The 127,519-nt window shown below is 41.3% G+C and overlaps 3 protein-coding genes across 4 annotated transcripts; 1 reads left to right on the forward strand and 2 right to left on the reverse strand.

Annotated features, from left to right (window-relative positions):
• Positions 1-2,145: 2,145 nt before the first annotated feature.
• GLDC (glycine decarboxylase) lies at positions 2,146-39,666 on the forward strand. Its single transcript, XM_028711953.2, has 25 exons — positions 2,146-2,645; positions 3,094-3,172; positions 10,174-10,309; positions 15,957-16,121; positions 16,797-16,874; positions 17,312-17,459; positions 17,980-18,176; positions 18,991-19,087; positions 20,094-20,199; positions 20,747-20,886; positions 22,315-22,395; positions 23,620-23,717; positions 25,130-25,214; positions 25,359-25,400; positions 26,247-26,389; positions 27,809-27,884; positions 30,022-30,147; positions 30,726-30,875; positions 31,350-31,462; positions 31,888-32,029; positions 33,622-33,733; positions 36,057-36,152; positions 36,652-36,824; positions 37,292-37,372; positions 38,777-39,666. The coding sequence occupies exons 1-25, from the start codon at positions 2,334-2,336 to the stop codon at positions 38,918-38,920; spliced, it is 3,120 nt and encodes a 1,039-aa protein (XP_028567786.2). The 5' UTR covers positions 2,146-2,333; the 3' UTR covers positions 38,921-39,666.
• A 339-nt stretch (positions 39,667-40,005) lies between these two features.
• UHRF2 (ubiquitin like with PHD and ring finger domains 2) lies at positions 40,006-88,116 on the reverse strand. 2 transcript variants are annotated; one of them, XM_028711954.2, is made up of 17 exons: positions 87,509-88,116; positions 80,026-80,268; positions 78,993-79,046; positions 74,983-75,245; positions 63,388-63,606; positions 60,818-60,927; positions 59,316-59,502; positions 58,779-58,902; positions 57,824-57,931; positions 57,132-57,236; positions 49,752-49,858; positions 48,300-48,462; positions 47,271-47,408; positions 46,564-46,687; positions 45,039-45,217; positions 44,654-44,752; positions 40,006-41,071 (listed from the first exon to the last, which is right to left on the reverse strand). In XM_028711954.2, exons 1-17 carry the CDS (start codon positions 87,659-87,661, stop codon positions 40,925-40,927), a joined length of 2,523 nt encoding a protein of 840 aa, XP_028567787.2. In that variant the 5' UTR covers positions 87,662-88,116; the 3' UTR covers positions 40,006-40,924. The 2 variants fall into 2 exon arrangements, with proteins under 2 accessions (XP_028567787.2, XP_028567788.1); XM_028711955.2 differs by lacking the exon at positions 78,993-79,046 and having other exon boundaries at positions 87,509-88,115.
• Positions 88,117-100,367: 12,251 nt separating this feature from the next.
• On the reverse strand, positions 100,368-117,633 carry LOC114587945 (uncharacterized). Its single transcript, XM_028712838.2, has 9 exons — positions 117,461-117,633; positions 117,322-117,372; positions 117,173-117,211; positions 116,079-116,196; positions 114,162-114,206; positions 112,875-112,975; positions 105,554-105,616; positions 104,095-104,268; positions 100,368-100,966 (listed from the first exon to the last, which is right to left on the reverse strand). The coding sequence occupies exons 1-9, from the start codon at positions 117,515-117,517 to the stop codon at positions 100,943-100,945; spliced, it is 672 nt and encodes a 223-aa protein (XP_028568671.2). The 5' UTR covers positions 117,518-117,633; the 3' UTR covers positions 100,368-100,942.
• Between the last annotated feature and the right edge of the window lie 9,886 nt (positions 117,634-127,519).

Raw genomic sequence — 127,519 nt, forward strand, 5'->3', positions numbered from 1 at the left:
AGATTAGAAAACTCCCTAATTTCACTCCCATCTCATCATTTCTGATTTTCTTAAATTCTCATTTTGCAATACTTATTGAGAAAGGCTATCATTTTTAGAGATTCTTAAGAGATGTTCAAGTAACGAAGGCAACTCTATAAAGATAATGGTGAAGCCAGAAAAGCTATGTATTTTGTAATAGATAAGGCAGACATTCTGTCATCGTAGGCAGGACAGGCTGAGGTCATGGCGAGTACAATCCAATAAATTAATAGACTTTTGGATAAAGAAGGCCAACTTCTAACTTTACTTGTATACATAAGAACAAATTTTGCCTCCCACTTCTTTTCTGGACATGAAAGGCAAATACACTGCCAATGGATATCCCTGTCAGCATAGCAAGTGCAGATGTCATTACATGATGTAATTCCATTAGCTTTTTTTGCAATTCTTTATCAGCTCGCTATTGCGTAGGCAACCCTAAGTACATGTCATGTTTTACAATTATTTTCCAAACCTTATGGTACAATTCTACTCCCTTGTAAAACAGGGGTTGAAAGTGACCTGTCCAGCATAATTCAGTTAGCTTCATGGCTATAGGCATTTTAGCGTGACATCTTCCATTCTTTCAAGACTTGGATTCAAAATATCTGCTAAAACCTATCTTGACTCCCTTGGAATAGGATCCCTCGCAAGTATTGAGGCTGCTACTGCTGTTCAGTAATTTGTTTCCAAAGCAAGAGAGAGATAAGTCAAAATAGAAGGGGAATGGTTTCTGAAAACATAAAGCTCATATGTAGAGGAGATGAGCACAGACAGATGCACGACAGACTTACACTAAAGCTCAGTGGAACTTGGGAAGTCAAAGAAAGCGTTGGTAAATTATGACAACTTGTAGTACGTAATAAAAAGGATGAAAGTAAATGAGGAAGTTGTTATATAGCAATAATAGCCAAAATAGTGCAACAGGATCATACACTTCTTTTGAGTATCATGCAATGTGTGAACCCCTTCTTAAGTATTTTTATTGATTAACTTGCTCTGGTGGGGGCAGCTGCGCCCCCCCTGGCTACACCCAGGGTACCCAGACAATCCTGTTGGCACCCCATAGCCCACAGTAAGCCATAGTAGGTAAGAGCCAGAGTTTGCTGCAGTTCACTCTTTTCTGAAAGTCAACCTGGTAACTATTCCTATGAATTAGCAGATACAAATTTGTGTTACGGGTCTGTACCCCAAGCCCCACCCCAGAGCCGTAGCAACTGGGGGGATGGCTAGCAGGATTTTTTGCTCTGGGGCCGGGTGAAGCCTTCAGAGGAGCTCCACTGAGGCTCCCAGCCCAGTAATGCTCATGGAGGAGTGCCAAACTGGGTCTTTGACCCGGGTGCAATAAAGCCTAGTTTTACCCTTGCGCAGCAGTTCTAAGTAAGAGGGGAAAGCAGGCAAGTGCTTCTTTAAACACAAAACGCTGCCACTCTTCTCAGCTGCTGCTTTTCCCATTTTTTTATCTGACCTAAGGGACCAATATGGAAGCGCTTGGTGTTTGCAAGAAGAGATAACGCCGCACAACAGATTAGGCCGGCAGCAGTCAGGTGGGATTCCAGCAGGGGGGGAAGCTGCTGAAATTGAAGTTAAACTTCACGTAGGGGAAGGAGGTGAAAAGGGGATTGCAGCTAAGAATTCGGAAAGTAAAGAAGGTCGGGCAATTACCGCAGGCCGTCCAATTTTATTATAGTAGGGGGAGGGCAGGGGAACCCTAGGGGCCACGGCTGTCAACTTTCCCCTTTTCTTGCGAAGAATCCTATTCGGAATAAATGAATTTCCCTCTTAAGAAAAGGGAAACGTTGACAGCTATGCTAGGGGCAGGCACTGAAAACACTGCCTGATAATAAAAGCCCGAGAGCAGCAAAGGCTGATGAGAGAAAGAGGGGGACCCCCCGGTGGTGGTGTGTCGCCAGTGAAACCCGTGAGCGCAGCAGCGGCACTTTGTCCTCCTGCAGCAGCGGAAAATACGGATGATGCGCTGCTGGGCGAGAACGTGGCTGCAAGCCAGTACCTCGGGTCATTTGTCCTCTGCGCGCTGCTTGGTTCAGGCCATCCTGGGGTGGGTGGGTGAGCGGGAGGGAGCGCTGGCTGGCTCTCGCAGGCGGGGGGGGGGGGGGACCAGCCCTCTCAGCAGGTGGCTTGTGCGGGGCGGGGCGAGCGAGCCCCTCCTCCTCCTCGCCTCGCCATTGGCTATAAGGAGGCCCGGGGGGCGCCTGGCCGCCAGAAAGTGAGTCGCAGGTGGTGCCGTCGGGGGAAGCAGCAGCAGCAGCAGGCGCGCAGTGCGAGGGCGCGGCAAGCGAGCGAGGTCACCAATGCAGTCTTGCGTCCAGTGGTGGGGGCGGCTGGTGGGCCGGGGGGCCAGCCTGCACGGACCCCACGGCGGAGCCTTGGGGGGCAAGAAGGCGCCCGGCCGATGGGGAGGACGCAGGGAGCAGCAGAGGCTGGCTGGGGTGAGGAGGAGCAGCAGCGCCGTCGGGGAAAGCGCCGTCGCCGCCGCTGCCGCCTCTCCAAACACCTCGAGGCGCATCGAGAGACTCCTGCCCAGGCACGATGACTTCTCCGAGAGGCACATCGGCCCGGGGGACAAAGAGAAGCGAGAGATGCTGCAGACGGTGGGGCTGTCGGTGAGCCAAATCCGGGGGTCTCCCTCTCCCCGCTGATGCGCTTTGCGCCCCCGTCCCGTACCCCAAGCTGACCCTCGCCTCCCCTCTTTCTGTGCGCTCCGGGCAGCGCTCGCTTTGTCTGCCCGCTCTCCTTTCTCCTTCGCATCGCCCCACATCAATATCTTCCCCACCATGTCACGCCATCTGGCCTCATTTCACTTCAGAGTAAAGAGCTTTTCGAAAGTGGGGGAGGAGAGATCTAAATCGCGTTTCATAAAACCTCGGCTGCATGAGCCCGAGCTCTTCAGCAAAGATTCCTCGTGAGTTTTTCCTCCCTTCATCCGTTCCTCTTGTTTGGACCCTTTGTCTCAATAATGCCCCCTTTTTGGTGCGCGGCTTAGGTGTTGCAGAACTTCAAACTTGCAGTCGGTTCATGTGATGCCTTTCACCCTATCCCTTGCCTTTTTAGAGTATTGACGAGTTGATCGATAAAACCATTCCTGGCAACATCCGCTTGCAACGGCCTCTGAAGATGGATGACCATATTTGTAAGTGTCCCTTTCAGCCTAGGGGCAAATAAAAAGCCTCATATGAAATCTTCCCCTCTCTGCTTTTCAGTGCTTCTGATTTAATTAGTATAGCTGGGTAGGAGAATTTCATTCTCCCTATCAGCAATAGATTTAGTTGTGGGATAGCGAGTTGTCTTAAAAGGCTTGGTGCAAAAACTAGATGACTATACAATCTAAAATATTTAACATTTTCCTGCCATTATGAAGCATATGCAGTTTTAGATAACATCACATTACATTGCCATGCCTCTAGTGGGTTTCATTATTCAAGAAATAGTTTAGGAGATCAGATTCTAACATCTTCATCCACACTGTTTCTTCTAGGTATGTCAGTTTGCAATGCCAATCAAATGTTACGTGTGATGATGTCACATTGTGTAGATGCTGATTCACAAGTACAAAAAAAGATTTTAAAATAAGTTTCCTTTTGTACTCTGTCACCAAATTGCCCCTCTGTGCAAAATTTCAATACTCATAATTTTCCTTGTTTAGAGGTTCTTGGAGAAACTTCCAGGGTTTGGGAGGCAGAAGGTACATCTTTAAAACAAAATAAAACAAATTATATCTAGCATTATCAAGATTTCCTTAACATAAAAGTGCTCTCTAAACAAAGTACCAGGAAAATGTGCTAATGACATATAGATGGTTTAATCAAACTTTGTTAAACAGTTGCACTATTATAATCTTTTAGCTTCCTTCCCCTAGGGATAATCTCTTCTTTTTCATCTGTGAGAGCATTTAAAGATCTAGAACACACTGAATTGTCTTGCTCTCATGTTGGTGTTGTTCATCAGCCAGCTGCAGTTTGAGTGTAAACTTTAGGCCCAGCAGCCCTTTGTAAGGTTCTGGCCAGTTCAATCTGGTTACTTTGTGATGACATCACAGAACAGAAGCAGCAGGCGGAATGAAAAACCCCGAGGAACAATAGTCTGCAAAGATAGATTCTATATAGAGGTAATAAAAATGATGGAAAACTTACTAGTCTGTTTTTTCAGCTTTTATATTTTTATAGCTTAGCTTCTTTAATTAATTAAATTCTCCCAGTTTGTGGTTGAAAACTGTTTTTTTTAAAAAATCTGGATTATATTAATCCCTATTTGATATAATATTTGTGATTTGTAATTTTTGGAATGTTGCCAATATTAATCATACTTAGAGGAGACCCATTGAAATTAATGGACGAAGTTACTGTAATTTAGAGCCGTTCATTTCAATAGCTGTGCTCTCAGTCAAATCTAGTTGGATACAACCCTTCCCTAATAAGATAACTCAAGAGTTACTATTGAAGGGGTGGTGGTTTCTTACAGCCAATTTATAATGTTTGGGTTAGATATAATGTTTCAGTATAAAAGAAAGCATTGTGTGTCAGATGTGAAATGGTATACAGTTCATGCATATTTTGCTCATTCTTTTAAAATGTACATTTTGCATTTGATGTGCAACATTATATCAGTGTCATAACTAAACAAGCCACGTGACATGTCTCTTAGTTGTTGGAAGTAAACTGACCTGAGACCTCCAGGTATAGGGTGGTATATACAATTCAATAAGTGTTCCATCCTCACAATTAACATTTTTTAGGGGAAATTGCATTTTCCGAAGACTCAGAATATAGGCTGAAATTGGCAATGTTCATGTGCCACTTGAAACCATAGTTAACCATAACACGGTGGGATTAGTGCACAGAACAAAATTAGCTGCTTTTCTCCTCCTACATTCTGAATAGGAGCTGAGCAATAGTTTGGCTAAGCAAGACCTTCCAATCTGGGTTTATGATTTGTGTTCCAGAGGCAAACAGTGGGCAGTAAGCCAAGAACAAACCTTGATTCCAGCTCATGGTTTGCCTAAAGAGAGACAAATCACAAGCTGAGGTTTGGGCATAATGCTAAGCCAAACCATTGTTTAGCTTTTAGCAGTACGACGGGAAAACAGGGGAGGGGGAAAGTGGCCATAATTTTAATCCTATGCACCAACATGCTATATGTTCACCTTTAAACTGTAGAGGAGATGTGGTTTCCCTACTGACTTCAGCTAATGCTTTCATTTTAGTACTTAGCACAGTGTAGCATGCAGTTGTCTAGGTATCATAGGAACCTCTTAAATTATAATTATTACTTCTAGGCTCCTTAGATGCTGTATTGTTTTTATTTTAATACTCAATTGGGAGCCGCCCAGAGTGGCTGCGGAAACACAGCCAGATGGGTGGGGTATAAATAATAAATTAATAATAACAATAAGTCAAAATATTCACAGACATCTTGCTACTTTAAAACTGAATACACTACAGGAACATAGTATATTGGCAATCATCTGTCAATCTCTTTCCCTTTAAGTAAAAACTATGAACTATGCTCTCATTCTGCAGCTTTTCTTTACGTTTTATGTTCAGAACGTGTACGTTCACCTCAACTGAGCGGAAATGCAGTCTGATTTTTAATACAGTGGTACCTCAAGTTAAGTATTTAATTCGTTCCAGAGGTCTGTTCTTAACCTGAAACTGTTCTTAATCTGAAGTACCACTTTAGCTAATGGGGCCTCCTGCTGCCGCAGCGCCACCAGAGCCCGATTTCTGTTCTTATCCTGAAGCAAAGCTCTTAACCTGAAGCACTATTTCTGGGTTAGCAGAGTGTGTAACCTGAAGCATATGTAACCCAGGGTACCACTGTAATGATGATGGTGAGCTCTTCCTTCCCACTCTTCAGCAAAGATCTCTTCTCCCTGCAGCAAGATTTCATACCCAGTCCATTATTTATGGACCTATATATAGGAGGATAATTAAGCAAGGGCCAAAATGCAGTTGGGACCTGACCAAACTTTATTTAAGGTTTTGCAGAATGGCAACAATAAAACTCCTGCAGCAAAAGCGAAGGAGTTGAGTTAGTAATACTAAACTCTTCATAATATAGTATTTTGTGTAGTGAACATGACACTAATTTCAGCTTATACTTAATGCAATATTGCTCTTTTTGTGCTTGAGTGCTTCCTTGCTGACTTTTAAATAAATGAGCGTTATTTGGGTCCACTGGTCCCTTAGTATGTCTTAGTAACATCCTGTAAGAGGCTGCCATCTACTTGGTGATTCTCTGATAACATAATAATAGTAGTTGGCTGCATTTCTGTTCATGAGTACAGCAAGCTCCTTTGACAGTGAGTCTATTGAAGCCTGTTACAGAACGCTGCAGCTCAAAGTTAAACATACCCTAGGGGTTGGTGACAACTAGGTGCCTCAAAACTTTGGCATGTAAACTGGATTATTCCAGTATTCCAAAAGGCTGAGGGAGAAATACAACATTGCGCAATCTGGTTGGTAACTTGTGCCATATTCTAATTTGGTGGCAACTACATATGATAAATTCATGTCAACAAGTTTATAACACAAAAAGTCCCTTACTGGATCTTGTTTTTGAACACTTTGTACTTCTGCCACCTGATGAGTCTATAGCTGATGAGAGGTAACAGCAACATAGGAGAGCTTGAGGCAAACAAGTATATACTCTGGCCATTTATGGCCAAAGGGCTGTGATACACAAATGAAAGTGAATGTACAAAGGTTTTCCCATATTTATTTCCCACCCTTACTGCCCACAGTTTAAAACAACTATGCAAGCACCGTTTGCACATTTTAAGTATTTACTGATATTTATTTATGCAATATACTTTGATACCATCATCATTTTTTAAAATCCATGTTGGTCTACAACAGAGAACAATAAAACAGCCCATTAAAATCCAACAAATCTAGAAATAATAGCAACCATAGTAGCTGGACAATGACCAGCAAAGGCCTGGGTGAACAAATGTTTTCAGTAGGCATCAAAACCTCAGAGTAGGCACCTACCCTGTTGGAAACAATGGGGATAGTCTGGGCTCATGTGTGCAATAGCCAGGGCTGGGCAGATTAATAATAATAATAGTAACAACAACAATAATAATAAATAACAATTTTATTTCTTGAACTAGGAATCACGCCATTCAGCTGTTGGGCACCTTGTTTCTGAATTATAAAAGCTAAGATGGAGCCGTATGTGCTTTGTTCCCCTTCCCCCATTCTGAGATAACGGTGCCAAAAGATCAATGAACTCAATGCTTGGTACATTAAGATCATTGCCACCGATAATGTTATGCAATGCTCCCAGTGGGAGAAATAAACAAGGTCAGCAGCAGGTGTTTATTCAGCAAAAAGAATTGCCAGCTAAAGTTCTTGAAGGATTACTCAACTATTTTCAGTGTAGTGGGTCTGGTGTAATGCATTTCATCTTTGCTACTGCCCTAGAAAACTGGAAGCAGTAGGCTGACTAGAATGGCTGATTTCCAAGTGTTTCTTAATGGGTGTTTACCGTCCTCTCGTATTTCCAGCTCCCCCTTCATTGAGTCCTTTGCTTTATAGCTTTTTCATTGCACAATGAGGAGGGGACAGCCTCAAATTAGCCAAGTAGATTCATAATCAGAGGCCAATGTCTGTATTCTATAAAGATAAATACTCCATACAAAAGTGTTGGACCTGTTTTGTACCTTTGGACTAAGCTAATTGTCAGGTAGAGGAAAATAGTGCAGTGGAGTAAAAAAAATGTTGAGTTGTCCTTGGTTTTTTTTAAGGCATCTCCTAAATGTTTCCTGAAGTTAAAGCACATCATTAAAAAAAACTTATATCCGTTTTTGCTGTATCAGTATTATGTTTCTGGACTTTAAGCTTTTTATGGTTCATTTTCTGTTGAGTATGAAAAGGACAGGAAGGAAACTGAAAATGAGACAGGAGTAACTTTATTAGTGTCCTGATCATTAGGCACACAAGTGAGTAGAACGGAGCAGACGAAGTATCATAGCAATATGGCAAACATGATTCTCATAGTGCAGGACAACAGGAAAGATTTCCATGCAGATATGCAAGACAAATGTTTAGAACATTTAGAATCATATGCACAAATCACTTAAAGATAATGCTTGTGATGCAGATTAAGTGAACTCTGCTTAACGAGGTCCATACTGAGATCACTTGTTCCTGGACAGTGTTCCCATAATGGATTGTATCTTCCATCTATATGTACCTATTAGGCAGGGCAATATATTAATATATCGCCCAGGACCGGTATGAGGAGCAGATCACAATATCAGCTTCAGTCAGCGGTATATCACTGGTCAAACCTCCACCATTCCTGGGTCCCTCTGCTAGTGACTTCCTCCAGCGAACGTTGCTAGCAGAGGGACTCAGGAGTGGTGGCGGTTTCACCAGCGATACATTGCTGAGTAAAATCGGCATCCCACTCTGCCCTCGTACTGCGCAGAGGGTGTAAAAAGCTGCATTGGCGAGGCACCGATACAGCTTGTTCCTCCCTCTGCATCTTTTAACTGCTCACCTGAGGAGTGTGCAGTTGCCGCTCCCCTCGGCCACAGGGGCGTAGGAAGCAGGGGCGGTCCACCCTGGGTGTCATCCATGAGGGGGGTGACAAAAAGGCACACCGCAGTGGCCTTGCTCTGCCGCCACCGCACACGGCAAATCACACACACCCCGCACAGCTCACCGCCGCCCCCCCCCCCGGGTGCACGGCATGGTCGCTGTTCCAGGCCCCCATGAAGCTAACTCCGTCACTGCTCAGCCGAGCAGTAAAAGGATCCCCCAGCTGGTGCTGGCTCCCGCTCAAGTGGATGGCTCTGCTGCGGATGGGGAGCCCTTAGTGATATACAGTGGTACCTCAGGTTACATACGCTTCAGGTTACATACGCTTCAAGTTACAGACTCAGCTAACCCAGAAATAGTGCTTCAGGTTAAGAACTTTGCTTCAGGATGAGAACAGAAATCGTGCTTTCGCAGCGCGGCGGAAGCAGGAGGCCCCATTAGCTAAAGTGGTGCTTCAGGTTAAGAACAGTTTCAGGTTAAGAACGAACCTCCGGAACAAATTAAGCACTTAAACCGAGGTACCACTGTACCGCTGAATGAAGCCGACATCGCTGTCTGCTCCTCATACCGGTCCTGGGCAATATATGATATATCGCCCAGGTCTAGTTTGCATTATTATTTTCTTTTCAGGACATAGTACTATAAAGGTAGATAAAGTGCTTAAATGACTAGTGGTCAGGTTTCAAATACTCTTGATTGCCTGTGGGATGAATTTGTCATTTTTTATTTGATTTATTTATTCCTCTCAGGTGCCAGTTTTCACTATTCAGTGCTATTTTCAAGTGTAGGTTCCTTGACACTGTATATCCCCTTTCAGCAAAAGGTATATAAAGTCTGTTCAATTGACACCAGCAGGTTGTCAGTCAGAAACCTTTGGTGAACTTACGTAACTCTTGTTGTGTAATTTAGGAAAAGTTGTCCTGCACTGCAGGATATAAACATTTTCTCCATTGCCCCATAGCCACCAAAGGTGGTCTGAGTCTTGCTAAACTCATTATGATATCATAGCATAGGCCATATTGGAGCAGCTGAATCATGACCCTTCAGGCATTGGCTAGTTTACATGAGTTTAAAAGTCCTGATATGATGATGCAGAGTTGTACGGGTCTCTGGCAAAATTAAGCATCTGGACTACCTTCTGGTCGTTTTAGGTAAGGGTGAATGTTCAGGGCTCCGGGGGACTGCATCATCTGGAGGGACACCCCTGGCTTAAGGAAACTCACTTGGCATTCAAAAGAATGCAAAGAAGGAAATACAATTCCTTTTGCAAATGATTTGTACCTTAAATAGGTTTCAAGCTTTTAAAAACCCGCTGAGTAGGCATGCTACAATACGCTGCTAATCAGAAAGAACTAAATATCATCACTCAAAAGTGGGCAGTTGGAATGTAGTGATTGTGAGTGATTGTAGCAAATCTTTATTTGCCTCACTTCTGTGATTTTCAGGACTAAAGATAAGCAGGCCAATGAAATTGGGGAGTAGAAGGGGAGATGAATTTGATGTGCTAGCAGACCTGCAGGTTCCAAATGTACCACATTAATCAATCCTTTTACAAGACTTCTACCATAACTTTTTTTTTAATTAGGTGAGAATGAAATTCTTGAAACTTTACACGGTATTGCCAGCAAGAACAAGATCTGGAGATCGTATATTGGCATGGGTTATTACAACTGTTCAGTCCCTCAGGCCATTGTGAGGAATATGCTGGAGAACGCAGGATGGTAATGTACCATATTTTATCATTAAACACACACCTGTATTGTATATTTCATATTGTTCATGTTGTTAATGTGCTGGGATGCATAGAAGTTCCTACATTATTGTGCTGCCTTCAGGGATTCAAGACTCTGATGAAAGAAAAAATGCTCAGAATTATCTGAGGAACAGAACGAACAGTCATTAGCATATTTATCAATAAAGCAGAAATGTTTATTCTAATACATAAATGTGGTTGTAGGTGCAGATTGCTTCCATCATTTGTAATTTCTTTTTAAGATCAATTCCCATTCCCCACAAGGAGCCAGACAACTGACAAACCTGAGCTACATAATGGATAAAAACATGCACAAATAATAGATCTGTCACCAGTTAATGATGCCTTGGGCTGTAATCCTAACTTCACCTACTTGAGAGTAAGCCCCATTGACTTTAATAGGAATTACTTCTAATCAAAATGGTTAGGATTGCACTGCTGCTAGTCAATTAATTGCATGAGATTTAGTTGACCTCATTCATTTCAGCACAATCCTATGCAAGTCTACTGAGAAGACCCATTAGGTTCAATAAGGCCTGGTAAGTGGGTGTAGGATTACAGCCCTACTGCATTTGTATACGTTTACCTATAAGTAATGGGACGCGGGTGGCGCTGTGGGTTAAACCACAGAGCCTAGGACTTGCCGATCAGAAGGTCAGCGGTTCGAATCCCCACAACAGGGTGAGCTCCCGTTGCTCTGTCCCTGCTCCTGCCAACCTAGCAGTTTGAAAGCATGTCAAAGTGCAAGTAGATAAATAGATACCGCTGTGGCAGGAAGGTAAACAGTGTTTCCATGTGCTGCTCTGGTTCGCCAGAAGCGGCCTAGTCATGCTGGCCACATGACCCAGAAGCTGTACTCCGGCTCCCTTGGCCAATAAAGCAAGATGAGTGCCGCAACCCCAGAGTCGGCCACGACTGGACCTAATGGTCAGGGGTCCCTTTACCTTTACCTTTTACCTACGAGTAAAGGCTAGTTTTTATGCAAAAAGCATACTTTCCCAAAAGCAGATGTTAGAAGAGGTCACCCTACATCTAAAAATATACTGACAGATTAATTGGTGGCACTTCCTACTCAATAAAAAAGTTTCTAACAAATTAATTTGTTGTTGCCCTAATAAGTGGCCTATAAATTATAGAAAAGAATTTCTCGAAATTAACCATCAAATATAGTTCCTATAATTAAGTTGACCAACTGAGTTAGCTACAAATAAATTTGTGAAGCTTCTGATTTTTTTCTGGTGAAACATCAAAGTTCTGAATTTACAAGATGGTTTTTTTTTCAACTTCTACTGTCAGTTTACGCAAAAGTCCTATGAGGCTATGCATACAGCAAAATATTCAAAATGGTTCAAGGGCATGCTACTAACTGCTATTAAGTTTTAAACGATATACTTCAACTATTGAAATATATCAAAGCCTTAGAAGAGGGTAGAATGCAAATACCCCAATGTATATTCCTGTAACCGTTAAATATGGAAAACTTGTACGGGTGTGTAAAATTAGTCCTTGAAGAAGATGAGAACTGAAAGATGGGAGATACGAATAGAAAGGCCCGGAGGATGTTTTTGTGTGTTATTGTTTTGAATATTATAAAAGACTAACAGGAAAGCACAGTGTGAGGCAAATACCATTCACTGACAGATTTGGCAAGCAAACATTTGAATTCTTCTAGCAAGAATGCAACTCAGTAGGAGTCTTTTTGTAAACAATTCCTGCTACTCTGCACAGATAGTTGCATACAATTGCTCAGTTTATTTGATAGTTGCATACAATTGCTCAGTTTTGTAGGTAATACTGTGCATAAAAAATACAGTGGGCTTTTTCTCTCTTAAGGCCAAGTCTAGCTATTTAGCCCAGGTAAATACTGGCTGCAATCCATCTGCCCAATTATAGTATGAAGGAATTCTTTGCCTGACCAGACGTTTCCCCACATTTCTGCGCAGAAATTATGCTTTGTAAAATTCTTCCTACGCAAAGAGGGTCATAGGCAATTGCTTCAAATCCCCTGGTTCTGGCAACGGTCCTTAGCTATCGTTATCACGGGTAAGCAGTGCTCAAACATTATTTCTCTAGGCTCAGTACAGACATACAACATCCTCACATGCTCTGCAACTTGTAGATCTTATCTGCACCTCTGGCTTTCACCACAACCCCTGGGATCTCACTATCCCTCCTTATTATGGTGCTGATCCCTCCATCCTACTACTGATCAGCTGCCACACCCTGTTCCTCCTGCCTATGCACAGGAAATATTGTCCAGGGAGTAAGGAACTCTGGGACTTGTACTTTAGAGAAACAAATTCACATCTCTGTTTGACTCATCCTCAAGCATTTGGCTTCATTTCCCACTCCCCCCCCCCCCACCTTCCTGGTAATATGCTTGCAGTGTAGACCAGACCTACCTAGACAATTGGGACATGGTAAAGTGTACCAGGATTCCTTAGATTGTGTGGCATTTCTGGTTTTCTTAATCAAAGTACTGAGAATAGGATGCGTTTAAATAAATAAAGAGTGTGGCTCACTAACCCACAATCGGCTGTTAGCAGTGTAATGTTGTGGGACAGTGTTAAGCTGCACACATTTTTGTGCCGATTCTTCCGGACTGTCTTCATGCTATCTGTCCGCTGTGGTGTTGCCCTGGAAACAGAACTCATTAATTCCAGTAACGTGACGTGAACATAAATGAACGGACAAAGAATAGAAAGTATGTTTGGCTTCTTGGATGAGTTGACAATAAGTCTAGACTTAACCCTAGAAATCCACTTTATTTTCGTAATGACTGCCTGCCTAATTTGTACTTTATTTATTTTCATACTGATGACAGTATTCTGAGATACTTAGAAAATGTGTGCAATTTCTTGTACTTTGGTTCAATGTCTGGCAAGATGTGAATGATGCCAGAACGGGAGACTAGCAATAACGGCCAACTATCATGGTAATGAATAGATAATCCTGAAGAGTGATTTGTGTGTGTTCAATAAGCGTACGCAATTAAAACAATGCAAATTCTGGGGATGGGAGAGGGACCAATTTGCATGGTCAGTAATTACTAATGTGTAGGATTGCTACTGTATTATGTGCAGCATCATGTGCAGAAATGCTACTTGCATGTTAGGGGGTTGAATTTTAAAAGTTTGTATAAATATAGCCTGAACAATATACAGTGATCAGTTTTCATGATGTTGAATAGGAGTGTTTTGTCTACCTGTTTTCATACTTTACTTGTGAGTAATACGATGCTGTTGTTATAGAAAGGTAGTATGTTAGTCAGGATCCAAAGTGCTGCGCAACTAACTCCATGGAGGCTTGTTCCTTGAGGAACCAGTTGCCTTGGTGCATGGTAAACTATCTGTGAAACTTAAGGGATTTTCCATAGTCACATAGTGGTCTACAATTCGAAGGTTTCTCAAAGGCAGCTGAGGCTTTGGGGTTTTTTTAGATGTTTAATCAAGGTTTGCAAACATATCCATTTATAGCTTTGGTCCAGGCTACCTGAAAGATCATATCTCCCTATATGAAACTGCCCAGGTGTTGAGATTCTCAGGTGAGCACCTTCTCTTGGTCCCATCAACACCAGAAGCTCAGCTGGTGGCGACATGAGACAGAGCCTTTTCTGTGGCTGCTCGCATATGGTGAAATCCCTTCCCAAGAGAGTTAGATTGGCTCCCTCTTGGTTATCCTTCTGCCAGTAGGCTAAGACCTTCCTCTTCAGACCAGCCTTTGAAAACTAAGATGCAGACAATGCTGACTGCTGGGCTGCTGTTAGGGAAAACGGTGTTTTAATGGCTGCCTCTAACTGTGCTTTATATATTTAAATCATTGCTTTTAACTAGTTTGTTTTTATTACTTCGTATTTTATAATGTTTTTTTTAAATGCTGCAAGCCACCTTGAATCCCAGCTTGAGAGAGAGAGATGGGATATAAATGCATATAGTGATGTTAATTATATTAAATGAATAACTAACTAAATAAAACAGCTAGCACAAAAAAAGCTTCATGGCACACCTGTCCGCACATCCCTGTGATCGTCCTTTGTGGCTTAATGGGGAACCAACCGCCACCCTGCCTGGTTGCATGCAGGAGATTCTAACTCACTGCAAGTGCCTTGGTGAATTGTTTAACCGTAGTTTAGATAATAGAAGTTTTCCTTTGGCTTACTCATGCCTTAAAATGAATTCAGAAGCTTATCCACATACTGGACTGAATGGGAACAGCTTCAGAGCCCGTAAATTTCTCACGGATCTTTGACTTCTCCTCTTTGAAGTCGAAACTTCACTGTGTACTTGTCAGAGGCTGAGCAGAGTAAAAACAAAAACAAAACTGCCCCCCCCCCCCAAAGTTGTTATATAACTTATCAAAGCTAAAAACAAACACTCTTTCTTGCTGGAAAAATAAGAATCTGTAGCAGGGCTAGCCAAGGTCATGCCCTCTAGATGTTGTTGGACTTGTACTATAAGCATTCTTGACCATTGGCTATGCTGGCAGGGACTGAAGGGAGTGCCATCAATATTCTTTTCTTCCTGTTGCTTCTTAGCAAACTGGAGGGCAGCATGTTGGCTACTCCTTATCTTTGAACTACATTTAGCCTTTCATAGCTAAAGTCACTATTTCATAAGTCACTCCTTTTGGGTTATAACCTGGCCTTTGACTTGACAACAGTATTCCTTACAATTCAAGTAAGGTTCCCTGCCTTGCTTTAGACACAACCATTTTTCTTTCTATGTGGACTCAGCTACATTAGGCAAAAAACAATGTTTTGAATGCATTATAAACACGCAACAGCAGATGGTGGCAGAGAGCAAAAGGAATTTTCTATGCGATTTTTACATAGTTTTCTTGCTTTTATTATAACAATTTCGTTTCTGACTTATTTATAGCGTGTTTTTTTCCTGTGTGTAGATCCACCCTTTATCACTTGCAAGAAATATTTTACTTAATACGTTTTAGCACAGGAGTGGGGAACCTTTTTGGCTCCACGGGCCAGACCTTTATCAGGATCAAACTTGACTGGTGGGCAGGGCTTAATTTCTAAATTAAGTTCTCACAGGAAACAGGCATACACAGTCAAAAGCAGGTTTCTCTGTTTCTGTCTCTGCCCCCCCCCCCCCCCGCAAGAACTGCATCTAAAGTTTAGCATGTAATTAAACACGCAAAATGAAGATTTTACCCAGTCTTACAATAGCACATAGCAACACCAGCTGTGATTATTCATTCTGTGTCATGGTTTCTGAAACCAGAATCTTTTACAACACTCAGTATTTTAGAATTGGCTGATCAGTTAGTGAAGAGTAACTGAAGTTGCAGCATAATCAAGTTAACAGATTAAGTGCAGCTTGACTCTGAATTTTGATACCTCTAGACTAGCATATTTGGGGATAACTGTTTGATAATTGACATGAATGCTTTCTATTCAGCAGCAAATAGTCACATTCTAAAAGTTAAGCCCAATTTATTTGTTTTTCTTATGGTGCATTCTCTGTTTGCAACATAAATATCAGTCAGATTCAAATGGTATTAAAATAGACAGTTAAAATATATTGGAGATTATGACCTTTTTGGAAACATGGTTCAGAAGGGTCAGAAGCTTGATATCTGAAATATTTTGTTTTTAATAGGGTTACCCAGTACACCCCTTACCAGCCAGAGGTATCTCAAGGAAGGCTGGAGAGTTTATTAAATTATCAAACAATGGTGTGTGACCTCACAGGAATGGACGTGTCGAATGCATCCTTGCTAGATGAAGGAACTGCTGCAGCCGAAGCTATGCAGTTGTGCCACAGGTAACAGGCGGAAACAAAAATAATTGCAATAGCATTTTTGTTTTATAAAGGGCCCCGCAGTTAGGTTCAATACAGTAGTTATATTAAACAGAATGAGCGCTGCCCCCTGGCCTGTAATCAGAAATGTTAACCATGAAGAAAGGAAAAGGGATACTAAAAGAGAAAATACATACCGAACTTGAATAAATCACAATTGGGTGATTTGGAGGGTACTTAACGATGAGGCCAAGGGACCATAAAGTCAGTGATCCTGTTTTCACAGTGACCAACCAAGGGGGTTTAGGAAAACCCACAAAAAGGGTGATAACCTTCCATTGCTTTTCCTCTCAAGCAACTGACAAAAAACAGGAAGCAATATTTAGTTATCAGGGCTCAGGGCTCTCTGTGAATGTACCTAATAATCTTCTAACAATAACCGAGTGTTTTGCCTCACCATTTTCTTATGTGGATCTTGGTAACTAAGTGGCAGGCTTGAGTTTTTATTGGTTTCGTGGTTTATTGGTTTTGATGGATACTTCCTGCCAGCCCTTCCTGAACTATTGGCCAGATACCCAAGCCAATCAGGAGTAATGATGTAGGCTGTAGAAACTTGTTGGCCTGCAATAAAAATGGTATGAAACATATTTTAAATGCTTACATTGTGTGTTTGTGTGTCTCCCCCCCCCCCCCCAACAGGCATAATAAGCGGAGGAAGTTTTATGTCGACATCCGATGCCATCCTCAGACGATAGCAGTGGTGCAAACCAGAGCAAAGTAATGCTTACTTCTGTTGCATTATTTCTTTCAAATCAATTTGTAGGTATCTTGTTGGATCCAGACTTTGCTCCCAGCGGGAACATCCCTTGAATCGAGTTACATTCTTCCTGTGCAGGAGAGGGAGAGATTTGCCAATTTCCACTCCTGCCTTAGCTCCCAGCACCTCCTCTCATACTGTTCCAGGGGACTGGAGGGGCATCGACCATCGTGGGAGGTATTGCTGAGTTCTGCAGGGGGAGCAAGGACTCAGCAAAAGTCAGTTCCCCCCTCTTCACCAGCAGGATCCCTCCACTGGATTAAAACCTTTCTGCGGATAGGAGCCTTCCCATTTGTGGAAGGGTAAAGTCTGGATCCAATCCGTAAATGATGTTGAAAACCCATTTACAAGCAGGAAATGGCTTACTCTTTCCCTGTATATTTCTCTTGCTTTCCAGTTACACTGGCATTATTGTTGAGTTGAAGTTGCCTCATGAAATGGACTTCAGTGGCAAAGATGTCAGCGGTGTTTTGTTCCAGTACCCAGATACCGAAGGGAAGGTGGAAGACTTCACTGCATTTGTTGATCAAGCCCATCAGAATGGGGTAAAACAAAGCAGTCATAACCTTTTCCTGACATATTTTGTATGTTTAACCATTTAGGTTTATTATAACTGTAGTTGCAGAAAACTCTTCAGAAATGAACCTCTCTGTTCAGACGTGGGTCTCCCTTTCCCTATCTGATTTCAATAGAGGCCAAAGATCTGCATGCAGAATTTGTAAGAGTAAATCTGCTTCTCTCAACAAATAAATGGTTGAGCTGTTTCAGAATGAACCAATGATCTGATTTGATACAAGGTTTCTTCCTAATGCTGCATATAGTGATTAAATTTACATCATGATACTCTTTATTTTAGATGAGGTACTGGGAACAGGTAATTTATATACCCCAGCACAGTTGCATTAAACATAAAATTAAGGCATTACTGGTTCTTTCATTGTTATTTTCTTCGAGACGTACTAGAATCACTTTGATTAAACCTTAGTTAATTGTCATTGGTATTACATAACATAGACCATGGTTCATTTGTTCTGACAACGATGCTGATCTCTTTCCTTGTTTTAGACTCTAGTCTGCTGTGCTACTGACCTGCTAGCTCTGTGCATCTTGAGACCTCCAGGAGAGTTTGGTGTTGATGTCGCTCTGGGCAACTCCCAGAGGTTTGGGGTGCCTCTTTGTTATGGTGGGCCACACGCAGCCTTTTTTGCTGTCAAGGAGAACCTGGTGCGAATGATGCCTGGAAGAATGGTAGGAGTTACAAGGTAGGCTACGTTGAAGTTGAAAGCTTCAATCCTAGTCATGGGACTTGTGCTGAAGACATCTCGGGCGATTGTGCAAAACTCCATCCTTCTCATAACACATTTCCCTTACCATTAAGTGATTTGAGCTTTTTGTCAAATATGAGACACACATCTTCTTGGCTAGAATATGATTTATTTATTTATTTTACTTACGTATGCACTAATATATAAATATAATTTCCTCCCCTCAAATCACTTTCCACACTTACTGCGCCTAGAGCTCCACTGTCCACATGGAGTTTCCATGCTTTCAAAGGATTCCTTATTAAATTTTCTGTATACATCCCTTTACATATGCAAAGATGCTATCTCTGTTCAGCTGGAACTTTACTTCCACAATTGTGTGTCCCCACTGGAACACCTTCAAAAGCCTAAATTGGAGGAGTGTGTTCAAGAAACTAGTATACTGTATAAGGTTTAGGTCAAGGGCACACACTGTAGATTTCATAGCTTGTATCAGTCAAGCTTGTGGCTCCCCTTGCTCACAGTCTGTTAGGCTTTGTGAAACTGGTCCTTACATCTTGTTTCGCGGAATTGTCATTTGCACTATTGGGCTTTGCACTCAATTGTTCCATGTGATTTCAAGTGAATGGAGGGTGCCTTGACCGACAGATTGGTTCAGGAACGGTTTGGCATTTTTAAATGCCTTTTTAATTATTTTGCTCAAGCATCCTAGCCTTGCATTACCTTCTTGAGTATACCGGTCACCTTTTATTAAGAAAAGCAGAGCCACTCTATGTTGAGAGAGTAACCATTTTTCTTTTTATGGCTCAAGGGATGCTAATGGAAAAGAAGTGTATCGACTTGCATTGCAAACCAGAGAACAGCATATAAGAAGGGATAAGGCTACAAGCAACATATGCACTGCGCAGGTGAGCTTTTCTTCAGTCCTTCAGTCATTTTAAAAAAGTAGTAGATTTATAAAAAAATTAAATTTTATGTTCATGCTATTTGAATATGGGGATAGCAAAATATGTGGGTATTTTGGGGCAGTATCCAGCTGGCAAAGGTGTGAATGAATGGGAGGGGAAGGAAATCTTTTTTTTTTTTTTGTAAACACTGCACCTGCTTTCTTCTGAAACCCCTTGTGCCATATCCCACAATTTTCCAAAGGATACCGGAATCCTTTGGAGCACATTTGGAAATGCACAAGGAGAAGCGACAGATACCACCCCTCCGCTCCCTTTTGCAGAAACCTCATTGGGATCAAATAACTTTTCCAGTGAAGAGGAACACAGTTAGATACAACTTTCTCTTCAATGTGGCCTTTCTTGCAAATTTACATTCAAGAGATCTGAATGATTATTTTATTGTTTTAAAATGTCAGGAATGTAATTGTAACTTTTCATTGTGTGGGTTGATTTGAACTCAATTACAAATAGAATGTTTTAAATATTAAAAGTAAAGGGACCCCTGCCCTGACCATTAGGTCCAGTCGTGACCGACTCTGGGGTTGCGGCGCTCATTTCGCTTTATTGCCCGAGGGAGCTGGCGTACAGCTTCCGGGTCATGTGGCCAGCATGACTAAACCGCTTCTGGCGAACCAGAGCAGTGCATGGAAATGCCGTTTACCTTCCTGCTGGAGCGGTACCTATTTATGTACTTGCACTTTGACATGCTTTTGAACTGCTAGGTTGGCAGGAGCAGGGACTGAGCAACGGGAGCTCACCCTGTTGTGGGGATTCGAACCACCAACCTTCTGATCAGCAAGTCCTAGGCTCTGGTTTATCCCACAGCACCACCCGCGTCCCTCCGTTTTAAATATTAGTGGGTTGTTTTTTCCTAAATATACTCCAAGACACCCCCCCCAAAAAAAAAACACCTTACACTAACCTGCTAGTGAACTGACTTATTTCCCCCCAATTTTGTGCCTTTTAGGCACTTCTGGCTAATATGGCTGCTATGTTCGGAGTCTACCATGGCGCTAACGGACTAAAGCACATTGCTAGGAGGGTGCATAATGCCACTCTCATTTTAGCTGAAGGTGAGTTAAAATTAATCTAATGGCTGCATGATGGAGACTCTTCAAAGATTTCAATATTCTGTGCAACAACTGAAATCTGTTTTATGTACTTATTTGTATACTGGTCTTCATAAAACATTTTATGTAATAAAACTTGATTATTAACCAGAAAAAATGTAGACATCATAAGGGAGACCCTTTCACTTTGAAACAGCTCTGTGGTAAATATCTGATAAAATAGGCACTCGAGGAAGAGCTTTAGCAGAAGAAACTGAAACTCTGAACTAGGATTAAGATAAATTGGAAGACTGCATATCTGAGGAACCAGACGAGGTGGGGAAATAGGCAACAGTGCAGTTTATAGTGATTCATAAGACAGATTTGGCTACCCCCACCTGCCAACTCTGAACAAATTTAGGCAAGTCTGTTATAACACCAGTAGAAATCCATAATCCCAGCATATTGTTGTTGAAAACCGTATCAACCAAAATACTGCATATTATATGCAGAACATTATAGAAATGTGAGCAGCCAGTGGAGCGAAGAGTTCACATGTTATTTCTGCTAGGTCTGAAGAGAGCTGGTCATAAACTGCAACATGACCTATTTTTTGATACCTTGAAAATCCAGTGTGGATGTGGCGTCCAAGAAGTCTTGCTCCGAGCAGCCCAGAGGCAGATAAACCTCCGGATTTACAATGATGGTACAGTAAGTGATGGCTAAATTTATTCTTGGATGGTGTTCCTTTCAATGTCACATTGGGGCTGGTTGTCTGAAAACTTTCCCATGATATCATTAAGCACTAGTGTGATGGAGAAAAATCGAGGCTGCACTTCGGTGGTATCTAACTTCGCATAGACTGAGTAAAACATACAATCAGTTATGCATTGTTGGAGATGTAAAAGATCAAAGGCATATTTGATGCAAATCTTCTGGGATTGCATAAAAATGAAAACAATTTTGAGCATGGTACATGAAAGGACTGGCTGTGCTTTACCCAGGAAGCCCCAAACAATCCTGTGTATGTTGTGTGTCACTCTGAAGTTGGTCTTGATCTTACTGCCAAAGTGAAACTTTGCATAGCTCATCTTTGGAAAACAAGAACCCTCTGATAGTCACAGAAGAACTGTGGAAAATTGGGAGCCTGCCTAGGTTAGAAAGTCAACATACAATAGTAACAGTATACAGTGGAACCACGGGTTGTGGACGTAATCCGTGATGGAGGCACGTCTGCAACCCACAGTGTTTGCATCCTAAAGCGCCATGTCTGCGCAGGTGCCAGCGCGATTTGGTGCTTCTGCGCATGCGCGAGCGGCAAAACCCGGTAGTAACCCGTTCTTGTACTTCCGGGTTTCCCACTATCAACAACCTGGAAACACGTAACCTGAAGCTTCCGTAACATGATGTATTAGAATTATCCAGACAGATTTATTGAGAGATAAATCAATTGTAGAGAGAGGGAGTGCTGCATACCCTTTTCTTTTTGGGTCTGAATTTTTAAATTCTGCTTCACATCTTCTGAGTTCACTTTTATTAGAGGAAAAAAATGTAAGGGGCAGATTCCATTTACTGGTCCCACTAGCAGAAGCCTATGCAAGGACTTCCACTAACACAGGGGGATTTTCTTCCTTCCCTTCCCCATCCTCCAAATTGCCTTGGGGAGGTCAAGATAACCCCATAGTACATGGGTGGAGGAGAAGGTCAATCATTCCACTAGGCAAGCAGAAATGCTAATACTGATAACACCATCTCCTTAGCACTACATGGAATTCCTCCCCTAAATTTTAAATAACTGAGCAGATACATAGTGGAAGGTTGCTGAAATTGCTAAGCACAGTTTTATAAAACATGATGCGCTTCTACAGTTAAGGCTAGAAGAATTGCATATACAGTATTAAACCTATGGAGCTACTGAAAATGCAAAAAGATTATTGTAAGCTTCCACCAGTATCATTTGAACCTGATGAGAAAATTAGTTACTTTTCCCCTTCTGTTGTAGTAATCGGGATCTTCACATCACGTTGGTGAAATGTCAACAGTTGTTACACTACTTTAATGTTTTGTTTTGTGCTCTTTGAAAGTACACTGAGTTTTTTCAGTACCAAACTTTCCTTCCTCCCTTCCAACTGTCAATAGCTTGGAGTATCTCTAGATGAAACTGTAACTGAGAAAGACCTGGATGACTTGTTATGGATCTTTGGTTGTGAATCTTCCGCTGTAAGTAGATCGCAGATCAGAGTGCTTAACGTTTAATTGGTAGACTCTGTCATGTATTCTAATCAATGTTGATCCAGAGCAGAACTCCAGCATATAGTTAGCAGAGTAAAGACTTAAGCACGTTGCAGGATTCGTAAATAATAGACCAGAGGCAATTGTGTTTCATCCAACAGAGCTTTACTGCTACTGAAGGCAAATGAGCACAATGATCACAAATACAATACATTCAGGATTGGCCCTGTCCATAAGAAATCCAGTTGCAGCAGACTTAACTTAAACTTACAATAATTTATAATAAGATTAAACCTTAACACTAAGCATACTATGTACAGAACACCACACCAGAGGGAAGAGAAAGTGAAACTCAAGCTCCTCCTGGCCTTACTATTATAGTCAGAACAGAAAGAGATCACAGAACCAGCTTAAGCCAGCTGTACTCAGCTTCTCTGAAGGAATAACCCAAACATCATGAACCTTCTGCTTGTTTCTTTCACACAGAGAAGCTTCCAGAACCCTCTTGAATTAATTAGAATAGGAAAGATCTCTTCACATCAGATCAATACTTTCTGTACTAAGAAATGCAAAATGCCAGTTTTAAATTTTGAGTCCTTAAATGGACAGCTGCCTTGGTGATTTAATTCTCCACTTCCACCTCTTGCCAAGGAGGTGTGAGTATTGTTTTGTGAGATAATGAGGGATCTGAGTTCAATTTAATCAACTTGTACTGCACCAAAATTCTGCATTACACAAGATATGGTAGGAAATCTTAGCTTTCAGCAATGAGAAGGGTGGGCCAGTAAAGAAAATTCTTCTACCTCCCCCAATTTATTTATTTAAAAAAACTCCTCTAATGACTTTGATTTATGGGAACTAAATGTTATTTCCACCTTCTGAAAGACTAGAAGTGTATACCCAGATATTTCTAATTTTTATGTCGTGTACTTACTTCAGATGAAGAGAAAACTTTTTAAGAAAACATCCTTGCAGACAAAATGCTCATGGCAGTCTTCTTTTAAGAGCAATTTGCCTTGCTTTTGAATTAGGCATAACAGGGTTTCCCTGTATCCAGGGAGCTGGAGAAAGATTTGCCTTTACATAAATACCATGAAAGCAGAAGTGCTGAAACAAGGACAGTTTTTTCCCTACTACCTGACAGAATAAATTCTTTTTGAGGGATAACGAGTAACGTCTTAAGAGCCCCCCCTGTCTTTCTTGTTTTGAAAGGAACTGGTTGCTGAGAGCATGGACGGAGAAACGAGAGGTATTTTTGGCACTGCGTTTAAGAGAACATCGAAATTCCTAACACATCAGGTATTCAACAGGTTTGTGAAATTAATTAATTTCCCCTTGATATCATCTGAAAAAAGAAATCTACGGGATTATAATTGTGAGAGAGAAATTTGGTTTAGTATTTCAAAACATTGCTGTGATGTAAGCTATGGGGTAGTGGCGGCAGCTTGTCCCCGCAACTGCAAATGCCTAGGACTGACGCCGTCACCAGGGGGTGCTGTACATCATCATGCCCCTCCCCCAGCATTCTGTGATCTCTCGCACACGTAGTGGGGTTTGGTGACTTAGCGTGTTCATGCTGGGGGGCGTGGGCGTGTTGACATAGAGACTTGTGGGACCAGGACCCTGGACACGGGGACGCTTACGACACGGGGCAAGTTAAGGCTTGAGTTACCTAGCTTACGTTTTTACCATTCATATTTACAATGCAGCCTAAATAACTGTGGGCAGAAATGCCTCAATCTAGCAATCCCATATCTATCTGTTATGGCTATCAGGTGGTTGCTCGAGAGCAATCAGGCAAGGTGCCTCACTGGTTTGTTCTAAAGCTTTATTATCGATGCTAAAAACCTTTACAATGCAGAGCGCCTCTATTCCACATCTTGCTCATTCACTAGCAGAATCTGAGAGTGGGCGGTCCTTAAATCTTCCCCGGCAGAGTAGTCTCTTGAGCCCCAGCCTACGCCTCCCCTCTCTGTGCGAAAGCTTTCTGCGCAATGAAGGCTTGGGTAAAGGGGGACCTCCCTCCTCCCCGCTTTGCTCAGACAAGGTGTCCTGGCACCGCCTTGCATCCTCCGAGCCCTACACCTCCTCCCCACTAGAGGCGTGGCTTCTTTCCTCCGCTGAGGAGGTGCTGCTTCCCACGATCTTTGGGGGTTCTCTGTAATCCATCCGCCTTTCCCCCCCTCGCCCCTGAGCCAATGGCAGTTCCCTGACACTATCACTTGATAGCATGGGCTTACTGTTCATGGGACAGTCATGGTTCTACTAAGTAGCACACCATGACCTGGTCCAAGTCCAAGTTTGGTTTACTGTTACCGTGTGAACAGGCTGGGTCCCATTTTGCACCCACTTGGGTTTCTCCAGGCTAAACCAAGGTTTGGTTTAGCATATCCAAATCCAGGATCAATCTGGAAGTCTCTCCTGCTTAACCGAAACATACAGCTGTAGGGCAAACCTTAGCTATAGACCATGATTAAGGAGGAGAGACCTCAACCACAATTCTGGGTTTGAACAACAAACTAAACCAAACTTTTTAACCAATTAGTGCTTATTATATTTGCACTGTTTGCATTATGTAGAAAAAGTAAATTTAACTTCAGTTTTTGAGATAAATAGGAAAGTTGAAGAGGGGGTAGGAAAGGTCCAGCGGTTTTCGTTGTTTTATGTATTTCATGGCTTGCGCGGTTAACTGGTTTGCTAATGTAAGTTTTTGTGTCTCCAGCTATCACTCTGAAACAAATATTGTCCGGTATATGAAGAGATTAGAAAACAAAGATATTTCCTTAGTTCACAGCATGATTCCTTTGGTAGGTATTAATTTAAAAAGAAAAAAAAATGGCAGTTGCTGGTGTCCTTGGTTGAAATATACTGGCTACGTTTTCTTTTCTTCTGCATGATTCTTGTTTTTGTTTTAATGTTTTTACTTACTTACTACATTTTCTGCTCCTCAGGGATCCTGTACAATGAAGTTGAATAGTTCATCAGAACTTACAGTAAGCTTTTTAATTTTTATTTTCTGAGAGATGTGTAGCTAATCAAGCAGTAATAGCCCTTCCCCCAGAATTCCATGTGAGCATTAAATAAAATTAAAGATTGGGGGGTAGATTTAAATAAGCTTTCTTCTCCTAGGAGTATTTTGTGTCTTGGTGAGATCCTTGTGGAAGTGCTCTTGTGAATGGTCCCAGCAACCTTCGGCATATGGTAGTTTTTGAAATAAAAATTGAAATCACAGGACCCACTTGCTATGATGCGCCCACTGTGCATCATTGTAGATAAACAAGAAAGTTGTGGAATCCACTTTAAGATAACTTGGACACAGAATCCTATTTAAATTCAAAAAAGGGTGAAGACGTATTTGATAATATTTGCCTTAAATATTTGCTCTATTTCAAGCTTCCTCAACCTTGGCCCTCCAGATGTTTTTTTTTGGCCTACAACTCCCATGATCCCTAGCTAGCAGGACCAGTGGTCAGATATGATGGGAATTGTAGTCTCAAAACATCTGGAGGGCCAAAGTTGAAGAAGCCTGCTTTATTTCATACAGCTTTCTATATTATTTATATTCAGAACTGTTTAGCAAAATGAATCAGTTCTGTAATGCAGAGAACAAATAGTATACTGATGACTTTTAATGGCATTTGATTTCTATTTTTATAAAATGTGGTTTTTTTCTAGTTCATAATCATGTTTTCTAGCTGGTAATAATGTGCAACCTATCCTTACGGTGTGGAAAATTACGAGTCATATATCATAAGTATCCTATATAACTGGTGTACAAAAATTCTTCAACCCAAAAGTATTCACTTTCCTTTTCGTGTTTGTGTTTTTCTTTTCTGCAGCCTATTACGTGGAAAGAATTTGCCAATATCCACCCCTTTGTACCTCTAGATCAGGCTCAAGGATACCAGCAGCTTTTCAGGGAGCTTGAGAAGGATCTGTGTGAGATAACAGGCTATGACAGAATTTCTTTTCAACCGAACAGGTAGGAACAATCTTGCTTGAACCAGTGTTTTTCAGGCACACTTGCCATACTTCTTGCTTTTCCTAAGGGCTGTTTCACACATCCATTTCCCTACCCAGATATTCCTCCTAGCACGCCTACTGCATGCTGCACCATCACATGTGACAAATGGCATGTGTGCATGTGGTACAATAGACAGCTCAGGAATGAAAGGTTTGAGCTGATGTAGTGAAAACGATTACATTGTGGGTGTCTACATGGATAGGCAGAGCTTTTGGTTCCAGTAGCAACTATCTGATTTCTGAAGGTGCCTGTGATTTGGAGAACCTCTGTGAAATGACAGCAGTTTGGTCACTTCCCCTCAATGACAGAGTTTTCCCCACTGCAGAGGCCCTGAGACAGAAGAAGCCCTAGTGGCAAATTTGCTCACTGTTGTTAAATATGTTAAAGGCCTTTTTTTTTTTTTTTTTTTGCATTTCTGTTTTTTTTAAACTTTTTAAATTCAAAGTTAAAACAAAACATATTATCCAGAAACATATCATCTCCCCCCCCCCCGTTTTTCCTCCCTCCCTCCCTCCACCCTCCCACACAAAACCCACCCACCCCCACCCGCAGGCTTCCCTCAATTCCAGTCTTTGATTTCTCTAAGAATGGTGTTTTCTGCATGTTACACAGTTGTATAGATCCTCAAACTATTTAGCTGATTATTATCAATAAAAAGTTTGTGAATGTTTATTCAAAACCAGCCAAGGAGTCCAGTTCGCTTTGTTGCGTCTTCAAATACTTTATAAAGGGTTCCCATTCATCTTTAAAGTCAGTTATCCTTGTCCCATAGCTTATATGTCAGTTTTTCCAGTTCTGCATAATCCATCAATTTTTCTTGCCATTATTCTTTAGTTGGGGCTTCTTCAGTCTTCCATCCTTGTGCTATTAGAACTCTCGCGGCCATTGTCGTATACATGAAGATGTTTTTCAGCTTTTTTGGCAGATCTTTCCCTACAATCCCTAGCAAAAATGCTTCAGGTTTTTTAACAAATGTTAAATATGTTAAAGGCCAGGTCAGGTATGGCCAACTGTAATGAACAGCTTTGCTACAATATGCTTGTTACTGAATATACTGACGTCTTTCCCTTTTCTTGACTTCTTAAGGGAAGCAAAAAGGCAATGCTGTAGCATGAACCGCTTAGAGATGAGAATCTGTTCATCTCAAATGACTTAATTTGTGTCATGCACCAATAAGAGATTATATTTCACATCTGTTTTCTGTGTGTATATATTTCAGCTAGACAGGATATGTGTGCGCAGCCCAAATTGTAGACATGAACGATACTTGTTCCTGGTGAATGATTAAACTGACTTGATTAACTAAATTTTCAAAAACTGGATGCTGAGCCGAGCTGCTCAGACGCGTATATTATAATAAGCTTTGTGGTCTTGCAGTGGAGCTCAAGGCGAATATGCTGGACTTGCTGCAATCAAGTCTTATTTAAATTCAAAAGGAGAATGGCACAGAAGTGTAAGTGAAAAAGATGAACTTTGTTTAACTCCTGAACTGACAATCCTGCATGCTACTATTCATGCTTAGGGGTGGCACTTGTTTATCAATGCATGGCTGTACTGAATGTATGATTTGGGGCCTGTTTGCATGGGCAAGAGCTCCTCTGTTTTACCTTTGCATCCATTCTCCTTTTTATTGAGAGACTAACTACATTGCAAACGTCTTTCCCTTTCGTGCACGAGTAGCCATTCTGTCAGGATTCCATAAATACCACTGGTAAGTGCCACAGATGACTGTTGAACCACATGACTTTTGATCAGTAGTTCTATTATGCAGAACCCCATAATAAACGGTAAACTTGCCGTGTTCACTTTACAAGGGAACAGATAGAGGGAAGGGTCCTGAATAAACCATATTTTGTGTTCCACGTTGAAGCAGTTCCGTAAACACGTGGGATACCTAAAGCCCTTATTGTTAGAGTAGAGACATTACTTACCAGGTGTCCATAAATGTTCTGGTCAGTTGTGAGTGGGTATCTTTTATTTTAGGAAGAAGGTTTGTGGTGCCTGCCTCTGCTGGGCTCATTCTGGTTCTTGCAGTTTATTATTTATTTAATAAAATTTATGCATTGCTTTATTGAAAAAAAAGAAAAACCCTCAAAGCAGCTTATAAAAAGATAAAGCAAGAAAAAACACAACCCTACTTTAAAGCCTACAAATGTTAAAATACTAAAACAATAAAATTACCTCGACTTCCTAAGCATCTGGGTTTAGGGACCTTTCTGCCCCCAGCTCACTATGACTATAGGAACTATTTTCTCCTTGCTGGGACAGGAACAGGGGATCAGTATAGCAATACTTCTAGGCTTCAGAATCCTCTCTGTTGACGAAGTTCGGTCCTGCGCCAAAGCCAGCCAAAATTCATGTACCCCAAGCAACAACTCGCAGTATAGCAGCAAAGAGTGAAACATAATCCATACGAAAGCATTGCACAGGTTTATTGAAAGTCGTTGTTGGTCTGTTTTTGTTCCTGAGTTATCTACCCATCAATGAAAGTTGTTGCTGAAGTATAGTATATTCTGTTGTATCTGGAGTGCAGCTAGGCACACATTGTGCCGTTTTGCTGCTGAAATCCAGGAGCTAGCTCATTAGTGGCATGAAAGCAGAGTTGAGATTAGAAGAAAGGGCATGCCAGGGGCTGGCTCTGGGTACTGAGATTTTTCAAAACCTCACTGGGGCAGCCAGAAGGCTTTTGTGTTGGGATTAGAGCAGTGTTGTTAATTGAAATTCATAGCTAGGATACTTTGAACATGCAGAGGTATTAGCATCAATATTCTTGCTTTTCAACAAACAATCTATTATTAGGGCTTCATTTAAAAATTCCGCCTCTTGCTTCCCTGCCCAAACCAATGCACCCAATTTAAAAAACTAAATAGCAGATAAACATTGGCTGTTTACTCTGTATACTTGACTCAGAACCATGAAGCAAGGAATAAATTTTAAAAATTAAAAAATTGTCCAGTAGCACCTTAGAGTCCAACTTAGTTTTGGGTATAAGCTTTCATGTGCATTCACACTTCTTCAACTTATACCCAGAACTAACTTAGTTGGTCTCTTAGGTGCTACTGGACAACCTTTTTAATTTTTTTAATTTGTTTTGTCTGCGTCAGACCAACACGGCTACCTGCCTGAATCTATGAAGCAAGGAGACGTCCGTTTTCTTCTTCCCACAGTCAATGAATTAGCAACATACTATTTGCTTCAGCTTTTGCTGCAGAATAGGCATCTTTTTAGATCTGATGACTCCCCCATTCAGAAATATTTATCATCCATAATTTATTGCAGTTTCTTTTCCTCTCACTTTCTGTGTGGTTGCAAAGCACCACTGTCTAAAGTGCCACAGTTTTTCCCTTACTAACTTGCAATGTACTAATAAAGCAGCTCCTGCCAGACTAACTCAGATGGCATTTCGTGGGGGGTGCCCCTGGCACGCAGAGCTTCCTGGAGGGGCAGAATTCTCCCACATTCAGAATTCTCCCTCTTTTCCATTCATGTGATCAAACTGAACATCTGAAGAGAGTTCAGAGGGCTGCAAAATGTACCTTTAGTTGGCTTTTTGCAAGGTTGACGCTCTCTTAACTTTCCCCCCCGTTAAGGTTTGCCTCATTCCTAAATCTGCCCATGGCACTAACCCAGCCAGTGCTCAGATGGCAGGGATGAAGATTCAGCCAGTAGAAGTGGATAAAAATGGAAGCATCGATATCGTTCATCTTAAGGCTATGGTGAGTTGGTTGCCCTTCTTTTGAATGCATTACGGTATTATAAGCTTCGGTTAAAAACTCTTTAATTTTCAATGGGCATATAAAATTACATAGAAGAGGAAGCTGTGCCTGTCTCTCTTTTTTTGGCATAATATTATGCAAAACTTAAATGTGTAGCTTCAGTTGTTAACATGTGCGATAGCCTATCTAATTTTTAGAGTCAGTTCTGTAGTGTGTCCGTTTTTCACGGTTATTTTCCCTCTTATTTGCTACAATTTGAGTGGAAACCAGATAACATGAAAGAGCTGATGATAAGCAACTGTAGCAATGAAGTGTTTGCTGCAATAGAGCATCCTCTCAAAGGAAGACTGTAAATCGAGGTCACCAACCTGTTGCTTCCTGTGGTAGCCCAGGTTCTGTGTTCTCATTTTTCAATGAAAGTGAGTCTCTAACCTGCTTGCCTGCATAGAAATAAAGTTATGGAACAAAATGTCCAAATACCTTCTAAGCAATTTCTGTGGCTACCCCTGCTATAAATGCTCTGATTTCCTTGATCTCTCCCTGACAATTTTTTTGTCTATTTTTCCTCCTTTCTGAAGGTGGATAAACACAAGGAAAACCTGGCAGCTATCATGATCACATACCCATCGACCAATGGTGTCTTTGAAGAGGATATCAGTGATGTCTGTGACTTGATTCACAAACATGGAGCCCAGGTTTACCTAGATGGAGCAAACATGAATGCTCAGGTGGGAAACCAGTTTATAGGCTCCTTCTGTTAATGCAGACCCCTGACTGAATTTGCGAATCGTGCTTAAAAATAAATGTTAAAGGTGAAATTTTGTACCACTTTAATAATGAATAATAATTGACTGGACGTAACTAACCACACTATGAATCTTGTTATTTAAAAAAATCAAGAATCTTGTCTCTGACCTTTCCATAAAATCTAAAACTACATTTTACAAGTTTTGTTTTAGATAAAAAAAATAAAATACTGAAATTTAGTTACAGCTTTACATATACTTAAATACAAGGTAGAGCTATATGTTAATCTTTGTTTTGTTGATTTTTTTTAGCAACAGCAAACTTCTATTTTTAAAAGAATCTTAATTCTTTTCATCAGCAGACTTGATTCTGAAAAACGAAATAATCTCATTTGTTTATCCCTCTAATCCCTTCTCTTTCTCTTTTGAAACTTTGTGCTCTCCTTCCTTTGATAGGTTGGTTTGTGCCGTCCTGGAGACTATGGGTCAGATGTCTCTCATTTAAATCTCCACAAAACCTTCTGCATTCCTCATGGGGGAGGAGGACCTGGAATGGGACCGATTGGAGTGTACGTATCTGGCTCTTATAGCAAGAGAATTCCCCCCACTACTTTATATTAGTCCAGTGCTATAGATATGGAATGTGGCAGTACATAGCCTCACTAATGATGACTTGTCTATGGATAGAAAGATGGAAAGCTTGATTCCTTATGAGCCTTTGATGTTTTATATAAGGATTATTTTGTTGATTTAAAGAACCTTTATTTTACGTTGGAACTATTGGTGGGATTACATTAAGTGGAACATTGCCACTGTATATTGGACTAACGTTAAGATGCCTTCATAAAAGTCTTAAGCTAGTTTTAACACGATATCGATGGTGCAGTGGGAGAGAGTTTTATTTCTAAATTCTTTCTTCTTCTTCTTCTTCTTCTTCTTCTTCTTCTTCTTCTTCTTCTTCTTCTTCTTCTTCTTCTTTTTGGTTCCATTTTAGGAAGAAGCATTTGGCTCCTTTCCTGCCCAGCCACCCTGTCATTGCATTGCAGCACGAAAAGGATTCCAGCCCACTGGGAACCATCAGTGCTGCTCCTTGGGGGTCCAGTGCTATATTGCCTATTTCCTGGGCTTATATCAAGGTATAAGTGGGACGCGGGTGGCGCTGTGGTCTAAACCACTGAGCCTCTCAGGCTTGCCGATCAGAAGGTCGGCAGTTTGAGTCCCCACGACGGGGTGGCTCCTGTTGCCCTGTCCCAGCTCCTGCCAACCTAGCAGTTAGAAAGCACACCAGTGGAAGTAGATAAATAGGTACCTCTGCATTGAACGGTGTTTCCATGAGCTCTGGTTTCCATCACAGTGTCCTGTTGCACCAGAAGCGGTTTAGTCCTGCTGGCCACATGACCCTGAAAGCTGTCTGTGGACAAATGCCAGCTCCCTCAGCCTGAAAGTGAGATGAGCGCCGCAACCCCATAGTCGCCTTTGACTGGACTTAACTGTCCAGGGGTCCTTTACCTTTTTTACCTATAAAGGTATACTTTGAAACACGGGACAAGGGACTATCCATGGTGCTGAAAATAAAGACCATGGGATCTGGATGACTCTGCAGATTAGCTTAATTCTCTAAGAAGAGATTAGTGGAAGTGTTGGCCAAGTGGAAGGGCCTTTTCACACCCTCTCTGCTTCCCACTGCAGCTCCCCGTGAAGTTTCTCCAGGGGTTGCTACTCCATGACACAGAACATGGTGCAAGGACAGGATCAGAGAGGGGAGGATCAGGGGCACATTATGCACACGGAGCAGCCCTCATGCAAGGTGCTCTGCCTGATTTTCATTGGTCTTCTTGTTCCATTGCAGCTCCCTGCACCACCCCCCTCATGCTCTTCTGGAAGGTTTCCTGCTTCTCCAGAGTGGTGTTTTGGGGGCTATGGGAGGCGATATTTAAGAGGATAGGTTGGGAAAGGTCCATTGCATAAGCAACCTCCCATTTGTGAGACTCTAGATTCAGGCCAATGCATTTATTTCCCCAGCTCATCGGATTCTGGAAACTTGACAGTGGGAATGAGGATGTGCTAAGCATGTTTGGCTAGCTACAGTTTCAGAGTTGCCCATTTATGTTCATTCTGGAAATAACCTGTGCTAGGAGAGGAGCCCAAGTTAAAGGATAGAGCAAATGCTTTGATGCAGAAGGTCCCAGAAAGAGTACCTTGCATCTCCAACTGGAAGAATCGGGTGATGGGGAAGAGAGCTGCAGGAGAGTTGCTGCAGGTCAGGCTAGACAATCTTAGGCTAGAGGGACCCATGGCCTGCACTGGGAGAAGGTAGCTTCATATGCCTTTTCAAAACTGATTGGGATAGTTTATGAACCAATTGGATTAGCTCCGTTGGTTAGAGCATGGTGCTGATAATGCCAAGGTTGCAGGTTTGATCCCCATAAGGGACAGCAGCATATTCCTGCATTGCAGGGAGTTGGACTTGGTGATCCTTAGGGTCCCTTCTATGAAACCATTTTATCCCGATGGTACTTAGCACTGCCAGGCATCAGTACCACACTGCTGACACGGGCAAACAGTTTTTGTCAAGATTGATTCATTCCCGTATATCTTTCATATATAGCTGTATGGATAATGGCAGAGGCGCCCTTTATTTTTCTAGAATCTGATACATCTGAGGAAGTGTGCATAGCAGGCTCTGTGAATAATTGCTTAACCTACATGTTCTTATTTGTCCCTTCAGATGATGGGAGGAAAAGGTCTCAAGCATGCATCAGAGATTGCAATATTAAATGCTAACTACATGGCAAAGAGACTAGAGAAGCACTACAAAGTCCTTTTTAAGGGAGCCAGAGGCAAGTATTTCAGCCTAACATGAAGTTGTCCATAGTCCCAGGAGACAGTGGTGCACACCAAAAATGAGGAGTGGAGGGTTATTGGTTTGCTTTGTTTTTGTTTTCATTATGTATTTTGTTTTTTTTAATTTGTATTTTTATGCCCTGAGATCTTTGGATGAATGGCGGCATACAAAATAAAATTTAAACCACAGTTTGACTAGGAGGCAAAATAAATAGTGTTGCAAAAGTAACTTTTCTCTTTGGGAAAATCCATCCATACAAATAAGGTGAATAATCCCAGTGTGCAGACTAATTAATCCATAACACAGAAAGTGCAATGAAAATAGGAAACCCCGAAAGCCAGGTGCACAAGCAAGCCAATATATGAATAAACGGCGTTGTCAAAATAGGATGTTTGTTAACCAATGCATTTCAGACCCTGCTGGTCTTTCAAAGAAATGTAAAAAGAATAATAAATCAAAATATGGACTGGTCTATCGAATATAAATCTCAAAATAAACAAGGCGTACAAAGCTATTCGACTTAAAAAAGAGAGTTGATAATTGATTGTATTTCTCTGAAGAAGGATCAGTTGGGTCCAAAATGTGTTGGATTAACAAGCATCCTTTTTTTTTGCTGATGGGTCTTTGCTCCTGCTTTCAGACTGATCCATGGCAACAGTGGAGACCATCCCCTCCCTCCAGTTGAAAGAATTGCATAATTCTGTCCCTTCATTTCAGGAAAGATCCGTCCAGCAGGGTAGCTGATCATATTGGCGCTTACACAACCTTGTGCTGTACTAAGCTTTTGTGTTACTGCCTTTCCGTCCTTTCCATTGTCACTGGCCTTGTTTGAAGGTCATGATGAACTGTTTTATCATTATGTAGAGAGCCTGGACAAGTCTCAGGCTCATGTACTCCTTCCCTACTCCCTTCCTGCAGAGTGACCGCAAGGAATTTGGAAGCAAAATCATCTGATCTCCTTCAGCACACATGGGGGCGGGGGCGGGCAGGAAGCTCAATACACTAAAAGCTTGTGAATATAACTACAAACAAATGTTTATTTGGGGAGGTTGCTGGATTAGTCTGTTGCAACAAGAACAACCAAGTCTTATGGTGCCTTAAAGGCTGACAATTATGGGACGGTCTTTTGTGGGTCTTTTGTGAATGAGAGTCCGCTACATCAAATGTGTGGAGCATGAACCTTGGTTGTTAAGTGTAATAAAGGCTGTAGTTCAACAGCAGTGAAATGCAAAACTATTGTTTTGAGTTGTCGCAACTAATCTTATGCAAAATAGCCATCATTGCATCTAAACCAGGCTGGGGAGTCATCCTGTTGCACCCACCATCCCAGCCTCCTGACAAAGAGTATTGGCCCACTAGCAATCTAAATAATATGGGCTGAAAGGCCTTTGTGGATGAATTCATCCTCCTAAGAGGATATTCTCCAAAGCTGTAGGAGCAGCTGTGGACTTGTCTGCTTCTCCTCAATAATATATGTCCGTGCCCCCCCCCCCCCTACAAATTGTTAGAGCTGGGTCACTGCACTGTGCTCTCTCTCACTGCACTGTGCTTTAATCAGGGGTGCTTTTTCCCTGTCAAGGATCAAATTCAGTCAGGGTAATCTGTTGGAGAGGGCACATGCCAGCAGTGGGTGTAGCTAAAAATGACGTGTTCTGGATTAACTACCGTATTTTTCGCTCTATAAGACGCACCAGACCACAAGACGCACCTAGTTTTTGGAGGAGGAAAACAAGAAAAAAAATATTCTGAATCTCAGAAGCCAGAACAGCAAGAGGGATCGTAGCGCAGTGAAAGCAGCAATTCCTCTTGCTGTTCTGGCTTCTGGGATAGTTGCGCAGCCTGCATTCGCTCCATAAGACGCACACACATTTCCCCTTACTTTTTAGGAGGGAAAAAGTGAGTCTTATAGAGCAAAAAATACGGTAATTCAGAATTTTTAAAACCCCCACTCTGCTTCAGTTTTCAGTTCAGAATTCCCAGTCTTATGCTCAAAGGTAACCCCCACTGGGTACTCTCAATCAGACGGCATTTATTTTCTGGGGTGCCACAGAGCACTATTTGATATCCAGCACTACTAAGCGTCCATAAGAAGCTGTTGGGGGTGGTCATTATGGGATATGGAGCAAACTGTCATCAGTATGCTGGTGGCACACAGTGGTTCCTCCAAAATAAACTCTTTTTAAACCCTGGCAAGACAAAGAGCTTGGAAGTTGATGTACAGGAATAACGTACCTGGGTTATAGATACTGAAAACTACTTTGTGGTCACATTTAATTTTTATACAAATATAAATCTTAGAATAAAATTTTCATACACAGGTTATGTAGCTCATGAATTTATTTTGGACACCCGACCTTTCAAGAAGACAGCAAATATTGACGCTGTGGATGTCGCTAAACGGCTTCAGGATTATGGTGAGTTGTCAAATGGGCAACGCTCCCTCCCTTCTTTTATAACAATTAAAATGTAGGATCGAATCCTGTGGTGGTAAGAATTATGGAAGCTGTTTAACCAGCTCATCCAGCACCATGCGGGCTCCTGCCATCAGGCAAAATTGAGAGCCACTTGTTTTTTACCATTTACCCTGACATTGGACATGTCTGAATTCTCTCCTGGTTTGGTGGGGAGTCAGGCGATCGGGAGAACATGATTATGGATGCCCACAAATTTGACATTTGGGTTTATGCAACTGCTACAAGCTGAGAATACATAAGGAGACGACTGTGCTTCAAATAACTGGTCCCCCCCCCCCCCAGTTGGTCAGTAACTGGGCTTTGTAAATGGCCTTGCTCTATGTAGCGATGAAGAATATGCAATAGCAAAGAGTGTTCCTTGAACTCTGAAAACATGTTGTTTAGACTTTGCTTAGGGACCTGGAAAGGTAGTACAATAAAAGAATGTTGTGTTTGCTAGGATTCCACGCTCCAACAATGTCCTGGCCGGTGGCAGGTACTCTGATGATTGAACCAACAGAGTCTGAAGACAAGGCAGAGCTAGACAGATTTTGTGATGCAATGATCAACATCCGACAAGAAATTGCTGATATAGAGGAAGGAAGAATGGATTCTCGAGTTAACCCATTAAAGGTGAGAGCAGGGTGGGTTTAATTATTTGTAGCAGTTGCTCTTCATCAAGATTGTTTTGAAGTAAATTGTCTACGATTGATGCTGTAGTCCCCAGGACTCTGCTGTTTAGCACAGAAAAAGGCAAAAAGCCAGCATTTATTCCATTTCTAGCTGCTGTATCTCTTGGTATAGGCCCTGTACTCCTCCTATTGCAATATATTATAGGCATGTGGCTCCGCTTGATTTTTAACAGCATCTACTAGAAAACCTCAGATTCACTGTTCCCCTTTCAGAGAGCTAGTCTTGGTCACACCTTATTGAAACCAATAGGACTCAGTTTTGTTGGTTTTTGTTGGTTATTGATTTCAGTGGAACTTAGCAGATCTTTCTCTTAGCTGAGGCCATTGCTACTGTTTGAGTATTTATATTATTACTCAATTGAATTATATTATTTTATATATTTTAACTTTAACTTTAAATTGACTTAGATGTCACCACATACCTTGACCTGCATTGCTGCTCCTAACTGGGACCGTCCTTACTCCAGAGAAGTAGCTGTTTTTCCATTGGTAAGTAATGAGTTAACATGGGAAGCTTTCCTCATTCTCATTTGAGCAGCCAGTTTTATTAGACAGCATTACTACTGGAAAACATTAGGAACCTTGCAAGACAACCTTAAAAAGAAAGGTACATCAGATTTGCCAAAAAGAGATGGCATTAAGGCAAGGATTAAGCTGCCTCTTCCTGCTATAGCCTTTGTAATTATCAGCCGTCTCAGCTGATGCTGCTTTGAAAGATGTCCTGTAAGTTACAGTATTTTTCGCTCTATAAGACGCACCAGACCACAAGACGCACCTAGTTTTCGGAGGAGGAAAACAAGAAAAAAAATATTCTGAATCTCAGAAGCCAGAACAGCAAGAGGGATCGCTGCGCAGTGAAAGCAGCAATCCCTCTTGCTGTTCTGGCTTCTGTGATAGCTGCGCAGCCTGCATTCGCTCCATAAGACGCACACACATTTCCCCTTACTTTTTAGGAGGGAAAAAGTGAGTCTTATAGAGCAAAAAATACGGTAAATGCAAAGGCAGCTTGGAGCCAGAAACGTTATTGCCTAACTAGAATTTGGTGGGGATAACATAAGTAAGTTAAAACAGAGTGGCTCATAACATTCTGACAAAAAAAAACCATACAAAGACAAGATAAAGCGTAAAGACCTTGAACTATTGGTTGTTTATGGCTCATGTTATGATGGAACCCTGAACTTATGTGGCAGTTAGTGGATAATCACCTCACATTTTATAATGCTTAAATTATTCTGAGGGATCTTTCCATTTGGTCCCAGAAAGAAATCATTCCTTACAGCAGGCAGCAGAACCCTGATCCCAAACACATTAGTTACGTTGAATTCACAAAGTGTATCCTTTGTCACTTCTGCCATTTGGCAAACTCCTTTTGAAACTTGGAGGCATCAAAACAGTTTGAGATACTCCACAGGGCTAAAATTGGCAACGGACTCACAATTCCTTTCATGAGCCGAAACTAATTTCACCCGACTTCTAAAACTTTAGGCTTTGAAGGGTAAACCTGTGCACTACAACTCCTATACAGTGGTACTCAGGTTAAGAACTTAATTTGTTCTGGAGGTCCATTCTTAACCTGAAACTGTTCTTAACCTGAAGCACCACTTTATCTAATGGGGCCTTCCGATGCCGCCGGAGCACGATTTCTGTTCTCATCCTGAGGCAAAGTTCTTAACCCAAGGTACTACTTCCGGGTTAGCAGAGTCTGTAAGCTGAAGTGTTTGTAACCCGAAGCATTTGTAATCTGAGGTACCACTGTAGTACCTAATGAAGCTGGCTATTGTCTCTTGTACATGCTGCAGTATGCCCGTTACTCTTTAATGTACCATAGAATACTGTCTGCTTAATTGTCGGTAATTTAAAAATTACCTACTGGATATGTTTCTCCCACTTTAGCCATTTGTAAGACCTGAAAATAAATTCTGGCCCACAATTGCTCGAATCGACGACATCTACGGAGATCAACATCTGGTTTGTACCTGCCCGCCGATGGAAGTCTACGAGTCTCCTTTTGCTGAACAGAAGAGAGCATCATCTTAGGGTCAGTCTCCCCTCGCCTTACCCTGTTCCTTTTTAGGTGACCAGGCTCGACCTCCCTTGCTACACTTCAGGAAGGATGGGCTCTTCTGCCCAGTGAACCATTTTTTTTACACGGTGTATATTTTTGTAATCTCCATTCTGTTGATTAAATTTCTGTGCAGCTATGTAAATATACTTTAGGTGGAAACAAACTGACTTGATGCAGTGCCTCAGTTTCCACAGCATTTCATGCTGAAGTGGCCTTGATTTAACACTCTTTGATCAATTCAGGACCAAGGCTGCTTTCCTGTGTTGAGGAGCACTAAACATAGAACGGTATGTGTAAAAATAGAACCCTTTTTTTTTTGTTAAACTGGGCCCTGACAATACTTGTGTGATAGAGAGCAATCCCAGTTTATTTTGAATAACGCCTATACTGTGGAATTCTTTTTTGGGCTGAGGCTGTTTGGTGGCTAAAATTATAGTCATTATTCACTTTGTATGAACTGAAAGACAGAGACCACAATATGCTGAAACAAAGGAAAGTAAGCTCCTCTGTACCTCACTTTGTATTAGATTGTGGCTATATACTTTTGTAGTTTGTATTAATTAAATTTATATATTGCTTCTAGTGTTGATAATGTCATTTAAGGAACTCGTTTTTTCTTTTTTAAACTCCCTGTGGTAGCATTCCAATAAAATCTAGAAGTTGTAATAGCTTTTGAAACCTGATTTCAAAGTCTGATTAAAAAGTAGATTTTCTGAAAGTGTGTGGCATTTTGTTACGTGCTTTTGTGAACTATTTATAGTGTATTCTATGCTTGCATGAACTGAAAGGGGTGCTTCTACAAGGCATTGTGTTCTGCCCAAGATACCAGGTAAGGCTTGAGATGGCTTTGTGCCAACAAACAAAAAAATGCAGAAGGCCAATTTCTCCACAAAACTAAGGTCTTTTAAAAATGTTTTGTATAATATAGCTTTCTAATGCAAATTGCCCAAAGATATTAAACTTGGGACCAAACACCTTGTTATCAAACGTTTTCAAATATACATTCAGCCATCTTCCAGGAAACACTGTCTTATGGCTGCAAAATACAAACTAACACTTTATGAATCATAAAATATTTAATAAGGTATATTGGGGAAGAGGAATATACTGTATATAAAATTTCAGATCACAATATGAAGCGATTTGAGCCCTCTCCAAGCTAGCACTGCTCTCAATGCTGTGTAAGATGTATTGCCACTGATACAAGACCTACTAAAAGCATACAGTTTTACCTAATACAAAAGTGGCTTGTTTCATATGAAATAGTTTTTACACAACTAGAGTGTTTTGAATACCCTCTTTAAGTGCAAAAAACACAAATCACTTTACATTAACAGCAACAATGCATTCATATTGTTCTCAGTCATTAGTAGTCAACTTGCATAAGATACAAGAGCACAATGACGCTCACAAAAATAGACTAAAAGCCTGTTCTTGCAAAAGAAATTAAGAAAAACAGCATAATGGCAGAAAATGCACACGCAGAAAAAGATTATGCACACCACAGAATTTGATGTTCTGTAATTAAAAACTGGCTTAAGTGCTGTTTTCTTGTTGTAAAATCAAACTGCATGGACCAGGCAAACTAATATTCAGGAGGCAGTGTGTAGCTGAACTTCATCTGACACGCTCTTAAAATTCCCCACAATTTGTTTTCCTCCATCTGAGGTAGTTACAAAAAACAATCTGAAGCATCCGCTGTTGTGGCCAGTCAGAGCCAAGGCTTGTATTCCTCCCCCCCTTGTTGTCATCTGTCCAAAACTACCTTCAGTGTTGAAAGTCATCTGAGAATGTGAAGTTCTCGCTACACAAAAAAAATTGCAAAATGGGAAAGAAGGTTGAGTTAGCCGCTCCACAATGTGACAGTCGTATGAACTGCGCTCAAGCCAGCTGGTCCACTTTTGAATTTTCCTGGTTTCTTCTCTTTGTACAGTCTGTAAGTCATTAAGAGAAGTATACTGAGAACTGAACTCGTATCATCGTCCTTTGCTGTAACCAGGGAAGAACTGGTCAAGTAGTGTCTGCAGTATTTTGTTGGGAACCATGGTGTAGCCCTTTCCAAGGTCGTGTCGGCAAGCAGGGCAGGTGAAGACTTCAGCTCTAAAGGAGCGCTGTAAACAGCTCTATGTTACAGAACGATAAGGAATATGTTTAGGACACAAATTAAAATATGGTTCACAAGAAAATGAAATACAGAAAGCCTTTTCCTGAGATTACATTACATAAATTGACAAAAACAACAGGGCTACAGGAATATGCTAAATAAATATACCAGTTATGTTATGAGGGATTGGTACTGTGCTATTTTTCTGCATAAAGGTAGTCCATTATTTTTCTAGCAGTAGTCTGTCATATGTTATAAATGAATTCTGTTTAAACATTTGCAAAGTCAGTAGCACTACTGTACGTTGAGCCCTAATTTGTTGTGCAGCCTGGTCCAGACAGAATAGTCGATCACAGTTTTATGCAACCAAGGAGAGTATCGGAAGTATTCACTTGGAAGTTTTTAAACTAACCATAGTTCCCTGTGCCGTCATACACAAAAGCGTGTTGTGCAAAGAACGGTCTAGATCACAACCTTCAGTAAAACTAAACTAACTTGTACACAAATCCTGGTGAATGGCTCTACAGTTGTTACAGGCAAAACTATGTTCTCTCATGATTTTTTAAAAAGACAACAAGTACTTTCTAAACAGCCAGGAGCTATGGCACATGGAATAACATTCCCAGGTGTCCTATCCTTGGCAGATAAAAATCTTGGCTACTACAAGCACTCAAATACCAGGTGCTCAGTAGTGGTCTTTTTGCAAATGTTTAACAATGAAAGCTAGGTTAGTGAGTGAGGTCAGAATGTGGAATTGTGTGGTCTCCCCGCCTTCCCATAATGTGTGAAAATTCTCTTTCACCTGCTTTGGGGCTTAGTGTTTGCTGCATTCATCCTTTACCAGTCCTGCTTAAAATGAATCCCAGCACTCTCCTAAACTCACTTTGGCAGCCCTAATTAACAATGGAGTTTTAACATTAGTTTAGGCCAGGCATAGGCAAACTCAGCCCTCCAGATGTTTTGGGACTACAACTCCCATCATCCCTGACCACTGGTCCTATTAGCTAGGGATGATGGGAGTTGTAGTCCCAAAAACATCTGGAGGGCCGAGTTTGCCTCTGCCTGGTTTAGGCACACACCTGGATGAGAAGGAGAACTAGTGCATCAGGAGACAGGGAACAGATACTGGGAGTACATTTCCCTTACGCACTGGTTCATTGGGAAGTGTGATCTGGGCCTGTTTACATATACAATTGTTTTATATTTGTTTTCATTATATTGTGAAATCACTTTGAGAAGTGAAATTGGAAGCAATTCATAAATGATGTTGGTGGTTTTGTCATCTTCCCATAGAGCTCAAAGATGAGGGAAATGTACCCTCTGTTGGATCAGAAAGGCACTTCTCTTTGTTCCTTCTAGCATTCTATAGTTTAAACGGATTTTGTGAATGTGACCCCTACCAACATTTAAGAGTTGTTTATATGCTCCCAAAAAAAACAAGTCAAAATTATGAACATTAGGACAAATATTACAAGGCACAATTCTGCCAAAGTTATCTTGATTTCAATGGAAGAGAGAAGAATGTGCTTAAATCTCTGCCCATGGGGACTCTGAAATAGATCCAGCCTATGTACGGGAAAAGTAACTGATATTCTTTACATACTTCATTCAGTCAAAATGAAAAATAACTCATCTCGTTTTTAGTTGCAATGTAAAACTGTGCCAGCTCAGGGGTGGGCAGACTTCCGGCTTGTGTGGTCTACTTTGCCCTCCTTTCTCCAAGCTACCACTTTTCAGGGCTGCAGCTGGTGAACTTGGAAATTATAAGTATCTTAGTCCAGGAATTTGTTTTCTGTATCCCAACCCCCAATATTACTTCAGTAGCCAATATGCAGAAAAAAGTTGCTGCTACTGTTAAAGAGCCGGGAGTCAGAAGTCATTGATGATCTAATGCTAATTACTCAAGGATCTACCAGTACACCCCAATCTACTTTCTGCCAACCCCTGGTCTTGTACCTCTTTCAAGGAAGGAACAGAGTGAGTTCAAAATGCTGGTGACTTGATGTTTGGGTGGCATGCATATTTGTGGTACGACAAGGTTAAAGCTCACAAAGCATTTAAGAACCATATTGTCAGGAAAGCAGTGTCCAATGTCTGGACAAGATACAAAGATTTATTAGAAAATAAGACCCCGAGGTGGTTGTCACCAATGGAAGCTAAGGCTCAGAAAAGACTCAATATGGAGGCCAAGTGGCCAAAATATTGGGAGATATTAGAACAAGGAGGAGACACATGGAAATTGCAGAGTTTTGAGAAACTAAAAGATAAAGTGCGAGATTGGTTACATTATCGCCAAATTAGGGAGGTCTTCAATATGGACAAAAAACAGGTTTCCAGGTGGAAAAATCGAAACTAGAAACAGAATTGTTAGAACCTAAAATTAAGGTACTTTCAAGAATGTATAACTTGCTGTTAAAATGGAACACTCAGGATGAAACGGTCAAATCAGCTATGATAAAGTGGGCACAAGACATTGGCTATAATATTATGTTTGCTGACTGGGAACGGTTATGGACCACTGGTGTGAAATTCACGGCATGTAATGCCTTGAAAGAAAATATTATGAAAATGATATACAGGTGGTACATGACCCCAGTCAAGCTTGCAAAAATATATCATTTGCCAGATAATATGTGTTGGAAATGTAAAGAAACTGAGGGAACATTCTTTCACCTTTGGTGGACATGCCCAAAGGTTAAGGCTTTCTGGGAAATGATCTATAATGAACTGAAAAAGGTATTTAAATATACCTTCCCTAAGAAACCAGAGGCCTTCCTTTTGGGCATTGTTGGCCAAATGGTGCCAAAAAAGGATAGAACTTTCTTTATGTACGCAGCAACAGCAGCAAGAATACTCATCGCTAAACACTGGAAGACACAAGATTTGCCCACCCTGGAAGAATGGCAGATGCAACTGATAGACTATATGGAATTGGCAGAAATGACTGGCAGAATCCGAGACCTGGGAGAAGAGCTAGTGGAAGAGGACTGGAAGAAATTTAAAGACTATTTGCAAAAGTATTGTAAATTGTATGAATGTTAGAATGATGCAGGATATAAAGATAATATGGCATTAGTGACATAGTTGAAAGGAGTATGTAAAAAATGGTTTATAAGAACAAAGGTGAAGTTAGAATAATATTATGTCAAACTTAAATAAATTGATAATAAAGGGAAAAATTGGAGACATAACAGCTGAAATGTATAATACAAAATAAGATTTGAAAGAAGGAGAGGCATTGCTGAATAAGATTGTGTAAAAGGGAACACAGAAAAGGGAGATGTGAGGAAGTCTGGAAGGAGGGTTATGAAAATAATAACTAAGAAATTGGTTTTTTATGTCTTTTTTATGTCTTTTTTCTTTTTCTATTTTTTAAGGTGGGGTTTTTACTGTGTTTTTCTGTTGTTGTTTTTTTCTGATTGATTGTGATGGTGTTTTTTCTCTTTTCCCTACCCTGTTTTGAATGTGAAGTTTGCTTTATTGTTTAAAACCTTAATAAATATCTTTTTTAAAAAAATAAAATGCTGGTGACTTGCTTTCCAATAGAACCAGGACCAATGGTTCCAAGATCAAGAGGAAACATCACTACGGTACTACTTACTTTACAGACATTGTGGAGGCACTCTGTGGTCACTGGTTGGTATACCAGCTCCTGGCAGCAGACACACATAAAAGATTGTTCCAGTTTCTTCAAAAAGTTCTATAGCGAGATAAGAGAAAAATAAGTTACACTGACCATGAAATTCTAGGCTGCATGCATCAAGCAAATCCTTCATCCTTAGTTGTTTAAAATAAATCACCTCTTCATAAAAAGGTCTTATTCCTGTAAAGTAACTCCCACATTCTACAAAGAGCAGAATGTTATGTAGTTAAACTAAGCACAAACATACCTTCTACTTCAATAAATGTGTTATACATATTGATCCCTTCTTGTCACTGCAAGAAAGGTTAAAATGCAGAATGTGAGTTACTCTAAGAAAACGTACTGGTCCTTCCTTAAGAGAAGCGAGAACTTCATCCCACAGCTTCTGGTTCGGTGAATCTTCCTGAATCAACCACTGCTGTTGCTGAGTGAGCTGGAAAGCTTCTCCTTTGCCGCCGTCTCCTTTCCCTCCATCTTCCATCTTCATGACTTTGGCCACGTTTGTAGGTTCCTCAATTCCTTCTGAAAAATAATGAAAAAGCATTATAATCCTGGGGTGTCTTAGTTAGGAAATGATAAAAATTCTTCCCATTCAGCTGTATTTTGGAAAACACAATGATACACACACACACACACACACACACACACACACACATTTTATTCTTTCTTCAGCTTCATATTTGGCACCTACATTCTGGCAAAATATCTACCCTATTTCCCCCCCTACAATGTACTTTTTCTGGGGCCAAACTCAAGAAGGTCCCATTAAGACAAATTTTGGCTGCTATGAACCATTGTGTTAGGCAGTGAACACTGGCTGTGTCCCAGTTTGAAGTCAATGTGTCTGCAAGATGGGACTGTAGCAAGCAGCTTTTCTTTCAGAGGCTGTGTGGTTTCATGTGGGACTGCTTTCAGGTGCACCACATAAAAACCAAAGCGAGACTACAGTACTCCCTGTCACACAAGCATAGATCATAGGCCCATAGGAACCCAGGTGTGCATCCTTATGATGCCAAAATGGTACCATCCACATAAAAGATGGAGGCATCTGCAGGTTTGGGGGAGCCCCAGGTTCTATAGGGGGGAAATCTTCAGAAAAAACTCTGAATGCCTACATAGTCCAACAAGGAATGGGTCTTCTCAGAGGGAAGAGAATGCTGACTGATTATTTGAAGGCGGTGGGGAGAGAGACAGAAAACCAGCTGGAGTATTATGGAGAGGGAGTGGCTGTCTGGGAAACTAACAGTAGAATACTACAACATTTTTTTCCAGCTTCTAGCTTTTATTATTATTAATTAGATTTATACACCGCCCTTCATATCTCAGGGTGGTTCAGACTAAAATACAATAATAAAACACAAGTAAATAATTAAAACAAAACAGCAAAACAATAACACACACACACACCCTTGCCACAGACACATTTAAAAGGCTGTAGGATAATCAGCCAAAGGCCTGACGGAAGAGGAACGTTTTTCCTGGCACCTAAAAATATATAATGAAGGTGCCAGGCAAACCTTCCCTGGGGAAAGCATTCCACAAATGGGGAGCCACCACAGAGAAGGCCCTTTCTCATGTTGCAACCCTCTGGATCCTTTTCTGCCAAATTTATATTTCGGAAGTTTCGGAAGTTGACCTGGTGTTCCATCTAGTGTTAACTTGCAACATGAGATGTTCAGACTGCTGACATGACCATTCCTAAATGCCTTCTTTCTCTGAACAGAGCTCAACCACCTCCTTGGCTCACCAATAAATTGATGCCAATGAAGTAGATGGGGGAACAAGCAATGATGCTTGGCCACTAAGCCCTTACTCCTTTGAAAACAGAGAGCCTAGTAAGTTAATTCCCCTTCTTCCTGCTACCATACCATCATCAATCAGTCTTTTCTGATTTCCGTTGCTCTGTTCTGTTGGCTCCTGTTTCGTAGGTTGCTTTTTTACTTTATCCTTCTTTTCTTTACTCGCCATAGCTTCCAAATAGCCTTCCGGGTACTGCAAAAGAAGAGCATCAGGTCTGAAAAGTATCTTAAACAGCATTCACATTAAAACAACAATGTCCAGAATGACATCATTTTTAAAACCAAACTAACTTAAAATTAGGGCACAGAACATAAGGAGCAGGCACCTGCGCAAATGACTCTCAAAAAAGATCTGTCACAAGGGCATAAGCTGGACCTTGCTCTTTGATTCCTACCCTGGGACAAAAAACAGACTTGATAGACCTCTGGGCTGTAGCTAACTCTTTTGCTTTTGACTCTCATTATGGTTATGGCAGCTGTTTACCATTTCTTAAATTTTATCAACCTGTCTAGGAATCCAAATGTGAACAAATGATATGAACATGACTACACACTTGATCACATGCAATATGAAATAAGGTATGGGCCTATTTTAGGCTTCTAAAACCTGTTCAATAAAGATTAGAGAGGAAAGTATAAATCATCTTGTTTTAACTAGCTGCCTTAACATCTTCAAAGATGATTTTCAGCAGAGTTTGGAGCTTCTCTGACATAGATGTTGGAACAGTTATGTTTCAATAAAACTTTTTAGAACTACGGTAACTTGATGTTCTAACCTGTAAACTCAAGCCCAATTTCTTTGACCTTTCCATTCCTTCTGAAGTCCATGGGGCAGGTTCAGCATCATCTCTTCTCAGAAGATAGCGCCAAACTAAGAATCCACATTTTCCAATTTCAGGCCAGTATTTCACCACCTAAATGATAAACGTTCCTATCACTGTTATGTTTTATCTTCCACAGTCTGAAGGCCTGTCCAATTAAATCCCTCCACTCCCCCCATTTATTATAATAAGTTTAATAAATTTCACCTCTATGTACTCATCAGTTTTAAGATAAAATGGTGCTTTCTGAAAATGCAAGTTGATGCATAATCTGCACTATCCTGTATGAGACTTCCTGAGACAGCAATGGAGTTGTAAAGATAAAACATGCCTAATGTGCAAAAACAGCTTAACTGCTGTATGTGCCGTGAGCCAATAAGAGGACAAATTTTTCAGGAAGATTTCCTGACTCCCTGGAGAGGCTTTCCAGGGAATACAAGGAGGTGCAGAAGTAGAGGCAGGGGGAAGAAACAGGAAAGCCAGTTGTGCAACCCAAGATTTGTTGATGTTTAGTCGTCTTAGTTGTGTTCAACTCTCCATGACCCCGTCAACCAGAGCATAGCTTGGAAACTCCCACTTTCTTCTCAAAGCTTCCCCTTTTTTATGTCCATGGAGTTTTCTTGGCAAAATACTGGAGTGGTTTGCCAGTTCCTTCTCCAGGTGGATCACATTTAGTCTAAACTCTCAGCTATGACCTGTCCGGTGGCCCTGCACAGCATAGTTCATAGCTTCTTGGGGTTATTCAAGCCCCTTCACCACGACAGTTACCACATAAAGCGCGCAACAGGCTGAATGGTAATGTTTGCAACGAATTTCTTTACTGGTTACTTCCTAATATACGAATCAAGTCCCGGATGTGCACCATATACAATCCTTAAGCAAGGTAGTGTTCCATGAAGGAGCAACCCAAGATAATTTCCCCTAAAACACAAAATGCTTTGCTCTTTTTAAATGCAAGAAACGTTACATTAGGAAAATACGCACTTTATAAATGCCATCGTATCTGTTGCCTTCTTCAGGGGCATATTTGCTGATCCTTCGGCCCTTTGAGCTACGAACCACTCGGACTGGCTTGCCAGCTCTCCAGTTTTTAGACTCGGCTCCATTTTTATCATCCAGAGGGGCATCACAATTTAGCGCCAGTGCCCTGAAAATAAAATAAAAAATAAGAGATAATGCTTCCTCAAATATTAAGAGCACAAGCAAATATCTTACTCAGCTATTTGAATTTAATTTTCCATGGTAGGCAGAAGATAAAGCGTTTTATTCAACCTGAAGTTAAGAATTATTGATATAATGCCAACACAACAGGATTTCCCCCTGCATGCACCTGGGGGGGGGGGGGTTGGGGTGTATGCAAAATAGATATAAGGGACACCCCAGGGTGAGGAGAACATTCCATTGCACAAGAAAAAAAATCATTGTGCTGATGGAACTGCTTAATGCTACACTGAATATAATCCAAAAGCAGATACAAGTAACATACACAGATTAAGTTAAATGACCCTCTAAGGCAGGGGTTGTCAACCTGGTCCCTACCGCCCACTAGTGGGTGTTTCAGGATTCTAGGTGGGTGGTAGGGGGTTCTAAGGCACAAGTAGACTCCTCCTTCCATCGCGCACTGTGGGCAGTAAGGAAATTTTACCATCAAGAAAGATGCATTAGTGGTGGTAGGTATAAAAAGGTTGACTACCCCTGCTCTAAGGCATAACAAAACATTCCCATGCAAACCAAATACTTTCCCATGTAAATTTCATTATTATTAGTCAATGAACATTTAAATAAAATTTAGAATCTGCTTGCTCCCATCACTGCTTGCTCCCAAGTAAATACGCTTTGATTTGTTTTAGTATTTATATGCCACTTTGTCAACAATAAAGCTGAGCTCATAGTGGCTCACAAATGTAACTAAGAATTAAAAAGTAACATTTAAACCAACAAAGCCATATTAAAATAGCATACAGGAGGTGAGCATTTTGTGCATGCTCAATTGACGCACGACCATGGGTCCTTTTTGGACCCAGAAGAGGGCAAAATGGGGGTGGAACAGAATGGGGCATAACAGGGTGGCTTTATGAGTGCTCCGTTGATGCAAACGAGGACCAGAAACGCAACCCCTGCACCAAATTGGGAGTTGCCTGTATTAGTAAAGAAAAATAAAGAAGCAATTAATGCAATCCAATTTAAAAAAGATGGAGGCATCTGTCTGTCTCAAAAAACAACGGAGTGCATTTCTGGGGGTGAAGTCAAACCACTGGAGAATCACAGAATATCTAGATTAATAATAATCAAATTTCAGCAAATAAACAGGTTCACTGGAGTGTTTATTCTAGAGGGGAAAAAATTGTATGAATAGTTCATGACAACATTCAGAGCATAGTTGCGGTAGAGTCAGATTATTTTCTCCTTTTAATGTAAGAATATGGCACAGCTTACCTGTTCATGTGTGTCAAAGTTTGATCAAATGAATGTTCTCCAATCCTTTTGTTGCCGGACAGATCTCTTCCACCGCTCCCAGTGTAAGTAAATTCATCACCTCGATCCTATATGAGATTAATTACTCTTTAAAATGTCAGGACTGCAAAAACTCAAATATACTAGTAGAAAATTGTGTTAACAAAGTTAACAATTGCCTCGCATATAAAAACAGGTCAGCGCTTGATCTGCTGATGCCACCGATTTTTAGGTCATATCTTTATCAGTATATGAGTATGGGAAGTATACATATATATTACAACACATAAGAATACTGGCTGCTATAAACAACTTTTTAGTAGCACAGATTTAAGTTTGTTTGTCTGGAAAAGAGGTTGATGAGGTACACAGATGAGGAGATTGTTCTCCATAAAGTGTTTTCCCCAACCCAAAGTTAGAGTCTGTCAATGATTTTATTGTTCTAAAAAGGATTCTTCAATTATGATACATTGTAAGACAGTTTAGCACATTCATCTGTCTTCGCCAACCTGGCTCTTGCTGGGCTTGATGGGAATTGTAGCACAATACATCTGGAGGGAACTAAGTTGGCAAATGCTGCCTTCTATCATCTCCTCTCCAAAACAGAAATCAACAGATCACAAGGGTCTGTTGGACTCACTCTGAATGATGTTTGGCAAGTTATTCTGACATACCCTGTTCAACTACAGTCATACCTTGGAAGCCAAACACCTTGGCACTCATAGGTTTTGGCTCCGAAACCCGGAAGTGAGTATTCTGGTTTACAAACGTTCTTTGGAACCCAAATGTCTGGCGCAGCTTCCACAGCTCCTGATTGGCTGCAGGAGCTTCCTGCAGCCAATCGGAAGTTGCATCATTGTTTCCAAACGTTTTGGAAGTGGAACAGACTTGTACTCCCTCAATGGTTTGCTACCTTTCCTCAGACATTTTAAGGAATCTGTAACCACGTAAGGTAATAATATCCCATTGGTGTTTCTCCACTGGGGAGGAAGACAATTTCCAGACATTCTTTCCCTGCCCCCATAGCTCTCCAATCTGCTCTCAAGGGTCGCTCAACCCTCCAGATCAGATTTTGGAGAAGGGGGAATTACTGAAAATAGTCTCCTTCCCCATTCCACTGAAGGATGCCTATCAGTGGAAGACCCCCTAATGGATACCACACATAAACTTTGGGGGAGTGGGGATCTAAGCACAAGACAAATTCGTTCAGCAACTGGGATGAATACAGCAGTTTGCTAAGTATTAATGGGCTAAACAAAGTTGCTATCAATTGTTCAGGAAAAAATGTAATTTTTCATGTATAAAGAGCATTCCCACATTCTCCTGGTAAAAGCATACACTAACAAAATACTAAGGTTTTCTCTCACCACAATACAATAACTGCAAATGAACTGGAACAAACCTACTGCAACAGAATTTCAAGTATACTCTATTAACATCACAAAAATTTTGGAAACTGAAAAGCAAGGGAGGAGGATCTATCCTTTCCTTTTCTCTTGAGTTGTCAAGAATGTGAGCATGCAAAACAGACTATAAAAATGATTAAAGAAAGGTTGAAATGTGTTGGCTAATACAATTTTAAAATGCAGTCAGCAGCAAGAAAGGAAGTCAGGCTGTGAGTGGACCTCCTGACCCTTTTGTGCCCCCCAAATTGGGCTGATTTGCCCTGTGCCACCCTGGAAGCAACACATCCACCCCAAAGCAATTCCTATGTGGATATAAAGTTAAAAAGGTAAAGGTACCCCTGCCCGTATGGGCCAGTCTTGACAGACTCCGGGGTTGTGCGCTCATCTCACTCTATAGGCCGGGAGCCAGCGCTGTCCGCAGACACTTCCGGGTCACGTGGCCAGCGTGACAAGCTGCATCTGGCGAGCCAGCGCAGCACACGGAACGCCGTTTACCTTCCCGCTGGTAAGCGGTTCCTATTTATCTACTTGCACCCAGAGGTGCTTTCGAACTGCTAGGTTGGCAGGCGCTGGGACCGAACGACGGGAGCGCACCCCGCCACGGGGATCTGAACCGCCGACCATGCGATCGGCAAGTCCTAGGCGCTGAAGTTTTACCCACAGTGCCACCCACTATATAAAGTTAGAACAGGGTTTTTAAAAGGTCAGGGGATGAGTGCACCAGCACTGCACAGGATCGCATCTTTAAGGGGACAGAACTGGAAGGAGAGGCCTGCCAGTGACAGGAAAAGCGAGACCTGGCAAGGGCACCCCTGCCATAGACCTTCTCTAGCAAAGATGCCTCCTTTTCACAGTGCTGTGGCCTCCTTCTTGTTGATGCCTGTCTCTCCTTCCTGCCAGACCCTCTACCCCTCAACCTGACCTATAGAGATCAGGAGCTGAATCCATTGCAGCAACCTACATCTTTAGTTCACATCTTATGAACTAAAAAATGATTAATGAATTATGAAGCATACGTGAATGATTTATAATGTTTTATAAGCAATCGATAAGAGCATTAAGGGCTATTAATTATTATTATGCTACTAGATACATCAATTTAATCCACCTCATCATGAAGATGAAGTGGAACGATAACAGATCACTAGAGAAAGGTGAGAAACTTAGCTGAGGAAGGGATTTTTCAAGTGCAATCTTAGGCTTGTCTACTCAGAAGAAAGTCATCTTGAGTTCAAGGGGACTCAGTTTCATCTTTAATATTTGTTGCATATTCATTTGTCTGTGCCACATTCATTTATCCATTTATTCATCCATTCATTCACATATGGTATTTGCTTGCGGGTGTGTTACAGTATTCACAGCAGACCCAGCCAATTCAAGGTACTTAAGTTACCCCAATTGACTTCATAATTTTTAACAGACCTATTCTAAGTATGGAAGACAGGAGTGCCTGGCGTGCTCTGGTCCATGGGGTCACGAAGTGTCGGACACGACTAAACAACATTCTAAGTATGACATAGCTGATCATCACCCATATAGGTTTGGTCTTCTAAGGCTACTTTACTTATCTAAGAGTAAGTCCTACTGAACTCAACAGGACTTTTTCTGAGTAGAAATACGAAGAACACTACAAAACCCATTTATCATATTATCATAAGATACAGTCTGTAAGTTTAACAAATTTCCAAGTACTTACAAATTCCTATAACAGGCCATATAAAGTAAGGGGGAAAGAGAGAGGATAGAAATAATATTTAAGACCAATATAGATGCAATGCTAGCATGGCCATGTACTTGTGCTTAAGGGTGGAGATGAAACCACAGAATTGACCAAGCAGCCCCTTCTCTCACATGCAAATTCCCTTTGATCTCTCTTTCCTTGGTTTAGGATTATGGGTGTTGCCTGGCTAATGTTAACCTATCTGTGCTTGGAATCTAACTTCAGAACCTACTGCAGGGAAGGAGAACTTGTGAAGTAGGAGAAGAGGATTCCGAGAAAGGGGATTTCAACCTCTTAAACTTAGTTAATAGTGCTGGTTCTACTATGCCGGTATAAGTCCAAGTGAAAAAGATTATTCCACAATTATTCATCTTTAGGTTTCTACCATCTTTTCCTGAGGCACTGCCAAGATCTACTGTTCACTCAACCAAATCAGGTCACTTGTCAGATACAGAAACGATACAGGACTGCAACTCTGGCACAGAAGTTTCTGGATCACAAATATGTATTTGGCAAACCTGACTTATAGGCAGTGTAGTGAAAAGGGAGGCTTAAACACTTCTATAATAAAATCTAACTGTAAGATAAAAATATCAGTGCACAAAAGTGTACATAATTTGAGTGGTACTTTAGCTCATTGAGCTTCTCAAACACATCACTTGCTAACCCATCATCATCATCACCAAGAAAAAAGAAAAGAAAAGTCAACAGACTCAGAAGTCATGGTATGCTACCAAGCTATGCTTATGCAGCTAGCTTTGTTAGGATATTAGGACCACATGCCTTGACCTTCGCAGTTCTTTCCAGTGATGATAATTTATCAGCACCAAGTAAGCTCTCATGGGATTTCTTCAACCAAACGCCCTTGATATCTTATATATCACAGCAGTAAAAAGAACTGAATAAGTGTTTGGCAAAGAATACATAATATTATGATGCTACTGAGAAGGTTCATTTCATTTTCTTTACTAATGGCTCTTAAAAACAACTCTTAACACATTGCTTACTGCTTTATCGTTCACCTGAAGCATGCTTCAGAATTCCTCCTGATGGTACAGAGCTGAAGAAGAGGGTGTAAACATTACTCTGATTGTAGAAAACAGCTTATGCCTAAACAAACCATAGCTAGATTCATGAAATCAAAAAGAGACAAATATTGTTTCATCACACAGAACAGCTTGCAGCTTAATTTCCCAATATCTGCTTCCAGGGGCTAGACACTGGCCTGGTTGCAGGGAACAGTAAACCATAGTTAAAAACAAACTATGGTTTAATGTGAATGGGTCCCCATGGCGTTCCACCCCTTTGCTATGGTGCGGCAGACAGAATAAGCCAGTCTGGCTTGTTGTATCATCTGAAGGCAGGCTTGTGATTTGTTGGTGGCAGAAGTGGAGGAACACTGCTAATTCACATAAAATAGTTTGTTTTAAGAGATACTATGCCACAAATATCTTACTCTTTACAGGTAAATATTGCTATTTATGTTTTTTAATCTGCAGCCTCCTAAACCTAATTCTCACTGAGGCGGTCAATCTGTGTCTTGTCTGAAACACTGTATGTTTCTCTGTACAAAAAACTATTGACATGTAGATGGGTACCATATCAGGTAGAAGTGATTTATCGGATGTGCTAGTTTTCTACATGTTTTCTACAGGTTTTTGTTTTTGTACAGAGCAACTTTAAATCATGTGAAACCCATCTTGGAGTGTGAAGTGGTATGAACCAGGCATAGGTTATCATCTCTGTCAGATTAGGCCTAACAGGAATACTCTTCTGGATCACAGAATATTGGCAGGATGCCTCAGAACCCCATGTACAAGCACCACCTTGATTTCCATCTTGGAAGTAAGGCACAATATAGATGTAATAAATAAAACAATGCAGGGGAAAACCAGGATTGCCACCACAAGAAAAATGTAATATAATAAAAACATGGATATAAATGTCAGTAAGCTTCATCTTACTCCACATGCAACCTTTTTCCTAAGTGCATGTGTCATTTGTGTTACCAGATGCAACTGAGGCAAAATCACAATTTTCTATGGCTGAATTTTTGTAAAAAATAAATCCCAACATTGTGAATAGCTAAACACTATATGGTAGCAAACATTAAATCAAAGTGTATGTTGTTGTGGGAGAGGAGGGTCAACAATTTCAAGGGAGTTTGAGTCTAACTATCTGTGCTTGGAATCTGCTAGTGAAATACTAAAATAATTCTAAAGCAAAGAGACCCTCATTCTGAAGATTCTAAAGAACAGCAGCTGTATTTTTGGCCTGAGCATTATGGAAAGAAACCTGAGCTGAGCCTGTATTTGCAGCTTTGATCTTCACATGTGTAGGCTCAGGAAGACATCAATGGACATTGCTTCCCAGTAGATTCTGAAGTTTTACTATTAGGAGGAGATCCTCTGGGAAACTAAACGAACCTGCTGGACCTGGACCTGAGTGTGGATAGCACAGTTGAAATGGGACCTAGCTGTGGGCAGCCTAAGGAAGGTACCATTCACCTTTGGTTGGTCTGCTCTGCACATAAAAAGCAAACCTAGAGTGAGAGAATAGGATCCACTGTTTCCAGGATCTCTTCTCACTGTTAGAAGTTTGTGAGTGAGCTGTGTTTCTTTGCACCCTGGGTGAGAACCCCGAGGCTGGGAGGGAAACTGTATCCAAAGGAAAACAAACTGATATTGAGATAGATTAGTAACTATGCATTAATGTAATAAATTTTATATGTATGTAACAGTGTATTTTGGTAATATTTTGTTTTAAGTTGTCTGTTGTTGCTTCGGGTTTTTTGTACTCTGCTTAGAGAATTTTTTTAATAGATAAAGCAATATAGTAATTAAAAAATCAGATCAGAACAAAAAAATACACAAATAATTAAAACACACAATTAATGGCGGAGTTTGGATATGAATTCTGTGAGTTGTTTATGGCTGCAGCTCATATGCTAGTTGGTAAACTGTGGAAGAAATGGAATGTGACCTTGTACCATCCAGATAAACACTGCAAAGAACTGAATAATGGAAGATAGTAATGAACTCTCCCAGCACACCAGGTCTGGAACAACAATGTACATGAAGGACTACACCCGTGAAATGGATTACTTAATGAAGGTGCTGTTTGTATGGTGGAAAAATGGCCAGCTGGAAGAATGGTTTAACAGCAAGTGAAGGACGTCAACTGGGCTTTTAAAAAGAAATGATGCGCCTTTGTGAGGATGATGATCTTATGTTCGGAACCAGAGCGGGAAACTTTATTTTAAGAAACTGTATTAAATTAATTTGATTGGATTTGTAATAATTTGGAAAATTAATAAAAAAATAATTTGGGGGGGGGAAACTTTCATTTCTGATGAGTTTCCAAAAATAGGTAGCTTTTAGAAGTAAAACCCTCTATTTTGAAAACATGTTTATTTATTTTTTCAATTTACATCCGACTCTTTGTTGCAAGACGCAATGGCAGATTGTATCAAACATATGATGTTGAATTATCAGTGAATTTGCACTGTACAGATCATTATGACTACTTTACTAAAGAAGACTGAACAAAAAGGCTGTTTTTCAGCTGCTACGAGAAGCTATACACTGTTGGCATCAGTCTAAGTAACCCACATATTTATTTTCCATTTGGAACCACCAGCATGGCCTTTCCAGCAGATCATCTTGGGCAGAGGCATTTCCGTACATAAACAAGTCCCAAACTGTTTAGGGCTTGTATAGGTAAAAAATGATACACTTAATCTGACTTGCTGGCAAATAGCCTTGAAATCAAGGCTGCCTATTTGATGCAAGTATAGACCTGCTCCTACAGAATCCTGTAGGGGAGAAGGTGGGGTGAATTTTAGATGCCGAGAAAGGGAAACAAAGGAATGAAGCAAGTCATTTGAGCACATAATTCCTAAATAGCTGTTGCCAATGACTGCTTTGAGCCCTTCTTCTGTCCCCCAAGACTAGGTTAGGGGTGGGGGAGAGAGAAGGATTTGAGTGTTTTCTCCTTTCATCCCCCCACCCAACCAATTGGGCTTCCAGGATGCTCACAAACTGGGTCTCTACTAACACATATATAAATGATAGACAAGTAGGTACATACACAACCAGAGATACACCTATTTTAAAATGTTTGTTGCAATATTACAAGTGCCGTTAAATATTGTCAAGTTTTCTCTAGATATGGTATTTAATAAAGAAATTAAATCAACTCTCAGTGCACATAAACAAATCTGGATATAAAACTTACTACTTCATCTTCAAATCCTCCAGCCAGCACAAGGGAATAAGCTCCATCATTACTCCGTCCATGAATTCCACCAACATGAGGTCTATGAACACCTGCTTCACTCACCTTGGTGATAAAACAAGTGAAAGTAGTTTGAAACAAGTTCTTACAGTGATGGAACAATGTAGTTTGCATTAACCTTTTTCTCTGAACTGCGGCTTTCCATAACAGATAAGCCGCTTTTGTAAATAGTTTCAAAATTCTTAGGTTGAAATTTGGAAACTGCCTCCAATACAGTGTGAACCACCACTGGCTTATAGCAGACTCTTTAGATAATGGCTGATGGCATCACAAACTGTTTTAAATATTGAAAATTCAATTGGGATGAAGTTGCTTACTGGTGAAGATGACACAAGGAAAGAAGAAAGCTTAAGGTTACAAAAGTAAGAGCATGTAACCTACATCAGGAAAAGACAAAAGGTAGACTGAGACTTACTGGTAGGTTTTTGGATGCTTTCTAGAAAGTGTCTTGACTCCCAATTATTTAACAATGGTAATGACAAGTCTTTTCCCACCTCTTACAGTGTTATTCTTAACATCTTTTCCCAGAAGTAGCCTGTTCCATGGCTCCAGTTGGCGGTCCTCAGGTATTTATTAAAAGAACAAAATAGACTGCACAAGCCTGATCTGCCCATCCCTGATTTATTTAATACCTGAACTCTGAACTTCCAGGTTGCTCCAACAGGAACTCCAGGTATGGGTCCATAGTGGTTAGAAGGAACAATAGTGCATTCCTTAGTACGACCAACACAAGCCATACCCTACAAACACAAGAGACAAGAAGGTGATGTATTCCAGCCTGTATATGTATTGCAATTGAAATTGCTTTTACATACAATTTTTATTACAAAATTACTTCAATATATTTTACAGGAAGCAATTAAAAAAATGCAACCAACCAACCAACCAACCAACCAACCAACCAAATAAATAAATAAATAAGTGATTTAGCAAAGTGATTGTGGAGCTTTCTGATGAGATACCCATTTTAGCTGTGTTCAACCCTAGCCTATCACTTGAATCAAAAAGGACATTCTTCTGGTGTGAACAAAACCTACTTCAGTGCATTATCACTTTGAAATGGGGGAAGGGGCATATTTGAAAGATCTCATGGTTATGATCTTAAAGAATAGTCAGATTCACAAGGGAATAGACAATCCTTCAGGTATCACATTTCCAAGTCATATAGGGTGATTTACAGGTCAACTGAATTATGTCCCAATACAGACTTAAAGAAAGAGGTGGCTTGAAAAACTGACATTTTCTGTTGTTTTCCCTGTTCTGTGGAATGCCTTACACTCTGCCATACGTGAAGCAGCATTCATTGGTTGCTTCAGATGTCTTTTGAAGACTTACATTTTTGCACACATTATCCCAGAACCATAAGACTGGATCCTGTTTTGAATGTTGAAGTTCTCATAATTTTTCTTTTATTGGCTTTTATGTGTTTTTATACTGCTGATTTCTTGGTTTTAGGTTGCTTTGTTGTTGTTTCTTAATGATATACTGCTTTTTAGACTGCATACTGTTTTAGAGATTTCTGAAATATTACGTGATTTATAAATTATTTTAAATAAATAAACGCAACTGTTTCTAAATACACTTTACCTTGCCCCAATCTCGCTGGCTGTCTGTGTAGGCAGATGGCATCTTTGCCTTCTTTTTACTCTGCTTGAGCTTTTCCCCAGCTTTTACAACTTCATTAGAATCATTTTTACAGGAAGGACAGTACCTAAAAACAATGGAATGGTTTAAAATTAACACCACTACCTGAAAAATAAACCAAAGGTATTTGTTTTTTGTATTATAACCAGCATGGACTAAAAAAACCCCCACATCTTCGTCATTGCCCCTTGTTTCAATGCTACTCCTTTGTTCTAATGCTGCTGCCTTTTTGAGTATTTGAAGTATGGATATAGGCTGCAATTATTCAAAAATCAGTACAGAAATAACCACAATTGTATATTCCCCAATATTTTGTCATTCCAAGGCCAAGTCACTCTCACATGAGGTTCCTGGGCTCATCGCTCTAAAGCACAGCTCGAAGTTAGGGACAAACCTACACTCTTATTAAACGGAAATTCTATTCTTCATACAATCCCACATACTGAACATTTAAAAATGAAATAGTGTTTCATTATTTACCAGTCTTCATCTTCTGGTATCTTGCTTAAAGGTGGGTTCAGGCAGTATATATGGTAGGCCATATTGCACTCATCACAAAGAAGTTGCATGTGGGCATCTTGTTTCCCTCCACACAAATAACAAGAGCAAAATCGGCATTCTTTATCAGGGTCCGCTCTGCAATGCTTGCATTCTGGACCACTCTTTCCTGCAATGAAAAATGGCATAAAACGAGCTTTCCTTTCAGTGAGGGGCCTAAAAGTATATTCCACAGAAAACTGATTAAAACAACAAGCTATACTTATGATCAAGTGAGTGGTGACTATAGATAGCTGTTGGGGACTGAGTTATGAACAAGTTAAACAAGAGCAACACTGCAGGAAGTGTTGAACTTCTTACGGCAGATGCATCCTCAGACAGGTAAAAGTGGGGAAGCCATTAGCCCAAGAAGCCTCTAGGTCTGGACAGCTGGGTGGTCAGATTTGATTGCCCTGCAGAAAACCAATCTGATAAGGGTTTGAGCTCTGCCACAAGACATATAAGCATGATTGTCTACAAAGTGGAGAGTACAGAGGAACTTGAGGCACCACATTAGTAAGAAGTAAGATTTCACCACATTAACAGTGTCCCAAAGTGTTGCGGAGGCAAAAAATAAATGCAACTTGGGTTGGCTAATTGTGATTGTCTACTCACCATATCCCCGTATGAAATCTATGTATGGGAAGACAGAAATCCTCCACTGACAAAACTGTGCAATAATGACAGCCATACCTTCTATGAATTCTCTGGAGATTGTGGCTAACTCAAATGGGGCAATTCTGAAGCAGAATAGGAAATGGTGATGCTTGGGCTTGGTAGTTAGGTGAAAGTAAACTTAAGTTACTCCTGTGCATTCATTTCAATGGCTCTGTTCCAAATAGAACCAACACTGAATGCAAGCCTTGGTCTTTAATTGTTTTAAGGGACTCTAGAATATATATTTGATTACTTTTGCTTTTACTGGGTCATACTATAAATAAAGAACCTTGCACTTAATCAGATGAATCAAAGTTTCAGCTCAAGAACTACTTGCGAAATGGCAATTTTTATTTGCTACTTTTATCCCTTTTAACTATGGATGTAGATTCGGCATAGAGAGGCTCCAGTAAAAGGGAACTGGTTAACAGTTGAGTCGTTAGTAAAGGAAGTTGGCTGATTAGTCAGGGTTGAATGATACTCCTGAACTGAATAAAAGCTATTTCCTCTTAATTTGATTTCAAGGTTAGCTAGGTGTGGGCATTCATCCAATAACTAATTGAGACAGGTGTTTTTGTCTAATAAACAACAACAACCAAGATAACCACAACATAAATCTATTTTCATGAACTGACACAGTCTGCATATCTACCCACATTAACCATTCTGGAAACGAAGTGTTATTACTTCCACAATTTGAAAAAGCTCTTTGACAACTTTTATAAGTGACAATTTTGAAAATACTGTATAAAGAACAGAAAATTGTATAAATAATAGAATATGCCTACTTTTGAACTCTCCGTCTGCAAATGTCAGTGGATATGCTCCTGGCTTTTCAATCTTGTATATTTCCTCTATAAAAAGGAGTTTGCAATCATTTATGACATTTTCTGGACCGCTGAAAATTAAAGCATAAAAGTTTTGAGCTCAGTTTCTCCAATTCCAATTATAGCATTGGCCAATTGAAAACAGATAACTGCTACTTCAAAACACTCATGTCAGTTGAAATTTTATAAATACACTCTGAGTTTTACTATCATTTATCACGATCTTCTATTTAGCACTATTTTCATTTGAATCACCATCTATTAAATGTTATTTATTAGAGCTTTGGCTTTATGGAGACAACACCAGGGGGAAAAAAAGAAAATCTCTCACTAAAGACTGTTGGAAGAACTTGAGAAGACTAAGCACTTCTTTACTATACTGAGGGTTATTTTCCGGGGATAGCGGCGAAAGCTGAAATTGCATGTAGTCAAAACACATTGGGTTCAATGACAGGTGAAACTGCCAAAGTCTTTTCCCCTGGGTGCCCACACCCTTTTTTATTTTTAATTGCCAAGCTGAATGCACACAAGTTAAATGTGCCTACGTTGTGGGCTTGTTATGTTCAAAAAGATGCCCAGCTTATCTATTAATGCACAAATGGAAAGAGAGTGCTTAAAGACTACTGCTTTTCAGTGTCGTCAGTTTTTGTGCTTGTTCTCACTCCTCCTTCTGGTAATAGGGCAGACTCCTTGATTTTCAGTTTACTGGCATTTGTTTAAGTTTCCCCTGCCACCATTGTGAGGATGGAAAATCTGCCAAAATGTTTCATACCACAGGCTTATTGAGCACTGCTGCAATAAGCAGAATGGGAGGGGAAGAAAAACCAAAGAAGCGATGATTTGCCTTGGCTCTGGAAACAGTCTTGTTACAGGGGGAAAGAACTGTTCAATCGTCAAGGAGAAAAGGAGGAGGGGCATCTACGCTGGCAGCCATCCATACTGAACAGAACACTGCCGTGTTTCAAAATCCAGCAAATTCTTGTGCGATGGGGCAGTTTCTCTTTCTTGGCTGCAATTTTGTCTTGCTCATTTCAGAAGCCAAGCCTGCTTTACGCTTCGGGAAGGCAGACATACTAAACAAAAAGAAAATGGCTTACATTTGAGAGGGAAACGGACAAGAGTGAAAAAGTCCTTCTGCACACTTTCTTTGTATCCTTGTGGAGCGAGGCTGGCAATACAGTAAAAGCGCAACCCAGCAGACATTTTACTTGTGATTAACTATGCTTGAAGCACAGAAAACAGACTTGAGACTGTCTAATACAACCACCCTTTATTTCTTACATCTTTGTATTTCCTCCTCATTTCACCATTTTTGAAAAAATAAAAATCTGAAATAAACTTTATTCTACACACAGATGTGCTCAAAATTAAACTACCAAATCAAGGAACAGGTGGTAAGTACCATTAAACCTATCAAATAAAGATGACAGCAAGTATTCTAAACAGAAGTCAGAAATAATAAAAATACTGAATCTAAGACAGTCAAGAGAATTATGAGTTTTTAATCCTCTGGCAGGAGATCCATATTTAGACCAATTCTCACTACAAGAAACTAATTAATTTGGCAGTTGCCATAGTTACTGTGAAAGAGCCTTTTCAAGGTCAGCAAAAAAAACATCAGAGGCCAGAAGGTTGAAGATTTAAGGGCAGAAAGTTGAAATACAGGGAATGTAAGATCAGTAAGAATATTTCTGTCAGTATTATGACAGATATGAAATTAATTTCAGTTATATTTAACTTTACAGTAAAAGGAAACACATTGTTAAGTAAAATAGACTATCTTCACACCAAAATTATGTAGGTGGGTGCTGGTATTCGGCAAAATATGATTGAATAATAGGAACAGTCTAACATTCTAGTTATTTTATCCCTATTGTTCCTGATTTCTTCCTTATTTACTAAATATTCATTATCACAGTTCTTTGATTTAATACAGAATTAACTAGAAATGGACCAAAAGCACTTAAGTGCTAATTCTAACTTCTGGGGGTACTCAAGCGTACGCAGTACTGGCACCTTTTCTTTCTAGAAAAAAAAGCAGTGGTTAAAAGTGTGACACTTACTGCAACAACCTCATGGTCAGTACCACACCTTTTTTCTAGAAAAAAAGCACTTTTCAGAACTAAAGTGTATTCTGTTGAGTTCTCTTAAATTAGTTGTTCATTGAGAGGCAGGTTACACAAAGTCCCAACCAACCCACTTTTATACACAGGGTAGAAGATGCAAGTAAGAAGATATACACCAAGCAACATTATTAAGTAAATCTGAAAAAATAAAATGCTGTGACTGGAATGGCACCTTCCAGATCACTTTATTAGAAGTGTGTTATTTTGAAATACAGTTATGCAAACATAACTGCAACCTGCAAATAAAATATTGTATTTCATCATAATAATTTCAAGTATGTGGCAAATTTTAATTTTCAAAAGATCACTGCTGAAATATATGAAACATACAAATTTTCAGTATGTCTAAGATGAATCTCCATTAAAAAGGTTCCTCAAAGACAAAATTAACCAATAAAATCTTACCCCAGCAAAATTTTGGCATAAACTTCTTTGTTAGTCCTTGAAATCTCTCTCAGAGAGGTTATTTCTGCATCAAACCAGAATCCCCTCTCTTCCGGACTCTCTACATTGTAGTTAACCATCACCAAATCACCCACACATAATTCATTCCACTTCAAAATAGTTCTTGCTCGTGGCCGTAGATTACGGACAGACATTTCTACGATGCCACTCTCTGGATACCTTAAAGAAATAAACAAACCAAAAGTTAGGAGAGAATCAGCCACATCACAGATTAAAGAAAATAAACCAGCAACAGTTGAAGTTGGATCTAATTGTGCCATTTCATTTGCTGAAAGGTTTTGGACCCAGCAGATACCTCTGCCAATGGAAGAGGAGGAGATTCCCACTTCAAGCTTCTATGTCATCTTCAGTACTGTTTTGGAGGTACTCCCAACCCACCAGAGGAAATGGAGGGGTGGGTGCAGGCCTGGTATGGGTCCGAATTTGGCCTACCAGGCATTTACCCCAAACCATACCCATTCACCCCATACCTAACACCTCAGGAGAGGTGTGGATGGAGACATGGCTGCTAATACACAATCGGGAGCCTTCAAGTGCATTCCCAGTTGTGCACTGACAAGGCAAGAATGCTCTTGCCACCAATCAGCTAGGACTGGCTGCACTACCAAGGGGACTCCCCTTGGGAAATGCTTTGAGTTGCCTTGGGGAAATCCATGGCCAGCCACCAATGCAGAAAGCAGAGCTTGAAGTAAGTGTTTATCAGGTGATAGGAACTCACTTCAAGCGCCCTAGAATTGGATACACTACTGAATTCCCCATGGGGAACTCTGAAGCCAGTCAATCCTCAAAGGGACTTGCCAAGAGTCCTACTTAGCGCTTTGAAGCACTAACAATCAACTGATTGGTGGCACTTCGAAGCACTGTGCAGGGCTCTTTGCAAGCCCCGTGCACTGACCATTTTCAGGACTTCAAAGCACCCCATCACCTGATGTCATTGTGATGCCCACTTGACAAATGTGGTGTGTGAATGTTATAGAAGATAAAGATCTGGCCCACCAAGCAGACTCAGTTCCACACCCCTAGTATAAAAGACGTGTCTCCAAAAAAACTATGTATCTATCACATTTCAAATGGTTAAAGTAGAAGTTATTTAAAACGTAAACTAGCCTCATTTCCTTAGTATTGCAGTTAGACAGGAAGACAAGATCCAGCAATCGGAAGTGCAAAATTATATGAGGAGCACCAAGCTCTTATGGCAATTTAAGAAACTGTAGCAGTAGTAATGTAAGACCCAAAAGGCAGGATCAAACCCAAAAAATCACCTTCCCCCACCAACCCAGCAGTGAGATTCAGCAAGGGCTTCTTGCAAAGCCTCAGTGCGGGGAGGGGAGACCTCGCCCATTACTCTCACTTGAGAGGAAGCCCTTGCAGAGCCTCACGACTCCTATCCTCCTATCCTATTGCAGGGGTGGCAGTGCATTTTGCCTCAGGTGCCAAAACATCTAGGGCTGCCCCATGACACTGGCAATGAAGTTCACCATAAAAATCACAAACGTAAAATAGAAAGAAAAAAAGAGTTCATTAGTTCTGCAAAGAATAATTTCACTTTTTCCTTTCCTACTAGCATGGTGAAAGGTATGCAACACATCATTTACACAGTCATATCTTAAAAGTACAGTAAGCCCACAACTTATGCACATGGCCAAAAAATAATAAAATAATTAAAAGGGGGCATAATTTTTTTTTTTGGGGGGGGGTGAAGACATGCAGTCCCACCTGCCATTGAACCCAATGCGTTTCAACATGATTTTGGCTTTAGGCATGATCCCAAGTATGAAACTCCCCATGTTGCAGGTTTACTATACAAATTATTATTTGTAAAGAATCCACAAAAATGCTTGTTTTAAAAACTCAAAGAAGTGCTACACAGTTGATCAGCATCTACAGCCACACAATAAATGAAACTAATTTACAGAGGAAAAAAATTATGTAAACTTGGTTTGACATATACCCCAAATCTCAGGGTGAGGTAGTGGGAGGATAGTACAAATGTAAACATTTTCAATAGTCTGAAGCCTTATTTGAAGTTAAAAACAAGCAATATTTTTTTGTGCACCTTCCTAACCACTCCACCCCCACACACTTAGGTTAATGAGTAATAGCTTGGGTTTTGGTAAACCATTATTTTTTGCCATTAGAGTCAATTCCACAAACTATTTTTGAACCATAGAATCATGGAATTGTAGAGTTGGAAGGAACCCCAAGGATTATCGAGTCCAAATGCCTGCAATACAGGAATCATTTGTCCCTCCAAACCAGGACTGGAAAACAAACATCAAAACAGAAGTCTGTGATCTTGTTTTGTAGGGCACACACAAACCATAGTTTTTGGTATGCCTGTAACATACCCAAGCCAGGAATTTATTCATGAAGCCAACAGTGCTAGGAAAAGGAGCACACAAGCACAGAACTCATTTTCAATCCATGGTTTGAAGAATGAAAAATGGTACATTTTAACCAAGCCAGGAAGTTATGAAACTTCCAGGAATTGAGACTGTAGTAATTGGAGAGAATAGTATATTCATTGGAGTCTTCAGTCTGAGAAATGAAGATTCAAAAATGGGAAAGCTTGAGTAATTGTACTATAGAAGACATAGCTGGTGTGAGAGCTAGGGATTCATGAGTATGTGTACTAGGACACAAGTAGCTAGGTTATGTTGGCACTAGAGTTGATAAGTGTGGTATGAAGTTGGAAGGTTAATGGAAGCTGGGTGAAAGATGTGATGGCTGGTATATAAGAGAACTGAAGTGATCTGAAGAGGAAAGGACCGCCAGGGAGAGAGGCAAGAGTAGGAACCAGTTATCAGGTCTGTGAAGTGCCACCACTACTGTTTTTATGCCTGTTTTGTAGACATGATCCTCTTGCTTTACTTTAACAGAGAAGACATCTGACTATGAGAGTGAATCTAAGCTTTCTCTGACCATCAAACACTGGTTTGTGAGCAAGGCTACAAATCAGAAGGCAGACTCATGACGCAAACATTCTGCTTGTCTACTCAGCAGTAAGCCCTATTAGCAATGAGTCTTACTCAAGTAAGGCTTAGGCTGAAATCCTATACATACCCCAATTCCATTGAACTCAACAGGGCATACTATTGAGCAGACATGCATATGACTGGGCTGCAAAATTCTTGTGGTGGTTAAAAAAAGGCGGCTTATAATGGAGGAATTGTCATTCTATGTTTAAAGTGCATTATTATCAAAAGAAATTATGCAAGAGGGGATACATTTACCATTCAACCTAATTCAAGAACAAATATGGGGTTTTGTACAATTTGAAAATTTTAGTCAGGGGAAAGAGATACACAGAGATTTGCACAGCAAAAGACATGAGAGCTAAGGAAGCAAAAAAACATGGTGCCCCCCCCCAGATGTTGTTGGACTCCCAGCCCCACTCAGCTGCAGTCAGCATGGCCAATGGTCAGAGACAACAGAAGCTGTGGTCCAGTAACATCTGGCAGGGGTCACATTTGTGACCCCTCCTATAGCTATGGGGAAGGACACGGAGTTGTGCAGATTACAGACCTCTAGACACCCTAGCTTCAGCCATATTCTCTCTGGTTTCTAAGAGGAAAAATCTACTATATCACTCCTCTATTGTTCCAATTCTCTACAGCTCTGAAGATAGGAAATTCATTTCTTTGTCTGTTAGGAAGAGATTCAGAAAATAAAAAGCCACCTGCACACCTTCAATGCAAACAGTATTACACATTCAGTTTCAAATATTTCCAGAACATCTGCCTATAAACAATGGGTGATATCCAACTAAGTCACCCTCAGAGTGGACCGACTGAAGTCAAATCCCTTTATTTCAATAGGTTTACTAATCCACCACTAAATGGAGCATTTTAACTATAACAGAGCAGTGCAGCATTCACAGCTATATGATTTAAACTGTAGCAGTATAATACAGCACTGCAGTACACGAAATAGAGCAAAATCAGACAAAGAAACAAAAGGAGATTCTCATTTCATTTTCACCAAAGATGAAGCAATTTTGTTAAAAACAGAGAGCCAAAAATGAAGCAAGCCCATTATTTTCTAATCAGTATATTGCCCTTATATAGTTTAATCGTTACAATCTTGGCATAATCTTAAACTAACAATGCACTTTTCAGTTACATATATATTGTAGACCTATACATATACTAGCTTTGCAATGTTAACTTAAGTAATAGCTGCAATTCACAATCTATTGAAAATAATAGGGTCTTTCTCATTTATTTTGATAGACTGTGAGTGCACCTGATGCATTTGAAATAATAACTCGTGCCTTTAATAACTTTAGTTTCTACAAGAATCAAGATTTTACTATATAAGTATCTCTAATAAAATATTAATATGGGGGGGGGGGAATCCAACAAATGTAAGAGCAAGTCTTTAAAAAATAAAATGCTCAATAGATGATTGACTCTGTGAAAGCTTAACCCTACCAAACCTGCTTCTAATTTTAAATATTAATGCTAGCATAGCAGAACTCTCACGTGATCTTCCATCTCTATGGAAACCTTTCTTAGCAATTGGTTGCCCATGAAGAAAGACTCCCAGTTTTCCTTGACCACAGGCTGTATTTATACATCCCTAGAATGTGGCTCAGATAAAAGTATTAACCCTATGTGAACATACAATAAATCTATCCTAAATTTAAGGTCTATTATAAAATCATTTCATCCTTTCCTGACCCCCTTCTAATTTACACCTAAAACAAGTCCATTTAATTGATTCATGGAATCCACAACTGACTCATATCTGTTCACAGTTCACTTTATTTCCCTTCCCTCAAGCTAGACTGATCATTTTGGACCAAAATATTAAACAAGGACAGTCTTATCAAGCAAGCACAATCTGACAAGGGAAGTTTGTGCTTTGAAACAGGCTTGCATGTTCAAGCTTCCCCTCTGGAAGTGCTCCTACATAGGCAATGGTGTTATTCAAAAGGGGAGGGGGGAGAGAAATACCACCTCTAACATACAGGTTGTTTTAAGTCCCATTGAAAAGATGGTGGGTGTTTTCAGTTTTAACAATGAAGCTCATGTGTCAGAGAAGGGGATGTCCTAATTCACAGCACACACAAATACGGTTGATTAGCAATGTCAAAGCTGAAAGTGCAAACCATCTGCCTTGTGCACCATTTCATTCAGGAAGCCCACTGCTGCGCATAAGGATCTTTCCCAAGATGGCAATGCCTCCAAATGCAAACTCTTACCAGAACACAACAATTTAAAGATGAATAATATTTCTGCATATCTTAAAATTTGAATAGCATCTAACAGATAATAAAACTTTATATCTATATTCACACACACACAATATAGGTTACTATCACAACCACTGCTTATTAAAAGCAAATAACTAGAAAAAAGCTATTCCATGAAAGAAAATATGGCCTACCATATATACTGCCTGAACCTACATTTACGCAAGATACCAGAAGAAGCTCCTTTGATTTCTCTTACCACCTGACTTTCTAGGGGTGAGAGCTATATCTTTCAAGCAGGTATAGTGGCTGAAGGAGGTTTGTGTTGTGTTGTGTTGTGATGTTCTGTATGCCCTGAGCTATGTGCTATAAGAAAGGCAAAAGGACAGAGCTAGCTAGCAGAACATCACTGGCAGAGGAAGCCTCCCCCCCCCCCAACAATGATGGACTCATTTCTGAGGGTGAGGGGCTATAGCTCCCTTTGGGATGACACTGCTTGCAGGAAGGCACAAGGGCACCTCCTTAACATTTGCTGAACAGGAGGCTGCAGGGTTTACTTTGTCATCTTTCTAACATCAGGAAAATACAGTTTTATTCTCTTGGGCATTGAATGATCGGGCCTTTGGTGGCTGTAGATGTTCATTGTGTGTTCAGGGAGCGAGTGTTTTCTGTGGTTTCAGTGATTTTTTTCTTTTTCTTTCAGGTGAACACTTTTCACATTGTTTTATTGACTTTATTTTGTATACTATATTATCATTATTTAAAATCACATAAGTGATTTATTATATCTGCCTTAAAACACTGAATCTGAAATTTCACTGTAGATTCTTTGAGTAATCACCACATATATTTACACAAATGCCTCTAAGTACAACGGCAGCCTTCATGAACGTAAAAAAAGTGATTTGATATGAATGATACCTTTCTCCCTATGTTAACAAAATGACTATGGGATGTAGTTCCTCATTGTTGCAGAGTTTCCTACTGGAAGCCAGTTGCTTGCAGAAATCAAGACCATAATCCATCCACAATCACAGTAAGCTAGAATGAGGGTGATAAATTAGGATATACCCTTGATTTGGTGGGAAAGCTGAAAGCTAAAACTCAATATTGAAAAGGAACCGGTCTGTTTGCAAACTGGAGGTGTGTTGCCGTTCAACGGAAATACAGAAATTTAGATCTATACACGAAATCCAAACTATCTGTGAGGCAGGGAAGAATATATGCAAAGATGGATCATCTGGAATTTCTTGGGACTTTCTTATAAAGAAGTTGACACCACAAAATTCAAGGTTCTGTCAAAGTCTTCTGTTCTTCTCTGGCATGTTAAAGTATAGAAAAGTAGAGCTTAGATGACTCTGAGATACTTGAACCTTAATTGCTCCACTTTCCTCTGTATCAACTTCTTCCTAAAGAGGGAGGATACAGGGAGAGTACAGACAATCTCTATTGGGGGTTTACTGAAGGCTGAACAAGATGGTGAGGTGAAGAGAAACAGCAGCCAAAGGGTTCGTTTATATAGTCATCCAATTGTCCTTGTACTAGCTGAAAACTCTGGTTGAGAGCACCAATAATTCCGATGCAGTGCATCAGTGCAGAATTTCCGGGATGCATATTCTCTAGTCGAAGATATAGAAGACGATAGTTTCCAGAGAGCAATGGCATGAATGGTATTAGATGAATAGGTAGACTGGGGTGAGATTTCAAGAAACCAAGCTGTAATTTTGGCCCCCTTGAGTCCTTCTAAGCTACCATCCTTCTAGACACTAAAACAAACTTCACTAAGAGACAGGTGCTCTGCGCTGGCCATACTCTATGGAAGCAGTGAAGTAGAGTAAGACTTGGCTTATTGGCAAACAGCAATAGTACTCACCACATCATTTGAATCCCAATCATCATTGTAACATGTAGTGTTTGTTCCTTAGTAAAGTGAAGTGCATCAGCCTGAAACACATGAGCCAGATTTTTCTTGTCATCTGGAGTGTGATCAAGATAAAGCATGGGTTTGTCCCATTGAAAGCATTGGTACCTAGCCTTCACAAAGATAAGAAAATTGTAGACTATAATTTTCTATCCAGAAAACCTAGCTTCCCTCCATGTTGGTATGCCTCAGCAAGTGTTCTCGAAGCTACCAACAGCTAAAAAAGCCAATGCAATTCTGGGCTGCATCAATAGGAGTATATCATCTAGATCAAGGGAAGTAATAGTGCCACTGTATTCTGCTCTGGTCAGACCTCACCTGGAGTACTATGTCCAGTTCTGGGCACCACAGTTCAAGAAGGACACTGACAAACTGGAACGTGTCCAGAGGAGGGCAACCAAAATGGTCAAAGGCCTGGAAACGATGCCTTATGAGGAACGGCTAAGGGAGCTGGGCATGTTTAGCCTGGAGAAGAGGAGGTTAAGGGGTGATATGATAGCCATGTTCAAATATATAAAAGGATGTCACATAGAGGAGGGAGAAAGGTTGTTTTCTGGTGCTCCAGAGAAGCGGACACGGAGCAATGGATCCAAACTACAAGAAAGAAGATTCCACCTAAACATTAGGAAGAACTTCCTGACAGTAAGAGCTGTTCGACAGTGGAATTTGCTGCCAAGGAGTGTGGTGGAGTCTCCGTCTTTGGAGGTCTTTAAGCAGAGGCTTGACAACCATATGTCAGGAGTGCTCTGAAGGTGTTTCCTGCTTGGCAGGGGGTTGGACTTGATGGCCCTTGTGGTCTCTTCCAACTCTATGATTCTATGATTCTATGATTCTAAGTGAGTCAATAGGTTAAAACGAAAGAAACAGCCCCTTCACTAAAACTGCTTTCCAAGTACTATAAAATGAACAAGAGCTTGTTTCAGGAATTTTTAGCTATTAAAAGAATAGCTAGTAACATTCACCTGAGGAAGTGCATATTTCAATCCCAGATATTGGGCCATTCTCTGCGCTTATTTCATATGAAAGTGATCTTCAAACAAAGAGGTAAGATTGAGATCCCCTACAACATGCTCCACTGAAAGCTCCAAGGTTCAGTCTGACAATGTTGAGTATGAGTTATCAAGATGCTAGTATGACCAAGAGTTGTGGCTCATGAAAGTGAGCATGTCTGTGCCCAGAAAGATCATGGAAATATGGCGAGAAAGAGATTGTCAAGGATCCTTCAACAGAGATAAGGATAGCTGTAACTATCAGCATTGCATCACAGGAACCAAAACAGCTTCTTAGTCCAGTCGCTCTGTCATTCTTATGAGAAATATGGCTCTGCTTAGCAATTACAGTCGCTGCTTAAGAAATACAACCTGCGCCGTTAATGATGATTGTGCAACCCGTACATAGGCGACAATTATTCACACAATTAATATTCTTGTCCAAAAACAATATTTCACCATTTATCAGATTTGTGAGAATAAGACAACTACTTACAAAGTGCCATGAAAACTTAGAAGCTATCTAAAATAAAGTGAACTTGCAGTGTCAGATTTTATTAAGTTCTTACAACTTCTTGACTCAATTTTGTTTTTCCTTGTTTTTTAGGTAAGTTCAAGAAGACGGTAGGTAAGCAATTACAGTTGAGCTGTGTTTATTCTGGCTTTTGACACTGCTAATGGAAAGCTATCAGGGACGCGGGTGGCGCTGTGGGTAAAACCTCAGCGCCTAGGACTTGCCGATCGTCAGGTCGGCGGTTCGAATCCCCGCAGCGGGGTGCGCTCCTGTTGCTCGGTCCCAGCGCCTGCCAACCTAGCAGTTCGAAAGCACCCCCGGGTGCAAGTAGATAAATAGGGACCGCTTACTAGCGGGAAGGTAAACGGCGTTTCCGTGTGCTGCGCTGGCTCGCCAGATGCAGCTCGTCACGCTGGCCACGTGACCTGGAAGTGTCTTCGGACAGCGCTGGCCTCTTAAGCGAGATGGGCGCGCAACCCCAGAGTCGGACACGACTGGCCCGTACGGGCAGGGGTACCTTTACCTTTTTAATGGAAAGCTGCGTATTGTCCAACCCAATCCAACATGTCTAATAGATTCTGCTAGTAACAGCACACATGCAATCACATACAAAACTTAAACCAACACTGAAGCCAGTTAAGAAGCACTTAGCACTGGAATGCTAGAAACCAAGGCTCGATCCCTAATCATTAGGTGAAGACAATGAATCAGCATGGTGCTACTTCCTTTTCTTGGAGGCACGGGGGATCAGAGGCTGGCAAACCTAAGAGTGTTTTCAGTACCTGTTTCCGAACAACTTGGAAGCCACTTATGAGGAACACTTCAAAACTGAACCCTTCAAAACAGTGCAAAACACAGTGCAGTGGAGGAGTCTGATCTGTGTCCACGGTTCCTAGCATGGAAATAGGAACCAATCTTGGTCCACAGATCCATAGGGTTATCAGCAAAAGTAGGTGCCAGCACTACCCCTCCATACCCAAAGCCCTAATGAAGTACAAGCAAGAAAAGCATCCCCTCAGTGCTCCTCAAAGAGGCAAATCAAGCAATATGCCAAACCAGTACAAGGACTTTCACTCTACAAGTGTGGCATTTTAAATAAGACATATGTTAGGTTATAGGCTCAGTGAAAACTGAAGCAAAAGAGCCCCAAGCAACAAAAATAAGATACTCACCTACACTATGCTTGCATCTGCACATCAAGCCAAATCACAGTTTACGGCACTATGCATGAGCAGGAATAAGCTGCAGTCTGAATTTGATTAGGTCCCCTCCTTCCACCCAGCCAAGATTTCACTTCCACTTTTGATTAAGAACAACTTATTACATCATCCAGATGCATAACCAAGATTAATCTTAACAATGATGGGTTAAAACAAGCCATCAGGGAGACAGGAACTTGTTCCTGTATGAGCAGATTTTACTAAACTAAGGTTTGATATGATGTGCAAAAGCAGCCCATTCAGTCTAAGCAAAATGTACCATCTGAAGATGAACTTCATGGGCAAGACCTAAAAAAACAGTTTCTTAACCAGCTTAAGAAAGTGGCACCTGAATAGACCTTTTATCCACACAAAGGGTTTATTCCGATGCTACTTCCTTAATCAATTAAGAAATATGATTAGACTCAAGTTACACACATGCATCTTGGCCTACTCCTTTACAAAACAAAAAGTACTGTACTAAAGCCAATGTTCATTATCAAATGAACCAGTATTTCATTTTCAATTATGAACGTACAAATAGCTGATATTGTTAGGTACCCTATAACATGTGTATTAGGTTAACTGCAGAAAGATAACACTGGCCATATAAGATTAAAAACAACAGAACTGAGATCTCAGCACAGGCAGGAGGTCCCCTACCTACTGCTAATACTAGCATATTATTATATGCTTGTATTTTTACAATACTAGCAACCGTAACACATTGTAATTTTATGTTGTGAACCACCCTGAGATCTACGGATAAAGGGAAGTATACAAACTTTAATAATAACAACAATAATATATTAAATATTTATTTCTCCCTCCTGACAACAGAAAACATGCCTTCATGCAAAATACGTAAAAGAAACAAATTAATCATCTCACAACAATATCCTTTTATCTATAGGAGTCAGATCCTGCTCAGGCTGAAGATGTGCATTGGATTTTGACAGAAACATGACCAAGGCCACACAGTTACTGAGTCATTTTGAATCAGGATAACCAGGGATCAAGGAGTGGAAGCAAAATATCCCCACCCCTCTCTCCCTGTCACTTTCTTTCTCTCTCACACATACACAGAGTACCCATTAAAACACATACTTCCAGTTGGCCAAAGGTTTCTGTGTGTATATTTAGTGACAGTTGTGGCTAAGAGATCTGGTGTTTGTCCTACTCTGGAAGATGGGTTGAGACCCCATTACTATGCTCTTCACATCAATAAGCAGTTAACAGTGAGCTCATCTGTCTCTCCAAAATACTTCCTACAGGAAAAGTGAACAGGGTTTAAGTAAATAATGTACTGACAAAACTGTATTCCTATATATTTCTTCACTTATTAATAGTAAACCCATTCAGTTTTGTTTAGTAATTCCAGATAATTTTTTAAGAATTATGCTCTGATTGTATATACAAAGTACTATAAAACACTATTGCAAGGCTAATTTATGGATCCACATCCTGCGAAAGTCTGGGTTTCTCAAAGGAACTACAGTTAGTATTTCAGCCAAGCTCCCAAAATAAATCATGCTGCTCCCAGGAAATGCATTATATCAAACAGAAATGTTTTATGGTTTGTAAAATCCTGTTTCTTTTGAACTTGGAATGTGAACTTGTTTTCTTAAGGATTTCAATTTCTTGTGAAAATTCTTAGCTTATACCAACCATATAAACGCACATGGTGTCCTCATAATAATATCAGCAGCACTTACTCATCATACTTGATATGATAAACAGTATCTTCTTCAGTGTCCATATAATCTGAGTAAGATGTAGAAGGTGCATTGTCCAAATTATTTGCATTTTCTCTAGAGTGATCTTGGTTTAAGTTTCCATTAGTCCTTTTGTAATTACTGCCACTCTTTCCTTGTGCTTTTCCATTTTTATGTCCTTTTGTTGCTTGAGTTACGTTTTGTATATGAGCTTCAAACCAGGATCCAATAGTATCATCTCGGGCATCCACAAGTTCATTTATCTAAAAATAAATTTGACATTTAGTGAATGTTATGCCGATAAACTACAGAATTAATAATGCTGTGGATCCCCAACTACAATGCAACTGCATTAGTTAAATTCACTCTACCTTTACATTCTTAAAACTAAACAGAATATTCTACATTTTGTCAGAAAATCATTTCAACACAAATAAACTACAGATGTAAACAGAGCAGCTCTTGTTTTAAATTACTATTCTCTCCTTCACATAACTATTCACTAAGGTTACAGAAGCTTTCTAACCTTTGGTTATTCCTGCTTTTTGCCTGATTTTCCTGTATTTTACTGCTTTCTTCATTTTCTCTAGACATTTCCTTCTCCACAATAATAATGAAATCCTTTAACTCTGAAAACTGTTCTTTGCTCATCCATTTACAAACCATCTTCCAATGAAATAATTCAGCTTTGCCAATGAAAAGGTGATTTTGTGGTTATTATTTTTGCATATACTCTCTCTAACAGTACACAACTTAACCTTTCCAAATCATCTCTTATGACACAATAAATGCAGTTACTCATTTGTTGTGCAGAATTCAAATGTATTGTTCCTAGGAAGCACTTCTGAGGAGTGAAAATCACACCACAGAACTCAATGTGTTGGCTCTTGGAAATGTGTTTTCCCCCCCAAACTAGCACTTTTACTATAACACTTTGGGCATTGGGTTAGCAATGGTTGCAAGAAAAATGCCACAGAAATTATCAACCAGTAACTCTGTGGTCACTGCTGATGCATAAAACAACTCCATGCCTATGCTATTTTGTGATTTGTTTTTTAAATGCTTAATGTAATGCACCTACAATTCTTTAGGGCTGTGTTTCCCACTAGCATGCTTTTTAAAGCTACCACCATCCCTCCTGCCCTTAACAACAAAACCCAGCACTTTATGGACTTTCACCTCTTCCTTTTTTCACTAAAAACAAAAGCCCAACATACTTTCCTTGATGGCCAAGAACTTCTCCTCTCTCCAATGAAAAAGAACACATCACCTACATTCTTTAAGATACATTTTATTTCATCTGCTAAAACACCTAAACTTTTCCTAATGATGTCAATGCTCACAACCTACTGGACATTTGCATGTATTTATATCTAACTGCTTATTTACATATTTATATCCAATTATATTTATATAAAATTCAGCAAACAGAACTGAATATAGAATAGTGCCCAGTGTCACCTTCGTGCAACCAATAGGAAGTCAAAAAGCACTCTCCCAGTGCTACTCTCTGGACTGTCCCGTAGGTAGAGCTGTAACCGCTATAGAACTGTAAGAACAGGAATACAGTGCCCCCAATTCCCAATTGGTTCAGGAGGACACCATGGAGAAGTGCAGATGGCGGCTTGCCTCTGCCTTGCATAAGGGAACCTGCCAAAATCAGGAGTAGCCAACATGGCATCCTTTCAGATGTTTTGGAATACAACTACCTAGCCAGTATGCTCAATGGTCAGGGATGATGGGAGCACTTACCCCTTGACTAATGTATATTTAGTTTTCTCTCTGCTTTGGCAAATAAAATCTACTGCAACTACAGACTGGCCAATTATAATACACCTTGTAGCACACAGTAGCATTATTTTTTTCATATTAACTGGAAGGTTACATTTAGCTGTGCACATCAAACAGACTATAACTACAGTATAAACGGCCAATCCAGATCTATTTATATGATCCTTCACTACACTGAAAGCCACCAACGCTGATGACAGTTTTGCTTCACTATTCTAAAGAGGAAAATAGGAAAGTCTTTTTGAACACTGAGTAGTCTAAACCTTCAGTCCCCATCTTGATGCTCACAGGTACCATGGCACCCTCAGACAACCCTCTTGGTGCCCAGCAAGACTCCCTTCTTTTGGAAGCAAGGGACAACAGCAACACTTTTTATTGTTTGGTTGGGGCATACCTGCTTTTTATTGTTTGGTTGGGGCAGAGGGTTGCTTGATTGCTTTTTTGTCTGATTTGTTTTGGGTGTCTGCACATCACTAGTTTTTCTTCTGTGAAATGGGTTCAAAGCTATATTACTTTTCCAAACGAGCCTATGGGCCCATAAAGTACCCATGATTTAAGCTTAGTCTCACTTCAACAAAAGGCCTACAGAAAAAACCAGTGAGGAACAAAGTTGATGAAAGGAGAGGATTGAAGGAACACTTGAGGGAGGCAGTACTGCTAGAAAGGAGGAAGCCGAAAGACAGGATAACTGAACTATTGATCCAAGAGGACAGAGAAGGCATCAAGACCATGTAAGGTCTTAATGACTCAAACCCAGCAGAATAATACTTAACTACATATAGCTAAACTATGTTTTCATTAGCAGTCTTGTGGCTTCCTGTTAAAGCCACACTACCACCAAGAACAGAATCCCCATGTCTGTATGCTCCTGTACCATGTTCCTTCTGAGTATGGTAACAGCTGTGCCAGTGTCCAGTTTACTTAACCCCACTGTGGCAGGGACAGAAAAACAGGTAAGTGAGCGAGTTGGGATCTTAAGGGGTGGCTCTAGCCCACAAGCCAGAAACTAGATCACGGAACCTCAAATTAAAGGAGAAAACAGGGCTATTTTGGCACAGCTTTCCGTATATTTATGGCCTTAGGTGAGCCATTACGTTCAACGTGTGAGCCCTGGTAACAGGCGCCCAGGAACTGAACGATTAACAAAGCCTGAATTCCAGCTGCAGCAGTATGTAGTTCAGTATCAGCAAATTTCTATGGTAACTGAATATTAAATGAGGCATGTGAAAAGGCTTGTACATTTTCAGCCCAATCAAACCAGTACATAGGCTGACTTGTAGTACAGTCTGTAAAATTGTGTAAGAAAACTCAATTTGCATGCTTCTGAAACAGAAGAGAAATGATATAACATTATCAAAAATAAGGTGCAGTCATAATATAAAAAGAATGTTACACTATAAAGCACCTTTGTTGTGTTCCACATTGCTTCCAGGGGTGTGGTACCAAGAAAATGAAATAAATGCTAAATATGCTAATCCCAGGTCTGCTGGACACTTAAAAACATGTAATGCATACAACTAATGCTGTTCAGTATTAAAAAAGAAAAAGATTTTTTTTTCAAATGGACAGAATCTGAACCCAGACCAGGAATATAGTCACAAATGACTGGCAAAGCTTTTCACCCAAAAATAAGACTCTATAATTCTGCCAGTAAAGTTCACTAAATTATCACAAAAGAATCAATCAAAAATGTTAAAGAGGGGTATTAGCCTGTCAGAATAACACAGAAGTCCATGATATATATGAAGAAACAGAAACTGATATTGGTAACTCAGAAAATAAGACTGATTAAATTTCATGCAGTATTCATTGAGTCTTGGTTTACTCACCCCTTTTTCACAGCTCGCTTATGAAAATACCATATTTTTTTCATCTATAATATGCCCCCATGTATAAGACGCCCCCTATTTTGGGGGACTCAGATTTAAGAAAATGGGGGAAGATGGCCCAGAGTATAAGACGCCCCCTAATTTTTGACATTTTTTAGGGGGAAAAACCTACTCTTATATATGGAAAAATACAGTAAGTACTTTATATCTACTTGACACTTTGGGAGCACTTAAGGAGACATAGGGTACCATTCAAGAGTCATCCTGCACAGAGTAGCCCCACTGATATTAATACATATGAATAACTTAGATTCATTAATGTCAATGAGTCTGCCCTGAGTGCTGAACACAACTCAGGATAATTTTCAGAATACACAGTAATTTTCTTACTATAATGTTGGTGGTTTCTCCTGTTTTTATTGTTTTCTGCCTGCTCCTCATAAACTGGAAAATGAAAGAGATGCTAAATTCCTTACAGTTCAGTAGCTTACAGCTTCATTTGTAATAAAACATTTAAAAAGTAGATATTCAATTTGGAATTGACTGAATAAGCACTATTTTAAGGTATCAAACATGATAATTTAATGACAAACCAAGATATACATAATATGTTTTATGTTTCTAAAAATGAAAGGACTAAAAAAGGTACTGCATGTTTTTCCATTTTCCCAAAAAATCATTTTGCCTGAAAAAAACCTAGAAAAAGGAACATTTCCCATGGCTTCAAAAATTCCTAGATACCAGCTTTTTCATGACATTAAGGGAAGAGGGCTCTTCCAAGTTTTATCCCATCAAGTAACTTGAAAATACATTCTAGATTCAATGAATCCATTGAGTTTTAGGCTTTATTACATCTGAAATTTCCTAAAACCATTACAGTGCATTTGTGCCTACAGCAGAGGAGTTTCATGTAGACCAGTGGCAGGAAAGCTATGGTGCACATCAGGCTCATGAAGCCATTTGAACTGTCAAACCAGCCCCTGGGAATTGGAGATAAAGGGTGCAACTCCAAAAGTGGGGAGGAAATCTTATTCCTCCAGCAAGGATGCTGTTGCTCCTATAGTCCCAGGGGCAGTGTTATCCCACCGCCAGCTATTTTCAGGGCTACAGTCTCTTTTTCACTCTCACCATTAACTTGTATGGAGTAGAGCAGTGATGGACAAACTTGGCCCTCCAGCTGTTTTGGGACTACAATTGCCATCATCCCTGACCACTGGTCCTGTTAGCTAGGGACGATGATTCCTTCAAATGGCTTGGGGGTGGGTGGGAATTTATCCCCCTGGAAAGAGGGGCAACTAAATTTAGACAGAAATCCAATATACAAACCTCAAACTTTACTTAACATTTTTTACTTCACAACAGTCATGAGAGTAAAATTTATATGTGCAATTATACAGTCCAAAATTTACAAAAATACAAATACCTTGTATCGTCCAATGCCAGGATCAATAAGAAACGAACGTGCTGATGTAGATGGCTGATTAGATGATCCACTGTTTGCTCCTTGCTTGGATTTGTTCTTACAGTTCACAACTCCACAGGAACTGGGCTTTCCATCTTCATTTGTTGATGGAGAAGCAGGAGCATCAGATTCTGAGCGTATCAAAAGCTGAACTATATCATTCAGTCCAACATTATAATCAAATAAGGTGTGTCCATCTTCAAGCTATCCAAAACAAAACCCAGGGAGAAAAGCAATCAGCAGATGTTAGTTCAAAAGTTTGTATCTTAAAATATAAAGAATTGCATCAATATATAACCTGGAGAGATATAGATTGATATAAAATAAATGTAAATAAATAAATACTTCACACTAGCTAAATCAAACTATACTGATAATTGGATCAGGACCAGTTGATACTGAGAAGTTACAGATTGAAGCCATACTATTCATTTGGTCTTTAGAGCAGTATTATTACTAACTTATGAAAAGCTTAACTACTTTGAACAAAAAGCTATACATGTAAATATGTCAAAATCTGCTACCTTCTGTTTAAATATATGTGTCATGACAAATCAATGTTGTGTAATAAAAAGGATACGTTAAGAACAGAAACTCATTATACACCCCTACATCTATGACCAGAAGAATATATTAAAAGTGCTTTCATTGTTTAGTTTTATCATTTACATTTCCTAATGTCATTGTAGTTTTTAAATCTAAAAAAGCAATGTTTTTCAAATTTAAACTTGATGGTTTGTATTCAACTCTATATTTTCTTCCTACAGTCCCTACGCTTTAGAGTACAATCCTGCAGAAACAGATATATTTAAGTGCAGTTAAGTCTTGTTCATGGTGTAAATACCAGGTCCACTAATTCTGGCCATCACAATTGTTGGTTTGGAGGAATACACAGATAATTCCTAGAGAACATGTAACTAATTTATATGAAAAATAAAACCAGAAGTGTGACAATGTATCGCTACTGGAAGGGTTTCCCTACACAAAGACATAGGCCAGGATTCAAAGCACTTTCTGTACAAGTATAGTTCCCTTTGCCCATCTTCTTTTGCTCACCCAAACTCAGTCTCAAGTCTTTCAACTCCCTTTTACAACTGTAGCTCAGAGTCTGTGGACCACCAACACATTTATTTATAAAGGTACGTATATACTGCTTTCTCAAAAAAATAACAGGGTGATTTACAGCAATATAAAAGCATTAGAAACATTAAAACTAGTCCAAAACAATCATTAAAATAATGGGTTACTCAAGAAAATTGTAAACAATAGAATAGGCGTGTTGCCATAAAAAAGTATTCAAGAGATGCCTATTATATGCACTTCCTCTTCTCTACCAAAATACCAGTTGGACCAGACTCTTAAATGTAACAAGAAGTTTTATTTTGTTTTTTATTTTACTGGAGGAAAGAAGTGACTAAACAAAGCAAAAATATTTTCCATAGGGATCAATTAACATTAAAACAAATCAGGTTAAGAGATCTCTGAGGTTTAGGAATTTCTGCTAATCTGGCTTTTCTAGAAATTTACTAAATTAGGACACTAGGAATAGAGGCTCTACTACAATTAGGAATCACTTTATTTTAGTTTCTCTTTTAAAGTTATTTACTGCAATGGAGCACCATGAAGGAAAGAAACAACAATAATTCGCATCTCTCAAAAAATGTTGAAGCAACTTGTTTCCTGGGCAATAAAAGAATGTTTTCAATTAGAAAAACGGGGGGGGGGGGTGTTTAAAAATGAAGAGACAATCAGAGGATGAAATGTTACTGCAAAACATTCTAAAATAGTATAAATCTAACTGACTATAAAAGTTACGTGATCTAAAATTCAGGCCCATGAGCTCTTTCAGGTGATCAATTGTGAGGGGGGGAGGAGAGAGAGGGAGAGGGAAGGCAATAAGTGGTTTTCAATATTGTGATATATCACCAGCTAAACATCACAATATTGCAATATATCACAGTATCTGCTTGCCTGCTGATGAAACTGAGTGCGCGATGATTGGCAATATTGTCATTTATCCATTTTAGACCCCTAAGTAGTAGCAGTTGCCAGAACATTGTCCTGTTTGCCTCCGTATAGTTCCATCCTTATTTCCAACATTGTGGTATATTGCAATGTTTAGCTGGTAATAACATTGTTTAGGTGGTGATATTGTGAGGTTTAGCTGCTGATAACATTGTAGCATTTAGCTGGTGAATTATCATGATGTTAAAAAGCAGATATTGCCTAGCCCTTGCACACATTGTGATTTGTGATATATTGCCGTGTGTGTGTGTGCGCGCGTGCATGCATCTATCTCCTATGCATGTTCTGAATACTATGCATGGAAATCTGAATCCTGGGATAAGAAACACTGAATACATTAGAACTTACTTCCAAGTAGACATAGGAATGTAATGCACAAATTACTAGCTTGCCCAAGACTACCCAGGTACCTGTGGGTTCTTAGTCTCTTGTACAGTGTCACCCATCATTGTGAATATGAAGCTTTGGATTGCCTACAAACTATCCAAAGTTTCATATTCACAATGATGGGTGACACTGTACAAGAGACTAAGAACCCACAGGCACATGTGCAGAGGACTATGTTTTTTGAACACATAATACAATCTGGTATACTACAATATCTAGTAATATTGGTGAAACAAAATAAAAACTTATGATCAGTATTAATTATAGGCATTTGTTTCAGGAGTGAGGAGGCATAACATATGTGAAGTGGGGGGAGGAGAAGTGGAAATAGTACAATGATTATTAGGTTCCTAGGGAAATTACTTGCCAATGATTTCGCAAACATAATATTAAGTTATTGTCAGCAGTCGGAAAAATCCTAGTTAGTGGGAAGCCAGCAAAAGACCAAGATGCGTTAAGGGATTCATCTAGATTTCTGTAAATGCACCCTCCTCTTGCCTGGAAGGCTGCACACCCACAGGTCAAGATCCATGCTGCATCAAAGAAGCCCAAATAGGCAGATGAGGAGGCAGGGATGGGGGGAGGCATCCTGTCCCCAGCAAAGTCTGACCTATATCTTCACTACCACCAGGGAGACAAATAAAAAAGAGGTAAGAGTCTGGTGAACTGAGACATATGTTGCCTCCCATCTGCTGGGCTTGTGCTTCTAGAATGCCACATGTTCTAAGGTGGACTGCACATGAACCTGAGAATTATCCAATGAGAGAAAATTTTATTCTGTGAACCTCCCTGAGATTTAGTGAAGAAGGGCAGTATATAAATGTAATAAATAAATAAAGCCTTGAGGCTGCTGAAGTCCTGGGGTCCTCCCAAAATACCCCAGACCAACTTGGCCGGCTTGATCAGGGATGCTGATGGGTCACAGGGTGGTCAACAGACTAGCAGCATATCCAATCTATCTCTCTGACCCAACTCCAATTGCAGACTCTTTAAAGCCCGTCCAAAAACCACGATGTTTTCTGGTAAAGGAGGATGATAGCAGTTTTACTGGTGTAGTTAATGGCACCCTGACCCACATGCAGCAGGTTCAAATACATTATGTACCAGGTTCTATACATTATGCACCAGAATTTATATCTCGTGCAGTATATATATATATTCAATGGCAATTCCTGGTTCTAAGTTCCTATATGACTCACATCCTTGTTTCATTCATGCTTCACATTTTTTATATGTATAAAAATTGTGTAAACATTGTTTCAATTTTGACAACAACCACACCATTTGAGTAACACTTGAGTAACTCATGAGTCACATCCTGGTATTCCATGTAAAAAAGTAATGGTTCTCTTCCGCACTACTCCTCATTTTTAACTGCAGTGGGAACCAAGTACACAAAACAGCATATGCTCATATTCAGCCCTTGTATGTTCGTGTTCCAGAAGTCTAAGTTGTAATTACCTTGGGGCACACAGCATTTTATACTCTAAAACACCATGCAACCCCTTCCTTTTTTTTTAGTGCAGTGCTGGAATTTGTTATGGTTTTGTATGAAGCACTGTGCTACAAAAAAATACCTGAAGCTCAATCATGGCTTCATATCAAAATTTCAGGAAACCATCTTTTCATCCCCTAAATAACATGTTGGCCCTTTAAAGAGAACCCTCTCAACACCTCTCAGCATGCTAAATGTAGAAAGATACCCCTGCAGATTCAGTCTGGAAGAAGCAAATGATCTCTCACCCAATGTGTGTGCAGAGGAAAGACTAAGTAAGTCCAAAATAGTATACGTTCAAGATTACCAGGAACCGTGAGAGTGAAGGGCACTTCCAGTTCAATTAGAAGAACGAGAGGACAGAAAGGAAGATAATTCATAACAAACAGCAGCATGCCTCCCCTTCATTGACAAGTCTAATCTTTCTGAATAGTGCAGAAAAGAAACAAATATATTAAACAAGAGAGAAATGTGCAGCTGCACAGCTATGGGAGCACAAATATTTCCTGATCACTACAGATCAGGGGCACCTTACAAATAAGATGGACCTATTATTATGGAGAATACAGCAGATATTCACTGGGCCCGACGTACTTTGTAGAAATTTTTGTAGCAAAAAATTGGGGAAGCATGCTTCCTTTCCTCAACATTCCTGAGAGGAGGATAGAAATCCATTCACTTTCCATCAGTTGATCCTTAGACAAGGGTGGGAAGAAAAATCTCCCAACAGTACCTTGTTTATTTAAGAAAGGCTTGCATTTCAATTAACCAGCAATGGATTCATCACACATATGTGGAACCCTATGCAAACTAGTAAAGTGCAGTTTTTTCACTACTCAAGTGATCTCCTAGAGCAGGGATGGGAAGCCAGCAGCACGAAAACCACATTTGGCCTTCCAACCTCAATAATGCCTACCTGCTCACTGATGCAGTCTCACCCCCTCCTACTATTGCCTGCCACTGCTTGTTTGCCAGCGCTCAACACAACATATGACCACCTTTGTGCATTCCAGAGAGAACTCATGTTCCTCTTCAGTCATCTGTGGAGTCTGGAAGCACTGGGGGTGTACTGCAGCGCTCAAATTCCAGTGAGAAGCAGAGGGATAATAAGATGAACTATGTGAACAGGGAGGTTGCAGGTGCTACGGAGTCAAAATGCTTGCAGTAAGGGGTGGCCTAGAGCAGGGGTAGGCAACCTAAGGCCCGGGGGCCGGATGCAGCCCAATCACCTTCTCAATCCAGCCCGCAGACCGTCTGGGAATCAGCATGTTTTTAAATGAGTAGGGTGTGTCCTTTTATTTACAATGCATCTCTGGGTTATTTGTGGGGCATAGGAATTCATTCATATTTTTTTTCAAAATATAGTCTGGCCCACCACATGGTCTGTGGGATGGTGGACCGGCTCATGGCTGAAAAAAGTTGCTGACCCCTGGTCTAGAGAGACAGCGAGCATGGGGGGAATCCTAATTTTTTACAGTAGCATGCTCCCAGATGCAAGTGACTTAAGTCAGTGTGTCTTATCCTTGTGCACACTGCAAGCTTTAGCTACGAAGTGGTTTATAAATCTGTTGTTGTTATTAACATGTGTTTGACCAACCACCAGCATGCAACTCCAAAAGATGTACCAATAAGAATGTAGCTCTCAGGTTAAGAGTTTGCCCATGTCTTGTGAAAATATATTGAACTAAGAAAAAAAAAACACTTTCCGTCACCTAGAAATTCCTCCTTCCCTACATGATTTTAAGCTTTAGGATCAGTAGCACAGTCATTTGGCATATTGACTGAGCAAGCATGCTAAAAAGCTCAAAGTTTCAAATGTGATCTTTCACACATTTCTCAAAAATCATGTTATGGCAAACCTGCAAATACCAATTTTAAGGCTCTCCAATGCCACTTGAAAGACAATTTACTTGTTTTTACTTCAGCAGTGCTATATCACTACATGCTATATGCATCTAAGTTATTTCCAGACCAGTATCAGCAGCATTCTATAGTATCCTGCATTAGTTTTGTTATGAGGCATCCAATGTGCTCCTACATTTCTTATTCATTGTTATCTGTTTGTTTTGAAGCCTCTGCTGCATCTTGCACAACACTCTTTGAATCTCTGATCTCATTGGTCCTTTGAGGTCCGTTAGATCGGCCATAACATGTTCTAAAACAGAAAGGCAATTACACTCTTGCTTTACAGAATTTATGACAAACCAAATCCCAGCACAATATATTCACAGAAACACAGAGCTACCTAGCCATAACCAGAAAACATTAAAGGTACAGTACAATGGCTAGAAAGCACAGTAACTGTAGTCTGAAAGGGCTATGGGAAAAGAAAAACATGCAGTTATAAGAATGAATTACAACAATAAATGGCACCGTAAACACTAACCCGTTTATCACAGCAAAAGCTTTTCTGGATCACTGGCCATGAAAGTTTATGCCATAACAAAAAGGTGCCAAAAGACTAAAGTAACAACTTCTCTAGAAGAGGGAGTGAAGTTGTATGACCTGATTGCATACTCAATCTCTGCTATGCAGATCAGCTATGCTTCACAGCATTTATCCACACTGGATCCAACGAGGTAAAACGATGTATACAGTATTCCAGAATGTGTTTCAACCACTTTTGCATTTCCCATCATGGTAGCCCAGGCTTGTCTGCCTTTGTTAATTTCCTGTATATTTAAAGAGAGCCAGCTTCCAATGAAAGCCTTAAGTGCCTAGAGAGTACAAGGAACTCAAGCACTTCCTCAGAACTCTCTGTCCCTACACTGACAAAAACAAACTCCCAAAACAAAGGAAATGTATCTCTCTAAGGATGCAGCCTGTGCCTACTTAACCGAAACAAGTCCCACTGAACTCGATGGTGCTTCCTTCCGATTAGATGATGCCTATGGAACTGAATCTCGTTAACAGTTGGCACATCGGTTCCATACTCGTGGCTTTCGACTAAAGGGGGGTGTAGCTAGTGCCCCTATACAAAAAAGGATGGGAAGGAGGGTGTGGGGAGAAGAGGAAGTGGAAAGGGGGGGGAAGAGGGAGAAGGGATGGCACCGAGAATAACTTTCCTCGACCAGGTGCCACTTCCCTGGGCATACTGGCGGGGCGGAGCGGGAGCCAACGAGCGTTTCTGGAGGCTGTTGAAGCGCCGGAAGTCGTGCAGCAGAGGCAACCGGCCTCATCCTTCCCCCGTGGCATCCCGGGCCCCCTGCGCGCACCCCTTGAGAGCAGAGACTCCGCTAGCGAAGCAGAGAGAGAGAGGCGGAGCCTGGCGAGCAGCGCCGTTGGAAACCGAGAGCGAGGAGGAGGAGGAGGAGGGGATGGTGGATGAAATTGCCGCCGCCGCCGCCCTTCGCACAAAGGCATCCTCGGGCTGCTTCCTGCATTTACCCCCTCAGGTGTGAGGAAGATGGTAAACAATAAGCCCAGAGGAGAGGATGCAACAGCTGCTGGGGTTCAAAACAATAATAATGCGAAGCACCACCCATCGCGCCTCCGAGAACCCAGGGAAGGGGGGAGTGTCCCGCCCGGGCGCCTCACCTGCTTGCCCCGGTAGAAGAGGCGCTGCCTGTCCGGGCTCACGCGGAAGCTCTCCTCGATTTTCTCGCGCAGGCTCTCGATCTTGGTGAGGCGGCTGAGGTCGTCGATGGTATGGGTCTGCGCGCCGTCGATGGTGCGCACCTGGATCCACATGGCGCGCACCCAGAGGAGGACGAAAGAGGGGCGGGGGGGGAGGCGCTTTTCCCGCCGGCTCGGAGCACCGGAGAGAGAAGCGGGGGGCGGGAAGCTCCTTCCCTCAGACCCCGAGGACCACCGCCAGCCTCCTCAGCTGCCGGCCGCCGGCCTTCCTCGCTCCCTCTTTCCTCGCCCCTCCAGCCGCCCTCGCGGCCCCTTCCTTTCTCCCTTTCCGCAGCCGCACTCGGAATGGCGGCAAAAGCCCCTGTCAGGAGCTGCCCTGAGGGACCAGCAAAGGAAGGCTTCCCCCACCGTGTGGAACTAACGGGCGCCAGCGGCGGGAGCCATGTCCTAACCCCGAGGACTGTTTACCAGGCGCCGCTGCTCTCACATGGAGGTCACGGCGCGCCAACGCGGATCTCGCGAGACGAGCGCGCGCGGACCACCAGCAACCGCCGCTTTCCAACCGCCCGCCCTCATACACACACAAAACAACCCCCCCTCCTCCTCCCGGCCTTAAAGAGACAACAACGGCAGCAGCGGAGAGGCGGGGCTTGAGGCGGTCTCCGTCCGTGTTCGCGCCACTCCGAGGGCTCGCGAGGCGAGGCCACGCCCCCTTTTCGCCTTCACCTCAGGGCGCTGAGGGGCGCGACGGTTTGGGGTCGCCTTTGCAAGCGGCGCTCGAGATTTTCCTCCGTTTGCCGTCTTTTTTTTCGGATTTGGGAGGGGAAAACGGCAGCTGCGTCCGTGTTTTTGTTTGGAAGGGGGTCCCGCCGAACTGCTGGGTTCGGTCAGGGCTGGTTCCCGAAGCTGAGGGAGCGGCCTCTTCTTGCCGCCCTAGGTAGACGGAACCCGGCATCCTCCTCGTTTCTGTGAGGAGAAACACTCGAAAACGGATCGTGGTGAATCTGCATGTTGCTGTTTTGCAGAGAATCAGTCTCACGCAGTGCCGGATTTGTTGTTGTTTAGTCGTGTCCGAGTCTAAACAAGCTACATCTTAGGGTCCCACTATCTTGAGGCCCCCAAAAAATGTTAAAAGGAGGAAAAAACCAGGATGTACATTTCCAAAATACAAGATAAAAAGCAAATAAAATAAAACCTACATATAGCAACACTGGCAAATGGCTTTAGATACCTATTAGGTCCATAAATTACCGTATAGCATATATTCAACACAAAAAACAGCGACAATTTGTTGTTGACAAAGGACAGCTGGACATATAAAGGGCCCCATTACCTTCAATAGCTTTGGGCCTCATCAAACCTAAATCCGGCCCTGGTCTCGTGTGCCCATAGGCTGCACAGTTTAAAAATAAGAATAATTCACGCCTCTGGTACTTAACGTTTCTGCTGTCATGGCACACAGAAAATGGATCTTGCGGATCTTGACACCGCATGGCGCACCAAAGCCACCACCAAATCGCCTCAGTGCCTGCAAGTCTGCATCAGAATAATCACGAACCCAGCGCTTCGTGCCTATAGAGCAAAAACATACCTCTGGCTTTTTCGATAGAACCCAGTGGCACATCATGTTCATGGTTTGAACTATAAAAACTATTTTATTTCTTTACTCAGTTGGGGTCACCCATGTTCCCTCAAAACCGAGCAATCCACAGCTTGAATGCATTACACAGACAGCCTCATCCGTATAAAATACATGGTTGGGGGGAAATTTATCCTTTGAATTTTCACATGGATCCGCAGAATCCATGTTGCACGACCTCTGCACAGTTTGCACTACAAACATCACTTTCTAAGGTGCAGCGACAGGCTCCAAGGAACACATCTCCAGGGATCCTTTGCATTTTTAAATAGGGTTACCCCCAAGCCTTGGATGTCAATGCAATGAATAGGTAATACATTTATAAGATTTTTAATAATTCATCCCACCTACATATTAATTACATGAACCCAAGGGCGTAGCCAAATCAAGTAAATCAATAAAATACTTAACTAGCTGATGTTCTGCCCTCTCCCACCAACATAAATCCTGGCTATGCCCATGCATGCACCTTGTGCTTGCCAATTCATAGATCTGTCAGTTTTTCACATTGCACCATTAATATGCCTACTAGTATAACACAAAATGAATGCAATTTAACCAAAGCAATTGCTATAAGTCCATTCTAGCAGCCCAGGGTTGCCAAACTGGTGCATGGATCACCAGTAGTCTGCAAGTTTCATTCAGGTGGCCTGTGGGTTTGCTGAAGATGGGAAATGGTTCCTCGAACACAGTAAATACTCGCATTGATTTTAATTTTTATTGCTTCATCTATTTCTAATACTGTATTTTTATATTTCAATTAAAATAGTAATAAATATGTATACAAATACAATACAATATATACACAATAAAATACAAGGTATACTAAAATAAACTACAATATATAAATAAAATGCAATATATAAAATACCATATGCAATATATAGTCAGTTGTGAGATGCAATATACTGTAGATACAGTACTCTTATTCAGCCTCTTGCCCCAGGATAGAAACTGAGCTATTCTCACCCCTGCCATGATAGTGTTGCTCAGCCCACTAGTAAGCATATGCACGTATATTTTTCCCCTCTTTAGGAAGTTTAGGAGGATCAGGGATGGGAAATAACTTATGTAAAGCTAAAATGTGTTGTGAATCAAATCCTTCATTAGTTTTACTGGAACATTTCCACCAAATCCTAAATTAAGTCGAAGGTGATAGTAATCTTCCATTAGTCTCAGCTGAGAATTAGTATTACATCTGTATCAAGATTTGTTGGGAAAGCTCATTTAAAATCAGTGGAGCATTTTCAAAGCATCCGACTTGACTAGGGATTTGATATATTTTTGAAAAACTTATTTAGAAGCAGCAGAGCATTTCCTCTCAATCCTGAGTTCCAGCAAATCTACAGGTCATCTTCTTTCCCTTCCATGGTTGTTGTTTTTTTACTCTAGAGTCTTGCAGCTAGTTTCATTATTTATCAAGTCTATAACTTTTTCTTTTACATTTTAAGATTGAATAACACAACTTATTGTTTATTACAGACTATACTCTTATCCAGTGTGAAGCAAGGTTCAGCTTCACTAGAGCTAATAAGCTTGAAGAAAGTCAATATTCAGGAGGAAGATTGTTTTATAATTTCCCCGTTTATGGCAACCTGCCCAGCACAAGCAAGGTCTGCCTAAGTAATGTTACACATCTAGAAAAAGTTTTCTTGAACTGGTCTTTGACCGTAATAAATTATTATTATTATTATTATTATTATTATTATTATTATTATTATTATTATTATTATTATTTCCATGAGTATTTGTTAGGAACCTACCTAACAGGGTTGCTGCAAGGATAAAATGTAGGGCAAAAAAAGCCTCGGGTTAAGTACTTAATTTGTTCCGGAGGTCCGTTCTTAACCTGAAGCTGTTCTTCACCTGAAGCACCACTATAGCTAATGGAGCCTCTAGCTGCTGCTGCGCCGCTGGAGCACAATTTCTGTTCTCATCCTGAAGCAAAGTTCTTAACCCGAGGTACTATTTCTGGGTTAGTGGAGTCTGTAACCTGAAGCGTATATAATCCGAGGTACCACTGTACTGCTTTCCATATTCACACAGATACACAAAACCAGTTACTCAAAAAGGAGACACATTCCCCATACCATCAAGCCTACACAGTATATAGTATATAGGATAATATGAATGTTTTGGTCTAGAAAACATTACTACTGCTTAGGCATTTCCATCTTTTTTGTTTCCTGGTAGAGCAACTCCATGCATGGCAGACATTCTGCAAGCAAAGTCCAAACAATACAAGAAAACAGATGTTGCTACCCTGTAATATGATATTTCTTTCCCCCAATTACCCAGCCATCCACAAAAGGTGGCAAAATGAGCCTCCGGTAAAAGTTAGTAGCAATGCACTTCAATCTGAAACCATGGGAAGAGGTCATCTGGATGGAAAGCTGGTCTGAGGTTTCCCACTACGCAAATGATGCCAAGCAGATGCAGGTAGGGCTGCAATGTTCTAAATCAGTGAGGTGCAGAAACAGGCTACATGAGGGTGAATAAACTCAGTCCAGATGTCATGCTGTGGTGAGTGCTCTCAGTACCTAGAGTAATGCCTCCAGCTTGCCTTGATGGGGAGATGCGTGTGTGTCCATACATATGTAGATACCTTTGACTTTTGTGTCACACTACTTGCCGTAATCTTTGGCCCTGTGTACCATGGCATGCCGCCCTTGGAGGGACTGAAAAAGGTTCCCCACCTCTGAACAAAGGAGAGAGCTCTTGCCCAGCGGTTCTGCTTCCATTACGAAACAGGCTAGAGATGCTCACATACTGTAACACTATCCCTATATTTATTTATTTTTGGCACAAGGTGAAGACCAAATGTTTGGAACAACTTTTTGCATATCTGACAGAAGAAAAACGTTTCAGTGCTGCTTGTATTGTTTAGCATTGTGTTTTTAATACTGTATTTTATTCTTACAGTTTTTGTGAGTTGCCCAGAAAACAGGTGACTGGGTGGTCATGCAGATGTATTAATTCATTAATAAAGAAAGAAATCACTTTTAAGGAACATTGTAGTTCTGCAGCTACTGTAACCAAAACTATCCTACTATAATGCTTCTCCCTTTAGAAAACCAACCTGATTCCATTAATTAGTTCATTTGCTCATGTGACCCAGTAGAGAAGAAGTGCATGGGGGTGGGTGGGATTGAACCACAGTAGCAGTTCCTTCTATTTATGAATGCTTCAGCTTTTATGCCTGAACATATTTGATGTGTCTAAATCCAGATTCAGTGGTATGCTATTTATTACCTAGGAGGTGTAGTATGTAGCTGTAATAACTTCTTGTTGTTTAGTCATTTAGTCGTGTCCGACTCTTCGTGACCCCATGGACCAGAGCGCGCCAGGCACTCCTGTCTTCCACTGCCTCCTTCAGCTTGGTCAAACTCATGCTGGTAGCTTTGAGAACATTGTCCAACCATCTCGTCCTCTGTCGTCCCCTTCTCCTTGTGCCCTCCATCTTTCCCAACATCAGGGTCTTTTCCAGGGAGTCTTCTCATGGGGTGGCCAAAGTATTGGAGCCTCAGCTTCACGATCTGTCCTTCCAGTGAACACTCAGGGCTGATTTCCTTAAGAATGGAGAGGTTTGATCTTCTTGCAGTCCATGGGACTCTCAAGAGTCTTCTCCAGCACCATAATTCAAAAGTATCAACTCTTCAGTGATCAGCCTTCTTTATGGTAATAACTAGTGGTCATTTAATTTGCCAAATGATTTAAAGCTATCTAAGTTTGTTCCAAGGTTGCATAGTTTAACTAAGAGTTGTTTGAAGTACCGGTACTTCTGTTTGTCTGTCCTGAATCTCAGCTTCATTCGCTGCCCCATGTTTTAATATTCTGAGAGCAGGAGGCAAATTTCTCTCTAACTTCTTCACACCATTTTCAATGTTATACACCTCTATTATATCCCCCTCTTACTTGGCTTCATTCTAAATGAAATATCGCCAAATGTTCTAACCTTTTTTCCATCGACGGGTATTTCTCCAGCCCTCTGATAATTTTGATTGTCTTTTTTGTATCTTTTCCATTTCTATTATTATTATAATTATTATTATTATTATTATTATTATTACTGTATTCTGCAATATACCTTTTGAGGTGCAGCAAACAAAACATAATACAGTATTCCAAATGTGGTCTACCATAGAGTTGTGTTTACGCATTTCTGTACTGGGAGTTTTGTTTTTGATCCCTTTCCTAATGATCCCGAACATGAAAATTGCCCCCTTTTTTTGCAGAAAGAGAAGTTGGCAGTGAAGATATAAATTGGTGGGTTTTGAACCTGTGCTGTTCCACAGGTCTGTGCTCAGAGATCTCTGAAGAGGCTCCATTTTATTTTTATTTTTATTTTGTTGCCTGCTCCATGACGGCCCTTGCAGTACAGGGTGCTGAGTTATCTTTGTAGCTGGCAGGCTGTGTGCTGTGAATGTTCTGCGACAGGGTGAAGAATCTCCATTGCTGTAGGTGCAGTAGCTCAGACCATGTGTGGCTAACACAGGACCGTTGTCAGAATGCTGCTCCATGATGGATACGCGTGCCGGTGGTATTGCCACTGATGCTGGGGAAGTGGCTGGCAGTCTTGCTGCATTCTCTGTTCTTTGTCCTATTGTGATTTTCTCCTCAACTGGCTCTATCCATGCCGAGCTGATGTGGGGAAATTGGTGTGCTGTTCTTCGATTGGCGGGAGTTGGCAGTGTTGCCATGGATGCTGGTGGAATGGCTAGTAGGATTGATGTATTCCCTGGTGTTTGTACTACAGTCGTGCCCCCCCCCCCCACTTTTCTGCTGGGAGGGAATAGAACTTCGACTAAGCTATGCTGATATTACACAAGCATAAGCCGATTGCTGGCATGGCAGGGCTATAGGATTATGCAGCAAGTGAACCTTTGGCATAATGTAACTTCACTTAATGAAAATTCTAAAGACATGCTTGTGTGCACACCATGTGATTAAAGCAACCCCTGGGAACTGTAGCTTTATAGAGCTACAGTTCCCAGCACCCTTAACAGTTTGCAGGATTCTTTGTGGGGAGGGTGCTTTAAATGTATGGTGTGCATGCAGCCATATACACAGACGATGGATTTTCATTGATGTACCTTTTTAATCTTTTGAAATGAATGTAGAAACAACACACGCATGTAGTTCACAAATGCAGGATAATAATAGCAATTCCTGTAGAAGAAAAGCAATTCAGGGTTTGGAAGGCATTGAGATTCTTAGGATGTAACATATATAAAGTGAAAGTTACACAGTGTGCAAATACTGCTCACAACACCCTGGCAACTAACAGTTGTCAACTCACCAAAATATTTTGTGATATACAGGTGTTGGTGGCACATCCACCCATTATCATCCAGTTTATAAAAAGCTTCCCTACCATCCCTACCTGCTTGTCTGGCGGCAGTTCTTTCCGTTGTAGGTGTGTAGGCTAGAGACTATTGACAAGTCAGTGGAAAATTTATTCTGGCACATTTTTCATAGAGAAAACTCACACAGGGAAGGATTGTTTTCTGTTCATTCATTTGTGGTGCTATTCTTGCCCAAACCAAGTCACTTTGTATGTTGCATGGAACAGAAGAACAACAGATTGTCTTTCATTAGCCGTTAACATGTGTGAAGAAGTCCCATATGTCAGCTATTTGACATAAATCTGTTATTTTGTGATAGCAAAGTTGTCTGTGTGGAATATATATAACTAAACTGTATTAATTTTTATCTTGATGTCAAAAAGTAAAACAATTGAAGCTAATTTCATTTCTAGTTTTGAAATACAGCATTTCTAACAAGTTTTACAGTATCAGCTTCATTATATTTCTTCAGACAGTTCCTTTAAAACATGTTTAAATGTTTTAGGGGTATTTGTGTCCTAACTGGAAATGCGAAGCTAAATTCTTTCCTTTGACATTTTCTCTCGTGTGTGTATCAAATATGACACAATTCCTACATGACAAATGTGAGATATTCAGGAGGAGTTTTCCAGCCCATGAGCAGGGAACAAAATATGTGTGTCTGATCACATGTGATAACCTACATATGGGTTGCTTACTATTCCCTATATTTAAGTTCACTCTGTTAGAAATATTGTGGGCTGGGCTGTATATAAGAACTGCATATACTGCTTAAATATATATATACTATGTTTATATTTGAGGAGCTCATCATACATGGCTCCCCACCCTCTCTTTTTAATCCTCAACAACCCTGTGAGGTAGGTTAGCCTAAGAGTTAGCCACTGCCCCAAGGTCACCCACTGAGCTTCATGGTCAAGTGGGATTTTGAACCAAACTCTCCCAGGCCTTTGTTCAACCCTCTGACCACTACAGCAAACAGATCAGGTCAGATCAGGTCAGTCTTATGAAGGTGTCAAGTGGCCCATCTGGTCCTAAACTGGTGGATACACTTCAGTAATTAGGCCTGAGGATGACAAGGGACTTGGACAAGTGCAGCCCACCACCTGCATTCTCAACCACTTAGTCTCCTGTCTTATTTTATTGAGAAAGGAAGGACTGATCAGTTCAGGAACTGATAAATTCAGGACTTCCTGGGGTGTGGTGATGGACTGGATGAGAAGGACTAAGGCAGCTGTGTATTGTCCAGGGATGTATCCTACATAGGAACATTGTGAAGGCTGCTACATGATGTCTTCCTGCTGATCTCTATGAGGACAAATGATACTACCAGCTCTGAAGTGATACTAAAGAAATATGATCATAGAACCATGAAAACACAGAATCACAGAGTTGGAAGCGACTCCAAGTGTCATCTAGTCCAATCCCCTGCAATGCCATCCAACTTCTGCTTTAAAACCTCCAAGGAAGGAGAGTCCACCACCTCCCAAGAGAGATCATTCCACTGTTGAACAGCTCTTACTGCCAGAAAGCTCTTCCTTTCTTGTAACTTGAAGCCATTGAGTTGAGTCCTACCCTCCAGAGTAGAAGAAAACAAGCTTGTTCCATCTTCCATGTGACAGCCCTTGAGATATTTGAAGATGGCTATCATATCTCCTCTCAGTCTTCTCTCATCCAGGCCCAGCTCCTTCAACTGTTCCTCATAAGGCTTGGTTTCCAGACTTTTGATCATCTTGATGATTGGGAAATATTCTGATATCATAGTTCATGCTTCTATGATAAAGGACTTCTGGTGGTAGATGGGTTGTGCCTCACAGAGACTAAAAATAATGTGTTTGATGTGAGTCTCACAAACCTGATCTGGCAGACTTTAAAATAAATTTTGCAGTACAGATGATGAAATTCTAGGTAGCATGATGTCTTTTGAAAATTCTTGGAGAACAGGTGAACACTGTGAGCCTAGAGATGGGCAAATGTCCCTGCTTCAACAGGGAGAAAGAGGACCCCAGATACTTCTCAACCAATCAACCTATCATTGATAGCTGAAAATTTATAGAACAAGTCATTAAGTATCCAGTCTACTTTTGACAAGGCTTTTGACTCTTTTAACCAGAGTGGTAATCAGTGATTCATTATCAATGTGGAGAGATTAGATAATATTGTGTCATACTTACAACCCATAAACTACTATTGAAGACCATTCTGGGTGAAAAATAGTCTAGACTAGGATTTAATCCTGGGGCTAACTGGTTAGCAACTTGCTAAACTGAATCTGTGACTTCTCCACCAACATTTGATCACCACAAAAACCTACCATACCTATAGAAGGGAATCTTTGTTCACAGCAGCTATGACTAAAAGTGGATTTTATTTTTTTTGAAAAGAGCAATTTATACGAGGCACATTTTAAGACATTACATTTATTTCTGTTCTTGTGCCTCTTCTTCACATCTTCGCACTAATATATCCCATTTGGTTGTTAATTTTGATTTTACAGTATGCCACTTTTCCATGACCTCATGTTCCCAATTTCTATTTAAATAGATTGTTTTTTGTTCTCTCCTCTCATTCTTTTACTTATTCATTTTTTGTGCGTGTCACTTTCTTACTGTTTTAGGTATTTGCAAAGGCAAACTATGTCTATTCTCAGAGCTTGCAGAATCAGTAACCAGCATTCTAATATGTTTTCCTCTGCCGTTATTCACTGTGATTTTACTGAAATTGCTTTGAGAACAGAATTTGTTTCAAGACACACAAATTAACTGAATCTGATTAGGACACTGAAATGCTTAGATCTTTCACTTTGTAGTTATGGCTGTTGCTTGTGGGCTGAAGTATAGAATAATAATAAAGCAATTTAATAGGCTACGACTCTAGAATACGTTATGAATCTGACTTTTAAAGGACATGATCCAGCCAAGTTACGTATTTTTATATCCAACTACTTTCAGTGAAAAAGGAAATGACGTGTTTTTATCTCTGCCACTGAAGTCAGAGCGACTAAAAAGTGCTTAACTTTGGCTAGCTTGTGTTCTTAAAATCATTATTGTAAAAGGTCCCATTCTGAATGGTGAAGAAATGATATTGTGTTCTCCATTGACTTGGAAGTGTCATGGGTTCAGAGGAAGCCTCACTATTTTCTAAAATCATGACTCCCTGCCCTGCACCCAGCTTCAGCTTCTATGGACTGCCTCCACATTGCAGCTTTGACCATGGACCAGACTTGGACCTCGCCTCTCAGGTAACCCACAGGACCAGCACACAGACGCTTTCTGTTGAGTCTGTCAGCTGTTGAGTCCCGAGTACACACACAATATAGAGGTGATATTTGGAGCTTTAGTTTTTGCTATTTTTTGCGTTTTTGTTTGTGTGGCTTTTTCATTTTTTTGATTGTGACTTGTTCTTTATTTTATGGGACTGGCTTGTGACTTTGTTTTTGTGACTTGTTTTTGTGACTGGGTGGAACCTAGTTCAGCTACTGGTTGATTGTGTGACTGCAGAAATGGATAACCCCCCCCCCCCCATCCAAACAATGACCATCATCGGAACATGTAAGAAAAAAAATAATTTTAATTTTTATCATCTACAATACTGTCTTATTTATTTTATAGTACAGTACAGTGGTACCTTGGTTTCTGAACTTAATCCGTTCCGGAAGTCCATTCTTAAACCAAAACCATTCTTACACTGAGGCGTGTTTTCCCTAATGAGGCCTCCCACTGCCAGTGCCCTTCCACTGTTCGGATTCTGTTCTTAGACCGAGGTAAAGCTCTCAAACCGGAACACTATTTTGGTTTTGCAGAGTTTGTAAACCAAATCATTCTTAAACCGGACTGTTCTTAAACAGAGGTACCACTGTACATTGATTATTGCCTTCATTTTATGGATCAGTGGTCTCATTAGATAGTAAAATTCATGTTAAATTGCTGTTTTAGGGGTTGTTTTTCACCGACTGGAACGGATCCGTTTTCCTTTACTTTCTATGGTTTAAGAGCAGACTTCCGGAACGGATTAAGTTCATAAACCAAGGTACCACTGTATTTGTTCTTTTCAAACAAAAAACACCTATCCTGAAACCTCACATGAATTCAGATACCAGTAGTCTACCTTGATCCTTCTGATGTTTGCAGCACAACCCCCATGCAAGTTTCCCACTCTTTAATGAGACATACTGTCAGATCAATGTCTATAAAACTGCAGCTTTAGCATTTTTAAAGTTTTTTAGCTGGGGCCTCCTAATTCTAAAGGGAAAAGTAATGCACTTGATAGCATTTCCCTGCATTGATCCTTTCTTTGTCCACTAGATGGCAAAAAAGAACATAATTAGCACACCAACAAACAAGGGAGAATGTCATGGTGAGCTTCAGCACCTCTTTTTCTAGAAAAATAGCACTGAAACAGAGTATTTTAATAGCCAGCCCTGAAATGAATGTGTAAGGGTGGACTTCCAGCCCAGTGTTTTGATTTGACCTGGACTTCACAAAAAGTTATTAAACTGGAGCACCAATGGTTGTGTGCCTCTCCTCCCCACTTGTAATATTGATTGGCAGTACTGGGTGAACCCTGGAGCTTCTAGTTATAGCTCTCCCATATTGAAAGATTTGGGTGGTTTAACATATTAAAAAGAAGCAACAAATTATCACATTTAATTTCAACTAAACTTAGTGTGTATATCACCCAGTCTTCTGCCACTTTAACACTGGCTCCCAAGAACCACTACAAAAAGTGAAGACTTAGAAGTCTGCTGAAAGGGGTTCAATCTCAGACTTGTTCATTTTTTTATTTTTTATTTTTTAATAAAATATTTTTATTGCATTTTCAAGTACAGAAACAAATATATAAAGTTCACATATCACAGATAGAATAACCAAATAAAGAAAAAGAAAAAATTCCATTTTCAGGAATGTTTTTACATAACCAATCAGACTTCCTCGCATCTCCCATACCATGCGTTCTTCACCCTTAAAAAGTCAGCAAATTATTACCTTTTTTCACATCTTAATTTCTACCTTTCAAATGTTTTAGATTTAACATACTCTTTGTCAATTACTTGTACCTTAAATCACCCTTGGTAATACTTCAAATTTCATCCTTTTCTTACTTTTAACTTAATTTTCTGTTTCAGAAGTCTAATCGCTGAAGCTAAAACTTCCAAATCATGCAATTTTTTTAAGATTCATACAGCTTATAGTATTTTTGTAAATAGTCCTTAAATTTTTTCCAGTCCTCTTCCATCTCCTCTTCCCCCAAGTCTCGGATTCTGCCAGTCATTTCAGCCAGTTCCATGTAGTCCATCAGTTGCATCTGCCACTCCTCCAGTGTGGGTAAATCTTGTGTCTTCCAATGTTTAGCAATAAGTATTCTTGCTGCTGTAGTTGCATACAATCTCAGACTTGTTCAGCATTGGGTGATGTCCAACTGAGCAGTACCCGGAGTAGACCCATTGAAATCTGTTATGTACTGAAGTTCTCACCCTGGGCCAGCAGGGGGATACTGTAGATAGTTATGCAAATAAGGGATTGAAAGTGACGTTCAGTGATTGGATAGTTTTAGAAAATTGTTACAGTTACGTTGTACTGGAGCTCTATATAAGCAGGCTGACTGAACCCTTCAGTGCAGTTCTGTTCTGGCCTCTGAATAAATAAGAGCTTTTGAAGAATCGCTGTGTTGTCTGATATGTTCACCCACAACTTAACAAAATCAACAGACTTTTCACTTAACCACATTGCTTTAAACAGACCTACTCTGAATAAAGTAACACTATATATTACACACTGGGTGTTCTTTTCCATAGAGTTATGGACTCGGAGTGTTGAGAAATAACTGACAATAAACATTGCTTTAAGATACTTTTATTGAAAATATGTACATTCAACCTTTCCATTAAGAGATCTACAACTACAATACAGGTTGTATAAAAATATAAAAAGAAAAACAGTTAAATTTAAGAAGGCAAAAAAAAAAAAAAATCAGTAGCCAGCAAAAATTAAGACAAATCTTTCATCAAATTTTATGCAGCTTTCAAATAGCATCCAGAGAAAGTTAGTGTTGCAGTCATTTCAGAGGGCCATAATGGAAGAGCTACAGTATTTCTGATCTCCTTAGGGAGGTTGTTACAAAGCCTTGGGGCCATTACAAAGGCTCCTAGCTGTTACCAGATTCTATCTTGCACAGCAAAGGAAAACAATAAGAGGATCTTAATCAGCATAAAAAGATAAGATATACTAATCCCAGTTCTTTAAATGTATTAGAAAGTAATTAAGTGCACAGAATGACAGTACAACAAATTGTCATTCTACATCAAATTGAATAAATACTATACTTGGTTATTTCAAACACAGAGTTACAAAAACAGGCCGTGTAATGTAGGATCTTTCCTTCGCTTACTTGAACATATGCAGTTGCAAACTTTCATGGCTGGACAGCTTTTCTGAGCTGTTAAAATACAGAAAGAGTCATAAATACAGGTTCTGTGCATGAAGACTACTATGATACCAAATTTGAAATTTTTACATAAATAGGGAAAACACTGGAACTTACTTCTGAGTAACCATAGCGGGAACTGGGTAGCAAATTGAATAACAACAATGAGCTCACCATATAAAATGCAACTATGAATTATGCATCTATCATGCAGTGACACCCCCCCCCCAAAAAAAAAAAATAAAACCAACTTCCGGTGCCCTAGTTTAATCCCACCCTCCTCCAATACACTATACCAACATCTATCTTTTATGTTCTGCAACGGCAGTAAGCCATTCACTTGAAGCCAAGGACTTCATTATCCTCACCCTTAGAGAACCTATCTAGCAGCCTGCTCTTGCCTTCTCATTTCACCTGTGAGTTTACTGCATACAGAGACTTGACGGAAGGGGTCGGTGCTAGAGTCTCTTAAGGCAGCCTTCAACTAGGTCCCCATCCACTCCAGCCAGCATGGCTAATTGTCAGGGATGTTGGGAGTTATCATCTAAAATATCACAGTGCACAAGTGACAGCAGTAGGAGTGTATGAATGGAGGCAGTATAGTTGGAGTGGGGAGAATTAAACTAGAGCATTTTACGTACAGGATTTGAGCCATCGGCTTCCATCATCTAGATCAAAGGCAGGGAACTAGATCTGTTATGCTATGTTACTGTTTATTCATATGCTGTATTTCAGTCAAAAGAATGAAGGTAAGGATCTGATACGTGAAACAGACCATCATCTTCCCTACTTCTTGTTGGGAAAATTCGACCAGTACGAAGGGCCACTCACCTGTCAAATCCCTAACAACAGATGATGGGATGCTTTGAAGTCCCCATGAGTGCTTGAGACTTCAAAGCACCACACAGGGGCTGGAGAATCTGGTCTGGGGAAAACTGCATTATGGCAAAAGTGGAACCCATGCCAGGCCAGATTAGGTCCATGGAGGTTGCCTATCCCAGACATAAAGTGACAGACTATGTCCCCTCTATGACATCAGATAGCCAGGTTGTTTCTAGAAAAAGTCAATACTGAGGAATTAACCTTTAAAATGTTTACACAAAGGAAAGAAATTGGAAGTCACCAGCTGAACGGAAAACAAAGAAACAAGGATACTCCCAGATGCAGAGAGAGTGGGGGCACACACACACACACACACAATTTCACCTGCAGCGCTCCTGGCCTTCCTCAAAAAGCACAAATGTGCATACTTCTCCAAAGGATGCACACAAGCAAGATTCTCTTCTAAACTGCTTTCCTGGGATTAATATTGTTTGTATTAATATTATTTATTCCTCAAACAGATAAAATAACAGGGAGCTAGGGGTGCAAAATTCACCCAGTCCTGGCTTTGTTGCAATCCGCACTATTTCTGATCTGCTACAGTTCAGATTCCACCAAAACCTACATTCCTACGCTATCCTCCTCGCTATCTGCTATAGCTAAAATTTGCACAACTGGTTTCAATGGAAGGTAAACATGCTTGCAGACAAAAAGAACAGAATACTGGTCATATTTGCTCGTGTGACTTCCGTTCCTGACCTCTAACAAACATGCAGATTGTGGGGATTTCTGCTCCCTTTTCTGTTTCCGATGGAATTCTCCAGCATCCCTACAGGAAGCCCATTTGATGCTTTAGCTGGGATTCCTGCATTGCAGGGAGTTGGACTAGATGACGCTTGGGTCCCTTCCAACTCTAAGATTCTCTGATTCTATGGCACTTGGCTAAAAGGTTGCACAGACATTCCAGAATCAGCACCCAATGAACTATGGCAACTTTGCTGCTTGGGTGTAACTGGGCAAGAGCAGTTGGCCCATCCCAATGTTTGCACACAGTATCAGTGGGCACAGTTTATGCTGTGGGTGTGGTAAGGAAGACTGATAGCAGTGCAGGATATCAATACAAAATATTTGCATAAGTTTGCTCACATGCTCCCTCAGTTTTGGCCCATTTCTCGGCCCCGATGTCACTGCTGACATTCTTACAGTGTTGTTGCGCTTTTATTTTTATGTTGCCCCCCATGGCCCTAGCCAGGCTTCATGTGGTGGGGGGGGGGCAGAACCTCAGTTATTTAAGTACCGGTATTTTTATTGTTTGGGGGGAAGCTGCCCCTCCCCCAGCTATGCCCATGGTTGCCCTAATGCTATTGCTCCCTCAATCCTCAGCTTTCAAAGACAGGGAGATCTGATGCCACCCCACATCATAAGCTGCCAATTATGGGGAAAGATTTGGAAATAAACTAAGATAAAGGTAAAGACGAGAAGGACGAGATGGTTGGACAGTGTTCTCGAAGCTACCAGCATGAGTTTGACCAAACTGTGGGAGGCAGTGGAAGACAGAAGTGCCCGGCGTGCTCTGGTCCATGGGGTCACGAAGAGTCAGACACGACTAAATGACTAAACAACAACAAAGGTAAAGTTGAGGAACCCTGGACAGTTCAGTCCAGTCAAATTTGACTATGGGGTGCGGCACTCATCTCTGCTTTCGAGCCAGTGTTTGTCTGCAGGCAGCTTTTCCGTGGTCATGTGGCCAGCATGACTAAACCACTTCTGGTGCAACGGGTGGTACCTATTTATCTACTCACACTGGTATGCTTTTGAACTGCTAGGTTAGCAGAAGCTGGGACAGAGCAACGGGAGCTCAGCTCGCCGTGCAAATTCGAACCGCTGACCTTATATCAGCAAACCCAAGAAGCTCAGTGGTATAGACCACAGCGCCGCCCATGTCCCTGTCAGTCAGCACAGGTTAGTGGCTCTAGATATTATGGATGGGAGGGAGAGATCTAGCTTATACTTCTGGTCTGTCATTGCTAAGCCCTAAAAGAAGGGTGGCAATAAATTGCCAACCATTGCAACATATGACGCTACCTTGCACCAAGGCAGACACTTGGTACATCTACAAAGGCTAGTAGCAGCTCTTCAAAGTGTGAGTCTTTTCCAGCCCTACCTGGCAATGCTGGGGATTGAACCTGGAACCTTCTGCATGCAAAGCAGATGTTCTACCACTAAGCCACAACCCCTTCCCATGGCTTCTGCCTTTCTGCTACACTTGCATGTCAAAACAGTGCAAGATCTTGGGAGTGCCTTTATCAGTTTCTCACCCTGAAGCGGAATATTGATCCATCCGTCACATCTGTGTCTCTGTACTTTAGAAACAGTGTCCGACTCGCATGAATATAGTGTGTTGTATCTTCAGGGCACTTAAGCTGTACCACTTCTCCATTTTTTTCTTTATCCATGAAGAAAAGATGACATTTTAGATCATCTGCACTTAGCTATGGAAATACCAAAATATAGATTATTAAGATTATTAAAGAAAAGAAAAGGACAAATATTAGCAGGGTACCGTTATATGTTCAACTAAAATGAGTTTTTTAAAAACATCATGTCCTGGGGAATTTTCTCAAGTACCACTTTCAATGGCACTGCAATTCCTTCCTTATACCAGAGTAAGAAGGTTCACTGTCTCCCTTGCACTTTAGATATGCATTTTGTTGCATGTGCACTCTGGAAAAACATACGCCACTGGCCAATCTGTTGCCTCTGGAATTTTTTTATGGAAGCACATACATTTATCAGCACCACTCCAACTTCCCATGCAAATCGGTGATTACTGACCACTCTTTAACCAGTTTCCTAGCTTTTTGTTCAGCTAGGGCTTCACTCGAGGTTCTGTACAGTACACTTCTAGAGCCTGAGAGTACCCAGTTCTGCCATTTTGTCTTTACGACAGCCCTGTGAGGTAGGTTCGGTTGAAAGACTGACTGGTGCAAGATCGCCTACCAAGCTTCATGGCCAAATAAGGATTTGGACCCAAGTCTCCCCAGTCAACTGTTTTATATCTAAGACTTCCACACACACTAAATAGCACTTTAGCCGAATAGTTAATCCTTTCTCATGTTGACAACACATGAGTCTTCACTCACAAGCCTCCTGTGCTTCTTCCAAGCAAGACTAAAGCTGCAATCCCAAGCCAGCTTATATCGAAGTAAGCCGCACTGAAGTCAATAGGGCTTACTTCTGAGTAGTCATGGGTGCTTTCTACCCTGTACATTTAAAGCACTCTCATGCCACCTTCTGGCGGTTCCCTCATTGCAAGAAATGAAGTTACAGGGAACCAAGCAGAGGCACCCGACCTGTGGAACACCTTCCTATCAAATGTCAAGGCAATAAACAGTTATCTGACTAGAAAACATCTGAAGACAGCCCGGTATAGGGAAACTTTTAATGTTAGAGGTTTTATTGTGTTTTTTATATATTTTCCTGGAAGCCGCCCAGAGTGGCTGGGGGAACCCAGTCAGATGGGTGGAATAATGATGATGATGATGATGATGAAAAGGGACTATGAGGAGCATGAAACAGTATAGCATATAGCAAGCCTGTACCACTTCTGATTATAAAACCGAATGCAGCTTTTGAGCCATGTAAAGTATGTACCTAGTAGGTAGATATTGATAGTGAATTGTGCTCAGTTTGGTGGGTCACAAATTGTACAGACCTGGCATAAAGCATTTCTAAGTGTTCACATTCTTCAGAAAAAAATATTGGTTGATCTCGTACCTTAGTGATATCAAACCTTTTGCCCTTAGTATGTGGCTTATTCGGCATATCGCATGAAAACACCTGCAAAGAAAAGACCTCTTAGTTTCAGAATGCTTTGGGAAAATATGGGATACCAAAATAATGACTAGATTGGACATAGTGTAGAAGAACAAGTAACAAACAAACCAACAGATTTTTAAAATGACGGTCGTTATCAACTACATATTTTGAAAATGTTGTTTGCTATGGATTTGGACACCTCCAAAGAAATCATAATCAAATTTTGTATGATCAGGAGATCAAGGAGCAGGTTTCCATCTATGTTTGGATACAATTCAACACCATTTAGTATCAAGATGCCAGATTTAACCTTTCAAATTTGCACTGGGTTTTTGGCTTCTTAGAATTCTTGAGCAACAACAGGTACTAGGCTGCTAGTTTTACTACATATGGGAATGATAAGTTCATATAGCTCTTTATAATCTTTTTGTACTATAATAATGCTGTTTCATGCACTGCATCTGTCAGGGAACTGCCATCGGAAGGACAGGAGGTGCAAAGGCTCCCTCAGGTTGAAAGAGACGGAGCAGCTGAAGAGGGAACCAGTAGGGGGCGAGCAGGAACTTCCAGGGAAAGTGAGTCGGAGGGGTGGCTCAGAGACGTTTCCAGCGAAAACAGTGGAGAGGTCTCAGGACCTCCTATAGGGACACCCACGCCTCGCCGGAAACTGTCACGCAGAGAGTCCAGAAGACGTGTTTCCGTGAAAGAGCTTTTATGTTGGAAACGTTTCCGAAAGCAACCACTTTCGGATTCTACTAGCGATTGACGCAGCCATGCCGGAGGGGCTCCGTCACAGGCAGAGGTTTGAAAACCTGATCAAACTCTGAGGGACTTGCATTTTACGCACAAGCAGCTCATCATCCCACCACAGCAATCCGAAAGTCCCTGAAAGCCAGCTTGTGCAAGCAGCGGCATCATGAGCGACCCAGCCGGAACCGGAGGAGCAGGAGCAGCTGGAGGAGGTCCAAGCCTGGAAGAAAGGTACAGGGCGTTGGAGATCCAGCTGGCCATGCAAACGGCGAGGCTTGAGGAGAGGAGGGCTCAGGATGCAGAAAAGGGAAAGGAGAAAACCACCTCGATAGCCAGAAAGGTGCCAGGATTGGTGCAGAAATTCGGGGGAGATCCCAGAAACTATCATGCCTTTAGAACTGAGATGCAATACGCTCTCAACCTGCAGTATGATGACTTCCCCGACGAGGAATCGCGAGTGGCTTTTGTAATTGGCCATCTCGAAGGGGGGGCGAAGGATTGGGTTCGACCCCTGATGGCAGTGAATAATGAGATACTAAAGGACACGAGGAAGTTTTTTCGTGCCATGGACCTGATGTTTTCCAGTGACATTGAGCAGGGGGTGGTACGAAGGCAGTTAATGGCTTGCAAACAGGGGAGCCGATCTGTCCGTGAGTACTGGACTGAGTTTACTATGCTGATTCATAAATTGGGGTGGGACCTATCGGCGGAACCCATCCAAATGCTTTTTGAAGAGGGGCTTTCTTCGGCCGTTAAAGATGAACTTTCCCGGGGGCCAAGGGCGGAGTCTATGGATCAGCTGACCAAATCCGCGCTGGCCATAGGAGCGCGCCAGGAAGCGAGAGCTTTGGAAAGGCGGGAAGGGAAAGGAGAACGTTGGAGGGAACTGCGCATTCCGGACATTCCAGAGCCACCTTTCCCGCCGGCAGAGCCGATGGAAGTTGGAACAGCGCGGGCGCGCGCAGTTTCAAATCCCAGTGAAGGGCGGAAGAAGGAGGGAAAGAGCGCCAAGAAATGTTATCTCTGCCAACAGCCAGGGCACTTTGCCAGAGTCTGCCCACAAAGAAAGGAATGGCAAGGGATGGCAGGAGCTGTGGGGGAAAGGGAGGAGGAAAACAAGGAGCAAGTAAAAGCCAACGCCTGGCTGCCACCGTCGGGGCACAGCAGCCAGGCCAAAGAGCAGTGAAAGTGCCCACGCCAGAACCACCCAGACCTGCTTTAGTGATAGAAGTGTCACTAGAGCTGCCAAATGGACACCCCCTACAGGTCAAGGCGCTTTTGGATTCAGGCAGCTCCTGTAATTTTATGAGTAAGGAGTTTGCAGCTGAGCACCAGATACAGACCATCCCTTTAAGTAATCCCTTGCAGGTGACCACGATTGATGGCAGAGAGCTGTTGGGAGGAGAAGTTAGCCAACAGACTGTCCCGATGATAATGAGGGTGGCAAGGCACACCGAACGGATAGCGTTTAATGTGGCCACCTTGGGAGGAGCTCCCATCATTTTGGGGATGAGCTGGCTGGCGCTACACGATCCGCTAGTGGGCTGGCATCAGAGGGTGGTCTCCTTTGGGTCAGCGCATTGCCTAGAACACTGCAAGCAGGGGAAGGTTCAGGGCGGAGACAGAGTCACCCTAGCCGGGATGGAAGTAATGGGCAGAGGGAAGGTGCCCCCGCAATACGCAGATCTGAGCAACGTATTCAGCGAAAGGGAAGCAGACAAACTGCCGCCGCATAGACCCTTTGACTGTCAAATCAACCTACTCCCTGGGGCCCAACTCCCAGTGGGCAAGCTGTACGCCATGTCCGACAGGGAGATGCAGGAGCTGAGGGAGTTCATTGACAAAAACCTGAAGCGAGGTTTCATCAGAGAGTCCCGAGCGGTGGGGGGCAGCCCAGTGTTTTTTGTGGACAAAAAAAAACACAGATAAGCCGAGACTTGTGTGTGACTTCAGGGCCTTGAATGCAGTGTCGGAACCCCTGGCTTTCCCTATGCCCCGAATTGATGACATTTTGACCAGGGTAAGGAAGGGAAAGATTTTTACAAAGCTGGACCTGCGGGGGGCGTACAATCTGATACGCATAAGGAAGGGAGATGAATGGAAGACCACCATGTTCACCCCTTTGGGAGCCTTTGAATACCTCGTTATGCCCTTCGGTCTACAAGGAGGCTCCGCGTGCTTTCAAGCGTTTATTAACCACGTTCTGGGGCCTTTGCTCTACAAGAACTGTGTGGCCTTTTTAGACGACGTGTTGGTGTATTCGGAGGATGAGGAGCAGCATGTGAGGGACGTTCGAGAAGTGTTGGGCAGGCTGCAAGCCAACCAGCTGTGGGTGAAACTGGAGAAGTGCCAGTTTCATACCAAGGAGGTGGAATTCCTGGGGTACCGCTTGTCAGACAAGGGATTGGCCATGGATCCAGGCAAGGTCCAAGCGGTACTGGAATGGAAGACACCGAAGACCAAGAAGGATGTGCAAAGATTCTTGGGGTTTGGGAACTTTTATCGGAAGTTCATCAAGAACTTTGCCCACTTGACGGCGCCCATCACCGACTGCCTCAGCAGCAAGAAGAAATTTGTTTGGACGGCGGAGGCGGAGCGAGCATTTGAAGAACTGAAAAGGGCTTTCGCCTCGGAAGAACAACTTCTGCATGTGGATTTACGAAAACCCATGAGAGTGGAAACCGATGCGTCCGACCGGGCGGTAGGGGCGGTACTTCTTCAACCGGGGAGGAGTATGTCAGAGTGGAGACCGTGTGCCTTCTTCTCGCGGAAGCTGAATAAATCCGAGAGGAACTACACGGTGTATGACAGGGAACTACTTGCCATTCACGAAGCGTTCCGGAGGTGGAGACATTTATTAATTGGGGCACAACACAAGGTGCAAGTGTGCACCGACCACAAGAATTTAGAGTATTGGAGAACAGCTCGAGTGCTCAACCAACGACAAGTGAGATGGGCACAGGAATTCTCTAAATTCAACTTTGAAATTTGTTATGTGCCAGGTCCAGAAAACGTCAGGGCGGACGCTCTCTCACGCAAACCAGAGTATTGGGAGGGGGAGGGGGCGATTGAAGAGAGACATGTCATCCCTGAGGACCGCTGGGTGTGTGGGGCGGCGCTGGTGGGGCAACGAGAACTGGTAGAGGAAACGGAAAATGATGAATATGCCCAGGATAAGCTCAGAGGACTCAGGGGGGAGGGCGAGAGCCCCGAAGGTTTTGAGGAAAGAAATGGGGCATTGTATTACAAAGGGGCACTGTATATACCCGAAGGTGAATTGAGGGGGAGAGTACTCAAGCAGTTGCACGATAGCCCCACGGCGGGACATTTTGGGCAACACAAGACCATGTGGTTGGTTACCAGGGAATTCTGGTGGCCCAAGGTGAGGGAAGATGTAAGGGAGTATGTAAGAGGGTGTGACCAATGTCAGCGAGCCAAAGGGGAAAGACGGGCGCCGGCAGGGTTATTAGAACCATTACCCACACCAGAACGGCCTTGGGAAGCGGTATCAATAGATTTTATGACGGATCTGCCGAAGTCCAAGGGGAAAACAGCCATCATGGTAGTAGTAGACCTGTTAACAAAGATGTGCCACTTTGTAGCATGCTCACATGCAGTCACAGCGGAAGAAACAGCGAAGTTGTTTGTAGAACACATCTTTAGGTTGCACGGGGCTCCCTTGAGGGTGATCTCAGACCGCGGCAAACAATTTACTTCCAGGTTCTGGAGGAAGCTCATGAGCTTGCTGCACGTGGAAGTCAATTTTTCAACGGCCCGGCACCCTGAAACCAACGGGCAGGCGGAAAGAGCAAATGGCATTCTTCAACAATATCTGAGGTGTTATGTCAATGACAGAGAGAACGATTGGGTCGAAAAGTTGGCGCTGGCAGAATTTGCCTACAATAATGCGGAGAATGTGTCCACAGGGATGAGCCCCTTTTTGGCTAATTACGGGTGTCACCCCAGGGCATTTCCAGGGGAGGGAGGGGAGAGATGGAGCGTTCCAGCGGCTGAACATTTTGTAGAAGAGATGGAAGCGATCCATCATCAGCTCCAGCTCAACTTAGAAAGGGCCAAGGCACAATATAAGAAGCAGGCAGACAAGAACAGAAGGGAAGGTGAAACCATAAGGGTGGGGGATCAAGTGTGGCTGTCAACCCAAGGGTTGCCGTTCAAAGGGGGTTGTAAGAAATTGAGGCCCAGAAGATTGGGACCCTTTGAGGTCATTCAGCAGGTCAACCCGGTGGCTTTCAAACTCCGGTTACCCAACCACATGAAATTGCACCCAGTGTTCCACAGGTCGTTACTGTCACCATACAGGGGGGGACGTGAAGGGGAGCACGTCAGGGGACCAGCCTTGGAAGAGAGGGAACGCAGCAACCATGTAGCGGAAATCCTCGATTCCAGGTGGAAGGGAAATCAGGTAGAGTATTTGGTGGCGTGGGAAGGGGAACCGGAGTCAGAAAACACCTGGGTGACTGCAGGGGAGGTCAATGACGAGGTTTTAACAGAAACGTTCCACCAAAGATTCCCTAGGAAACCACAGCCGGTAGAAAGGTTTAGGAGGGAGTACTTCGGCACCACCGACGAGGAACAGGAAATGGAAGGATTCACGGAGTCGGAGTTGGAAGAGGGAATAGACTCCGAAGACGAGGAGTATCGAGAGACGAGGGACAGTAGCAGGTGGAGGGAAGTGTTCGAAACTTCGGACGATGAGGAAGGTTCTTTCAGGGGTTTTACTTCCTCCCAGCCCGGAGGGGAGGAGACGGGAGGGGGTGAAGGGGGCCCTGGAGGGGAGGTGGATGTCAGGGAACTGCCATCGGAAGGACAGGAGGTGCAAAGGCTCCCTCAGGTTGAAAGAGACGGAGCAGCTGAAGAGGGAACCAGTAGGGGGCGAGCAGGAACTTCCAGGGAAAGTGAGTCGGAGGGGTGGCTCAGAGACGTTTCCAGCGAAAACAGTGGAGAGGTCTCAGGACCTCCTATAGGGACACCCACGCCTCGCCGGAAACTGTCACGCAGAGAGTCCAGAAGACGTGTTTCCGTGAAAGAGCTTTTATGTTGGAAACGTTTCCGAAAGCAACCACTTTCGGATTCTACTAGCGATTGACGCAGCCATGCCGGAGGGGCTCCGTCACAGGCAGAGGTTTGAAAACCTGATCAAACTCTGAGGGACTTGCATTTTACGCACAAGCAGCTCATCATCCCACCACAGCATCCTATAGACGATAGATAGAGTTGTGCTTTGAAAAATATAAATAAATAAATCTGTTAGTCTTAAATTAGTGCCGCAAGACTGTCATTTTTGCTGCAAGATTGTAATGGGATACCTCTCTGGAAATGGCTCCATGTAGTTAATTCTACTGAGATTTTCAGTGAAAACAGGCCCTTATCATATTACCTTTCCATTTGTTGAAGTGTTGGGGCATCACTCTTTTCTCAAAGGATTTAAGCAATCCACCATCTTACTGGGCACAACTCTAAGGCTTCCTCACTAATTTGGGGGCCCTTAAATTCATGTAAATTGGCCAAACATTAATAATGTCAAAGAAGCCTCATCTGTAACTTGCTGTAGGGATAGAAGATGAATTTTCTGGCATCTTCTTGGAAATAAAGGCAGGTGAGAAATCTATCTGAGCCAGCAATGGAAGTTTTTCATCCAATGTAAATAGCAGGTGCAGGAGGACTGCAACAGGGAGCAAAAGGTTGGTGCCTCTGTACACCCACGACAAGGTTCAAAGGTGGATTGGCACATCTGCTACTTACTTCTTAAAATCTATTCACACAGTTAACTATTTTTATGAATAGTGCCATATTTAGTTTGGTCCTAAATCAACATCATCTGGATTTTTCAGGTTTGGCCAGTGACCAGAAAAAGGGTGCAGCTGAAATGGCAAAAGTGTGATTGTCAGGGAACTGCCATCAGCTCAGAGGCGAGAGGCGGAAGGGCAGCTGGGTTACAGGGAGCCTCCAAAGATCGTGAGAAGCAGCACTTCCTCCGTGGAGGAGGGAAGCCCCGCCTCTAGTGGGGAAGGGATGCAGGGCTCAGAGGATGCAAGAGAGAGCCAAGACACCGTGCATAAGCAAAGCGGGGGGGGGGAGGCAGGTCCCCCTTATCCACGCCCTCTCTGCGCAGTAGGTTTACATGCAGAGAGGGGAGGCGTCGGATGGGGGTCAAGAGACTACTCTGCTGGGGAAAGTTTAAGGACCGCCCACTCTCAGATTCTGCTAGTGACTGAGCAAGACATGGAATCGAGACGTTCTGCACTGTAAATGTTTTGGCACCAATAATAAAGCCTTTGAAAAGACCAGTGGGGATCTTGCCTGTTCTATCTTGAGCAACCACGCCGGTAGGCATAACAGTGATCAATAAAGAATCACACAGCTACCAGTTAAGGCCCATGTTGGTCAAAAGTATTTCAAGTTAAATGCATATTTTAATCAGAACGTGCAGATTACTTTCTACCTTCTGCCTGCATTTCTGTGATGCTCAGTCCCCATCCCATCTCAGACATAAACAGACTTGGGTTACCTTCAGTTGCTTGTGGTCAATGTCTTTGGTCAGCACCAGCAATTTGTTTTGTTCATCGGACACTTGGCTAAAAGTAACTAGAAACCTGCCACGACCTGGGCCTAAAAAAAGAGGGGCATAAGAAGGAATTGCCGTGCAACGTAATAGATATAACAGGATTTATGTATAAATTTATAATAGAATTTAAAATACTGGAGCTAAGGTAATTATCCATTGGAATATATATATATATTCTGTGGTGACACAAGTGAAACAACGTAAGTTCAATGTTCCAAAAATGGTTGGGAGCACAAAGACTGAGTGCAAAACATGCTAAAGCAATGGCAGCAAAGTCCACAGATAATGTGGTGCAGTGGTTAGAGTGTTGGACCAGGGGCTAGGATGCTCACTCGGTGACCTGGGGTCAGTGAATGCTTCTCAGCCTAGCTTACCTCACGGGGCTATTGTGGGGATTAAATGAGAACCATATATGCCACTGGGAGCTCCTTGAAGAAAAATGTGGGGCATAAGTACAATAAATAAATAAAAATAATATTCAAAAAAGGTAGCTTGGGACTAGGTTCTGGTGTACCACTATGTTTGGGGCAAATAAAGGACTTTCCTCCAGATCAAACTGGCAATGACATCGAGAGGGTTTGTTGGTTTTTATTTTGTCCCACCTTATATACAGTGTATGGTTAGCTCATTGGTTTTAATTGTCCCAAGCCAATTGTTTTGTTTTACCAAACTTGCTTTTTTCTTGTTGTATATCTGGTGTCTGTCTGTGGCCTAGATTGCATGGCTTGATCTGCTGCAATCGATGGGTGTCACACAGGGCAAGGGACTTCTCATTTGATAGGCCACAATACAAGCCTGCCAGACTAATCTTTACAGATTATTTATCCGGAAATGTCTCAGTCTTCAGAGCTGTGGGGCAACCTACAATATACTTTTATGGCACAATTACTGCTTTGGACATTTAGTGTACTGACTAGGAGCATGGATTGGATAATGGATGTCACTCTTAAAGTTAAGATGATACCTCACTTCTCAAGTGTTGCGGCTGCTTGCATCTTGCTCCCTTATTTCACTGCTTAGAAAATGGACATTTTGCTCTTAAGCCTCTATCACACATTCCTGGTATAAGAGGGGTAAATTGGCTTCACTGTAGGGGATAATTAAGGACTCATGTGGGAGGCAGCCCCGCTTTCGAAGAGTCATGGTGCACATTTTTCAATTGACCTTTAAATCAAAAACAGAATTAAACAAAAAAAAAAAAAACCTGGATCACTGTCACCCAATTCTTACCTTGAACACGGAAGTAATGGACCCAGGTAGTCATCCATCTGATATCTAAATATAATACACATCAAAGTGTTAACCGTCTAACTTGTCATCTATCATTCCACTATAATATAGCAATGAGTGGTAATATTCTCATGCCCCATCCCTCCATTGATTAGGCTACTTAGCAATGAAGTAGTAAACCTCTGGGCTCTACCATTTCAGAAAGCATGTAAAAGTTCCTATGACTAAAAGCCCCTCCTGCCGTATGGTGGCCAGGGAAGTCATGCTTAGTCATAACAAGGAAATGGTGTGGTCCTTATAGATTAACTCAAAGGACAGATCATTCCTTTTGTATTCTTTCTCTCATAATAACTGCATTTGCTTCCTGTAATAAAATGTTCAGGATGTATTGTCATCATGATTTGCTTGTTTGTTAAAAGGGTTGCTTGTTTGTTAAAAGGATTGCTTTGCTAAACTTGTATTGTAGCCTTTTTAATCCATGGGTAGGAATAATTGTTGCACCCGAGCAGAGACAAAAGGAGCCAAACGACACCAAGGGGTTAATCCAGAGAAAGAGCGTTTTTTATTCTGCCATTGGGGGGGGGGGGGGCAGAGGCACCTGTGTGATTCAGTTCACAAAAGACAGGCCGCACCGAAAACATTTTACAAGCAGGTTTTATCCTTTTTTCAAACCCCTTTTTTCCTCTCCCCCTTCACAGATTCTTACATAGAAATGTTGCTCCCGGAAGTATGTTGCAAATCAATGTACCAGGACAAGGTTATCTTGGATCTGGGAAGCGAAAAGCTTTTCTGTTCTCAGCTATGGGTTTGTTACAGCGTTTTTGTTACAGAGAGGACTGCTTAGCTCGAGCTTTTTGTCTTAGAGGAATATGCAGTTTTAAAAATGCATACGCCGAGGCCTGGCTGGGGGGTGGGATTCACAAACAGTTTTCAGGGCTTTCTGGGGTAACCCTAACTGTACCCCTTCAGTATCCAGCCTTTACATCAAATGGTCTAATTGTGGCTAACAAGAAGAATACGACATCATAGCAATAATATATTTAAAAACATAAAAACGAGGCAACTATTTAGAGAATTGCATTTGCTATTGATATTAACCATAACTAGTTTGACCCTTAGCATTTAATGTTAAGGGTTTGTTTTCAATAGTGTTCTAGGCTTAACCAGAAGAAAGTAGGGAGAGAATTTCAGGTGGAGAAGGCAAACCCATCCCTTTCGCTCCTGAAAGTTCTTTTGTTTGATATAGGGGGGGCAGCCACAATGGCACCCCACCGGGATCGTGGTGCCGGGGGGCAGTGCACTCTCCCCGCCCGCCTCTTCCTCCGCCAGTGCCTCCGTTAAGAATAGAGGATGCCTGCCTGTTGTCTATCATTACTTTCCAAGTGTAAGAGTGAATCTGCCTCTTATTTATGAAAGAAAGAAGTGTATAAGCAAACGTTGCAAAACAGAAAAAAATATACCAACTTGTCTCATTCTGCATCAATTTTGCGTTACTGAAATGCTTGATATTTTCAGAGGTTCGTGTGCTTTTAAATTATATTCCTCTAGTAGGGGAACTAACATTGAAGCAACAAAAGTGGACTTTGCAAGTGCTTGCACTTTGAGCCTTGTACACAGTGATTGGAGGACCTCACAGTCGTGGCTAAATTTGTGCATATTTACCGTCGTAATACAAACGTCAATTTTGTGTGGATATCAGTCTGAACATTTGGAGGGCTTATATTAACTTAGATGTTAATATTAACTTAGATGTTTAACTTCAGATGTCTGTACTGATTGTTATTGCATTCAGATTGTGAACTGATGTTGTTATTCGTATTATGCATGTACTATTTTTTATTTTATTGTCTTTCATCCCCTCCCCCTTTTCTGTTCAACTTGCAAATAATAAAAAAAGACTGCATAGAAACAACATACCATTTTTTTGCTGGAGTCTAGAGAGAGAGATTCCATTCACATCAAACTTCACTACTTCATTGCCCTCTGTTAAGAATAAACATTCTTCTCGGCAGAGAAACTTATAATTTGTTGCTGCCTGAGAAAAACAGAAAAACCTGCCATGAAATACATGTTTTCTGTCATATTACCCAGATAGTAATAGCTGTGTCTTTACAAAGCAGTGTAACCGTAAAAGCTAGAGGGACACATTCCACAAACAGAGGCAATGTGAGGGGCTCCTTGAGTCATTTTTATGTGTAGAGACATGTTCAGCATACCACAAATCTGCTGGATAAAGTGTGGGAGATATTTTTTTTTTAATGCATAATGCAAGTTGAATGTATGATCTAGGAGCTGAATTTATAGGAACTTTTCTGCATTATCTAATAAATCTAACTCCTACAATGTTTTGCCTTAGAACCTTATTCCTACAAGTCTTCTTTCAAAACAAAGTGATGTTGTGCTTTATTATCCACACGTAATGGATGAAGACCCAATCTTCCTATTGGAGGACTGCATTTCCTTCTTAAAAAAAACAAAACAGGCTAGTTATGTATGCCAGTGCTGAAAAGGAAGGAATATAGTTTGTAAATAACCAGATCTCTGTCTATCCATATGCATAGATGCATATGCACAGAGGCATTTGTCTATATCACGAACGGATTTTGCTGCAGGGAGAAAGAAGAGCCCTGTGAGATCTGCTTAAAAAGGATTGCATATACACTCCTGTATTTGATGCTTTGATAATGATAAATAAGGATTGACAGCACTGATGTGTGAATGTCAGTGTTAAACAAATTTTGAATATTCACTGTAACATATGCATATCTTGCTTTATAGTGTAGTTCTACTGGTTTTTTTCCTGTCGAGATATGCATTTCCTAAGAAGGTATGGCTGCATAATGGTCACTTTAAAAACACTACCAAATGCATGACAGGCAGCTACAAATCTTGCCAAAACAGAAATGTTTTCATTATTACTAAGCTATTTGCGGGATGCTACATGATAACCTAGTAAATATTTAGTGCCATATTTGTGCTGTGCAGAAGTGACAATTCATTCTCATTCTTACTTTCTTTCTATATCTGCAGCTTTCTTCCACTTGCTGTTCCTAAAATAAAGGAAAACAAATAAGTAGTTCAGCAAAAAAACAAAACAGAATCAGAAAATTATCAGAATACTTTGTGGTCCAGAGAAGTGAGAACTTATTCTTGTATTTACGTTACTTGTCGTTCTTCGGCATCGTTTCCTCAGTTCCATCCTTGTGCCGGGCTAAAAGAAATCAAGTAACATTTATTTGCATGCAAAAGCTTTACAATTTCCGTGCTGTACTAAAGTGAGAATTCATTCTCCTACTTACGCTATCTGTAGGTCTCTGCCTTTGCTTTCTGCTTCTCATCTTGGTGCTGGCTGACATCGTTCTGTGGCTTACTGGAGCAGCACAACGAATTTATTCACTTGAAATGTGACTCAGAAACAACGTGGCTCAGGGCCAGTGGAATTGTGCAAGCAAGGCATGCTGATGCCTGCTGTCTACATAAAATGTCCAGGAAAAAGAATAGCCACAAATAAATTTCCGGAATTCACTTTCCAATAGCCTTTTCTCCCTCTCTGCACCGGCCACATGGTATAGGTGGCCTGCCAGGAGGATGTGGGAACTCTCCGGGAATTGACAAAGGGGCTACCATGGTGCTGAATGATCCTGGAAAGAAACATCCCCGGGGGGAATGCTTACCTGCAGCAGCCAAGAGCAAATCAACAACTGAGAGTGTTATGTACTGAAGTTCTCACCCTGGGCCAGCAGGGGGATACTGTAGATAGTTCAGGTCCACATATGCAAATAAGGGATTGAAAGTGACGTTCAGTGATTGGATAGTTACAGAAAATGGTTACTGTTGCATTCTAGTGGAGCTCTATATAAGCAGGCTGGCTGAACCCTTCAGTTCAGTTCTGCTCTGGCCTGTGAATAAACAGGAGCTGTTTGAAGAATCACTGTGTCGTCTGATATGTTCACCCACAACTTAACAGCTACCCTATAAAGCAAGATATGTGTATGTTACAGTGAATGTTCAAAATCTGTTTAACAATGACATTCATACATCATTGGTGGCATTCCTTAGTTTTCAAAGCAATCAAATACAGAAGTGCTTATGCAGTCTTTTCTAAACACACTTCAAGGGGCTCTCCTTTCTCCCTGCAGCATTTTGTGATATACATGTATACATCTGTGTACATCTGTATGTGTGTGTATACATGTGTATGTACCATATTGGCCTGAATTTAAGCCACACTTTTTTCCCAAACTCTGACCGTGAAAAGTTAAAGTGCGGCTTAAATTCGCAACCTTACAAAAATTGGCTTTTATGATATCGCTGTTGAAACACACATACCGTAAAACGGAATGGGTGTGAGTGCCTGCGGAATTTTAAGGGAGTGGCTTATATTCAGGTATTGCCTCTTATTCTTTCCCCCCTTGAGTTTTAAAGGTGTGGCTTATATTTGGGTGCAGCTTATATTCGGGCCAATACGGTATTTGCCTTCCTCTCCAGCACCGGCGCATACTAGCAAAGAAGCAAATGCAGACCTCAAAAGCAAATATAGCCTTGCACCCTCAGTGTCTCCATCCATTATATCAACAAAAACAAAACGAGCAACATTATAAGAAAATTAACTGTTAAGAAAAAGTTGGAAGAGGTGGGAAATCGGGATAGAGTACTAATCGGTGTCTGCGGTTTTCAGGAGGAGGTGAAAAATGAAGTTCTTACAGACTTTATAGTAAAATGGTTCCTTGGCACCCTCCCTATGCTGCAGCTCACAACAGATGATCTTGAACAAGGCATTGTGCTGTGGGAAGCAAACAGCAGGAAGGAGTTCCCCCACAGGATTTGGCAAAGGTCCGTATAGTAAAAGCTATGGTTTTCCCAGTAGTGATGTATGGAAGTGAAAGCTGGACCATAAAGAAGGCTGATTGCCGAAGAATTGATGCTTTTGAATTATGGTGCTGGAGGAGACTCTTGAGAGTCCCATGGACTGCAAGAAGTTCAAACCTCTCCATTCTTAAGGAAATCAGCCCTGAGTCCTCACTGGAAGGACAGATCGTGAAGCTGAGGCTCCAATACTTTGGCCACCTCATGAGAAGAGAAGACTCTCTGGAAAAGACCCTGATGTTGGGAAAGATGGAGGGCACAAGGAGAAGGGGACGACAGAGGACGAGATGGTTGGATAGTGTTCTCGAAGCTATCAGCATGAGTTTGACCAAACTGCGGGAGGCAGTGGAAGGCAGGAGTGCCTGGCGTGCTTTGGTCCATGGGGTCATGAAGAGTCGGACACGACTAAACGACTAAACAACAACAAGTTGTGCAAAATATATTGCATGAAAAGCAGCTACTTGTGGTGCTGTAAGACCTGTTTATTGGAACACAAACAAAAATAAGAGACTTCAAGCCCTATACTTTGGGAGGCAAGAATTATATATTGCCATGGATTTACTTTGGGGCCAATTGTCATGCAAGGCATGACACAACTGATAGAGGTGGTCACCAGAGATGTGGTAGATCTTTTGATGGCATTAAATTACTCAAACTTCCACCAGAAGCAGCTCAACCTGGGATGGCTGAAGACGGTGAGGAAGGAGCTAGAGACTTATCAGATAATGGCTGGGACTATATCTTCCCCAATCTACTTTCTTGGAAGAGACACATGAACAGCCATGGATGTTTTCTCTGACCCAAATCATCCAAGTTTAATTGAGAGAATGTTTACACTCCAGAGACATTCCAGACTGTTGGAAGTCTCGCGGAAGACAATAGTAGGGAGCACACGAAAGAAAAAATAATTGCTTTGGCAATAACATCATCTTCCCTGAGATTATTCTTCCAAGAAACATGAGTGTGTTTGTTTTTCAAGTTCTGTTAAATTCTTTACATGTGCCTCTCATTAAAGGGTCACAGTTCAAGTCAATGTGCTTAGTTAACTTCCTCAGAATGTGAATTCCTAAGAATTTTACTGCCCGGGGCATATTTTGATATTAGATATTTGTGCTGTGGTGTTCTGCATGTCAGAGTCAATGTTAGAAAATTTAGACTCTGATCTGTGATAATGAATTGTAAAACCCTAGTATTGTAAAACCCTAGTTATTGACATGACTTCAAGTAGGTGTGAGATAGCATAAGGGCTACATTATCAGAAATGAGGGTCAGTACAAAAACAGACAAACACAAATCTTCATAAGGATACCCTCTGAGGTCTTGTCTCTCTCAGCATTTGCAGTAATGGTTCCAATGAGAGAACAAAGGCGGTTGACAGGTGACATGCCTGCCTTGACTGCTGTAAGGCTATGGTTCTGGGACTACCTCTGTTAACTCTTGGTGACTCTCTGTGTGCACCACCTGAAGAAAGACAGTTATATAGGACTTCCTGTGGGAGGAAGATGGCAGGCTGTCAGCAGAGATAATTATCTGGTAACTGATTATAGCAGAGACATAATTCTTGGCTATTGAATTCACTCCAAAGATAAGAATGAACAGGGAATTAACGTCTGAAAAAGCCGTTTTCCACATCAGGAGACTGAGAAGCTGTCAGCTCTGGGGAGAGCAACTTATGAGTGGAGAAATCAACATGTTGCCCCAAAGATACATAAGAGCCCTGAAGGGCACAGGGTCTGCTAAAGCCTTCCTTTCTTAATTATCTCTGAGATGGTTATAAATCACAACTGAGAGACATAGCTGTCAATGTTTCCCTTTTTTTAAGGGAAATTCCCTTATTCCGAATAGGATTCCTCGCAAGAAAAGGGAAAAGTTGACAGCTATGCTGAGAGAGGTTTCTCCGTCTGTCAGTGGAAATTTACATTTGCTGTGTGAGTTGCTTTCTGGATTTAAGAAGGGAAGGGAAGTTGATCTGCTGAGGGTGGAACAAAAACCATGCTTTAATTATTTGAGTCGAGAAAGTTTTAAATGGACAAGGGAGTTCTGTGTGCGAAGATTTTTTATTTTCTTTGTATTTCTTTTTTCATTTTCTCAGCCAAAGTTTGCCTAGAAATCGAATTAACTTTGCCACTTCATAATTCTTTTGTGGGAAGGGAATGTCTTTACGTGATAAGAGATAATGCTGTGAAGAGCTTAAGGTAAAGACGGAAGATGTAATGTGACTGAATTGTTACTAAGATCTAAAGAAGGCTTCCTCAACCTCAGCCCTCCAGATGTTTTTGGCCTACAACTCCCATGATCCCTAGCTAGCTAGCAGGACCAGTGGTCAGGGATGATGGGAATTGTAGTCTCAAAACATCTGGAGGAAGTCTGATCTAAAGCATTCAATATGGCAAGTATATCGTTGGGCAGTCCACTGACTGCTGGCATCCTTCAGCAAGGTTGACGAGATAGGGAATGAAAGTGAACCAGAGATGAGTGAAATGGAAAGTGGAATCAAAGAGGATACAGAGTCTTTGGAGAAGAATATAGATAAAGGATTGGCAGAACAGGAGGCTAGAAATTGGGACACGACAGGGCCAAAAACAGAGAATCTCCAGAAAAGTCTTCCCTCCAGGTTGATGCAGAGCTTTTAACAAGCATACACTGAGTGTGGCTGTTCAAACAGCTGTGGATACACTTAAAGGAACATACTGTTATTGATTTGGGGGGACCCTCCCTAACCCTAGAAATTGATAAATGGCAGGATTTTGATTAATTGGGTTATGGGTAAAAATACAAGCTGCAGAACTGTGCCAGACAAGGAATCCCTGGGCTGGCTTATGCAAACCAGTCTGGCTGGCCTAGTGAAGAGCAAATCCGTAAACATGACAAAAGGGGCTGATGGACCGTCTGAGGAATCCTTTGGCCAGGGGAAGACAGGTGTTGCCAAGGTGAGGGTGGGTGTGTTTGAGGTGACAGGAAAAGAGAACTTTTAGCAAGGTGTTCTGGGAAGAAGATGGAAGAAAGACAGACTGGCATCCATCTTGGTCAGGTTGGCTGAAGGCTGGCTGGATGAGATGCCTTGGACTCCTTGGCTGCATTGCTGTGGGGGACCAGTCCCTCTTGAAATGATCATGCTGTGAGATCTGGACTCCCTGCATGTAGACTGAAGGTGTAAACAGGCGAATAAACCATATTTCTTAAAGCTACTACAGTCTCCAACGTGTCTCAGTTCTCCAAAGGAACACAGACCCTGGAACCCCATGGACTCTTGCTACCAATTGGCACAGAGTGGGAGGAAGCACTCAATTTTTGTAACAATACTTTACTTTCTGATGAATAAGGAAAGAATGAGAGACTTTATCAAATGCTTTGCTGAAATCAACATGCACAATGTCCATAGCATACTCACGCTCTACCAAACTAGCATTTTTTTAACAGGAGGGAAGGTTGCTCTTGCAGAGAAATCTGAGGGCTCCCTTGGACCAAAAAACAAGAACACCAGCCAGGAATCACAGAGCAAAAGAGCAGCCTGGTCTCACAAGAGACCAGGGCCCTGCGAGATTTGACATCTTTTCGCAGGGCCTGCAAGATGGAGCTGTTCCTCCAGGCCAGCCTTTCTCAACCTGTGGGTCCCCAGATGTTGTTGAACTACAACTCCCATCACCCCTAGCTAGCAAGGCCAGAGCTCAGGGATTATGGGAGTTGCAGTCCAACAACATCTGGGGACCCACAGGTTGAGAACCACTGCTCCAGGCCTTTGGCCAGGCTTCAGTCTGACTCATTTTCTCTTTGTTTAAGAACAAGCACGAAGGAGGTTTCCCAGCCCGCTCACAGGTCCTTATAATATCAGTGGAAACAGTTGGTCCTGGTGAGAATTAGCCGCTTTCAGTTTAACCTGAGGACTGCCATTTGTTTAGTTTAATTTTAATTTATTTGAATTAATTTTGGGATGCATTTTAATTGATTGCTTGTTTTTATATATATTGTGTTATTAATATGATGTTAGCCGCTCTGAGCCCAGCTCCGGCGGGGGGGGGGGATAAAAATAAAATATTTATTATTATTATTATTATTATTATTATTATTATTATTATTATTATTATTATTATTTCCTGATAAACCCCAGGGAGGTTAACCTGGCACCTTCATTACACACCTTTAGGCACCAGGCATAAATGTTCCTCTTTAACCAGGCCTTTGGCTGACTGACATCCAGTGCCCTTTTAAAATGTGTGTATGGCTGTGTAGGGCGGTTATTGGGTTGTTTTTATTTTTTATTATGTATTTTGTGTTTTTATATTGTGATTTTATGTATAGGGTGTTATACAAATTTTAAAAATAAAACGAATAAACTCATGCTGGCTCACACTACTCAATGCATCATTTCCTAAATGCTCACAAGCATTTAGAAGGCACATTTAATAACCTTTTCTATAATTTTGCCCAATACTGATGTCAGGCAGGCTGATTTATGGTTCATCTGAATGTTTGGGTTTTGGCTATATGTAAGACAGCAGTCAGTTCATTTAGTTTTTGTTTATTCAATTTGTAAACCATCTTTCGTCGCATGGATTATCACAGTTACATTTATCCAAACTAGCAAAAACCACCAAAATAACTTGGCAGCGACAAAAACGCATATAAATAAATTCAAATACTGGTAAGTGACCCAAGCAACGTACAAAAACAAAAAAGCACTAAAACCAAGTATAACAAACAACCAATAAAGAAACTAAAAGAGAATAGACAGGTCTTACAGATCCTGTAAGATCCACTAGAGAAGGCCGCAAATACCTGAAACCCTTCAAATCAAGGGAGATGACAATTGTAGTCTTTGGGGGTTGCTATGGAGAGGCTGACGAGATGGTTGGACAGTGTTCTTGAAGCTATAAACATGAGTCTGACCAAACTGCGGGAGGCAGTGGAAGACAGGAGTGCCTGGCGTGCTCTGGTCCATGGGGTCACGAAGAGTCGGACACGACTAATCGACTAAACAACAACAAATGGAGAGGCTGTTCTTGAGGTTCTAAGCTGCTTAAGGCTTCATAGGTCAAAACCAGAACTTTGAATTGATCCCAGAAACTAACTGGTAGTTCGTGGAGCCCAGCTGGCCTCTCACTGCTGGCCAGCTGTGGAAAAAGGCCAGCTTCTTTGGAAGCAAAGAGTGCAGGCGGTTATGGAACAGGCTAGGTAGACAGCTCCCTTTCTCCAGTGATAGCCTCTGCTTGCTTCAGCCTCAGAGAGATTTTAACCATGAACATGCACAATTAAAAGCTAAAGAATTCCAAAACAATTAAATGTTGTTTACCTCAGCCAAGAATTCTGAAGCCCTTTTTGAAAAATACCTACCAGTTCACTGAATGCACAAGAGAAGGGGAGGGATTGTGCCAGCTTGCCAGACTACTGAAATTAATGACTAAATTTGTTGTGCTCATTAATGTCAATGAGTCTGCTCCGAGAAAACGTTAGTTGGATATCACCCAAGATATGAATGGAGCTACTGAGTAACGTTATAGGGATGGAGAAAAAACATACGGACAGGTAGTGCTATTTCTAAGTTCAGACATCCCCAAATCCTGAAAATAGCTTTTCTGCCATGCCCCCAAATAGTTGTCCTGGCATATACTGTTAAACTGGGGTGGGGGAGGAAAACCCAGTTGACCCAAACCTTGGCAGCAATCCCAGATTCTAAATACTTGGACTAGCCCACTAGAATGTCCATTGTTTCCTGTCAAATAGCCAAGTCATGCAAAGTCTAGTACAGGCTTCCTCAAACTCGGCCCTCCAGGTATTTTTGGCCTACAACTCCCATGATCCCTAGCTAGCAGGACCAGTAGTCAGGGATGATGGGAATTGTAGTCTCAAAACATCTGGAGGGCCAAGTTTGAGGAAGCCTGGTCTAGAAAGAGGGCCATTTCTCAGTTTGTGCGACAGAATAGCAAGGATCTCACAAATATAATGAAAAAATGTAATCCACTTCTTATTATGCAGCATCCTACGAAAATATCAATCTACAGGAATGACCTGATCTTTGCTTTCCATTCAGAAGAGTATCCTCTGGCTGAGGTTTCTACAGATGAGCTTCTTGTAATATAGAGTTACTGACTCACACTTGCGTAAAAGTGTCAACCTGAGCTCAAGTTGCCTTGGGCTCTCAGCAGGCTCTGCCCCCACCCTTTTTGTGCTTTCTAGAACAAGCAAAAAGTCATGGGGCCATGGCTTCCTGCAAGTGAGCTGAATCTCTCGAAAAGGAATCTCTTTGCTAATCCAAAGATTGCAAGATCCTTCTTGTAAGGAAACCAAGTTCTTTTTCTTTTTAAGTTACTTGGAACCTTTCTTCTTTGATTTACTACCAGTGGATGGAGACTTGTTTGCTGCAACTTCTGGAAACTTTGTAAGGAAAATATTCACCTATTTGCCAAGCTAAGTGTGATTTATTCTAGCCTAAGTATTTTTGTGGGGATTTTTTAAAAAAAAAAAAAAGTGGGATGAGGGCAGGTGTGCTTGGAGTAATTGCCATTGTGTTTAACTTTGCTACAAGAAAGTAAGACTTTCTCTTCCGAACCTCTCTCTAACTGACCTTTCAACATAACCAGCATCCTGTGAGTCAAACTAAGCAGTCAAGGGAAAGCATGGCTATGTGTTTTGGAATGAGGAAATTGAGTGGGGTGGGGAGACATTAGGTCACACATTTGTATTTTTGCAATGTCAAACATAAGTGCAACTTCAAGTCAACCTTTTGGATTTGATTATATAGGAGCTGTATTGTTAGGGCTATTCAAATTCCATACATTTAGATCAGGAATCTCCAGCCTGCAGGTAAAATTAGGCCCACCTTGTGTCCTAACTTGGCCTATGAGGTTGTTTTCCCCAAAACACCCACCTATTTCAAATGTTAATTGCTGTTATGCTTGCCCTTCTTCAGCCTTGGTCTTCTGTCCTCGTTTATTTTGCTTCGCTTCAAAAGTTATCTTCTGGAGAACAGATGGGAGGTGTGTGTATATTCTGGCAGAAGCACGATTTTCTTGCAAAACTACAGAATCACACAGTGTGTCCATTTCAATCTTCTGGGACAGTGATGTATTTTTTTGGGGGGGGAAATAGCATCATTATGCCTATGAGATAGTATCTTGTGATTAAGAGCCCTATGCAAACAGTGTGACGCAAACAGAGTTTAATCACAGAACTTGCTCGAGTTCTCTGGGCAATTTTCCTTCAACTGTAATTAATCCCACATTTAAGGTCAGCTTTTATTACTTAGATCCTAGCTCAAAGAGTGTCTTCAACTTAAAGGGTGTCATCAACTTTGTATAGAGCTGTGTGTGTGTGTGTGTGTGTGTGTGTGTGTGTGTGTGTGCGTGTGCATATAAGAGAGTGTGTCCTCCAGTGATACTAGCAAATCCATTATTTCAAGGAGAGTGCAACCTCACCCAGAACAAATGATAAATCAATTCCTGGATCTGACAACCACTTGCAAACAGGGTCTCTTCCTGGAATTGAGTTCAAGTTTTTTGGGCCTTATCTAGCCTCCCATTGTAATCTGAAACTGGTCTAGGACCCACATGACCTTACTTGATTCAGATGTAACAGATAAATAGAACTGAGCATCATCAATATAATGACACCATGCTCCGAGTCTCCCAGTGACTGCCCCAATGGCTTTATATTAGCACACACTTTGTCTTTTGCAAAGACCAACAAAGTGAGAACGATCACCCACTTCTCCAAGTCCTCTAGCACATGGGGAAGACTTAAGAGAGGTAGGTTCAAGGGCAACCATAAATACTGGCAGACCAGAATGTCAAACATAGGATATTCTAGGTGTATAGGAAACTGTTATGGATTCCCCTTTATGGGTGCACCCAACCCTTCAGATACGACAACCATTATGAGATTTTGCTTCCAACTAAAGAACCCCCCTTTTTTTACAGGCACCTTTAGTTTGTTATTCTGTCAGGCTTTAATTGTGCTGCTCTTGATTCTCACCCAAATTTAATAAGGGTTTTTTACGCCAAGCTTAGTTGTGAGCATATCTGAACATTCATAATGTAGTTGAAAACTGTGCCGTCCCCTTTTTTGGTGTTTACCATTCTCCACTTCCTTTGGGAGGAGGGGCAGGGTAGAAAATTTTAAAAATAAATATTGATTTGAGGTTTTACTGAAAGTGGGCAAGAATTCGGATAAACAAATAAAAGTTGTGGAGCAGTTAACATACAATATTATGTATTGTTACATGTAGCAAAGCTAGGGTGGAGTGTGTGCTGATACACTTATATGAAAGGAGTTTAAGTTTTATGATTCTTTGCAGCCTACTACCCAGGGCATTTCTTCAGCAGGAGCTCAATGGAACTCAGTTCCGGCACCTCTCAGGCGAGCAACACTGCCATTCTATGTGAACGAGGGAGGGATTCATAGGGAGTACCAGCACCTCCTTTTCTAGAAAAATAGCTGCTATTCAAACCTAGCAGTTCGAAAGCATGTCAAAGTGCAAGTAGATAAATAGGTACCGC

The sequence above is a fragment of the Podarcis muralis genome, chromosome 17 (assembly GCF_964188315.1).
Source record: "Podarcis muralis chromosome 17, rPodMur119.hap1.1, whole genome shotgun sequence".
Lineage (NCBI taxonomy): Eukaryota > Metazoa > Chordata > Lepidosauria > Squamata > Lacertidae > Podarcis > Podarcis muralis.

Bases quoted from the DNA above. Each gene is read 5' to 3' on its own strand.
- GLDC (XM_028711953.2), top strand. From the start codon at position 2,334: ATGCAGTCTTGCGTCCAGTGGTGGGGGCGGCTGGTGGGCCGGGGGGCC. The intron at 20,887-22,314 runs GTAAGTGATGGC...AACTGTCAATAG, and splicing joins GGATTTACAATGATGGTACA to CTTGGAGTATCTCTAGATGA. The intron at 27,885-30,021 runs GTAAGTGAAAAA...CCCCCCGTTAAG, and splicing joins AAGGAGAATGGCACAGAAGT to GTTTGCCTCATTCCTAAATC.
- UHRF2 (XM_028711954.2), bottom strand. From the start codon at position 87,661: ATGTGGATCCAGGTGCGCACCATCGACGGCGCGCAGACCCATACCATC. The intron at 80,269-87,508 runs GTGAGGCGCCCG...TGTTTTGGATAG, and splicing joins TCTTCTACCGGGGCAAGCAG to CTTGAAGATGGACACACCTT. The intron at 60,928-63,387 runs GTAAGATTTTAT...TTTAATTTTCAG, and splicing joins TATGCCAAAATTTTGCTGGG to CGGTCCAGAAAATGTCATAA.
- LOC114587945 (XM_028712838.2), bottom strand. From the start codon at position 117,517: ATGTCAGCCAGCACCAAGATGAGAAGCAGAAAGCAAAGGCAGAGACCT. The intron at 116,197-117,172 runs GTAAGAATGAGA...TGTTTTTCTCAG, and splicing joins GCTGCAGATATAGAAAGAAA to GCAGCAACAAATTATAAGTT. The intron at 105,617-112,874 runs GTAACCCAAGTC...TTTTCTTTGCAG, and splicing joins TTGACCACAAGCAACTGAAG to GTGTTTTCATGCGATATGCC.